Source organism: Macaca mulatta, chromosome 6 (genome assembly GCF_049350105.2).
Source record: "Macaca mulatta isolate MMU2019108-1 chromosome 6, T2T-MMU8v2.0, whole genome shotgun sequence".
Taxonomy (NCBI): domain Eukaryota; kingdom Metazoa; phylum Chordata; class Mammalia; order Primates; family Cercopithecidae; genus Macaca; species Macaca mulatta.
In genome coordinates this window covers 76,261,488-76,405,666 of record NC_133411.1, presented here as the reverse complement: position 1 = coordinate 76,405,666, position 144,179 = coordinate 76,261,488, and the positions used below count along the sequence as shown (strand labels likewise).

At 40.6% G+C, this 144,179-nt stretch overlaps 1 protein-coding gene across 5 annotated transcripts; it reads right to left on the bottom strand.

Annotated features, from left to right (window-relative positions):
- Positions 1 to 53,077: 53,077 nt before the first annotated feature.
- PIK3R1 (phosphoinositide-3-kinase regulatory subunit 1) lies at positions 53,078 to 135,739 on the bottom strand. Of its 5 annotated transcripts, XM_015140166.3 has the most exons (16): positions 135,541 to 135,739; positions 124,651 to 125,370; positions 78,099 to 78,191; positions 77,577 to 77,651; positions 71,914 to 72,045; positions 70,904 to 71,105; positions 70,628 to 70,707; positions 59,228 to 59,330; positions 58,426 to 58,524; positions 58,142 to 58,322; positions 57,791 to 57,916; positions 56,951 to 57,093; positions 56,539 to 56,715; positions 56,375 to 56,443; positions 55,525 to 55,695; positions 53,078 to 54,415 (listed from the first exon to the last, which is right to left on the bottom strand). In XM_015140166.3, the coding sequence occupies exons 2-16, from the start codon at positions 124,982 to 124,984 to the stop codon at positions 54,226 to 54,228; spliced, it is 2,175 nt and encodes a 724-aa protein (XP_014995652.3). In that variant the 5' UTR covers positions 124,985 to 125,370; positions 135,541 to 135,739; the 3' UTR covers positions 53,078 to 54,225. The 5 variants fall into 5 exon arrangements, with proteins under 5 accessions (XP_014995652.3, XP_077859981.1, XP_014995655.1 ...); XM_078003855.1 differs by lacking the exons at positions 124,651 to 125,370; positions 135,541 to 135,739 and adding an exon at positions 100,145 to 100,265; NM_001261197.1 differs by lacking the exon at positions 135,541 to 135,739 and having other exon boundaries at positions 53,309 to 54,415; positions 124,651 to 125,034.
- Between the last annotated feature and the right edge of the window lie 8,440 nt (positions 135,740 to 144,179).

Below are 144,179 nucleotides of genomic sequence, written 5' to 3'. Positions count from 1 at the left end.
GTATGGTTTTAGCTTTTTCATATAATCAGCAAAGCTCGAACTGCTTCCTGATTGAAGAAAATTGCTCAGCAACCCCTGGCAAATGATTAGAAAGTGTTTTCTTGTTTCCAACAATGACCACAGGAAGTGAATGCAACTGGAGAAGGCCAGGTTCTCTGCAGGCCCTTGTTCATTTCTTCTTTTTCCTGTTTTATATTTATGTTTTAATATTTCCTGCATTTACAGTGGTGACTTGAAGTTACCTGGGCCTCAATCTCCTCCTCTGAGGATCAGAGTGGCTTCCAAGGGAAGACTACTTCAGGGAACATCCTGCTTTGCAGCCCCAAATATTACCTCCAGCCTTTCCCCCTGTTCTAGGAGATCTCAAGATTCTGCTAGACATTCCTGCTCAAGTTCGGGTAGGCTTTTCCTTGCACTATTCTAGCTAAATCTTGGGATAGTCGGTTCTTCCATCTATCTGCTCCTATGTATGCTGTTTTGCCAAATTCCTTCCAGTTACTGGCCTATTGATAGCACTCTTCACTGTTTTTCAGAATAATTTTTTAACCATATTCTAAAATAATGTTTTTGGCCATTTCCATAGGAGCTTGGGAAGAAAGGGAACAGTTAAATATGCAGGCTCAAATCAGCATCTTAGAACGGAAGTCTTGACATCCTTTTCAAAAACAATTACTAATACAATTTATAGTCCTGTTTATGGCATAAGACAAAAAGCCCACAAAACTACTCAGTACTGTAGGAAATGAATAGTTTATTAAACTGTTGACTGTGCTCTAATCCTGGCTTCAGAATGATTAACTAACAAATCCATCATCTGGGGGAAAGCTGGCTTGCTAGAGATTAATCCTTAAACTATTCTTATTTGGGGGCATTGTTGTTTAGTTTTTATTTGAGAGAACTTCGAGAATTGTTAAAGAACAGGGTATGTGTTTGTTTTTAAAGTTAAAATAGGAATACCTGTGTTTTATACATGGCTATAGATACACTCCATACATTTTAACTGATTTTGGTTTTCTAAAAGGTAAAAAGGAAAGAATTCCAACAAAGGGCTCTAAAGGCATTTCATTAGTACCGAAAAGGAGAGAAGGTATACGTATTGGTTAGGATTAGATTGATTGCAGGTACCAGAAACCAACTTATGTTAACTTAAGATCAAAAAGAGAATTTATTATAAGACTATGATGGGGATTGGTGGGGGAGGGAGGTGAGTCTCCCAGAATGTGCAAACATAGGTGAACCTAGAGAAGGATATCAGTTACAATGTATTTAGTGGCCAATCACAGTAAACTAGGTATAATGGACTTCTTCCTGGCTGGAAGACCAGAGGTAGGAAGAGCTCCTAGGTTGCTTTGATTGAGCAGGTCAGTGATGTGATCAAGTGTCCTTCAGCTGTCTACTTGGCTTTCACAATCCCTGCTTCCTCCTTACGCTATGTTCCGTATTCCCATGGTCACAAGAGAGTTACCAACGGTTTGTGATGTTAAAGCCTCCTTGTCTGTCTTGGCCTGAGTTCTCAGAGACTGAGGCAAAAACTGATGTGTTAACACTTTATTAGGGACTGGAGTGTGATTCAAAGACACAGGACAAGGGGAAAGGAGAATGAGGTAGAAAAGGTGAGACAGCAAATAAAACAGGGGGCCTGCAGAAAGGGTGCACAAGCTATTGTATCCCAGGACCATCTGTTTGGGTGCAGAAATGGAAAATAATTTATCCACCAGAAACTTCCTGGCCCTGGTTTTCCACAAATTACAGTCATCCAATGGAAGCTAATTCCTACCGACTTCCTGGTTATATCCCCAGGTTTCTCCAGGCAGGTTTTGGGAAAGCCGGGGTCACCCTACAGGAGCAGGGAGGCCAGCACAGAAGTGCAGCAATCTCTCTGCCAACTTCTCCACCTCTGCCAGTTGCAGTGGCAGCAACAGTGACTGGGATCTGTAATCTTGGGTACAGCAAAACTGTTGTTGGGGCCTTATTGGGCTATGAGCAAGGCAAGTGCATAGATCTGGGATGGCACATAAACTGAGCCCAGGCTGGGCGTAGTGGCTCATGCCTGTAATCCCAACACTTTGTGAGGCCAAGGCAGGCAGATCACCTGAGGTCAGGAGTTTGAGACCATCCTGGCCAACATGGTGAAACCCTATCTCTACCAAAAACACAAAAATTAGTAGGGTGTGGTGGCAGGCACTTTTAATCCCAGCTACTCAGAAGGCTGAGGCAGGAGAATCACTTCAACCCGGGAGGCGGAGGTTGCAGTGAGCCGAAATCACGCCACCACACTCTAGCCTGGGCAAGAGAGTCAGACTCCATCTCAAAAAACAAACAACCAAAAAACAAAACTGAGCCCAATACATCATCCCCATCTGGAGTGGGGGATCCTTTCCCGAGGCTGCCCTAGAAGACAAAGAAAGTCTCTTTCCTTGAATCCCCCAACAATAATCTTACCCTGTAATATAGTTTGGGTGTATGCCCCCACCCATATCTCATATTGAAATACAATCCCCACTGTCAGAGATGGGACCTGGTAGGAGGTGACTGAATCATGGGGGTGGTCCCTCATGAGTGGTTTAGCACCATGCCTCTTGGTACTATCTTCACTGTAGTGAGTTCCCATGAGATCTGGTCATTTAAAAGTGTGTGGCACCTCTTCCCTTGCTCTCTCTTGCTCCTGCTTTTGCCGTGTGACATGCCTACTCCTGATTCACCTTCTGCCACAAGTAAAACCTCCCGAAGACCTTCCCAGAAGCCGAGCGTGTTGGCGTCATGCTTGTACAGCTTGCAGAACAATAAGCCAATTAAACTTTTTTAAAATAAATTACCCAGTCCCAGAGATTTCTGTATAGCAATGTGAGAATAGAGTAATACACCCTGTTTCATTGGCTCTACCTAGTAGCCCCATTTGTCTCTGAACCAACACCTGCACCCAGGGAATAGGATTATGAAAAATTTAGGCTGTAGTCATTTACTCATTTCCAAGGGCTGCTTGGCTAGCTGTAGATATCAGAATGAAAACTAAGGCAGTTCCCAAAAGAAGGAAGAATAAATGTTGAGGAGACAACTATAATGTTCACTTTTAAAAATGCTTAGAAACAGAACCCAGAAAAGAGAAGAAGACTCTATGTTTCTCCCCTGTATTCATTAATTTTGCATTGCTATAAAAGAATATCAGAGACTGGGTAACTTATAAAGGAAAAAGATTTACATGGCTCATCATTCTGCAGACTGCACAAGAAGCATGGTACCAGCATCTGCTTTAGGTGAGGACCTCATGAAGCGTCCATTCATGACAGAAAGCCAAGAGGGAGCAGGTGGGTCACATAGCAAGAGGGAGCAAGAGAGAGGAGAAGATGCTAGGCTTCTTTAAACAACCAGCTCTTGTGTAAGCTCATTACCACTCATTACTCTTGGGGGGGCACCAAGCAATTCATGAGAGATCTGCCCCCATGACTCAACACCTCCCACTAGGCCCCACCTCCAACATTGGGGGTCACATTTCAACCTGAGATTTAGAGAGGACAAATATCCAAACCATACCATTCTGCCCCTGGCCTCCCAAATCTCATGTCCTTCTCACATTGCAAACTACAGCCATCCCTTCCCAAGAGTCCTCCAAAATTTTAACTCATTCCAACATTAACTCAAAAGTCTAAATTTTCATTTAAGACTCGAGGTAACTTTTTTCCCTGTAAAAATCCAAAACAAGCTATTTACTTCCAAATATAATAGTGGTATATGCATTAGGTAAACATTCCTAGTCCAAAAGGGAGAAATCGGCCAAAAGAGAGGAGCAACAGGCCTCATGCAAGTCTGACACCCAGCAGGGCAGACATCAAACCTTAAAGATCCAGTATAATACTTGACCCTATATCCCACATTCTGGGCATACTCATGGAAGGGGTGGGACTCCAAAGCATTGCACAGCTCTGCCCCTGTGGCTTTGCAGGGTGCAGCACCCTTGGCTGGTCTCACAGGTTGGAGTTGAGTGTCTGCAGCTTTTTCAGTCTCAGGCTGCAAGCTGCAGGTGGCCCTACTATTCTGGGGGCTGGACGGTGGTGACCCTGTTCCCATAGCTCCACTAGGCAGTACCCCAGTGGGAACTCTGTGTGGGGGCTCCAACCTCACATTTCCCCTCAGCACTGCCCTAGTGGAGGCTCTCTGTGAGGGCTTCTTCCCTGAAGCAGCCTTCTGCCTAGGCACCCAGGTTTTCCCATACATCCTCTGAAATCTGGGTGGAAACTATCAAGCCTCCTTCACTCTTGAATTCTGCATACCTGTAGGCTTAACACCATGTGGAAACTGCTAAAGCTTACGGCTTATGCCCTCTGGAGCAGCAGCCTGAGCTGTACCTGGAGCCCTTTGAGCTGCTGTTGGAGCTGGAGCAGCCTGGATATGGAAAGCAGTGTCCAGAGGCTGGGCAGGGCAGCAGGACCTCACGTCTGGCCCCAGAAACCATTCTTTCCATCTAGGCCTCTGGGCCTGTGATCAGATGGGCTGCCTTAAAGATTTCTGAAATGAGTTCAAGGCCCTTTTCCAAACACTGTCTTAGATATTAGCACTTGGCTTGCTTCTGTGTTTTCCCCACAACCCACTTGGATTATTCTCTTGAAAACAGTTTTTATTTCTCTACCACAGGGAGAGCTGCAAATTTTTACCCTCTGCTTCCCTTTTAATTATAAGTTATAACTTCACATCATTCTTTTGCCCACATCTGATCATAGGTTGTTAAAAGCAGCCAGACCACCTCTTGAAATACTTTTTTGCTTAGAGATTTCTTCCACCAGATATCTTAAATCATCACTCATAAGTTCAGCCCTATACAGAGCCCTAGGACATGGACAAAGCACAGCCAAGTTCTTTGCTAGGGCATAACAAGGGTGACCTTTGTTTTAGTTCCCAATACGTTCCTCATTTCCATCTGATACCTCCTCCGCTTAGTCTTCACCATCCATATTTCTATCAGCATTTTGGTCAAAACCACTTAAAATTTTTCTAAGAAATTCCAAACTTTCCCTTGTCTTCCTGTCTTCTTCTGAGCCCACCAAACTCCTCCAACCTCTGCCCATTACCCAGTTCCAGAGCCAATTCCACATTTTCAAGTATCTTTATAGCAACTCCTCACTCCTCAGTACCAATTTTCTGTATTAGTCCATTTTGTGTTGCTATAAAGGAATATCTGAGACTGGGTAACTTGAAAAGAGGTTTATTTGACTCATGGTCCTGCAGACTGTACAAGAAACATGGTGCCAGCATCTGCTTTAGGCAAGGACCTTAGAAAACTTTCACTCATGGCAGAAGGTATAGGGGAAGTAGGTGTGTCACATGGTGAGAGTGAGCAAGAGAGAGAGAGAGGAGGAGGTGCCAGTTTCCTTTAAACACTCAGCTCTCGTGTGAACTCATTACTACTCATTATCACTGGGAGGACACCAAGCCATTCATGAGGGATCTGCCCTCATGACCCAATACCTCTCATCAAGCTCTACCTCCAACAATGGGGGTCACATGTCAACATAAGATTTGGAGGGGACAAATATCCAAACCATATTATTTTCCATATACATTTATGTCTTTCATCCTAAAGACAGACTTTGTTTCATGCCCAGGGCATAAAATATGGCCTGCAAAAGCATGAAAGCTTAATTGTTCCAAATCTAGTCACACTCAAAAGACTAAAATCTAGTCACATTCAAAAGACTGAATCTTTCCTCTGTATTTAATTGACCCATTTTGAGTTGTGTCCTCTTCTAGATCAATCCAATGGCAGTCAGGGCAATAGGGTCACGTAAAAATGCCTGATGAAGCTCACTCCACAAAAGAGCCATATGGATGAGAGAAGGGTGTTTATGGAAGAAAATAATATTCACAACATGCCCCCAAGAAAACTATTTTTATAAATTTTAATAATAAATAAGTTAAATTGCATATCTATCTCCAACATTGCCTACATATGACATCTTTGACCCTATTCAACCTTTCCTCGTGCTAACTAAATGTGGCCAATACCATTGGCCTGTTGCTGGGCAATATCCTCTTAAGTTGCTGTTACATATCCTGTTTTTATTTCATGGATAGTGACAAAACTTCCACCCCATTCCTGAAGATATTTTAAATTCAGGTTGTTAAAGTTTTACTACTTCTTGGAATATCCACAAAATCATTCTCAGCCTGAGTAGCCAATTTATTGTGTAAATGCAGGAATGGCATCTTAAAAATATATTCTACTGACTTCAGGTGCATATTCAAGTATTACTTGCCAGGCAAACAGGTGAGCCAATTAATACAGTTATACCACCTGAATACTGAAGCTGCCAACCAAACACTCTGTAAGCCCTGCCATTTTTATGTTGAAATAGTAGTTGAATATGCTAATACAAAGAAGCGAGAAATTAATGGTTGCCTATTAAAGGTACCAAGTAGAAGTAAAAGAGAGTCCTGAGGATTAATCCAAGAACAGAGAAGTAGAAAAAAAACGAGGCTGTCCTTTAATATGTCAGTGGATAAACAATCCTTGGTATATCCACACAATGAATGGAATGTTATTCAGTGATAAAAACAAATGAGCTCTCAAGTCACAAAAGGATATGGAGGCAACTGAAATGCATATGGCTAAGCAAAAGAAGCCATTGTGAAAATACCACATACTATCTGCTTCCAACTATGACATTCTAAGAAAGGTAAAACTTATGGAGACGGTAAAAAGATCAGTGGTTGCCAGGGGTGTGTGTGATGAACAGGTAGAGTCCAGGGGATTTTTAAGGCAGTAAAACTATTCAGTATGATACTGTCATGACAAAACACTGACATTAGACATTTGTCCAAACCTAGAGAACTGTATGACACAAACAGTAAACCCTAATATAAGCTATGAACTTTAGTTAATAAGAGCATATTGATATTGGTTCATGAGCTATAACAAGTGTACCACACGAATGCAAGATATTAATAATAGGGCAAACTATGTGTAGTGGGAAGAAGGGGTAATGGTAATGATCTACTTTCTCCTTTCAGTTTTTCTATAAGCTTAAAACTTTCCTAAAAATAAAGCTTATTGTTTAAAAAAGAAAAGAAAAAGAAAGAAAGAAAGAAAAAAGAAAAGGAATTGTGGTTAGGGGGTGCCGTGCAGGGTGGGGAAGAACGAAATTCCCCTGGATAAACATGAAGGAAAAGGAAAAGACCAATCTCAATTAGCCCTTGACAGCCTTTCCCTTGGATGTCTGGATATAGTAGTAGGTTGTTTCTAGCTCCATCATCTTGGGAACTTGATTCTTCCCCTACCATGAGACTGCTTCCTGAAAGTAGGTTTCTACCAGGAACATTCCTTATGTGACTGCAGTTAGATAGTCCCAGGAAAGGACACACGCCTCAAGTCAGGCTGATAAGACTTGAAGGGGAGGTTTGGTTTCTTTGATTATCTGTGGACTTGTAATTATATGAACAAAAAATGGCCCAGCCAAATACTCTGTTATCAGAAAATAGATTTTGCTATACTTTATAATTTGTTTCCTTCTGGAATTTTACCCAATCTAATCTATTAATAAAGGAAATATTTTAGGAAATAATTCAGATCTCCAGAATATAAACTCCTTGAGGATGAGAATTCTATCTGCACAGTCAACCCTCAAAAATCATGTGTTGTCCTCATGATAGCAACGCTGGTCATGATAATGATGATGGAGGAAGAAGTTATTCAGCAAATGTGATACCAGTCCAGTCACCCATAAAATAACATTATCCCCCTTTATCTTTCCATAGATGTCAAGAGGATGAATCACGGATGTCGGTGCATTCCCCTCAGAGATGTTACTCTGCTAGCGTGAGCTGTAGTGAACAATGTCCACCAGAAGCTTGAGGCTTACTTATTGTTGAGCCACAGTCTACCCAGTCTCAGCTAGCTGCTGGTGGCAATAGGCAGGTTACCAGGAAGAATAATACACAAATCTGCTCTTATGACAATGTCATTGTTACACTTACTATTTCACTTTCTCTTTTCTGGGCTGAGAGTACTTCACAATATACAATCTCTATTCTTGGTCTTCCTGTGAGATAGGCAGTCAGAAGAAAATGGGAAATCTTAGCACATCTGAACAATAGTAAGTCTTTCTTCACAGTGTTGTCTGAAGAGTGTTGCTTGATGACATCAGCAGCCAGATCTGTGTCTTCCCCCACACAATGAGGCTGAGTTTCTGTGCATGGGTGAGAAAGCATCTTATGAGCTGAATGATAATTAGGAAAACCATTGAGAAAATGGGAGTGACATCCTGCAAATTAAAGGCAGTCGTAATGTAAAAGGAAATTAAATCTTCCGTTTTTAAGAAAGAGAGGCAATCTTGCTCACAATATTTTGACCCTTTTCCTTTATTTCTTCCCAATCCGTACTTCTCCTTTATCTTTTCTTGGGCCCATGTTCATTTTCTCACTGAGTTGATACTGCTTCAAACAGTTTTGTGGTTTCTGTAGGTGTGTCATTAAAACAAGGACATGGCTTCTAGGCATCTGTGATGACTCAGCGAGTCCAAACTCTATCTGGTGTGTTAGTGCAATGGATCAGCCTCCTCTTGCTGAACAGAATCTGCCAGATGTCCATGGTGCATGGCAGGGCTCTGGATGGGCATTCATTGTTTTATTTAATCAGTTATGCCAAGGATGGTCAGTTGAGTGGCATGGGGCATCATATTACTTGTCTGAGGCTCCTAATGAGAGAAGTTTACCTTGAGAGGCCCTTTTCTCTTTGCCCTGTGGAACACTAGTGGCAGAGTGTTTGGTACTTTTCTTAGTTTGGCACCAACTCCTGTAACCATGGGTTGCTCCTTTGGAGCTGTGGTTAGACTCACCTAAGTGGCTTAGCTTGGTGCTTCCTAAACATTAACATTCATATACATCACCCTAGATCTTATTAAAATGTAGATTTGGATTCAGTGGGTTTGGGATAGGGCTGCCTATTCTGCACTTCCAACAGACGCCGCTGTTTCATGGACCACACCTTGAATAGCAAGAGCCTTGCTGATCCCAGCTGAGCACATCGTTTTACGACAACCTGCCACCATTAGCAGACAGGAGAACAGAAGTGCATGTGCCACTGGATTTTTTCAACGTTTGACCTCCATAATAGGGAAGGGAAAAGGAACTACCACTGATAGAGCCTTTATTACACCCCAGGCGCAACGCCTAGCTGTCAGCATTTAATTCTATTATCCCATTGATGAGAATCTGAGCAACTTGAATAAGAAAGTGATTACTTAAAACTTGGTTTGTGAGTCCCTCCCCTTTCTGACATCATGAGTAACTAGTGTTGCTAAAGCAACTCAACAGGCCCAAGATGCCAAATCTGAGAGGAGGGGATGTCAAGAGAGACTTGAGAGCTCACGGCACACTACAGGAAACCCCAACTCCAAGAAAGACCTACCCAAAATAGAGGTGTGCTGATGCAAATCAGTGATCACTGCTGTTCTCAGGTTATAAGAATAGTTGGAAACCTCTCTGGTGACTCATCAGCCTTCACAGTTGCCAGGAGTTATCTCTAGCTCTAGTCAGGCAGCCAGTCACTCCCTGGCAGAGGGAAAGCCTTTTCTCAAGAACATTCTGATCTGAGGAAGGAGCTGGCTTGAGCTCGTTATTCAGGGTCAGGTGGCACAATGAACTATGCTGCACCACCTAGGATGGCCTTTTCTGCGGGGGTCAAGAGCTAGATCAGGTTGTCACAGGTCCCTACCCCTTCTGGCCCAAGCCCCATGCATGGAAAAGTGGTGGCTGGTGGGTGGGAGTCGGGGGCAGGATCGGTGAGTCTCTGAAGCCAGGTAAAGACCCATTTCACTGGGATACTTCGCTGTTTGGCTAAGTGGATGAGGGCCTACAGTGTCAAGATTTGCACACTCTAGGTATCACAGGGCTGGACCATGCATCAGAATCCCAGATTGGGTTCTCTGTTGGAAGCAGATGCCTTAAAAGGTTTCTTGGCTGAAAATGCATCCCCCAGACCACACATTTTTGTTCTTCTCTGACCGTTCCAATTCAGAGCTACCTCTTCCAAGGTAGGGCTCCTCCTGACTGAAGACACTAAGAGTAGGTGATTAGACATGGCTTTTAATGATGTCAGGTCTTCTGAAATGTTTACTTCTCTGAAAAGTATTCTCAAACACCAAGCTCCTGGCCTAGAACTGTTAACAGAGCAGAATGTTTCTTTGGAGTGTTGAAAAGAATAGCATATGAGAGGGTTATCAGTATTAGCTGGTAACATATTCTGAGGATCCACTAGGGTTATGACATTGTGTTAGAAGCTGTGAGCAATAACGAAAATGACACCTCAAACCTTTATTATCGGATGTGGAATAGGAGTTATATATTCTGGCTTATTAAATAATAGATTTTTTTCATAATAAGAACCGCAGAGGAGAAAAGACTTTCCCTTTACCCTCTGAGAATTTGATAACTGAGTCTATAAAACACACTGACAGCAATCATATTAACAGGAGAATAGGCAGACAAATATGTTATGTACATGGCTGCATCCCAAAAGAGAAAAGGGAATATTGCAAAACCCAATGAGATCTAGAAGTCTGCATGGCCTCGTTGTAGGGGAGGGAGAATGTAGGTAACTTAGGGAAGAGTAAGTGATTTGAGGGAAAGATGAATGGGTGGTAGATGAGATTCGAGGGCAGTAGTGGGCAGGCTAAGTGGGAGTTGTGGGGGATTCATGACGATTGAGTTATTTCAAAGGATTTGTCTTCAGGCAGATAAGGGAAGTTTAGAGAAAGCCCCTTCTTGCATTAGCTGTTCCCCGAATGCCCTCAATTTGAAGTCATCAGCACACCAAAGCAGCATATTTGGGGTGGTATATTCTAAACTCCTTCAGAACAAACATGTATGGCATGTTAGAGTTTACAGAGCACATTCGTATAAATTATGCAATTTGGTTACTCACTACTAACCTGCAAGAATATATATATATATATATATATTCTTATATATATATATATATATATATTCTTATATATATATATATATATATATATATATATATATATATAAAATGTCCGTTTTGTTGATGAGAAAAATGAACCTCAAAGAGGTGAGGATATTTTTTTCAAAGTTAAATAGGTATTCAGAAGTGGATTTGAGATTAAGCTGAGGCATTGGTTTTTTTCTCTTCATCACAGTATCCAGGGCACTGGGGAGAAAATGGAGAGTGGTTCTTCCCTGGTCTTTACCCGTTCTCCTAGAAGAGTCCTGGGTGTGTGTATCTGGCTTATGGGAAGTGTCCACAATCCATTTCCTCTTCCTTCTGTGGCCCCTCATTCTTCAAAGGACACAGAGTTCTCTAGTGCAAAGCCCATTACCTTTGAAACACCTTGCTTCCAAAAAAGCCCATACCTCTGGTTCCCAGGACTTTACCTTGGCCTGGTCATCATCATTTCCTTTGTTTAAATGTTAAAGAAGTGGGTTATCAGTGTGCGTGGGATGAACCACATGGGAGAGAGACCGTATTCTACCTTGCATTGGGGCTATTTTTGCTGATCACAACTTGGTTACAATCTGTGTTCTCCTAAATTGCTTAAATAAGGACTACCTTGTCTTACCAACTGATGACCTGTCCATAAACATTTCAGATATGGGATTGTGTTTTATTCATTCATGGAGTTGCAGCTCCTAGAAGACATTAAGATGTTAAGGGAGAGCCTTAGACAGTAAGTGTTTGATTACAATTGTCAAAAAACAAAATGACAACAAATTTAGTTTAAAGATCTTAAATTGGCTTTTATTTGTGATTCTAGAATGGGACAGCATCTCACTCTAAAAAATAGAATGAATGTTCTGATGAGTGGAGCAGAGGAATTTGGTTTTGTAGACAGGAAATGGCTGAGGAAAGCAGAAACAGAAAACAAAATACAAATTCGTCATTTCAAAATTAGTTATCTTGTAAAGGTTAAAGCAGAAGGGACTTCTTTTTGCAGATTAAAGTTGCCCTGTTTGGTGGTTTGGCTACTATCTCTCTCATTTCTTGAAGGTCAGATAAAGATCTTAGTTTTGGCTCGGTAGTGTGAAACTTCAGCAGGAGAAACTCCATTTCAGTTTGGTCTGTGGGGTTTAGGGCAGGGGCTCAGTCCAAACCAATGGCCTCCTATAAACATTGTTTGACAAAATTATTAGAATAACTCAGGGGTATTAAGAAAAAGTCTGGACTGGGCGCGGTGGCTCACACCTGTAATCCCAGCACTCTTGGGGGCTGAGGCAGGTGGATCACAATGTCAGGAGATCAAGACCAACCTGGCCAAGGTGGCGAAACCCCGTCTCTACTAAAAATACAAAAATTAGCTGGGTGTGGTGGTGTGCACCTATAATCCCAGCTACTCAGGAGGCGAGGCAGGAGAATCGCTTGAACCCAGGAGGAGATTGCAGTGAGCCAAGATCACACCACTGCCCTCCAGCCTAGGCAATGGAGCGAGACTCCGTCTCAAAAAGAAAAGAAAAAAAGAAAAGCCTGGGAAATTCCTCTTTTTGTCAGAAAGTACCCTATCATCCAGGATGCTCTTTTGTGGGGAAAAAAAATTGCAGACCATGGATTAACTCTGTCCTTGGGAATTCAGTGGCAGGAGTTCACCCCTGGGAGGTGGAGAAGGCATTCAGAGGTCTACTCAGCTACACCACTGCTCTGGAGTCTCATTCCCTCATTCTTCTTGCCCATCCTCAGCCTGGTTAATCCCATTAGGCTCTGGACAAAGGTGGGAGGTAAATTCCCACCCAGCCCCTACCCAAGAGATACTGGGTCTATAGATCTGGGTGGAGTACAGCTACGTGTATTTTTAAAGGCACCCAAGGTAATTGTATTCAGGAGGCTCTTAAACCACAGTTTGAGAAAACAATGTGTTAAACAGAAATTGCATGCAGGGCAGTGGATACCATTCCTCAGGGGAACCTCTAATATAAGTCACACCCAGTCTGGGTGCCCTTCAGCAGACAATTAAGAAAGGCATTTCTGGGTCATACCAGGACCATTCTATGGGAATATGATGCTTCTGGCCCATCCTCCAGCCAACCACTCCATCTACTAGCTACTAATAGCAGCATTTATTAAATGCTTTCTATTTGTCAGCCACTGTGTTGGGGCTTTCACATGGGTCAGATAATCCTCACAATCACGTGATGAAGTTATTTCATTATTAGAGATGATAAACATCCAGAGAGGCTAAGGAATTTGTCTAGACACAATGTGAAAGTGGTTGTGTTGGGATAGGCATCCAAGAGGCCTAGTTGCACAGATCATCCTCCTCTTACCACTCTGCTATGCTCTCTCCCATTGAAATCACACAGGTCTGGGACTGGGGAGTAAGGGCGACTCAACGCTTCTCTCCACCTGAAGACATTCTGTCCTCTACCTATGCTGTATTTCCATCCTGTGGTCTAGCTGGAACTTTTTTCCTTCCTTGGCTGTTTGTTCAAAGGACTGAAATGAAGGTTAAGTAGGAAGACTGATAGGGAGGATGGGAGCTGGAGAATTTACTAATGAAGTTGAATGAGCCTGCCTGTCTGCCATGAAATTTGCCCTTTGCCCGGTACCCCAACATGATCTCAGTGGAGCACAGGTGGCCCCTCACCAGGGCTGACCAGGGCAAGTTTCAGTGGGAACACAAGTGCAGACCACCTCATGGATGTGTTCGTTTTGGCAGGATCTGATCCATGTCATCCTGTATGTAACGTTTGCCTCTGTGTCCAAGTTAAAAAAAAAAAAAGGAGAGAGCAGAAATGAAGAATCAGCAGTAAATACAACAGTTCCTAGGAATTGGTGCAAACTCTTTGTGACAGACCCACAGGCTATCTATTTGTTCTATATAAATTAGTAAATGTATAAATGAATAGTAATAAGTAAATTTTATTATAAATTAATAACCTCTTAGTATTTTTTTTCTACAAAATGTAAGATAGAGAACACAGAGTTTGGATTAGCCATACCTGGTGTCCCATCGTGCTTCTTCCAATTCCCTGAGCAAGTTACTTCTGTGCCTCAGTTTCTTAAGATTTAATTGTGGGTAATATCTGCTTGAAAGAGTGAGATGTAAAGATTAGAAATAATGCATGCAGGGGGGGCTCTCAATAAATGGTAGCTAATATTATGATAACTACTCTAGAATTCATTTCCAAAGGTAATGGAATGTCTAAAGATGAACCATATGAAAAGTATAGACTTTTGGTCTGTGTGATTTCAAAAATAATGATATAGAGTTTTGATGCCTATATTCCTGCTCCTGTGAGCTAAAAATACTGCAGGTAAATAGCAATTCTGTATCCTTTTGATCCTTATAACAGTCCTGTAGTATATAATAGGGTATTATTTTCCTAATTTAAAAAATTATCATGTTAAAGATTAGCAAAGTTAAATGGTTTACCCTTAAAATTTATAAAGAGAAGAGCTGAGACACATACCAGTCTTCTGAAACTGTATTCACAGCTCATTCTACCTGACCACACTAGAATCTGTATATCACGTCTCTTTGAAGCACCCGATGAAAATTCATACTCTTGCCTTCTCTCATACCAATTTTTAGAAAAATTGTATCCCAGAGATGGAAAGAGAGTTTATTCAGATCATACAAAAAATGAGCAAGAGGGATTGGAATTTATAGAAGGAGACTTTAGTACGTAACCAATTAGGATGCCCAAGGGGATGCTGAAAAGGCATGAGCTCTCCTGCTTGCTAGCTGTGCAACTTGGGCAAGTTAACCATATTAGGCTGGAGCTTCTCAAGTTCTCAAGTTCTGAATTAAGAATAACAGTGTCAACTTCATAGTGCTGCTGTGGTGGTGATTGAATTCGATAATAGATGTGCACCTGGCAAATCGATGCTCAATAGATATGGGTTTCCTTTACCTCATGCCTTAGCTTGACAAGTAAGCACTTGGCAAAGTCTAGTAACCAAAGCCCTGGAGTCATGAAGCCTTCTCATGCCCACAAACTAGAGACAGTGGATACTTGGCAGGGTGGCCAAGCATCTCAGCAGTTCTCAGCCTCAGCTGTCCGAAGCAGAGCTGTTCCTAGAAGGGGCACTGAGAATACTCTGGCCTCTGAAGGGAGATTGATTCCCTCTGTAAGTGGTTTGCCAGTAAGGGTGTGAATTCAATCCAAATGTTGGAGTGGTTTGTCTGCTCTGAGTGACTTGGATGCTGATAACTAATAGATGTGGGAGCACTAAAGTTCAAGCTTAATGTGAACACATGGTCACCTAAGAACAAGACTGGGACCATTAGCTCACAGTATGAGGGCTACAAGTCTCTATGAAAGGATCACAGCATTCACTTGCTATGCTTCTGAGAGCAATGGCAAGTTGTGGTCCCCATTAACAATGATCGAAGCCTCATTCTTCTGACCCTATTGGTATGCTACCTGCACATGGGTAGCATTATACCAAAGATGGGAGTGAGGAATCCATCTGATTCTAAGGAGGCAAGCCTTTCCTGCTAGTGTTCACTTCTTCTTGGCAGACAAGGTAACTGAAGACATTAGAAAGTTTTAGCTTTCTCTGTTCGTGTGTATATGGGTATTTATGCAAGCTCATAAGTTACCTGTAAAGGAGTACTGTTCTCATAATTGTCTCCTTCTACACGACCATATGGAGCATACCGTGAGTCAACTCATGTGAAGATTGTTAGAAGAGTCTCTGTTCTTAAGTCCAGGCTGTGTGCATGCCTCTCAACTTGGGCTCATTTTCTAGGTCTGTGGATTTGGCCCTGACTTCTTGGCCTGTAAAGTTTGATTTCTTGCAATGCCCCATGCAACTGGTCCTGATGAGAAAATATCCAGTTATTTGTTTGTGTTTTGCTTTGGTTTTAGTATGTTCTAATTGAACATCTATATTTCAGGTGAGGATGGCAATCAAATGATACACAAACTCTGGGCTGCCTTGACCCCAGGAAGGACCTAAGGGATGAGGAAGGCCTTGTTCTCTGGCACCTTCTTCATGTTTGGTCTACTCCCCAATCACAGGAACCATGACATCTGCTTGCCTTGTCTGGCCAGTGTCCCCTTTCATCTCTTGGAGTCAGCCTAGGAGGTCTCTGCAGCCCAGTCCTCATCCTGAAAGGCTCAGTCATATCTAAACACCTCTGTGCCTATGCTTGCTGGGGCGAGGGTACTAGAAGCCTGAGCCACAGTATGTTAATTTCCTATTGCTGTAGTGAAAAATTAAAATAACTTTAGGGGCTTTATTAGCTTTAGAGGCTAATAAAACATAGATTTATTATCTTATAGTTCTGGAGATCAGAAGCCTCACAAAAGATTCAGCTAAAATCAAGGTGTCAGCAGAGTTGCATTCCTTCTGGAGGCTCTAAGGAAGAATCTAGTTTCTTGTCTTTTCTAGCTTCTAGAGACCACCCACATTCCGTACTTCATGGCCCCCTTCCTCCGTTTCAAAGCTAGCAAGGTGAGGCTGAGGCCCTATGCTGCCATCTCTCTTATTCTCTCTCTTCTATTTATAAAGACCCTTGTGATTACATTGATTTCACCTGGCTAGTCCAGGATACTCTTTCCATCTCAAGGTCAGCAGATGAGCAGCCCCAATTCCATCTGCAACCTTAATGCATCTTACCATGTAACCTAACATATTCAAAGATCCTGGGGATTAGATGGTAGACACCTTTGGGGGCCATTATTTTGTATACCATACACATTCATCCTTTTTCCATGAGGCAGAGCTTGTACAGGACCATTGCTGAAAGCAGTCCTGGTCACATGCTGGACTTAGAGCAGCCCCACCCATTGAACTGTCTCCTCCTGGTCATTGATAAATGATAGTGATCAGCCTCCCTTGGCAGCCTTCCCAGACATGTGGTCTGAATCAGCTTCCAGGGATCCTAACGTCCTTTCCCTTTCAGCTGACACATGCTCTGTGTCCTCAGTAATCACCCTGTGACCAGTTCACCAAACTCTACCTTAGATGGAAATTTCACTTGGGGGAAACATGGCTGAACAACTTTTTCCGAGGCTTTAAACATCTGATTGCTTAGTTTGCTCCAAAAAGATTATTAGCCTTAGGTCTAGTCCAGGGGCTATTGGTAAGTCTAAAGTAGTTAAGCTGTGCTTCCCCCACCAGTCCTAGGGATAGCAAATGACTTAGGACCAACAATCAAAGCATTCAATCCTCTGGCCACAGTCCTCACCTAAAGATGAACGTATGACCCAAGCCAACTGTGGCAGAGACAGTAGTCCCCGTCTAACATTCTAAATCCTCCCTCTCATTCCTAGTCATCTTGCCGTGTAGCTAGCTGTGGCCAATAAAATGTAAGAGGAAGTGCTATGGATCACTTCTGGACTGAAGCAGTGAAAATCCATGCCTGATTCTACAGTCTTTTTCTTGCTCTACTACAGCAATAAAGAAAATATTAAGTTGCAGATGGTGGAACTACAAATGGCGGAGTGTTTGTCATCTCGGGTCCCTAATGACCAAGGACACACTGAGCATGTAACATGAGTGAGAAACAGGTTGGAGTGGTAAGCCTCGGATTTGGGATTCATCGTGCCCACAACAAAACCAGTGACTCTGACTAACATACCAGCCCAATAAGAAGGCTTCCTGAGGCTTTCCGGAGCTCTCAGGAAAGACTCCACCTCTTTTGTTCTCTGGCACTGCCAGAGACATTTTGGGCGTGGAACTTCCGGTAGCCATCTTGCCTCCATGAGGAGAGGGCCTATCTGAAAATGAAGCCTTTCAGAGGCAAGCAGAACCAAGGGATAGAGAAAACAGAATCCCGTTGACCTCATTTGAATCCTTGGATGTATTTGAACACAAAGGCTGCATGACCCTTTGAACCTCTCACTGATGTTGTAAAGATATTCCCTTTTTTTTTTTTTTTTTTTTTGAGCTAATTTGAAGTATGTTTTGTCCTTTGCAATATTGAAGGTCTTCACAATCATAGCCTTTTCTGCAGACTCATGTGACAATCTAGAATTATCTTTTTCTTTTCAGGGACTCGTTCCCATGGAAAGCAAGATTCCTGCATATCAGAGTGGGGTCCTCAACACATTTGGTTCCCCCAGAGGCTATAATTCTTCTATATTCTTTATCAGTGTTCCCCTGTTGAAGTATAATTACATTCACCTTTTCCATTTCCTGAGAAGGAAGAGTGTGTTAACAGTCAGCAGCAGGGACTTGAAACTGCTCCTGTTTTATTTTAATCACCAAATCACTCAAGGGAAATTTCACCAGTAATCAAAAATAAAACAAAGGGAAAATGAATATTGATCATCTTGACTTGCAAGTAAAAACAATAAAGAGGTTGGATGTGGTGGCTCATGCCTGCAATCTGAGCACTTTGGGAGGCCGAGGCAGGAGGATTCCTTGAGCTCAGGAGTTGGATGCCAGCCTGGGCAACATAGTGAGACCTCATCTCTACCAAAAAACAAAACCAAAAATATTTTAAAATTAATGGGCATGGTGGCATGTGCCTGTGGTCCCCGCTACTCAGGAGGCTGAGGTCGGGGGATTGCCTGAGGCTGGGAGATGGAGGCTACAGTGAGTCACAATCACACCACTGCCCTCCAGAGTGGGTGATAGGGCAAGACCCTATCTCTGAAAATAGAAAAGAAAAACAATACAGAGAAACTGGTCCTGCCCTTATTCCACTATAGTACTCTCTCTAGGCATTGATTTGCCTTTAGGCATTTTCCAACCATTAGTTTGGGCCTTTGGGAAAAAGATCAAAGGTTTTGAGGTTTCCCCCAGAAAAGATGATGAATGTTCATTGACTCATCCACAGTGGCTCTCTTGTTCCCTGTGTGAACCCAAAAGGAGGCATATAGGAGACCACTTTTTGGAAAGAGGTTAGAGTCTGTGGTGGTAAAATTACAAGATAAAAGGTCCACAGAGGGGTCAAACCACCAAAGTTGACCTCAGCTCCATGCTTTAACCAACTGTGCCAAATTCTGACCAGCTCCCTGGTCAGTGGGGGGCTGACCTCCACTCCCCACACATCCTAACACGTGTTTCTTCAGAGTGCCTTGAATTGACCAAATAGAACCTCCACACTTAGAAACGGCCAGTGGGCTGTAGGCGGCAGACTCAGAATTTCCTCAACTTTGACCACAACTGTGAGTCAGTGGATAAAACTGAGTCTTTGTCAAGTATCCCTCAAATACTAACTCAGGAATTCAGCAGGATCTCTAAGATGGATGGCACAGAATATTAGGTTCAGTTTTCAAAAAAACCCATTATTACCTGATTGCTTTTGTTTAGCAAGGGAGCATACATACATATTCCTGTGTGAATATGTATTGTTGACCTGGAAATTGTAATTAGAAGATTGCCAATCTCACTTTCTTAGTCGTGCTAACCTCTGGTGAAGAGTCTTCAGCTTTGCCCATGCAACTGCTCAAAGTTGGAATACCTTAACACTCATTTCAAAAGAACTCAGTTCTTCCTTTTAAGTACTACTCACTTGGGCTCATGTCTAACTTGGATGAAAAGAGTAGGATGCTATTGACAGTATTTCCTTAAATTATATTTCTCATTATTCCTGATAATTATGATATTAACAATATATTTATTAGTTGACAAGATGCGATGGTCCCTATGTACTTTTACTTAGAGAATTATAGAATTTCATGTGAAGAAATTCTCTAGCCTACATGCTCCAGTTTTCTTGGCAACATTCTCCACTACTGTCTTTCACCCTTGAATGCTGCTCTTCTACAGGCCATCTGTAGCAGGTATTGCTAGTGCCCCAGCACATTGCCTTGGCGCAGCTTGGATTTCAATCACAACTGAGACCAGACTCACTTTGAGCAGATAGTGTCTCACATCAGCTGCTGGGTGCCCCAACTATGTCTACATCTGCTTAAGACTTTCTACCAAACTGCTGACTATGCAAGTGTAGCCCGGACGTAAACCGTCCATCTGTGGGCTTCGAGGCAGTGCGGCAGTCTACCTTCCCCCAGGGGGTTGATTCCGGGAGGCTTCCTGCAAGATTCTCAGAGGTCTCTGGATAATGCATGCTTATGGTGGCTTCCCTTTTTTTCCTGTCTTACTCCCCCTGTCCCCTCTTTTTCGTTGCTTGGAGTCACTTCCCAAATAAGTGGCTTGCATTCAAGCCCTAATTACCTCAGGCTCTGACTTTGAGGGAATCCAAACTAAAATACAGTGTATTCCATTGCGGTCAGTAAGCATGTGGACTTTGGACATACACTTCCTGACACTAGCTCTGTGACCCGGGGCAAGTTTCTTAAACCTCTTTGTGCCTTGGTTTTTTTCATCTATAAAATGGGGATAATAATAGTATCTACATTAATATAGCAGCCATTGTTTCAGAGCTTTTCCTCATGGTGAGGTGAAATCTGTCATCCTGTAAATTTCATCCTTTGGACAGAAATGGCCAACAGCTTCAGGTCACGCAGCTCAGTTGGTTGAGATGAGGAAATGAGTTACTATTTACTGGGGTTTCCCAAATCACTTGGTAAGTCATTTCCTCTGGGCCTGGCTTTGGCTTAGTACTAAGACCATCGGAAACAAGAAATTCTTCTCTTAGAGCGTTAGTGCAAAGAACAGTGATGGGGCAAATAGATTATTTTAATAACACCTCTAAATGAATGGCAGTTAACTGTTATAAAAATACTAATAAAATGCTATTTAATGCAATAATTTTCACCTTTTCAATTCTTTTCTTTTTAGATGCAGCATTATAAATATCATCAAATATAATATCTAACCTCCTGACAACCTGAGTTTATTACAGTAAATGTTCTACTGATAACACCTGCTTCCCTTTGATGCAGAGTCTAACGCTATGTTTAGATTTAATTTGCAAGTATAGAAAGTAAGTTTCAAGGAAGTGATGAAAATCAGAGACTGAGAGGCCACAACAGGTATTTGTTCGGGTCACTGAGTGGCAGATGATGTGCGTGAGAAGGAATACAGGAAAAATACATGAAATTGAAATTTTAGGCTCCTATGAGCCCTTCCCATACTTACCCAACCCTCACTTTGTCAAGCCTCTTTACTGCAAGTATGGTCCACGGACCAGCAGTGTCAACAACACCATGGAGCTCAATTACCATTCATTAATTTATACTTTTAATATTTATCCATAGCAAGAAATAGGGCTCCAGCACATTTTTTAATCTCATTTTTATTATGTATAAGATACATAACATTTATCATTTTAATCATTTAAAGTGTACATTTCAGTGGCATTATAGGCATTCACATTATGTAACCGTCACCACTATCTACTTTGAGAACTTTCACTTCCCCTAAACAGAAACTCTGTATCCACTAAAAAGTAACTCCCTATTACTCCATTTCTCTAGCCCCTGGTAACCTCTATTTTACTTTTCGTCTTAGCTTATTTGTTCTTAATTGCCATATTGCATGTCTTCAATAAATACCGTACATATTATCTATTCCTCTATTGGGCTAAGATACTATATTTGTTTTCTATTACTGCCACAACCAATTATCACAACCTTAGTGGCTTAAACAGCACAAATTTATTATCCTGCAGCTCTGTAGTTCCAAAGTCCAATATAGGTCTCACTAGGCTAAAATCAAGGTATTGGCAGGGCTACATTTCTTTCTGGAGGTGCTAGGAAAAAATCTTGTTTATTTTTATCTTTTCCAACTTCTAGAGATTGTTCTCATTCCTTGGCCCATGCTCCCCTTCCTCCGTCTTCAAAGGCAACAGCATGACAGCTCCCTGACTCTATTTCCATCATCAGAGCTTTTTCTCTGACCCTCCCCTTTTGCTTTCCTTGTTCACTTATAAGTTGGACAATTGTGGCTACTTTGGGCTGACTCAGATAATCTTCCTCTTTTAAGGTCAGCTGATTTGGTAAGCTTCATTCCCCCTGCAGCTGTATCTCCTCTTTGTCATGTAACATAACACATTCACAGGTTCTGGGGATAAGAATATGGACTTCTTTGGGGAAGCCATTATTTTGCCTATCACAGTTACTAAAACAATGTTGCAGTTGATGTCCATATATATACATCTTTCTATTGGTGCTCTCATGTGAGAACTCTCTTGGCAATACATCTACAGTAGAGTTTTATTTTCCTCCTTTACTCTTTGAAGTCTTTTTGGAGTCAGATTTGTCTTTATTTTGGATACAACCCTTGCTGAGACTGACCCTAAGGGAGCCCAGCTTTGTTCAGGTTGCATATGAATGGAGGAGCTGGCCTCTGCCTGCAAGGCCTGGACCTTGTATGTACTCCCTCACAAGTTAATAGTTTGAAAGCTTTAAGATCTACAGTGATAACTAAGAGAAAGGTGAGAAGGCACTGCAAAAGTCCAGGGATGAGTTAGAAGCAGTGATGTCTAGGCTATGTGCTAAAAGAAGAGCTGTCTCTGGGATAAGGGAAATTAGAACCATCACTTCAGGGAGGAGAGTGGGCTGGGGAGCAAGGAGGTGGCCCTGACAGTTGGCTCAAAATAAGCCTGGAGGTGCTCAAGTCCAGGATATGTGTCGTGTGTGTGTGTGTGTGTGTGTGTGTGTGTGTGTGTGTGTGTGTGTGTTTAAGTCACGTACATAGACCAGGTGCAGCCAGAATGCTTTCCCTTTGGAGTTGATGTATAACAAAGATGCTGCTTTTGACGAAAATATTTCTGGAATTATGTTAAAACCAAAAGCACATTCTTTTGACTATCATCAGAGCAGGGAAGTCACCTTTTGAGAACAGGTTTATTTTGAAGATAACCAAAGGTAATTACAAGTCAGATCTTACAAAAGAAGCTACCAACTGAATGACAACATTTCTGGTCAAAAAAGGACGAAAACTGATTTTCTTATATGACCGTAGAGCAAAGTGACCACCCATCCTTGCCACCCAGTCTGGGTTTTTTATGATTATCCCAATATAATTTATTAATAGCACCCACTATTTTTCTCAAAATGCCCCTATGTGCATGATACATTATTATACACTATCCTGAAGGCAATTCTAAAAAAGAGGTAACAAATATGTAAGCAATTATATGATTTTGGGATTAGTGCTCAAGTTGCTAATGTGACTGCTTTTAAGAACACATTGATATAAATGTACAAGTTCTGATATGTTTGCTTTTAAAAATACTCAAATAAACCACCCTGTATACTTTCCTTGGCTTTATTATAAATTCATGAACACACAGCAGGCAATAGAGTTGTGATATGACCATGGCTGGCAGCAAACCACCCTCCTTCCCTTTCACACACTGTCAGAATGAGTTTTTATGACTGTCCTCCCGCAGATTGTCCTTGATATTATTTACTGTAACTAAGATTTATCTCAATAATAATGCGAGGAGAAAATGAAGGAGCTTATGTAGTATAACATGTTCTGGGTCCTATAGTCCCACAGGAATGGCCTTGACTAAGGGCATGGTTTTCTTTTGGGGGCCAGTATAAAATCAGAAGTAGTGGGTTGAACCATGACACTCTAATGAGAAAGTTGTGAGGAGAAAGCGTGAGAACTAGTGCTCTAATGTGGGCAGATTATTCTTGCACAATGCCAAACACTTAATTCCATACACACTCTATCTTCCTTCACATATTGAGGAAAGATATACTGGCATCATTTATAAATATGATCTTAGTCATTATCATAATATGCTTTCCCAAAAGCCAGAGAGGGCAAAAATACTTCGTGGGGACTTGTGAATATTGATGTAACATCATGAAATTGTATTAGAAACATGAAGACATAATAATGACACTTCAGACTATTTTAAGCTAAAGAATGTAAATAGACAATGTTTCAAATAGAAATATCCCAACCCTTCTGATATCAAAAATAATAACTTTGCAACAGGCTGCATATCTGGGGGTTCTGTCAACAAAGGATATCAGAATAGAATCACAAACCATAGTGATAAAACACAGAATCAAAATTAAACAGTTTCAACTGTTTTTATTGAACTCTTTCCTTCCAAGGAGGTCAACATAATAAAGATGTTTGATCATCTTCCCAAGCTGGGCTCTCTTTGAGAAGGTAGTATAGGCAAGACTGAGTCAGAAGAGGGGTGGGGAAATCAACAATTGATAAACAAATATTTCCTTTTCTAATTTAACTTTTATTTTTAGTTCAGGGGTACATGTGCAGGTTTGTTATGTGGGTAAACTCATGACACGGGGGTTTGTTGTACAGATTATTGAATCACCCAGGTGTTAACCTAGTACCCATTAGTTATTTTTCCTAATCCCCTCCCTCCTCCCACCCTCCACCCTCTGAAAGGTCCCAGTGTGTGTTGTTCCCCTCTATGTATCCATGTGTTCTCATTATTTCGCTCCCACTCATACGTGAAAACATGGTATTTGGTTTTCTGTTGTCACATTAGTTTGCTAAGAATAATGGCCTCCAGCCCTACCCATATTCCTACAAAAGATATGATCTCATTCATTTTTTATGGCTGCAGACTATTTCATGGTACATAATGTACCACATTTTCTTTATCAGATCTGCCACTGATGGACATTTAGGTTGATTCCATGTGTTTGCCATTGTGGATAGTGCTGCAATGAACATATATGTGCATGTGTCTTTATGATAAAACTATTTATATTCCTTTGGATATATACCTAATAATGGGATTACTGGGTGAAATGGTAATTCCGTTTTTGGGTCTTTGAGGAATCACCATGTTGTTTTCCACAAAGGTTAAACTAATTTACATTCCCACCAACAGTGTGTAAGCGGTTGAGCAAATATTTCTTGCACGGCTATCATGTGCAGGGCACAGCAAAGTGGTTGAACATAGGGTCATTATATCTACCAGCTCCACCACTTACTCCACTCAGATGACCGACTTACCTTTCTCTGTCCTAGCTACCTAACCTAATGTTGGACTAATAACAAGACCTTCTTCATAGGTTTGTTGTGAGAATTAATCCATATAAAGCATTTACAAAGTGAGTGGCATAGAGCAAGCACCCAAATACTATAGTTAGGAGGGAACAATATATTTGCAGATAAAAACACAACTGCCCAAATCAGGTAGCATATCATAAATATGAAATGGTAACTGGCAAATTACAGGAGGAAAGATCACTGTGAATTAGAGGCAGTGGGGTTTGTCCAGAGTCTTAACATAGAGGGAGAAGGAGAGGCGCTTGTTAAGGGCATCTCAGGAAGGCCAGATGCAAGTGTCTCATGTTCTTATGAGAAGGGGGTGCAATAAATAAGCCCTTCTGGCTGAAGCATTGGGTTCATGCAGGAGAGAAGTGGGAGAGAGGTGGTAGAGGTGGTTTGGGGTTAGTTTGTGATAAGCTTAGGTTTTAGCCACTTCCGGTTTTTAGGACAAGCTCATGGATTGGTGTAAGTTGTGCCCCTGGAAGCAGATTGGGCAGGGACCTGCCAGCCTGGAGGAAAGATGACCTAGACCATGAAGATCAACTGTACTGAGCCTTTTGCACTGCAACAGAGGTCAAGTGTAGGGGTCTAGACTAGCGGGAGGCAGCCAGAAGAGAAAGTCTCCTATGGATTCAGCCTGATATGAGAGGACTCAGATCAAATTGTGCTAACTGATCCCAAGGGACCTTCTGGTGTGCAGGGAAGGACAAAGACTGAGGTCCAGCTTGGGTTACTAGAAAGGAGAGGTCTTAATAAAATGACTAGTGCTTGCACTTACTTTTTTCTATTGAACAAGAATATTCTCAGAGTGACATTAGTTATTCATCACAAAATATTTGTTACCTACTTGTGCTGGAGACATTCAGAAGAAATTAAAAAAAAAAAAAAAAAAAAAGACCATTATCTAAGGTCCCTAAGAATCTCAAAATCAGATTGAGGGGAAGGGAGAGGCGGTGTTTGGGAAGAGGCGTTTGTTCAGAAGGCCAAGTATGTGGCCTCCTGTTGTTAAGTAAGTTTCCAGTGAATAATGTGGATACAGTATGCTACTGGAAGGCCAAAAGAGGTTCCTACAGGCTACAGTGGTTATAGGAGCCTGATTTGGTTATTTGTTTTATTATAAATTAAGATGTTTTTATTTTTAGAGAGAAAAAATCCTGTAGTTGGTTAAAGTGGAGACCAAATTACAAAAATAAAATTCAAAAATGTTATTTATATTTTTAACTCTTATGCACATTAGACTTGAATGTGCAAAGATATTTAATAATAATTAACATTCCTTGAACACTTATTTAGTGTGTGGTACTATGGTACACTATTTACACATCAGCTTATTTAATCCTTACAAGCTGTTAATCAGGTCCACTCTATTATCTTCGTTTTACAAATGGGGGAAGGGGGCTTGGAAAGAGGCTGTTTCATTTCTCAAAAGATTGGCTTTGCTGGAAGCATTATTACTGTCCCATGACTAGACTCTGACCTGTCATTTCTTTTATTTTGTTGCCGTTTCCACCCCCCTTTTGAGACTGATAGCCTTATGTTTAGGTAGCTTTGACTGCTGGGATCCTTACACTCCCACTGAGAGGGAGTTCAGAGGCACTCAGCGCAGATTCAGTACTGGGTGTCTCACACCATCGTAATTGTCCCAGATTTGATCTACGTGTATTGTTTGAGCATTTCTATCAGCCACTGCTGCTAGCACTTCCTCCATTACCCTCAGTCCTGGCCACCTGTTTTGCCAGGGAACACCTGTGTGGTGGTCAGGAAGCCGACTGCCTATAGAAGTTGATGAGGCATTTCTGCTTTGATCTGGTGCCTTCCTCCACTCCTTGATCATTGTCAAAATGTTCTGCAGCTCTTTATAACTCAGTCACTTCCAGCACTTCATCTTACTAGCTGTGTGATCTGGCTAAGTTGTTTAACCCTCTAATCATCAATTTCCTTACCTATAAAATCAGAATAATAATAGTACCTACCTTGTAGGGCTGAGAAATTAAGTGAGTAATGTTAAAGCATTTAGAATAATGCCTGGCGCGTATAGTAAGTGCTCAATCGATGTTTATTTATTATTGTTTCCAGAACTTCTCAAGTGTTCGTTGGAAATATTGGGCCCTAGAGTCAAGCCACAACTTAAAAATAATAATTATATATAAGAAGAAATTGTAACATGGTTATAGAACAAGACCGACAAGTGATTTTTTTTTTTTTTTTTTTTTTGAGACAGTCTCACCCTGTCTCCCAGACTGCAGTGCAGTGGTACAATCTCAGCTCACTGCTGCTTGAACTTGTAGCCAAGTTCAAGCGAATCTCGTGCCTCAGCCTCCTAACTAGCTGGGATTACAGGCATGCACCACCACACCAAGCTAATTTTTGTATTTTTAGTGGAGATGGGGTTTCACCATGTTAGCCAGGCTGGTCTCAAACTCCTGACCTCAAGTGATCCTCCCGCCTCAGCCTCCCAAAGTGCTGGGGTTACAGGCATGAGCCGCCACACCTGGCAAGTGACTATTTTACAAACATACTACCATGTTATCATTAAGCAATAGCTTTAGTTTTTTTAATCAAATAGGAAGTAAAGCAAAAGGGAGGACTGACAGGGTTGCAGAGAGAGAGCGCAGCACCCCATTATTTGCATGTGAGTAAAGCTGTCAGAAGTGTTGATCAAAGTGCAGTCTGAGGACCACTTGCCTGGGCACTTTAAAATATGTAAATACCTGAATCCTACTGATTCAGAAGCCCTGGGAATTGATTTCTTCTTTTTCTTTTCTTTTCTTTCTTTCTTTCTTTCTTTCTTTCTTTCTTTCTTTCTTTCTTTCTTTCTTTCTTTCTTTCTTTCTTTCTTTCTTTCTCTCTCTCTTTCTCTCTCTCTCTCTCTTTCTTTCTCTTTCTTTCTTTCTTTCTTCTTCTTCTTCTTCTTCTTCTTCTTCTTCTTCTTCTTCTTCTTCTTCCTCCTCCTCCTCCTCCTCCTCCTCCTCTTCCTCCTCCTGCTCTTCCTCCTCCTCTTCTTCTTCCTCTTCTATCATCCATTTCTGCTGCTTCTGCTGCTGCTGCTTCTACTTCCTCTTCCTCTTTCTCTCCCTCTCCTTCTTCTTCCTCTTCCTCTTCCATCCTTCCTTCCTTCCTTGCTTTCTTCTTGAATAAGTACACTAAGTGATTGTTAAGCACTTGAGAGTTTGATTTGCATCTATCCAAGGACTGAGAAAGAGCATCCCACTAGGGTCAAAGTGGACTTGCAGCTGGACAAAAGCAGGCCTGCATGTTGAGGTTTGATAAGACAATCCCAATTCCTAGGCCTTCAGGACATCAATTGACCAGAGAGATAATAATGAGCTGGCTTTATACGACATTTAAATTGAGTAAAGAACATTTGTCATTTTAGGATCAACCTTGCCTGATATCAACTCTGTAGAACACCTGGTGATCAAAGGGCATAGGGTTTACCAGCAGCAGAGTAACGATGGCAAAGCCCACTTTCATCTCAAAACTCGCTCCCTTAATAACAAGAATTACAAAAATCAGCATCACTTTCTTTCTCATGATACTAGAAGCCAAATAAAACCCTGAAACACCAGATATGGTGACAAAAAGCAAATGGAAGATTGCTAAATGACTTAGCTAAATAGTACAAGAAAAAACTAGGAATCTATAGAGGAAGAACTGAATTAAATCAATTCATCTGTGGGACTGTAGAAAGGCATCAAAATTGGTAACATCAAGTATTGTAAAATATAGGAGGAGACTGGGGGCAGGGGATATGAAAAAAAAATGGAAGGGGGTGTGGTTAAAAGCTACATAAAAACTACTTAAACACCCTGAGTTCCACCCTCATCCTGCAGTTAGAAAAATATACTTCTGGAGAAACAAGTTACCTTCCCATCTCTTTTGTCAGGAAACTCTTGGATGACGTACTGACCAAAACAGGGACTAACCTAACAGAGAGGAAGACAGGGATTTTAGGAAACCGGAGACCACACAGGAAGGAGGTAAGAGGGAAATCCCAGGGTGATGGCAAAGGGAAGTCCCCAAACAACAGCTGTGCAACAAGAATAAAGAACAATCAGAGGACCACTTGAGCCTGGAGGTCAAGGCTGCAGTGAGCCAAGATCATGCCACTACACTGCAGCCTGGGCAACAGAATGAGACCCTGTCCCAAAAAGAAAAGGACCTGTCAGCCTCAAGTGGAGCAGAACAGAGAGTCCTGGGAGGAACGTCCTCAGAAAAAGATATTCAAACACAGTTGTCTGAGGAGTTTGAAGATGTAAAAAGTTCTATTGAAAGCCATTGTACATAGCGATAGGAAGACATGCTGTAGACTAAAAAATAATAACCTAAGCAAACCAAAATTAAGTAACAAAAGTCCAGGAAAAACAAAAACTTATATAAGATGGGAAATGTAGACAGTGTACATCACTTAACTCAGAAATGAACCATCATCAAAAATAATAAAAACACTGATTATGAATTTAAGAAAAAGTTGTGGTGATAATTATAGAGAAGGATATGAGAGCTAAAATGCTCATTTACCATAATAAAAATTAAATAGATTATGCCAAAGTTATAAACCAAGATATGTTAGTATACAAATATTGTTTACAAGTAGAGTAGTACATACCAAAGATACACCTCAGAAAATTGAAAGTAGCTGCCTCTGAAGAGTAGGACAGTGAAGGGTGTGTGTGTGTGTCGTGTATGTGTGTGTGCCCTTGGAATCTATAGTTTTATTATAAAGTTTCTTGAAGGAGAATATCATAATACCATGTCTTTTTTTTTTTTGGAAGAGACTTGGTAGCATTTTTTGTCCAGGCTAGAGTGCAGTGGCTTTTCACAGGTGTGATCTTAGTGTACTACAACCTAGAACTCCTGGGCTCAAATGATCCTCCCACCTCAGCCTCTTGAGTAGCTAGAACCACACGTGTGTGCTGCCACACCCAAGCAAAACTGCTAGAGTTGAAATTCTAATGCCACTACTTACCAACTTAGTAACTTGTGACCTTAAGAAAGTTACTGATGCTCTCTGTGTGCCTCAGTCAGTTTTAACATCAATATAGTGGGGATGACACAGATAGTACTCAACTCATAGGGTGTGCTGAGAATTAACTGAGACTATCCTTGTAAAACATTTAGTTTGGTGTCTGGCACATAGGATGCGTTTGATGCATCTTATCCATTATCATTTCACTTTTTAAATTATGTTCATGTATTACTTTGATAAGAAAAAAATGTAATTTAAAAGAAAGCAGGGCCGGGAGCAGTGGCTCATGCCTGTAATCCCAGCACTTTAGGAGGCCAAGGTAGAAGGATCACTTGAACCTAGGAGTTTGAGACCAGCCTGGGCAACATAGGAACACCCCATCTCTACAAAAAAGTAAAAAAATAGTCAAGCATGGTGGTACATGCCTGCAATCCCAGCTACTTGGGAGGCTGAGGCAGAAGGATCACTTGAGCCAGGGGGTCAATCAAGACTTCAGTAAACCATGATCACACCACTGCACTCCAGCCTGGGCAACAGAGTAAAGACCCTGTCTCAAAAAAAGAAAGAAAGGGAAGGAAAGGAAGGGAGGGGAGGAACGAAAAGAAAGAGACAGGGAGGAAGGAAGGAAGGAAGGAAGGAAGGAAGGAAGGAAGGAAGGAAGGAAGGAAGGAAGGAAGGAAGGAAGGAGGGAAGGAAGGGCGAGCAAGCAGGTAGGGCAAAGAGAGATCCCTGACAAGGGAGCTTTCGGGAGGCTTTCTAACTACACCAACCCTGAAGCTGCATTCCAGTTCACCATGCCTAGAAAAAGACACTAAATGAGTTGTGTTTCCTGTGAAGTAAGAGGAAGGCAACAAGGATGTGTGTGTGTGTGTGTGTGTGTGTGAGAGAGAGAGAGAAAGAGAAAGAGAAAGAGAAAGAGAGCGAGAGAGAGAGAGAATGAAGCTTCCTGTTAATGTTGCTATTAAAAATAGGTTTGTTTCGATTATACTGTCATTGGCTTTCCTTTGTTCAGATATGCAAAAATAGTCCCCCTTCTAGCCCTGTTTCTTTGAAGGTGGGCAAGAGGACAACCTGTGGATTTCTCCTGATGAATTGTTCAGGCCTTGGCATGGTCCTCTTAGCGTCTTTGTGGTGAGAGTGTGTGGATTTACAGGCCTGAGGATGATGGGGTTTCCTGCAGCCCTGTCATCTCTCTATTCATCTAGATGAGGAAAACCACAAGTTGGGATTGGAGATACATGGAGCTCACTCAGGTTGCTTTCGTGAGTGTTGCTAAATCAAAATAGCTAATTGGTACCTTTTCCAGCTCACTCTAGGTGCAATTGGCTGAAAAACAGCCGTAATAGCTGATACAGCTGGAACTTGATTGTGTTTCTCCTGGAGAGGGCTGTCTGTGGGGCTCCTATTAGCAGCACACAGCATCTGCTGACTCGTTCTGCTCTGAAGCTTTTCAGGCCAGCACTTCTCTACTCTAGGCTGTCCTCCTATGGACCCACTGAATTCCAGGTGTCTAGAGTAGAGCTTCTCTTACGTACTGCCCCCTCAGAAGGTGTTCATTGATGTCCCTGAAATGCCACTCCCTCCACAAAACTGCACCCAGCACTGACCACCAGAGATTAGTTCCTTACTTGTTCTTATCTGGACTTGGGACTTTGAGGTCCTCCTCCCTCCTTCCCCACCCCAGCTATTCACTTAGCCTGGCTCTCTGCCCTTTGTGCACTTATCCATGACCTAAATGGGTAAATTCTTTTGTGTCTATTCACCATTGAATGTTTATTTTAGGCTCAGTGACCTATCTTGTCCATGTTTTAAATTGTGAACGCCCAAGGGTTAAGGGTTACGTTTCTTTGCAATTCTCTTGTTGCAGTGTTTGCTATGGCAATACTATGTTTTGAATGTTTATGTATTTCCAAAATTCACGTTGAAACCCAATCCCCACTGTGGTAGTATTAAGAGGTGGGGCTTTTAGGAGGTGATTAGGTCATAGGGTCCACACTTGTGAATGGGATTAGTGACTTTATAAAAGAGGCTTGAGGAAGCCCGTTTCCCACTTCTGTCAAGTGAGGACACAAAGAAAGAGGGATACATCACCGGACACTGACTCTGCTGGTGTCTCATTCTTGGACTTTCCAGTTTCCAGAACAGTGAGTAATAAATGTATCCTTTTTATAAGTTACCTGATCTAGGTGTTTTGTTATAGCAGCCCTAAGAAACTAAGACAAACATGTAGGCGTTTCTGTGCTGCTTTCATAAGTGAGGAAGAAGTGAAGGGTTCTAAAGCTCCGATAGTGTTTGGAAAAATAAAAGAAATCTCTGGATTTGGACATGAGAATAAGAAGGTCAAGTTCAGGGACCAAGCAGCATTTTGCAGTTCATTCCTTCAAAGATTGAAATCTGTGTGGAGAGTCATTAAATAAGGAGTCCAAGGCTGCTGAACTCCTTGGGAGGATGAGTGAGGTTCACTTGCTGACCTTTGGTGAGTCACTTCTACTGTAGTCTTTTGATTTCCCTATTTTAAAATGACAAGAATAATAGTTTTACAAGGTGAGAGAAGACTGAGGAATGCTTCAGAGAGCCTCCAAGAATTGAGAGTTTAAACCTCAGTACTGTAGTGTCACTTTGGTAAGCGTGACTGAGAGGGGAAAGAAGAGGTTATTAACTTTAAGGTCATCAGAGGTGTGTTGGCGTTTATTGGTTCAGTCTGGAACCTGGAACACCAAGCCAGAGGGAAAGTCAGAGAGTAGATAAGTCAAAACTTATGTCAGCCATCAAAAGCCAGAGGCAGGAGCACAGCTTGAGGCATCGTTCCATGTCAAAGACAATGGCAAGCATGCCCATGCAAACTCAACACCTTCAGGGGGCATGGAAAGCAGCTTTCTGATTACTCTTATAGTTTTGTTTCTGCTGCAACCAGTTACAACCATACAAGTTTATCACCTTAACATCTGAAGGTCGGAAGTCTAAGATGGTTCTTATGAGCTAAATGCAAGGTGTTAATAGAGCAGCATTCCTCTGGGGGGCTCTCAGGGAGAATGTGTCCTTGCTTTTTCAAGCTCCTCCAGGCCTCCTGTACCCCTTGGCTTGTGGCCCCACTGCTCATCACTCTACCCTCTGCTTTTGTCCTCATATCTCCTGACTATGATCCTCCTGTTTCTTACATAGTCTCTTGTGATTACGTTCTGCTCCCCCCTCCCCCACCAAATAGCCAGGATATTCTTTCCATTTAAAGATCCTTAATTTAATCACATCCAAAAAACTCTCTTAGTAAAAAAAGTACCATATTCAGAGGTTCTAGGGATTATGACCATGGACATCTTTTTTTTTGGGGGGGGGGGTCATTATGCAGCCTGCTACAACTACCCAATGAACTTCATGCTCTTTGTTAAGGGCTTTTAGTGCTAAAGCCATGACCTGCATATAAATATAAAATAAACGTATCACAGATTTAGTTTAACTCATTAAGGAACAGTTAAATGATACCACTGTTTCAAAGGAAAACTGAAAATTCCCACACTTCTAAAGACCTTCAGGAATGCTGAAAGAATTTGCACATGGATGTACATTGGTCAATATGGGACACTAATTGAGTACATCACACAATTCACATTTTTCTGAACAAAATAGTTTGCGTCACTATCATCAGTACTCTACAATTTACAGAGCCATGGTTTCATTGAACAGCAGATAACCCAGCCTGCGATCCCAGACTCCAGTCATTGTATTTGCCCCTTTCAGTCTTTTGAAATGTTTCCTGATACCTTCTACAATGAAAAAATTCCCTTGGATCCTCAGAGCCCCTCCTTTGTAGCCTTCCACCTCAGAACAGTTTCCACCCTTCTTAACCACCTGCGTTCTCTCCACCCCTACATCACTAGGTAACTACTTCATTGATATTCATTTACAATGATCAGGTAGCAACTTAAAATGCATATACTCCTGGGTGGCTGTAAAAGCAGGAATCAAAGCTTTGTAAACTGAGTGCGATAAAGCTGAACGTGTAGGCGGCAATTTTCACTCCCCTTAGAATCACCTGGGAACTTTTTGGAACTTGCCAATGCGGAGATGCAATTCTAGATCACTTCTGAAGGTCTCCCCAGATAAGTCTCACGTGAATTCTTATGCAAATCACGGCTGTGGCCCTTGCTCCTGAGAACGAGGTCAAGAGACTGGAACATGCACAACACCTGCAGCTTGATAGCGCTATCAGGTCCCAGGACCCACCTAGACTTTCTGAATTGAATCTTGAAGATTAACAAGATCTGAGGTGCTTTGTATACATGTGAAAGTTCGAGGAGCACTGGGCCTTTTGTGTGGTCTTCTGGAAGGCACTAGGCTTTCAGGTGGAACAGTGCTTCTCAAACTTGGACTGAGCATCAGAATCACCTGGATGGCTTGTTAGAATTTCAGATTCAGTATGCCTCAGTAGCCTCCAAGAATTTGACTTTCTTACAAGTTCCCAGGAAACCACACTTTGAGAATCACTGGTGTAGAACATTAGAGAGTGAGAGAATTTTGAGAAAGCGTCAGTTCTTTCGGGGCTAACTACACCATACTGCTGGCTTATCCATTCCACTGAGCTGGTTGGTCCTCTAAGAAAATAACTGGACTGACACACCCAAAACTCTTCAGCACCATCCTAAAAATAGTTGCTTTTAGCCAGACAGGGAGATTGTCTTGAGAGCAAGAATGTGCAGTGCATCTCGGGCAGAATCAAGTTGGCTGTCCCTCTAAAATCCCTCAGGATCCCTCACTCTTTGGAAGGCTTTCCTGGGAGCAAAAGGGTTGGGCCAGACCCCTATTAAGTTCATTAGGGATGGCACCAGGTGCAAGAGGCTGAAGAAGAGAGTTGGACCCAGCGAGCAAGACATAGGGTTTATGGAGGGGAACTTACTTACAGAGCAATCCAGTGGTGGTGGGCTGGATAGGAGAACCACCGCCTCCTGCAGAAAGCATGCCGTAGAGGCTGGGCACAGTGGCTCGTGCCTGTAGCCCCAGCATTTTAGGAGGTCAAGGCGGGAAGATTGATTGAGGCCAGGAGTACGAGACCACCCTGGGCAATGTAGCAAAACCTCATATCTAAAAACAAACAAACAAACAAACAAAAAGCCATGTGTGATGGCACACACCTGTAGTTTCAGCTACTCAAACGCTGAGGCAAAAGGATTGCCTGAGCCCAGGAATTTGAGGCTACAGTTAGCTTGGATCATGCCAGTACACTCCAGCCTGGGTGACAGAGCAGGCTAAAGACCTTCCTAAAGACCTTCAGGAATGCTGAAAGAATTTGCAGATGGATGTACATTGGTCAATATGGGACACTAATTGTCCCATCACACAATTCACATTTTTATGAACAAAATAGTTTGCATCACTATCATTACAATTTACAGACCCGTGGTTTCATTGAAAAACAGATAACCCAGCCTGCGATCCCAGACTCCACTCATCATTTTTGCCCCTTTCAGTCTTGAGAGACTATCTCTAAAATAAATAATTTTTAAAAAGAAAGCATTCCGTTTATATTTCATTTTCACTTAGCACCCTCCCTTAACAACTTTCACCTGACCGTCTTCATTTAACCCAAAACACGGGGCCCCAATCATCTGTGAAGCCCACGTGCCATGGGACAAGATGGTTCAGATGTTCCTCAAAGATAAGGAATGACTTTTTGAGTTGGCCACTCCTGTATTCCTTAGCTTGGGATTCCAAACACACATTCAGATGTGTCTGCTGTGCAGGGTCATTCTCGGGGTATGCTTAAGTGATTCCTGTCAGGTGTGTCTGCCACACAGCAAGCCAAAGACTTATTTTTGAGGCTGGAGTGAGTGGGAATGATGTTCACGTATAGGTGGAGTTAGATTTTTAAAAATTTATTTCTTTCTCCTTCTCTTGTTTTTTTCTCTTCCCCTCTCCCTCTCTTTCACTTCTCTTGGAGAGTCCAGGATGAATCACTCATGGTTGGCATTTAACTCACACCTGTTATCCTGAGGCAATTTCTTTGAACCATTCACTGCTTCATACTCCCTCCCTGGGATAACAGCAGGGGAGGGTTTTATTCACGTCACGTTATGGATGTGGCATCTGAGGCTAGCCTGCCTGCCACAGTTACTTAGCCAGTTGGTGCTAAGACGTGGTCACTACCCACAAATGCCCCTGGGGCTTTTCAACAAAAAGCCATGGGTTCAGGCCGGCTTGCTTCAGCTATCCTCCTGGGAGAAAATGCTACTGAGGTAAGTTGAGGTGGGCAAGCCTGGGGTGGGGCTTGCAGTTGGGGACAGGGGAATAATGGAGGTTCCCGCATCCTTTCTTCTAGGCAGGTGCCCACAGCCGCACCTGGAGGCAGTCCAGCAGGCCTGTGGAAGAGCTAAGGCTGAAAGACAGCGATGGGGAAATCCAAGGCCTAAGGGCCTGCCCCAGCCCTGTGCCTGCTTTGAAGGGAGTGCTGGTGATAGGTGGGTAGCCCAAAGAGCTCACTGACCCTGCAATCTGTTTCCTTCATGTCTACCTTGTTATCAAAGAGCTGACCTAGGGCTGCTTTCTCTGGAGACTTGGGAAGGTAAAGCCTTTTTTCCAGCTGTGCAGGAGAATTCAATGTAACACGTTGGTCTAGTTCTCCTTTTCCTTTTTTCATCTTGCTCATTCTGTCCACCCACCTTCTCCCACTTGTTGGCTGTTTCCTCCTATCCTCTCCTAAAAATGGCTTTGGCTCTTCTCACCTTGGCCTGATCCAGCCATCTGGTAATATCACATGGCCAGCTCAACTTTTGATGAGGGCTTCATTTTTGAGTGACAGAAGCCCTTGTAAGGCAGTATGGTATGGTTTGCTCTGAAAGAACTGATACTGATATGTCTTCAAAACTGTCTCATGGGCTGGGCACAGTGGCTTACACCTATAACCAGCACTTTGGGAGGCCAAGGTGGGCGGATCACTTGAGGTCAGGGGTTCAAGACCAGCCTGGCCAACACGGTGAAACCCTGTCTCTACTAAAAATACAAAAATTGGCAGGTGCCTGTAATCCCAGCTACTCGGGAGACTGAGGAGAATCACTTGATCCCAGGAGGCGGAGGTTGCAGTGAACTGAGATCGCGCCATTGTATTTGAGCCTGGGCAAAAAGAGTGAAATTTTGTCTCAAAACAAAAAACACCTCTCTCCTGTTTCCTAATGTTCTACACCAGAGGTTCTCAACGTGTAGTTTCCTGGGAACTTATTAGAAAGTCAGATTCTTGGACTCTGAGATCTACCAAACCTTCAACTCTGAGGGTGGGACTCATCAGTCTATAGCAAGCCATCTGGGTGATTCTGATGCTTGGCCAAAGTTTGAGAACTGCTGTTCCCCCTGAAAGACTAATGCCCTCTTAAAAGACCACCTTCCCTCATGGTAAATATTTGCTACTCTCTAGGAAGTTCTTTGTGACTATTCTTATCGATGGCTAACATTTGCTGGGAGTTTTCTGGCGTCAGGCTCTTCACATATTTTTTTCTCATTTAATCCTTCTAATACCTCAACACACTATTGTACCCACTTTATAGATGAAGAAACTGAGTCATGGAGGGGTTACATAAAAATGTTTAGTATGTGTTACTCCAGAATACTGTAGCTGATCTTCGTGCCAGACCTTTATTGACTTCAATAGGGATGGCATCATGTTCAAGAGGCTGAAAAAGAGACCTGGAGCCAGTGAACAAGATATAAGTTGGGGGGACTGATGTACAGGGTGGTGCAGCAGCAGTGGGCTGGACAGGAGAACCACTACCCTTTGTAAAAAGCATGCGGTTTATATAGCTTTTCACTTAGCACCCTCACCCTAGCAAACTCCACCTGATAACCTTCACTGGACCTGAAACAAAGAGCCTCAATCCCCTGTATGACCTGCATTCCATGGGATGGGCCGGAGGTTCAGATGTTCTTCCTAGACAAGAAACGAATCCCTGGGTTGGCCACTCCTAGATTCCTTAGGCTTAGAACTCCAAGGGCACATTCTTCTTGACTATAGGATCATTCTTGAGGTAGGCTTACGTTAAGTTATTGGTCAGATGCATCTGCCATACACTGATTTCCATTAAGGAGAGACCAAGGGCAGGTTACTCCAAACCCCTGATGCAGTCAATCTTCAAACTGAGCTTTAGGCAGAGGGATGGCAGAAGAGGAAGTGTTCTGAGTTGTGTGTTAGCAAGGTGAGTAGGCTACAGGTGAGGCCATGTGATGTGTGGAAGCTATAGTCCTGCTCTGTCATCAACCCTAGGTGCTTCTTTTTACTCTTTAGTCCTGGGTTTCTTAATCTGTAAAATGCAATGGTTGAGCTATACTGCTAAGAACTTTTCCAACTGTGACAGCTTGTAATTATCCAAAGGCAATGTGCATTAGAAAAGTTGAAGCCCCATTTGACCCTAGGTATTTGCTCCACTCCTGTGTGTGAATATGAAACGAAGCCTGCCTGTTGGAAAAGTGGGCCAGTGGGGGATTTGACTTGGTATTGGCCAGGAGGATTTGGCTGGACATTCCCTACCACAATGGCAGATCTCAACTGCAGAAAGGTGGCCAGAATAGTTTGCTATCACCTATATGCCCAACTTAATTCCTGTTTTATTGTCCTGAAGAAAGGGGTTGCTTAAAGCTCTTATGTCTATGGTCCTTTCCTTGATGTGGTCTGTGCTGAGAAAACATGGTTAACATTTAAAGCCTGGAGAGCTTCCCTCTAAGAGAGTTTGAAGTGTGAACATAATTTAGTGGCCACATAATATTTTTAATCTCCTGAAACCAGAGATCTTCTAGAAGTGGAAGGTGGTATTCAAAAAAAGCTATGATGGGGAAAAGATAGGAAGAGGAGTTATGGAAAGTATGGGAGTTTCTTTTCTATCCAAAACTTCACTCCAAATACCTGGGAAGGTCTTGAACCATGGGAGAGTGACATACCACAAATGTAACCATGGCCTGAGACCAAGCATCTACAGTAGTTGTCTTCCCCTCGTTACTTCAAATCCTTCTTTGGAGAAAAAGATGATCAGAGGAAGACTATATCTTTGATCCCAGTAAGGGCCTAGAGATCCAAGCTGGTGTCAACTTGAATAAAACTCATTCTATTAAGCTAGTGATCCATTGCTCTGGGGCAGGGAATTAAATGAGGACTCTGTCATTTTCCTTATACCTCACTGGTATAGCAGAGGGCCATAGTAGAAAATGTTCCAATTAGAAATCAGCCAGTGTGCTCTCATCAGTGGAGTGTAGATTGTTATACTGATTCTTTCTACTTCATATTAGGCAGTGATGAGGATCAACTGACATAATGAATACTGAGATGGTGAGCATATTAGTGGCTTAAAATAACAAATATGTTATCTCACACAGGTTCATTAGGTCAGAAATTTGAGGACAGTTTAGCTGAGAGCTTTAGTTTGAGAACTCTCATGAGATTGCAGTCAAGATGATTTCCAGGGCCGTCATCTGAAGGCTTGACTGTGGCTGGAAGGCCCACTTATAAGATGGTACACTCATGTGGTGGCAGGTAGATGCTAGCTTTTGGCAAAAGGTCTCAGTCCTTTACCATGTGGACCTCTCCATAGAGCTGTTTTGGTGTTCTCATGACTTTATAGCAGGCTTCCCTCAGCAGGCCTTCCCTTGGCCATGTAAGTTTGCCCTTTACAGTACACAGGAACATGAATACCAGAAATCAGAATATCAGGAGCCATCTTAGAGGCCATTTGATAAGCTGCTACTGCAGGTGTCATTAGATTTATTGTTCTGAGAATGTTGCTGTAAGTTGGAAGTACTATCTTAGGAAAATACTTTGGCTAACATTCAGTCTGTTTCGCAGCCCAGTATCTCATTCTGTTCTCTGAATATAGGATGTCAAAATGCATCTTTCCAAAGGCCATTTGGAAGAGCAGGATGAGCACGGGTAATAGGTGTGAGGAGGCAAGGAAATGCTGTAAACAATGAGTTAAGATTTAGCAAAGAAGCTCAGAAAAGCTTCAGGTGCACTAAGGCAGCAGCTTCATGGCCAACCCTCACTGTGCTTGTTACAAGACAGAAATAAAGTCAATAGTTTAAAATTTCCACCCCAGCAGACCTGTAATCAGTCTTGCCAATGAAAAGCAAATGTAAGCCTAATTTCCTGTGCCTTTTCCTGCTCAGCCTCTGTAAGGGGTCAGCCATCACAGAAATGGATAGAAAAGGTGGCCAAAACAAAAGGTGTTGGGCCCAGCAACCTCCTTTCGGCACCATTCGTTGTATTTTTTTTTCCTCAGTGGGAAAATACAATGAAGTCATGATGCAATCTCTCACAGGTTTTCTCAATGTATTTTCACAACTCAAAGGTTGTGTCTCAGTCAAAACTTTATCAAATAAAGCATCAAAAGAATGCTCCTTATATTTCTAGGATGTGTATTTTGTACTTAATTAAATTTTGCAGATATTTATACAATACCAACAATGTGCCCCAGAACTCTGAGGTAATGGTGAGAAGCAGAGAGGCACAATGAAGAGTCTATTAGGGGTAATAAAGTGTTAAAGAAAAAGCTGAAAAATACAACAATGGCAGATACTATTGACAGTCTGGCCCAGAGGCATTCAGTACCTTCTCCCCGCCCACTTCCCAGTATAGACGCAGAAGAAGTGAGCTATTTGCTTTCCTGGCCTCACTGGAAGCTAGAGGTGACTACATAACCCAGTCCTGGTCAATGAGGTGTACAGTCACCTGGAAGCAGTTCAGAAAGTTTCCTTTTCCTTATAAAAGGGAAAGGTGTGAAAGGAGAGCTCACTGGCACTGCTCCTTTTCCCTCCTGCCTGAATATAAATGTGATGGCTGAAGTGGGGCAGTCACCTTGTGCTCATGAAACAATTAACATTTGGCTGAAAATCCCAGACACAGAGCAAAACATAAAAGGAACCACAGTCTTGGATGGCCTTGTTGTACTACCAAACCAATTCCAGCAACTGTCTACCTCCAGACTTTTAGTAGTAGTCATTTAAGCCATTTTTAGGTGGCTTTTCTCGTATTTACTGATTATTCCTGTTGAAGACTAAGGCCAAATGAGACTGTTAGAGAGTAAATGCACTGAAAGATCAGTGAGGTCAATTCAGCAAGAGCTGGAGAGGTGTGGAAGGGCTTGATTGGTGGAATTGGGGTCAATGGGGAGTGCTTGAATAGATGGAAATGTAGCAGATGGGATGAAGAATAGCATTCCAGAGTGGACATACCAAGAATTTATCACTGAATCCATATCTCTAAAGACAAGGTTGTCACAGGTCCCTGATCCCTAAGATGTGACACATGGCTGGGCTATTTTGTATAATTAGGGGCAGCACAACATGATGTGTCACATCGAGGGCTCTTGGACTAGATAGACCTATGTTTGAGTCCCAGCTCTGCCACAAACCAGCTACATAACTTTGAGCCTGCTGCATAACCTACTTAAGCTTCAGCTTCCTCATCTTTCAGTTGAGGGCAATAAAAATTAAACAAGGTAACATATGCAAAGTGCTTAGTGTATAGTAAGCATTTACTAGCCTGAGTGGTAATTACTACTATCATCATTATAGTGATCCATCTTTACATGCCACCATAGGGATGCCTGCTTAACTCTAGAATCCAATCGTTACATCTATCAGATGGGAATGTCATCTCTCAAAGCTGCATTACCTGTTAAGGAGGATCCTTAAGAAAGATTCCTCGAAACAAGTTTGCCTGGAGTGCGTAAATAACTTACAGCATTTTGTTATTTTTAAGCCCTTTAAGCAGATTTTTGAGCTAAAAATCACTATGATCTCCCCCATCCCCCCACCCCCAGCAGAAGATACAAGAATTATGTAAGGCAAGAAGATGAAAACTTTAAACAATGACCTTTAGATTCAGTGAAGGGTTCAGGGTTGCCCTTGTATGGAGTAAACTGGCTTGGACTTTGGCAAGTTCTAAAGAAGTTTGGACTTCAAGGCACACTGTGGAAAACTCAAGGGCAGGAAACTCTTTTCTGGTAAGACCATTTTGTTATGTGCTGTCTCTACCATCCGCAAAGGATGGGGGCTAGAAGGGAAGGTTGAGGTAGGACAAAGATAGTGTCAGGAAGAAACCTGGAAGGTACCATCTGAATGTGCTCTTGAACTCATAAATTCCCTCACAGTAACTCAGTTACTGGTTCTTCAGGTATGTGATTGGATCTGTGGCTATAATTGTGCATGCGCACACGCGAACACACACACACACACGCACATACACACACATTCCTACCCCTCCACACCTTTCTTCCTGCTGCAGTCCGGTGCCTTTCAAAATCTTTTCCCTCACTTATTTACGGTATCTCATCAAAGACTTTCTGACACTCCCAATTAAAGTTTGCCACTCCTGTGCTTTCTTAGACATTTGCTTTTAACTTTTCAAATTCTGTGAGTGTTCCATGCTTGCTGAGGAAAAACATACATTCAAAAAAATCAACCATGTAATTTTATTAACTAAACCCAATAGACTTCCAGAATTGTCATAAACATACTCTATAAGATATAAATGTATACACATATGTTGAATAAAATGTTTAAAAACATATTATTCATTGTTTTTAAATGAATAATGAATCCATATCTCTATGGATTTTTTCATTGTTTAAAAACATATTTTGAATACGTAAACATAGATTTATTTACATGCCAATAAACAGGATATGAATGTATAACTTTTTAATTGCTGATGGTATCCTTCTGACTTATACTATACCATTATTTATTCAATAAGTCATTTAGATTAATTTCAGTATTAAAAGGAATGTACCAATAAGCATCATTGCTCCTTGATATTGACACACTTGCCTAATCTCTCTCCCAGCTCTCAGGATTATTAGAATAATGTGAACTTTTACATCCATCTTAGTTTTTTAAATCTTAATTTATCTTTACATATATTCTCATTCAATACTTTCTTTCATTATTTTTCATAAATATGTTAACTATTATTTGGATATTGGTTCCGTTATTGCTATCATTGTTCTCTACCATTTTTAGAAGACAACTTCCTTCTACTTGTGTTCTTTTTGTTTGCTTTTCATTTGGCTGGAAGATTTTTAGGTTTTTTTTTCTCTGAAAAGGTAAAAGTGGTCGCTCTTTAGCATTATGTCTTAAATTTTTGTTGCCTCCAAACATAAACAATTATTTGGCTTATATAGCTGTTGTCACAATCCTTTTTCTGTCATTAAGTGCTATGAATGAAAGTCCTTATTAACCCTTTTTAAAAGTTTTAAATTTAAGAAATGGGGTCTTGCTCTGTTGCCCAGGCTAGACTTGAAATCCTGGGCTCAAGTGATCCACTCACCTCAGCCTCCCAAGTAGTTGGGACTATAGGCATGTGCCACACTGCACTTGGCTTAAAAAATTTTTTTGTAATAGTAGCCTGTTTTTGTTTGGTTACTTATAAATTTTTTCCTTGAACCCTAAGAAAAGTTACCAAGCAATTTGGGTCTTATTATTTTATGCTACGCAGTGGGTCCTTGATATGTGTAGGCTGAATCCTTATTTAGCTCAAGAAAATTTTCTTCTATCAGTTCTTTGATTAGTACTTCTCGACCTGCTCTGTTGTCTCCTGAATTCCTACTGTGCATGTATTAGATCTTTTCAATCTATTCTCTAGGTTGTCTCTTTACTTATCATGGTCATCTCTTTTCTCTTGTGTCTTTATTCTGAGAGGATATCTTGAATTGTAAATTCTATTTTACTAATTTGTCTCTGTAGCATCCAATTTGTCTTTTACTGATTTTTTTACTCCATTTTTAAATGTGCTAATAGTGTTTCATGTGATAGCAATTAGAACTGAGCTCAAAACTTTTTCCTATTAATAAGTACAAGTTTCTCAAGTTTCAGAGACATTGATTTGATTTTTCCCCCTTTTCCTAGAGCCAATTTGTTTTGTATGGGAGACATTTGCTCCAACCCTTCATTTTAATTACTGAAACATTTCATATGCCTTGTGATTGGCTGTAAAGCTTCTGCAGCAGGAAGGAGGTTACTGTGTGACTGAGTAATGAGAATCCATATGAATTTTGCCTGAGATTATATGAGTCTTTGTTCAAATCCTTTAACCCCAGATATTGGAGAGGGGTGAGGAATTATATGTATGTTTTTAATAATTTAAAGTTTTTAATTTGAAAATATTTAAACTCTAAAAGGTTTGATTTTTCCAGACTAGATAGGAAACATTTTTCTGTGAAGGGAATAAGGGAGAACTTGCACTAAATTTTTTTGTATGTTTATTGTGATAGACCGCAATGCTAGGACATAGTCTGTTCCTCCTAACTGATTTTGTTAGGAACCTGATATGGAGCTGCTTCTGCTTTTCTTAGCAAACATCTTTCCAAGCAGAAGCTGGATGTGAGGTCCACAGTCAACTGGTGGACGTTGGCATCTAATGCATCTCCCAAAGCATCCTTAAACTTAAGATTTTGCCCCTACCAACTGCCAGGGTGTGCTGGGGCCAACTCAAACCAAACCCTGAGAGCCAATGGCTACATTTTTCGGGCATTTTGTGAGCTGGTTGTGATACACAGCTGTTATTAAACATTAAATGATGTAAGCTTAATATCACATAAATTATAATTACAGGCATCATTAAAAATTAAATCATAAACTTACAATCAAATACTAAAAACTCACCACTTCCTAATTGTTTCACTTTGTTATCAATACTCCTGAGATTACTTTTCATCGATTGCTTCTGGATGGTGGCAATACTATATATTGGTGTGCTACTGTGCACCTCCTCCCAACTGTGTTCAGTGACATGCGGAAGAGCTAATGATTGAACATTTTCCGGTGCACCCTTGCTGGTTCACCCTAAGCCCTAGCCTCAATTTCTCTAAACTAGGGAGATGTGGGAGAATATACTGTGCAGTTCTGCTAAGGATTTACAGCCACTTACCAGAGACACTTTCCCTTTTATGTTATAGGCTAGTTAAAACTTCCTTCATTCTACTGTGATTACCGACTTTTGCAGAAATTCCTCAAAAGTTCCATATATTGATGACAACCTTTCTCCTTGGGAAAAAGCCAGAAAACTTGAACTTCCAGTTTCACGGGGTGTCATTAAAATGTATCATTGGAATGTATCTTTGAGAGACAAAATTTTTAAAGTAGTAAAATGAACTTGAAACTAGGATATTCTGTGGGGAAAATGATGAATGAAATATAGTGCCACATGAAGCTGGGCTCCAGACCAGATGAAGCTGATGTCTGGATAAGAGAGTGGAGTGGCCAGTCCCCCACAGCTTTGAGATTTGGCACTGCCTGAGATGTCACAAGGACTTCCCGAAGAGAGATTCACCACTGAGCTGCTGGCCTGGAATAGTCTAGCAAATAAACAGCGGCCCTGATTTTGTTGGCCTTTCTTTCTGTAGAACTTGCAGGGCAGCTTTCTCAGGCATGTTGAAGTGGGTGCAGCCCAAACAGTACTAGGAAACAGGCAAGATGCACCTCGAGCAGAGTTCTAGAGCCAATGTCACAGAACCTCCTTTCTAGGACAATATTCTGCTTCTGCCACAGACTGAATAAGAAAGCACTATATGGAGAATATATCTGAAGAACCATTTCTAATCGAACATTGTGTAAGAGGCGCTACCGCTTGCAGAGATCTTTTTGACAGATTCCTCTCAAGTGTCCAGGGCAAGAGGATCATTCAGTTCACACTGAACTGACAAGTTCCTCCTCCCAGAGCACTGGAACTATGAAAGCATTGTGTGCCCCTTTTTTTTGCCTGGCTAATAGGAAGCTTTGTTTTCCTTCAATTATTAAATTTTCCTTAGAGACAATTAGTTTTTATTTTCAATAACATCTCCCTTCCTTTCTTCCTTCCCTACTTGTTTTGTGTCTATTTCGCGGCTTTACTTTTTTGTCATACTTGTGTTTAATGTTATACAATATATATTAATGTATACAATGTATTTAATGTTATAAATACATTTAATGTATTTAATGTTATAAATACATTTAATGTATTTAATGTTATAAATACATTTAATGTATTTAATGTTATACAATATTTCAGAATAATAGAACAGCCAATCACACATAAATCGGTGATTTTTAATCCACTGGATGATGAGTAAATCAATGCCGTGTACCTAAGAGCCAATAAAAGGTAAATACTTCCTGGAAGTAGGTACAGATATGAATAAACATAAATATCTTATATAAAATATCTTAAAAGTTATACATTTTGGGTGGTTTACCATGTGATCAGCCAGCCCTATCCTACAAATGACAGGAAATCAAAAGTGATAGTTTTGGGGAATGTAATCTTGATAGGCAAGACTTATGACTTACTAACAACCATACGTATTGCTTTCCATTGATTAAATGCCAGCCATGTTGCAGGTGCATTCCGTACATCTTATTTAATGCTCACTCCTAGAGACTCCAAAAGTTAGGTTTTCTATTAAATGCCTACCCAGGTGATCCTAATGTTCAACTAGGGTTGAGAATTTCTCATCTAAAATAAAAGGAAAAAGTACAGTTGCATGCAGATCACATCTAATGTGCCAAGGTAAAGAGCCAACTGAGGCCCTGGCATCTGCCCCTGGACAGGGAGAAAAGTGGCTTGCCTGAAGCTGAGGTGTGTGATGTCAGCAGTCTGAACCACCTGCAGCATGGGAACTTTAGATAGGAACATTCAACTCTAGAGAACTTATAATGGAGATAATGCCTTTGACAGTATTGAAAAACCAAACATGTCACCTGAAAAGTGATTATATTAAAGAAGTGCAATGGTCTAGGCTCAATAGAACCAGCTTCCATGAAGGCTGGTGGGAGGAGCAACCACCAGGAGTACATGGGCCTGTTTTACTAGAGTAGGAAACATTTGAAATGTCAACTCCTCTCTGAAGCTTGGCCTAGTTCCTCATGCAGGCCTACTTGAGACTTAATGTTCATTCCTCTCTGTATCTCTTATGATAGAGGGCAGTTGTTTGAGTTTGCTTTCACCAGCAGACTGTAATCTTTGATTTCACCTGTCTTGTCACTGGATCTTCAGAGGGAAATACAGTGTCAAGCAAATAGTAGGTGCTCAATAAAGCTTTGAATGAATCAGTACATTAGACATCTCATCGGATGTCTTATCCTCGCACGTCCAAAGAAACAGATCATCACCACTGTCAACAAAACTATTTTAAATAGGTTTGAACATGGCACTGGGCCTCTTTTAGAGGACAGTAAATATGGCACAAAGTGACTAGCACATTGTCTCCATTGTGATGAAGTTATCTATATTTTCTGGTTTCTGAGGGCTTGGACTATAAATCACTGAGCTCTGAAATGAGAGCTCCATAAATAAATTGGTTCCAGTGAGTTAGTCTTACAACGTATGGTATATTTCACAGTCAAAACTATAATTCTAATGAGCAGTCGTGTTGATGAATAGACTTCCCTTGTAACTTTCTTCCTAATGTGATTAGTGGTGGTAGTTAGAGGTTGACTGTCCTGTTCTCATATTGTAGGCCAAACCTTTACACCTGTCAAGACAGGTATAGATTTAGAATATTTTATTTAACAAGTTAAGCCTGAGGTTATGCTTCAGACTGTTATGATTGAGTGCTACAGAGAGAAGGGAATTTCTCATTTCCTTCTGGAAAGCAAAATGCAGATTAGCATGTTGGTGATTACTCATTTATCCTCCACACCCTCCCTCCCCCAAAGCATCTCAGCGGTTTTCTGTTGAGTTGATTTATGACAGCAATACCAAACTGGAGGTTACAAAGTGCTATCTTTTGAGAAGATAATCTGAAGTTTGGATAGTGAGTAATCAATTCTATCTATTTAAGATATTGCAATTGATTTTTATTTTTAAATAGACTTTTTAAGGGACAAGTTCAGGGAAAAAAAGGTGTCTTAAATTGACTGACACTGTATCAGGTCTTAACAGACTCTACTTCCCTGCCTCCCACCATGCCCCAGAGGGTTTGGTAGGCCACATTCTCTTAGCACTTCATGCTTTAGGTAGATGGGCAGAGTGTCATTTCCAAATACACTCCACTCCACACTGTCAAGAACTTGGCTGCCAATTTAGATTCACCTCAAAAGTGTCACGTTTAAGATGTCAGCAAGAAAAGTATACCCCAATTCTAGGCATGCTTTCACTTGGCCATAGTCACTGGCAACATAAAAGACCACCAGTTGTGGGTTAAAATTGGTGGTCAGATTGTAAATGGACAACTGGGGGACTGAGAAGCTTCATTCAGCTCATTTAATCACAGCATATGCTCTAGAAGGAGTCCCAGAGGCCCAAACCTTTATCTCACAGATAAGGAGTTGGAGGCCTGGAAGGTGCCTTGAATTGGCCCGCTTCCCACAGCTGGTTAAAGACAGATAAAAAGACCAGGCTGGGTCTCCTAAACTGCAAATCAATCTATTTTCTTTTTTCTATGGCCTATACTATGAACATAAATTATAAAGTAACATATCACTCATTAATGGCAATGGTTTTTAGTTAAAATACTAGAAGTACTATTTCAGTAAGCAGGTGATCTAAAGTCGTGATCTTCAAACTTTAGTATACATTAAAATCACTCAGCTTGTTGAAACAGATTGCTAGGCTCCAGTGTCAGTTAGTAGGTCAGGGGTAGGGCCTGTGAATTTGTACTTCTAATAGGTTTCCAAGTGAAGCTGATGTGAATGCTGTTAATCTGGGAACCACACTTTGGGAACCACTGGTTTAAAGCAAGCCCAGGCTATTTCCTGCCATTCATCATTGGCCACCTGTGCACTGTCTACTAATTGAAAGCCACATGGTTACCTCCCCAGCAAAATGTTACCAGTGAGTTTTTTTTTTTTTGCATTCTCTTGTGCATTTTCCATTGAAAGGCTGTTACATTACAGCGTAGGGGTAAAGAGCTCTGGCTTGAGAAGTCTATGCATTCAACTCTGCTCTCAGATGCTGCATGATCTTGAGCAAGTCATTTCACATCTATGCCTGTTTTCTCATCTAAAAAATGGGAATATAATCATCTTACCCACATAATTGTGGAAAGAGGAAGACAAAGAGTTTAATAGATGATGATCACTTGATATGTCAGAGACCAGTGGGGGGTGGGGGTGGGAATTACCCTAGCTTTTACTGGAAGAATTGAATGATGATAATTACTTGGGTGACGGAAGGGCTTGGAAACCAAATAGGGGTGGTGAGGGAAACCAGACATTTAGCAACAGCATAAAGCTGCAACCACTTCTTGGGCTAGAGTAAAAATGGGAGGAGGTAATGTTTCCAGAGCCTTCTCCTGAGAGCTAGAGCAGAGGGGGTTTGCTCAGACCTGAAAGTGAGGGTCTATCTGGCAGGAGCTAGAGTCAGGGAAGAGACACCTAGAAGTTGGAGGGCAAGAGATCCAGGGAATATAGTTCTCTGTGATACCAAACAGAGCAGGGGGAAAGCAGAAAATCAGTCTTGGAGCTACTGCCATACTCAAAAAATATTTATCGTTGTTGCCCTGAGAGTAATTATTTGTATGTCCCTCTCCCCTCTACTACTGGACTATGTCTTCAGGTCTAGACCCTCACCTTCACATGTGCCTACATGTAAAGTAAACACCATATACATGCAAAGTGGTATTGCCTTACGTCCACTTAGCAATAAAAACAAATGGGAAAGTTATCTACAGTAAGACTTGTGCATCTTGACTAGGTGATACAAAGTAAAATCTGCATTTGCGGTATAGCTTAGCTGCTGTCTGCAGCCCCATGTCATCCCTGCACTGTGAGTGTTCAAAATATGCAGACTATACAACAGAGACAAAACTAGACACTTGGTTCTTAAGGATGATTCTCAAGGTTTGGGGATGAATGCAGAGGAGGCGAGAAGAATTGAGGGATGATGGACATTCTAGTTTTCCTATAGCAAGAACATGCCTTGAAAGGACATCACCTAGAGGTATTTCCTCATTTAAGATGGTGAAATTGGCCGAGCGCGGTGGCTCATGCCTGTAATCCCAGTACTTTGGGAGGCTGAGGTGGAGCGGATCACGAGGTCAGGAGATCGAGACCATCCCGGCTAGGTGAAACCCCGTCTCTGCTAAAAATACAATTAGCGGGGCATGGTGGCGGGCGCATGTAGTCCCAGCTACTCAGGAGGCTAAGGCAGGAGAATGGTGTGAACCCAGGAGGCGGAGCTTGCAGTGAGCCAAGATCACACCACTGCACTCCAGCCTGGGTGACAGAGCAAGACTCTGTCTCAGAAAAAAAAAAAAAATGGTGAAATATATTAACAGCTCAGTATTACTTACATGTGAACACTCAATGTCCTTCGCAACTTTACAAAAATGAGATACTGTGATAACGATCAAAGCGGGTGGGTGGGAGAAACAGAAATAGCAGCAATATTTATAAGCCAAAAGACAGCTGTTTTAGAAAGATTTCTTAGGTGGTAAGTGAAATTTCAACCCAAAACTTAAGTTTCAAAACAACCTTTATTCTGTTTGAAGATCTAATACAATGCATTAAAGCAACTTAAAACAGGACATAGCTCCACTGAATCTATAACTTGAACGAAATGTCAAGGAGGCACACTACCCCCACCCCCCACCCCAGTTGCCTTGTGAAGGCAAAATTACAACTGACCGTGACATCCTCCCTCTCGTCAAAAGACCAACTTTATTTTAACAATGTCATATAAACAGATTTGTAAAAACATTGAACTGATTGTAGCTTTAAAAAATACACAGGTATAAATGAGTTTTTTTTTGTTTTGCTTTTTTTTTAAAATATATATATATATATATATTTTTATATATATATATATATTAGCAGCATCCTGGGCAGTTAATGCTATCTCATGGTGACAAGTTTCATGTTAAGTTGGATAGTCTTTCCAATTGACTCAATTCTATTTCTTCCTCACCAGTATTTTCTAGAACTAGTTTTTTAAAAAATAAGAATTTGGCATTTTGGAACTTTGTCCCATGTGAGACATTGTGCTTTAAACTGCCCCTTTCTAAAAATGACCCTAAACTCAAACAGATCTCAGGGTCTGCGATTCAACTAACTTGGATACCATGCATAGCAAAAGCACAGTTGTTAAAACCAGCAGAATTTTTCTTCCAAAGGAACATCAGTAGGACTTCCCAAACATGTTACTAGTTCATAACCAGCTACATGACAAAGCAATTGGTTCCCCACAGTGACAGCTCACATAAACACATTTTGACTCGACACACTGAAAACAAGGATTTCCAAGCTAAGCAAGTCATCTGACCAGCTCCCTAAAAGGAGTAACTTTTAAAAACACAAAAAAAGCCAAAGAAATATGAACTTCTCACTTCACTTGCAAACAATTTTCACCTTTGTAAGACAAAACAAAGCAACCTCAATGGGAAAAATCCCATACACATATATAAGAATTGTACTAGACGTTTGCTTGTTATGTACTTGAACTCAACTACTGTGGATCTGTTTTGGCTGAAAGGTGTACCGGAAACACAGTCCATGCACATATACATATATACATATATCAAAAGGCCGTGAAGTTATCAGATGTTGCAAACACATGCTTTTTGCTTTTTCATGTGGTTATGATCTCGTGTGTGTAACGTGAGGTCCCAATGCTCCCACTTCTATGCCCTATCACAGCCTCACTGCAGCTTAGCTTCTGGCTTTATCTTTAGGATGCTACACTGGGTGGGAAAAACTGATGCATGGATAAAATCACATATCAGGAGTGCCTCTGCTGTATCTAGTCATACTCAGCCGTTCAGACTATTGTTAGGAGGACTGTCTGATGAAACTCAAAGTGCCCGACTAGCAAAATATCTAAAAAGACAAATGCAGTGAGCAAGCTACACCGCAATCAAAAAGGCATCGGGCAGAATAGGTCTGGTGTAACTCAGTCATATGGAATGATGAATCCTACTTTGCTGTTCAGTGAAAAGATCTACTGCACTTATGTTTGTGAGATGCAAAAATAAGGCAACTGCCTAAATACCATGTCATCTTGCAAAGACTGTTGAAGCCAAAATTCACAAAACTGTAGCTTTTAATAAAAATATTCAATCTCAGATCTTATATTTTAGAAATAAAAATTTGTACATCATAGCATACATGTGCTACCAAAGAAAACCCACAAACCTAGTTTAAAAACTATTAACCAATTAACTGTTAGACTTGTGTGTGATCTAGAAGGATATCACAATAACTTTAAAGCAGAGACACAGACTAAACCAGGGAAATCATCAGTTGTCTGGCAATGAGAGGGAGATGGTCAGATCAGTGAAGTCAAGTTTGAGGGCTAACAGTCTTGCTGTAAGACTGACTTTTGCTTAAGTATGAGTAGCTTTATGTAAAGAGGAAAAATACATTCTACAGATGATTCACTCAGCTGCAAGACTGATTCTTTCAAAAGGAACAACATTAAAAAACAAAGGAACAGAAAACCCTCACCCTAGTACTTAAACAGAAATAGAGCTGTGGGTAAATCTAATATGGAGAAAGGGAAATTTGAAATTGCAAGATGTCATTTAAGTCTATTAGGGTAGTGACCATATTATGATTGCTAATTAGTCTTTATTCCTCCTAACACATGTACAGTTCCTACTGAACATACCAGCTTTTGCAGATCTAAATCAGGAAGAGAGATCTCTCACTCCTGCCCTAAACGGGAAACATTATGCTAACTATGCTTCCTTTTCCCCCCGTAGTGAAGCACATACAATGATTAGGATGAATGAGAAGGACTGCCACTTGGATTCCTGCAATGGCCATGACCTTAGCGAGCTCCACAATCCAGAGCAGAGACAGTACGATTGTGTCCATTTGCTTTATGTTCTAAACCAAATGGAAAGCTAGGAGTAACCAACATCCCACCAAAAGTATTTTTTCAGATCATGCTTTTTTTTTTCCTAAAATGAGTATTTGCTGGTCGTGATGGATAGTCCAATGTGACAGAGATCATCCCTTTAAACCAGTGTTCTAAACAAAGGTGAGCACTGTTCTAGGAACCCAAAAACAAACTTGGCACTTCCTTCCTAAGAACTGAAATACCTGACCAGTCACACTGTGTTAGTTACAGTAGGTTTGTAATTGTCATTAATTGATAACTAGCAAATCAAAGTGAGAAAAGACTGAAGTAGAAGCAACTTCACTTTGCAGTTATTCACTTCTCTGTAAATCATGAGAAAGACAAAGTGCATATAACCTTGCCTCCCCCTCCCACCACCCGACCTGATACATCCCTTCACTACATTCCCCCCTCCCTAGATTCAAGAAGTTCACAATTCTTTATGAAATAAACATTGCCAGGTACCGTATTTTAAGAGTCTTAAAACAACATTGTTGGACTCAGCAATACTTTGTCATATTCATATATCTTTTTCTTTTTTTTATTGAATAAAGCAGCTTTGAAGCTTATCAGGCACTGCCCAACAAAACAGTCCAAAAAAAATCTGTTATGAACTTTTTATCCTTGGGCTAACAGCCAAGTACTCTGTACAAGAAAAACTGTAAAATATTTCATAGTTTTAATTCTGAAGCCATTTTTTTTACTGGCATCCTGTACATTTCTTTTAAAAAAGGATAACAAAAATGAATATTAACAAAAATCCGGGACAACAATATTTTCAAGCAACAAAAACTGGGGTGGGGAAGCTTATTCTGAAGGTACATTTAAAACTGAAATAACAACTTAATGAAAATTAAGAATTGCATAGCGCTGTGAATTTAGCCTTCAGCAAAACAAAACAGAAGCTATTTGGTATTGATACAAATCCATCTATTTGATAGTTAGTCATCCAATATTATGTACATATTTTATATACTGAATGTCATTTTAAGTCCTGTTTTCCAAACTCCATTTTTCTGTTGCTGGGTTTTTGTTTTTTGACAAGTTTAAACACTTTCTGGCACTTTCTATGACAGAATTTCTTCTGAACATATATGAACTGACATTCTCCCAAAGCGTCCCTTGTGAGTGGAAGTGCCTTTCTGCTACATATCGTTCATTTGTTAGAAAATGAAATAATCCACAGTGCGATGTGTCTGGGTCCACCGTGCACAGCAACATCCAGGCTAAACCAGGCTGGACCGAACCTTCTCAGGCCAGGGTTCTTCTGCCTCTCTCTCCTCCGCTCTCCACAGTCCCAACTTTCAGCTGGTAAAGCTTCAGAAAGCATTAACAAGCACCATGGTTAAAGGCCTCTTTGTCCCTGCACGCAGAGATTTTTGCATTTCTTTTTCTCTTTGTGTTGTATGTGGTTGTGGCTTTAAATTAAACCAAAGAAAAAAAGAAAAAGAAAGAAAGGATAAGCACTCCAGCTTAGAAACGTGTGGTCATCATACAGCCCTAGGCTGCATATCTTCCCCTACTTCTTTTTTTGTGAAAGAAAGCTCTAGTCCCATCCGAAGACAGATGGCTTCGTTTCTGCAGCTCAATTCACAGATCAGACTGGAGAGGAGCCCTTTGCTTTCCAGAGGCCTCAGGGTGGCTGAACTTCAGGAGAAGGATCAGAGAGTAAGCGCTTCATCGCCTCTGCTGTGCATATACTGGGTAGGCTAGTGTGACATTGAGGGAGTCGTTGTGCTGCACGAGGGAGGTGTGTTGGTAATGTAGCACCAGTTCTTTCAGAGAGCTGTACAAGTTATAGGGCTCGGCAAAGCCATAGCCAGTCGCTGTTTTGTTTATGACACAATGCTTTACTTCGCCGTCCACCCTAGAGAGGAGAGAAGAAAAACTGTCTTTTGAGCTTGCCCAAGCCAATTCACAACTCTACAGAGCATGTTTAATAAAAAGCATCATTGTGCAGTCTCAACTTGGGGAAAGGGTCCTAGGTTACAGTAGACTCTTGGCCCTGTCACATGGTAGACACTTGGCTGAGTGCCTTGGTTAGGTAACCCAGCTTCACTGACCTACTTTATTTTCATCTTTAAAATGGTTTAAAGGGAAGACAATAGTAAAATGTATGTAATACAGTTACTTTGAGGAATGAAAGGAGATCATGCATGCAATATGCTTGATAAAATGCCTGACATGCGGTAAGCATGCAACAAATGGTAGCTTCCAACCATGATGAGGACAACTATCAGCAGTGCTCCATGACTAGCGGTGTTACTATTACTCCCAGGACGATTATTCATAGGATTCCTTCTTTCTGGCTGTCCTTGAGGTGTCTGCACAACTCTCCATCTCTGCATGTGCCCTTAGACAAGGTAAGGACAAAAGGACCCTTCTTTGCTGTAGGAATATTTCCCTCATTAAATGAAAGGTGATCATGGAGTATAACATACTTTTAGAACCATTCCCTACTAGAGGACATGAATTTCTCTGAAATGGTGATGTCAGTGATCCCATGTGGGTATACCTGTCTCAAGGATAATGATCAGAATCCTTTCTCTTTTTTGACCTGTTCCTGATGAGTGTTTTTCCTATGGGTGATGTTCTCACATAAATTACCTCAGATTCTAACTATAGTAGCCTTGAGAGGCAAAAAGGGCAGGCATTGCTGCTTCCATTTTAAAGACGAGAAAAAAAGGTTTAGCGACGTCTCGTGATTAACTAGCACTGAATGGGAATCCAAACCCTAGTCTTCCAGCTAAACAGTAGGTATCTATTAGACTGTATTAACATATATGTATGTTTCTATTAGATTGTATTAACATATGCTTCTGGCTAGACTTTAAAATGGTATTACGTCTGCTTTGGTTTCTCTTCTACATTACTGCACTATAAGCTTATTCAAGACTATTTCAAAACTCAGTGAATGAATGAATGAAACATCTCTTCATGAGATGTTGTAAAGAATAGTTTGCTGGAGATACATACACTACAGAGCAGGCGTAGCAGCCCTGTTTACTGCTCTCCCGGACAAGAAAAGTGCCATCTCGCTTCCCTCGCAACAGGTTTTCAGCTTTGTTTCGGTTGCTGCTTCCAACATTCCACGTCTTCTCATCATGATGGGGTAAATCTTCATCATCTTCCACCAGCGAATATTGGCTAGGCAGGCAGGACAGAAAGTTTCTAAATGAAGAGTGCCGGAGCCATCAGCCTGCCTTGCTGTCTTCCCTAGGCATACCCCCCTCACTTCCCTCTTGGCCCCTACCAAGCCAGTCAGACTGGCCATCACATGCCTGCCTCTGCCTGACCTGAGTTTTCCTCTCCTGGTATTCAGCCTCCAGTGCAACCTCCCAGGACAAAGAGTTAGCAATCAATTGTACTATTTCTGTTTTCAGGCAACCACACTGAGGTACCTGGGCAGACTGGAAGGTATTAAAACAATCTTGTTTATCCAGTTTAGATCAGGAAATTGACTAGGAAGATTGCCAGTTTTTGAATAATTCAAACAAAGCATATACTTAAGCTTTAAAATATATTAAGCATAATTATTTTCTCTCTGGCTGTTCCAAAAATATTTTGGGATTTTTCAGATGTTCGGGGACATCATTATGGACACAGAGTTGTTTCACAGCATTATGAGTAAAAATAAATCCTAGTCCTCCTTAGCTAAGCTTTCTTTTTTTAAAATTCTGGATAATGGCACTGAGTTTATACATTTTCTCCTACAAGATGTTCCAAACTCAGTAAAATTCCTCACTTGTTCTAAAAACAAAGCAAGCATGCATTTTCCTAAAATGAGAAAAATCTTCTGCTGTCACCATCTTTAGTAACTACTTACTCTTCAGTGTTTTCATTGCCCAACCACTCGTTCAACTTCTTTTGCCGAACACCTTTTTGAGTCAACCACCTGAAAAACAGTTTTGAAAAAAGAACGCATTAACTCATCCTGAATTGTAGCAATCACCAGTTATTCATGTATAGGATTCCATTTCAAATACTTACATCAAGTATTGGTCTCTCGTCTTTCTCAGCTGGATAAGGTCTGGTTTAATGCTGTTCATACGTTTGTCAATTTCTCGATACTCAGCTGCCTGCTTCTTCAAGTCTTCTTCCAATCTTCTTCTACTGTCAATAATTTCACTGATTCGAGACTTCAACTTATCATAATTATGCATAATCCTGCAGGCAAAAGAAATGCATTTGTCATTATCTGGGTACATCATGAACAGTCCCCAAAGTTTATGAAAAGTTTCACTATGGTTTCCCAGCAGTTTTCCTCAGGTAAAGCGTGGCTTCTCTTCCTGTCATTTTTAAATCATTCAAAGCACAGAAAGCGAGATCACTTTTAAACGGTTTTAGAGGATTTTGGTTATCTCTAGCACAAGAACAAGGGAAACAACCATAGTTCACCAACCTTTGTATTTCTTTCTCATTGCCCTCACGTTTAAACTTTTCTATGTATTCTTTGCTGTAGCGCTCCTGGGTCTGGCACTGTTCTTCAAATATTTTTATGGTTTCATTAAATGCTTCAATAGCTGTCCTTTTCATTTGGATTTCCTGCAACATAATTTTAAAAAGATAATGTCATACCTTTCATAGAACAATTTCTTACTGCAAGACACTACCAGGACATTTGATCTGTACTATTAGCAGAGTGGGACTCGAATTCATAAAATCCATTAAAATAGTATCCCAGAAACAAATATTTCCTCTGGAGAATTTTCTCAATCTATGAAAAATGATTGCTTGGCAATTTCCCATAGTTTTTATCTTCCTAAAAGCTATTGTAGTTTCTATAGCATCTCTGTTGTTTTCCATTCCCTCTGGCATTCCCAGATACATGAGTGACCAGTGAAGAGTAAGGGTCTAGAAAAACACAGCAGTAAATGTAGCCCTTCCTTTTGGTTGCAGGATATATATTAATGCCTAAATCTCCGTTTCAGGGATTAGACACGTCTGTGAAACTTCCAGTTATTACTAACTTCCAATCTAAACAGGATCCTTCTATCAGGAATTAAATCAACTTGAAACTCAGTGACTGCTTCAGGTATCACGTGAACTTAATTTATTATTCTGATACTTAAAATTTTTGGTTTAAAGGTTTAGAGATATGCTAGAATAATCAACAATGATTCACAAATAAATGATCTCACCCCCACTTCATTCATAAAAACCCTTTAAATTCTTTTTTCCATGTTAGTCTTCAAAAACGAAGAGTTCTAAACTTTTAATCTGATTTTCATCGAAAACTCACCTGGGATGTACGGGTATATTCTTCATATAATCTATCATATTCTCTGCTTTTTTCTTGAAACTGAGTGTTATATTCATGTAATTTTTTCCCTACAGCTTCAATATTATCTTCTTTGACAACTTGATCCTAGAAAGATTAATATAAATTCAATGGATGAGGTATTTAATCAAATAACAACTGTTTAACAAAATAGCTGACATGGAAACATCTTTAAAATTGCAATTATGTAATTACAAACGTAAAGTTTTTTAGACTTGATTACATGTAATTCATCTGTTTCCAATGTTTTCTAAGTATTAGAAGTATCTTGTCTAAACATCGTAACTGGATAATTCATTCAGTTTTTATTACCTGTTGGTATTTGGATACTGGATAAAGTAATTTCACATCCAGCTTGGGATTATACTGAGCTAGAGATTCATTCCGGTAGTGGTTTATTAATTCAACCACAGAATTGAAGGTTAATGGGTCAGAGAAGCCATATTTCCCATCTCGATGAAATATTTTGATTAATTTGTTATTTCCCCCTTTCCTGTAAAAACAATATAAAAATAAAGGTATTAACATTTTCAAATAAAGAAATATGTTTTAATATCAGCCCAAAACCCTAATTTCAGCTATATTCCTCAGCTTACCTTAGTGTAAGAGTATAATCACCATGCATTTTAGTAGACGCATCTCGTACCAAAAAGGTCCCATCTGCTGTATCTCGAAGTTTTTCATTCACTTCTTCCCTGAAATGAAAACACAAAACCATGCTCATCTTAAGGTTCAGTGACCACAGATTTATATTTTTTCAAATAGACTATTTTTTAGAGCAGTTTTAGGTTCACAGCAAAATCAAGTGAAAAGTACAGTGAGTGCCCATATTCCTCCTGCCCACATAGATTTAAATGAATTGCATTTTCAGAGCTTACTAATAAAAGCTTACTAATAATTTGTTTAAATAGAAATGTCAGCAATTGCAGTCTCATCACAAACAGGTGCATATCACTTTCACTACTGGTGTATCTGTGGTACTAAGTTTTTATTGTTTCAAGTAAACATTACAATCTCTCTGACAAATGAGCACAGAAACTCATGATCTCAAAAAGGTTTCTCCAACCTTACTCCCCCTTCCCAAAGCTAACATAAAATGGCATTGTTTTCTTACTGTGTTTAAGACAAGAATTCTTAGAGTTGTGCTTAACAGATAGAGTGCCTTCACACTCTTGTCAATAATGAAACTTCCCAGGTATTTAATTTCCTGTGGCATCCAGCACCCACAGTTCTCCAGCGCTCAGTGACTTTTTCTGGTCGTCTTTGGAAGAGAACCAACTATGCTTCATGCTTATGTTGGATGATATCCTAAAAATGGAACTTAGCAAGCTGGTGCTTTTCTTTCTCTTAATCTAAAACTCTCTGTATCTAGTGAAAACGAAGTTTCTGTAGCCTTACCTCGAGATATCTCCCCAGTACCATTCAGCATCTTGTAAGGACATATTGTTATTCATACCGTTGTTGGCTACAGTAGTGGGTTTTGGTGGTTTAGGAGGCAGTGCTGCAGATGAAAAAGAAAAAGTTGTTCGCAATCCCAACTACATTAGCACTAAATTTCTTTAGATAAGTACTTTGACTTTTAAAAAATCAAAAAATTAGAGTAACTGAAATATATAGCATTAGTTCACAATTCCATGCAATATGGAAGATAATTTTCTTAAAAAAAAAAAAAATTTCAGAGCATGGCTCAAAAAGAAATGAAACTGAAAAGGAGAAAAGAAGAGAGAGCCTTAGAAACTGACAAATAAATTGGGCTGGCCATGTGAATAAATTTCAAAGTAAATCCAGAGTCATGACATTCTACACTTCTAGATTCTAGTTATATTAAAGTTTCATGCCTGGTCAAATCCATCTAAAGTAAGAAACTATGAACATATGAGTAGCAGAAATAACATGAGTTGGCTTTAATTTCCTCCTCTTATTTAATTATGAAAGACAAATTTGGTCTCTGTCCTCCACAAACGCTGTTGCAGTAATAAAAAGGCTCATCTACAGCAGTACGTTTTCCACAGCAGTATGTTTTAAGAGGAGGAATTGGGCTTCTCTAATCTTAGTATTTCAGGCACTGTTCTGCAAAAAGCCACTTTAAGAAACTCTCATCTGTGCCCTAAATCTCTTTAGTATTTATGTTAATATTCTGTTGGATAAATTGTGCTCTATATGCCAGGTATGATTAAAAACCATATCCCCCTTCCTCAATGTCAAATCAGTATTCATATATACCAATTGGTGACAAATAAAAGACTGCAATATTCCTGAATATCTTAAATGGGGACAGGGGAGCTAACACTGGAATAAAACAACTTAGGAAACAAAATAAATCTAGGATTTTTAGGTAAATTCTGTCATAAGTTTTTAAAGCACTGTTACTATTTTAACTTATGCAAAAAATGATTTCAGTTATCTACCAAGAATATTTTACAGACTAACAATAATGGAACGTCAACTTCCTTTTTCATTATAATACCTTAATACAAGAGAGGACAAGCAAAGTCTCAACATCTAGAACTGAGTTGTAATCACTGCAACATTTTACATGCTTTCTAAAGTACTGTTATCACTGCAAAGTTCCACACTGTTCTCATCCACTGGCAACAGTAAAGCAGCACAAAGGACGCATCATTTTAATTACAGGGACAATATCCCACAACATAACTCACCCAGGGAAGGATCTCGATTAACAAAAGACACCAGTGAAAAACTGGAGTTCAATTCATATCCATTCAAGTAAGAATAAGCATTTACCACACACAGCCTGAGCTGCTTGCTTCCAGACAGTCAAACAATCTGTTTAATTTTTAAGCCATGAGCAAACTAATTTTTATCAATGAAACAAATTAATAAAAACAGAAATCTAAAAAGGATCTTTTTTACAGTAGCTTTCAACAAATTAAAAAGCCACGAAATTAACTAATTCTAATACCGCAGTATTACCTGGTGGGTCCATTTCTATATAAAACATCAAGTCTGTGCCACAATTTATATCTGTCTTGGCATATTCTAAATCCAGGTCTTCCATATTCCAAACAGTATTGTACATTTGTGCAAGAGTTTCCTTGGCTGAGCTCAGTTATAAGAAAAGAGTCCGGCTTTCTTTGTAATGGTGTCTTGGAATTCATTTTAAAACCTATAAGGGGCTGCACTGAAACCTATTACATCACACGCCCCAGCCAATCAAGTCAGAAAAATGTCACCAGACCACTCCTGCTTCATCAGTTCTCTTCTATACCAGCCTTAATATAATGCCAACCTCACTGAGAAGCTACATTTAATAGAATTGCAGTATATACACGCTCATCCTTTCAAAAAGGTGTTTAATTTGACTGTTCTCCTCCAGCAGCGAGTTTTCTAATTCCTTGTTTATTACTCCTTGCAGCATGGTACGCTCTGCTGTTGGCAGCTTGACAAAAGCTTATATGCTGCAGCTCCGAGCTTTTCTCCCCACTTAGTGCATCTGGGTTTATAGATAGCCCAGTCATTCCTTGGTTTAAAAATCTTACAAAGGCATTAAAAGGGTATACTGAAGCTATATTTTATAGTCCTTAGATATCTCTCATGTATAAGAGAAGCAGAACGGACTACTCCTGGTATTTAATTTCAGTCCTCCGTAATTCACTGAAAACCCAGAATTTAAACACTGTCACAACTGTACCATACTAGAAAGGACAGTTAAAAGAAAATGTATAGATAAAATGTCCTCCTCTACCAAACATTCCAAAGTTAAAACTAGACTTTATAGACGAACAATGAAAATTCTGAATAGGAATGCAGATGCCTATTAGCAGAAATATTAAACGTAATTGTCAACATTATTGAGAATTTTAATGTGACTGCCTAAAAAAACTGGGCAAAGAAAATGCTTCTTCCAAAAAGAAAGAGGCTATAGATCAGAATGCAGAGTAGAGGTATATTTATCTTTGCAAAATGTTTCACTGATGAACCCATCTTCACTACTAATACTGCTTGAACGGGAAGATGATGTAATCACTTTTTTTTTTTCTTTTTCCCCTCTATCTCAAATGCTTCACTCCAGGACAATTATTCTTTCTTAGCACTACTTAATATAAATAAATCAATTTTAGTTCTTCAAAGTCATTCTGCATATAATCCTGTCACCCTTATAGGAGCCCACTGTACATTCTCATTGTGAACCAATCTCTTTGCATTCACAATATTACGATGGCGGGGGGGGGGGGGGTGCTCTTCCCCCACGTAAATGTGGCTCATTTAAAAAACTATAGTGGGCTCTGTGATCTATGTACACACGTATGTCACATATTTGTGTGACCATTTAAAGAACACAGAAACCCTTGAGACTTTCTGTAAAATTTGGGATCATAAAATATATGAAAAAGCAGACCAAAGGCAAGGCATTCTGTTCTCTGACGTCCCCCGTCTAGTTTAATTCATTTTCCCATTATTGGGAAAAGCAGGCTCACCTTGTTCCTTCCCACCCTCTCCCACTTTTCTATTTGCCTAAGTTTAGATAAACCTGAACTCAAATTCAAATAAAAATGGTAAAAGTGGCGTTGTGCCCTCAGATAAGATTCAGAGAAACATTCTTTTTTAGTTTAATTAAAATGTCGACCCTCCCCCAAAGCAAGGAGACAAGTTCTCCGAGCAGCTGTGGCCGGTGTAACAGCCCAGAGTGCCAGTCCGTGCATTTGGGAACCGTCGGTGCAAACCAGTCTGGCTGTTGGATCTGCTGTGGCAAACTAACCCAGGGAGAAGGCAGGGAGACAGGTGATTTTACATGGTCTCTCCAAGCCCTGGCCTGGCACCAACTTCCAGCCAAACACGTTGTAATTAGTACCTTCTTCCTGAACTTCCAACCTAAACCCTATCTTTCCCAGCCACTGTCCCCCTCGAGGACAGGGGGAGTGTCTCCCCTAATCTCCCATCTGTCCTCCCCAGGCAGCGCTTACAGGGGCGCACGCACACACACGTACTCCAAGACAAACTACAGAGAGGCACCGCTCAGATAAACCACAGGGAAGGAACAGAGAAGTGCACAAATTCAAGGCGACTTACTTTGCAGGTTATGCATTTCAACGGTTTCCCTTTGAAATGCCTGTATCCGACAATGAAAAAAAAAAAAATCCCCAAAGCTGTTCTTCCACCAAGTGGGCCAAGCCCCCGCACCTCCCCCCAGCCTGTTCCCGGCGGGCAGTGCTCGTGCCCGGCGCCGAGAGTGCGCGCTGGAGCGGGGGCGCCGCCAGGACCCTCCGGGCACGCACAGTGGAACAGCTCCGCTCGGCTCGGCTCGGCTCGTCCCTCCGCCCCACGCCCCGCCCGGCAGTGCGTCCGGGCGTCCGGGCCACCGCCGCTCACCACCGGCTCCTCATTGAGAAGCCAACTGGATTTCGCTACTGTACTGGGGAGGAAAGGAGCCCAGGCGCTCGCACGTCTCCCTTAGATAAAGATCGCAGCTTCATGATTAACTTGGGCAGGTTCAAATATTTGCTGAGCTAGGGATTTCGGGAGGGGGAGGGGAGCCCAAGTCAAAGTTGTCATCGGCTGACAAGTGGCCAATGCAAGACCAACTTGATCATTTTCGCCTAGGAAATGAGAAGGCCATTGTGAGAGGACCTAAAATAGTCTCACTGGCTGCTGAGCGCGCTGGCTGGCTCGCGAGGCTCAAGTAGCCGACAGTGAAGCGAGGCACTATGCACCGCCAAACACAGGAAGTGGCTGAGCTAGTTCAGCAAAAAATAGAATCAAAGCCTCACTTGTAAAGGCCTGAACCTCTTGGAACAACCCAGAACACAGTGCCTCGCTCGTGTCTACCTCTTGCACCTCCTCCCACACACCAGCACAGACAGCCCCGCAGGTGTAACAGGAAAGCCCTTGTGAGCAGCTCCGGCAGGGAGCAGATTACAAAAGTGTTCAATAGTAAGTAGTAGGAGGGCATCCTCGGACGAATATTAAACCCCACACCACATGCATACTATACTCCATGATCATGTGACGATTCAGAAAAAAAAAAAAAAACCCAACACTGCGGCTATTTTTATGAGGTCGATTGCAACTCGCATTTAAATGGCCATATGACCTGCTAATTAAAAGGTGTCTCTGCATTAGGTTTATGTGCCAGCTAATGGGGTAAAGGATAGAAGGGCAGAGAAGGACATACCTTTCTAGTGGATGTTTGCCCTTTATTTGAGAAAGTGGGCAATAGACAAGACTTGGGATTATTGACTACTATTTAAATAATTAAAATTTGATCTAAGAAAATTTTCAGTTGCATCAGCATAGATAGCTTTAAGGTTATCCAGGGAAATCACCAAACTTTACACCAGAAAGTAATTTAGAGATCAATCAATTCCTTCATGCCATAGGGGGGGGAAAACAAAATCTGACCCAGGGAGGTGAAGTGGTTTGCAGAAGATTATAGCCCTAAGACTAGAACCCCATCTTCTGATGGTTTCAAATGCCCTTTTCTACCCACTGTTCCTGCTCCTCACTTCTCTTTCTTTGCTAGAGAAAGTAAAATAATGGACAAAACTGAAGTTAATCTTTTAAGCCACATGCAAAAAATTTCACACCCCCAACAAAACTCTCTGTTTTCTATTTTTAGCTTGCTTCAAAACATTTCATTCCCTTTGAAGACATAGGTTCTTTCAATAATACCCTCATACTCTGCAAGGGAAAGTGATCCAGTGGTCACATAAAGTCCACACAGGCCAATAGTAGGAACCAGCTTCAAGGTTACTTGAAATATCTGGCAAGTGCTGTTAAACTCACGATGAAAGTGATTTTACAAACTTTCCTTTCGTGCAACTGATAAAATATTGAAAAACTTTCCCAATGGAAATAACAGTCTATAAGTGAATCTGCCATCTGATCACAGGGACATATGGTTAGTTCAGAGAATACCCTTGCATCCTGAGCTGCATAATCTTGCCCTACTTTTAAAAATAGCCTTTCTAAAGCTAGAAACATTGGAAACATCAGTCTCCTAAGCATACCTGTCTGGATTCACATGATGTTTCATGTCAAAACCTTCTAAGATTAAAATGCTCTGTTAAGTCCAACAGTATATTTTCTGTTTCAGAAGAAAATGAGCCACTGGAAAGCAGTACTCTCTCAATGCATAGAAAGTAAGTCTTGAAATAGGTTGGAAAAACTTTGCCTTAAACAAGTTCGCACAATATGTACAATCATCTACCAGAGAAGTCCTATTATATTACGAAAGTGTGAGCTGAATCTTTTTCCCGTTGAATTTTAGTGTTTAAAAAGTGATCTGCAAGACACATGTTCTTTATTAGCTTAAAAAAGGGAGCCCTCTGCTGGTAGAAATGAATCGGTAACTCCTACTTTGGGAGAAAACCATCAACTTTCTGTATATTTTGTATGTCCAAATTTGACACAAACTAATGCACCTAGTTGTATTACTGTCACTTGATCTATATGACTCACTAACAAATAATCAGTAAAAAGTACACTTTTCACGAAAGCTGATAGTCTTTGAGGAAAACTTGTATTTTAATGTCAGCATTTCTCTGGGACCTCAAAGGCCTAGACACACTGGAAAACTAACTTTACCTTCTGGATACTTTAAAACAATATGGATCATTTTCCCTCTCCCCCAAGTTTCAGAAAACTCATTTCAGAGGCCATTATTTCACATCTCAGCAGATATAGTCAGGAAAATGTCTCTTGATCCTTAAACTGTTCAAAAGTTACAAACTGAATACTATATTTCATACGTGCAAATCACCATCAAGTGGCAAATGTTGCACAAGCAGCTTTCAACCTAGAATGCTTCTTTTTGTGGGACATCATTTATGAACAAAGACCATGAAAAAAAGAATAGACAACAAAAATTAACCAAAATCTTCCATCTAAGGGTAAAATGAATACCTCCCTTCATAACTTTAAGACAGTGTAGAACAGAGGGCCTTTTAGGGTAATTCAAATTATTTGCTCCATATCCACTGGTCTTAATTGATGTTGTGCTAAGGAAAACATCCATTTAAGTATCTAAATAAGCCCAGGTTTACATATGTATAAAATCTGACACATTCTACCAGATTTCTGAAAAGGCATCCCCCCTGCTTAGCAGAATAAAGAACTCCTCCTCTGCAATTCTCCCTCAGATCCTGTCCCTTGAGATAAAGAGAAGTCTGCACTGTGAAAACAAAAGTAAAACTGACTATATACCCCTCCTAAACACATACATACCAAAATACCTGTGTCTCTCTTTCAGGGCACAAATAAAACTATTGTTTGACAAAACCTAGTGTGGCTTTCCTGTTTAGTTCTACACATCTAAAAACATGTAATTTTTCAAAGTTGCATTTCTCCCCTTTGAAGCAACCCTCTAATGTCAGACCACATTTTAAACCCAATAAAAATTAAATCAGAGAAAAGTAAAACTCTTTGAATGTCATTTCCCTCTACCTTAGTGCTTGCCTTTAGTCTGGGTTGAGAACCAAGCCCAGAGCATTTAAAACAAGATTTATGAATCAGGCTCTTCAGGATGAATGTTTTGCAATGTGCCAGTGGTTAAAAATTAACTTTGACAGGTGTAGAAGGGCAAGGGGGAGAAAGAGTCATTTATTTTCTACTCTGGGCTTGAGGGTGCAATATTAGACTTCAATTATACTACATTAATATTTCTGAATATATCCATGAAATCTGAAATATGTAAATACAGTTATAATGGGTTTCATTCAAAGGCACCCTGTGTTAAATAGACTTATTTTTACCTTGGTTTGCCTACAGAAATCTACTTTACCTACCTAAGTATTAATTGGGTAAAGAGAACACAATGATTCAAGAAAACTTGTCGTTTGGCTTTAAATATTTTTAAGACTTTTTAGTAACAAAATAGAACAGCAAATTATCAACAAAGTTCAGAGACCTTACTCTGTGCCCTACCTTTTCCAAATCTTAGCTTCCCTCCGTAAATGAGGAGAATCCTTATTTCACAGGATTGCTGGATGCATTGGATGTGTTGATGTGTGACTATTCTTTGAAAGTTGGAAGTTTATCAAAGAATAAATTTGGATAATTATTATGCTGTATCTAGTTATCTGCTAGGAAGAGCTCAAAAGGAGAAAAAGCCTTTATCCCTGCCCTTTAGAAATGTAATTATGTAGATTAATAGGAAAAACGATAGACAGTTAAATATAAGATGACAGAAAGCTTAAAGGCATAAACATACTGAATGGGTCGACTTAACTTGCATATAAAACGGGAAGGACCTACTTGAGTGGAGATAAAGTAGATGGCACTGCTTGGGGCAGCTACGTATAGTTGCATATTTTGTGCACTGTGCAAAGGCACCTAGGCAAGATGGAGGAGTGGTGATGAAATCTAGGCTGCTCCATTCACCAAGCCACATACAGAGAAGGGCTTCATACAAAGGCACCTTCCTCCCTCCAAGCAACATACCCACATCAGGGAGGCAACTTCCCAGAGTGTCTCTTTTTGCCCCTACAGGCTCCTAGAGGCCGTAGCTCTGCTGGCTGGGAACATGGTGTAAGGAAAAAGGCCTGACAGAATTCACACAATTAATGAGGAATAGGTGGACTGAAGGAATCAGACCTGCTGAATGAGGACAGCTCCCATAAGGCCTCAAAAGCTAGAGTTGATGCGATAGATAGTAGAGAAATGATCAGTTCATTAAATCTCATACCAACCCCAGGAGAGAGGCATTAACCCAGTTCCACAGTCTGGAAAACAATTTGGAAAAGCTGAGTTACTGGAAAGAGTTGAGATTCCAATCCAGATCTATTTGAGTCAGAAGCCCACTGTTTTTTCCACCGCATGGCTCATGGAGTGATTTGGAGCCTTATCCTGAAAAGTATTAACACTGCCCTGACATTGTTTACTATGTGTGACCCATGGGGGCTAATTTCACATATTTTTAGTTTATTACATGCCGGAAACTTCAGAGGAGTTTTTGATTGGACACTAAAAGCAGCCTCATTGCTCATGAAGATTCCAAAAACCCAGGCAGCAGGGCATGGCAGATAGAACGGGCTGGAGTGGAGGCGGCGGCTCCTGGGCAGACCCGGTTTGGGCCCCCACTGGCTGGGTAGCACACAGCAAATCTCTCTCTCTGTGGGTCTTGGTTTCCTCATGTCTAAATTGGTAAAGCTGGACAATGCTTTCAACTCTAAAATGATGCTTCTTTTGTGATACTATCACTTAAAATATGTACTGCTTTTGTAAAATACCAAGCCATTATTTTGTACTGTGTAATTTATTTTGAATAAGTCTTTAAACTCCATGCATCAAAATGCTATTTCTCCTTTGCCTATTCAAATTGTACCTATTCTTCAAGTCACATTTCAAGCCCTATTTCTTCTATGAGCCTTTTCTGTCTACTCCATTACCCTAGATAGTCACCAGCTGCATCTCTGAAGTTCTTTTTGTACTTAGAGTTTGTGCACTCCCACCTACCATTTAATTAGATACTATGTGCTAATTGGTCTCATTTGAACTGATACTTTGCCTCAAACATCATAAGCTTTGTCATTTCAAGTCTATCTGGTAATAATTAGAAATGCTGTCTATCTGCCCTATAACAGAGTCTTGCTTTTGTCTCCCTTAAATATCATTCAGGTACTCATTTGTGTTCACAACAATGTTACTGTAAATGGCCATTCACTGGAGATGTAAGGTGCTATGCTTTCAAAGTTCTGTCTGGTACTAGCACATGCTGTGGCAATGCTGAAGGACTCTAAGAAATTATTGCATTTTTTAAACCAGGCCTAAGAATCATTTCTTCAACCCAGGTTGCCATACTAGTCATTTGCACTGGAGCCATTCCTGAATACAAAGATGTTCTGGATGGGGATGTTTTGTTCCTGGAGTGGGCCGTACAATGTATGCACATATGAGAAGATACTACAACAGCCATTTAATTCCAAAGGTCCTATACAAATCACACAAAGTTCCTGGGAAAACGGCTCAAACTAGAATTTAAAACCTACTTGGATTTAATTTTTTAAAGAGGCCACATAAATACTGGGATGATCCAGCAAATGTTCAAGGCTTTGTCATTCTTTAGCAGAGCTGATGGAACTAATCCTCCTTTGAAACAGGCGCACCAATTGCTCAGTAGAGAAACATAGGGTCCTTTGACACATCAAACAGCTTTCTGGGTGGCATTATGAAAATAGTGCGGATACCCATTTTTACTTTGGTGGAATTAGGATGCAACTAACAAAGACATTTAACCAGTTGACACAAGTCAGGCTAATCAAACTCTACCACTGATTCTACTATACCCTGTGTAGTAGAAATTTTCCAAAATTTCATGTGATAAATTCATTTGTGGGTATCTGTCAAACCCTGTCTGGCGTTGGCTTCCATGTGTCTCTTCTCTCTAGAGGGGTGGCCACTGAAAAGATCAGGACTACCCCCACTAGCCCTTCACTGAAAGCAGGGTCCAGCTCTCCCTAGTCTCTAACATAAGCCTCAACTTAAGTGCCACGTGCCACATCCCTATGCCCATTCTTTTCCACTAAGTCCAAAGGCAGCCTCCGAACACCAGCACAGAGCTGTCAAATCCATTCACAGTGACCTGTGTACTCACACGAGATGAAGCCTTTCGGCCACCCCCGGACTGAAGTCCTAGGCCCTACCTGTTGACAGTCTTCTTTGACATAGTTTACCTAGAATTCTGGGCACCCCTGTTAAACATTCTGCTTGCTGTGATTTGGAACATCCCATGCTTGCCTTATCTACTATACCTGATGCCTCTCACCTCTGGTACCACAGGTACCATTTTGGGCCTGTCCACATAAACCTTTCCCAATACCCACATCTTCAGTGTTTACCTACCCCATCCTCTATCCTACCCCCTTGCAGGTGGCTTTTGAGTCTAGGCCCTGGCCTCTCTTAGGCTGCCCCATCCAGATGCAAGTAACCAAGCCTGGCTGTGCAATACCCAATTAAGAAAAAGCACAACTTAACTCTCCATTGCATGATGATGAAACTGAGTCCCCATGCCTGTTCATACCGAGATAAATGTGGTAATCTGCATGTATTACCTATAATAAATATATTCATGGAGTTTCATTTAAGTTCCAGGAATAAATTAAGACTACAAGCAACACCTTTTACTGGTCCTGAAACTTCACGTATAGGACCCTAATCACTATTCTAAATCACCACTGTCGATTAGCTAACTTTTAACTGGTATATAGCAAAATGAGGTTGTTTAGACTTTCCACAGAAGAAGAAAAATACATCAGTTTAAATTAAATGCATTGCTAACATGGTCTACATTTCCTGCTTTGTTAAATGGCTAACTGAACAGCAGCCTGCTTTCAAAGAAGTGTCTGGCTTGCTCAAACTTGCTGCAGTGAACACTCTGGTTTCATACTGCTCGCATTATTGAAAATGTTTATTTTGACAGGCATTTCTCAGCATACCCACTTCCAAAACACACATTCTAAAATACTTTAAATTATATAGCAATTATAAATCCCCTACTTTATAAGTATTAGAAAGAAAAACAAAAATGTCAACAACTAAAATGAACTCCATAAATTTCTTCAACAACCTGAAGCGTAAATGTTGAAGGGTACAGGGAACTCTCCAAACTCTCACCTAAAACCAAGTTTAATTTAAAATCCGCAAATATTGAAACTCAGATAATAATTAACATATACACTATCACTCAGCTATTTTTTTTCTTTAAATCACAAGGTAACATATTACTACCAATCGTAATTCCATAAGAAGCTGTATTACTTCAAAGGAGGTTTACAGTCACCATTTTTTAAGGCTCTAAAAAAAGGAACAATGAGAGAATGTTAAATGTTCAAAAAGCATTACCTGGTGCAGGCTGTCGTTCATTCCATTCAGTTGAGATTAAAATTTCTATAACTTTTATGAGGTTTTCAGTATTATCGGAGCTGTAAGAAAGAGAGTTTATTAGAAACCTTTTCCCTAAAAGCAAACTCATTTTCATTATATACACTCAAGTGAACGTGTGTGATAGCATTTGGGCATGCATCTCTGGAGTAGTATATTTAGAATACATTGTCATGACCAATCCACTTAGGACCACCCTCATCACTCCAAAATACATGTTTGTCTCTTTTCACTTACCTGGCTGCTGAGAATCTGAAAAGCATAGGGCTGAAAATTTCAGAGAGTACTCTTGCATTCAACAGATTTTTGCTGGAGGTTTGAGAGAGCTTGAAGAAATGTTTTAACAAATACTGAAGCGTAAGCCAATACTGATGAGGTATGCTAGGCGACCTAATAAGCTTCTTCAGTAGCTGAATATATTCTTCGGAGCTTTGTACTTCTACAAGTTTAAAAAAAAAAAAAAAGAAAAGGGAAATGAGTAAGAGACTATTTCCAGGTATCGGTGAATAAACACCTAGAAAAGCTCTGTTCTTTCTTCAAGCTATAGGAGTCATTTAAAAAGTTGTTGGGAGAAGCACACAGTACATTTGTCCTTCTCATTAAAAAATGCATTATGAGAAAGAAGAAATCTCAGGTCAAATGGAAAAGCAAGAAGCTCAGTGTGTAAAAAAAAAAACCACAAGCTGTTTAGGGTGTGCTGGCAGCAACTTACCCAGCATTGAGCAGCTTCATGTGTGATTGGCTAACTCAGAGGAGCATCAGATAAGTATCACAGGTTTTAACTTTGAAGGTTACGAACCACAGTTTCCTGTCCCCAGAGCACTTAACTGAACCTTAGCTCCTAAAACTGAGAGCCCTCTTCCCTCAACACATTCTGTTATGGCCACTCAGGGAAGGTGACAAGAACATCCCCCATCACTGGATCCTAGTCCCGGTTCCTTGAATCTGACACCAGTACTTGGAAGACCGTGTCCTTCATTGACATACAAACTTTGTTAAGACCAGTAGGTTAACAATGAGCCATTTCTGATTCTGACATGCAGACGGGCTTCCCAAGCAAATGAGAATCTAGGTCTTCTCTTGGATGCCTGGGTAGAGGAGGAAATTTGAGATGGTATTGTTGGAGGAGGAACAGGTGGCTACTACCACTATTTTCTAACCACTATCTCTATATATGCAACACATATACAAGCATATCTACGTCTCCATGTAAGTCCAATGAGGTCCTCAGAAGAGAAAAAACAAACCTTGAGCTAAAGAAATCATTTCACTGTAAACGGCTGCTGGAATGACAGGATTTGGTAAGTCCAGGAGATAGCGTTTGAAAGCATCGGCCAAAATGTGCACATCGATCATTTCCAAGTCCACAGAGGCTGTATCTAGGAAACATTTTAAGAAATATTTCAGACATTTATTTTAAAGAATACATCAGTTGGGCTAATTTTCTGAACATCTGACTCATGTGACAAAAAAAGGAAGCAATATGAGGATAAATATAAGACACAAAGTATTCGTTAGCTGTACTTCTTGTAGGGGTTGATCCTGGCATTTGGGGTAGAACAGTTTTTCCTGTGGAGGTCTGTCCGACAAATTGCAAGCATTTGGGATGCCTGACCCCCTGCCCATGATGCTAGTAGCAAACCTCTGGACTTTGGGGCAACAAAAAATAATACTTTTGTTATGGGCCGAATTGGGCTGCATCTTCAGTGGTTACCTACCCCATCCTCTATCCCACCCCTCTAAGCCCAAACCCCTAATGCCTCTGAAAGTGACTGCATTTAAGTTAAAATGAGGCCATTAGAGTGGACTCCAATCCAATCTAATTGATATCCTTCCAGGAGGGGAAATGAGGACAGAGAGAGACACACTAGGGATGCACAGGCACAGAGGAAAAAACGCTGTGGACACCGTGAGCAGGCAACCACCTGCAAGTCAAGGACAGAAGCCTCAGGAGAAACCAAACATGCCTTCATCTCAGACTTCCAGCCTCCAGAACCACAAGAAGTAAGTTTCTGCTTTTTGAGACGGAGTCTCGTTCTGTCGCCCAGGCCGAAGTGCGTCTCTGGTGTGATCTCAGCTCACTGCAACCTCCACCTCCCGGGTTCAAGCGATTTCCCCTGCCTCAGCCTCCTAAGTAGCTGGGATTACAAGTGCATACCACCACGCCTGGCTAATTTTTGTATTTTTACTAGAGAGGGGTTTTACCATGTTGGTCAGGCTGGTCTCAAACTCCTGACCTTATGATCCACCCACCTCAGCCTCCCAAAGTGCAGGGATTACAGGCGTAAGCCACTGTGCCCGGCCAAGTTTCTGCGTTTTAAGCCAAGCAGTCAGTGGTAACTTGTTATAACTGCCTGAGCAAACGAATATAGAATCCAAACATTTCCTAACACCCTCTGAGGGTGGTTCTGCCCTGACTGAGAAGGGTTCTAACTAGGAATGGTTAGTCATATAGTAAATGTTTCCTAAAACCTCAACTGGAAAATTTGAAAAATGCATATTCCCAGATTTCCTAAGACTTGAGTTGATACATTTCAGAATTCACGTAAATGTCACCAACAGAGTGGCGGATTCAACAGTAAGATACTACAGACTTTTAGCAACCAAGCTCAACAATATCCATGAAAATAATTTCAACATTTTTAGAATATTTCTCCCTAATTCTGGCTGAGTATTACTAATCTAACCTGTGGACATCAGACTATTTCAGAAAATAAAATGAGCATACCTGTCCAGTAAATGCCTCAGCTGGGAAACAGGTCAAGCGATCCAATAACGGGGGTGATACTAATCAAAACCACTCACCAGGCACTCACTATGCATGGCACTCTGAGCACTTGGGTTGGAAAAAGACACAATGCCCAGCAGAAAAAAGGGATGCTAGAAACAAAGATCTGGGGGCAGGGCTGACCATGGGCCTCCAGAAAAGAAGAGGTCTTTGGCTGCTGCTGAAGGATGTACACTAGCAATGTGAAGGGTAATCTGAGGAAAGTGATCTGGGGACTTGTGTACTCAGTGGAGAAAAGATGGGCTGATGGGCAAGATACTACATTTGTAACAGCTTTACTAATGACAGTGTTAAGAATAAATTGGAAAGGAGTGCTGCTAGAAGTAAAACTACCAGTTTTAGTTCTCTGAATCAAGGTGATGGGGGTCTGAATTCTAATGCAGTTAGAAATGTGCAAGATATTATCAAGACCTCATATAACTCAGTGATTGACTGCATTGGGCTGTGGCCTAGGAGAGAATGAGGAAGTATGAAAGTTTACTGCAAAGTGTTTGAGTATAAGTGAGTGGGAGAAGGTAGTATCCTAGATACCCTTCAATGAAGTATGATAGTACAAATCATTCGAGGTTGAGCCTAAGACTACAAAAATTCCTTGGACATATCGTTATCATAAACCAAACCTGCCCCACTAAGTAGGCCGATGTTCCAAAAGTGAGTCACCCAACCACAGAGCTCTAAGAAAAGTCAGACTGGAATAGGATATGGACAGGTCAACTTGAGGAAAAGAATTACTAAATTTAAAAGGTGAGAGACAAAGTGTTAAATCACTTAAATGTCCTACAAGCAACTAACCAGAGACCTATCACATGTCTAACAAATGTGGGAGGGGCAATACCATTGCAGGTCTTTGCCTAAAGGATCTATGTTGAAGGTAATGCAATTGTGAGCATAATTAAACACCGTCAAATAAAATCGTGTGTGTGTGTCGCTATAGGAATTCTCTATGGTCACCACTCTTGGCCGTGCTTCTGGTCTCCCATACACTTTGCCCCTGTGCGTTTCATCTAATGTCTCTTTGCCCGGAAAATTAGTATTACTGAATTTGCTTATCCTAAAATATGTGATAAAACATTTGGTGATGCAATATAAATGTTAAGATAATAAATATACACACATCCCTCCCTCAGGCAGGGTCTCCCTCTGTGCTTTTGCAGTGCTAATGAGCCATCCCTCTATCAAGACACTTCCCAAAGAGTATAATCATCATATGGGATTATGTTTCCCCCTACTAGACCAAGGTATGTCAAGGGCAAGGACTGTGGCTGTCACCTGCTCTTCTCGCATCCCTCAGTGTCTAGCACATACAATGTGTTAAATGTTTGTGGACTGAACTAGAAGGCTCTTAGAGTGAAGTTAATTTGTCAAAGCCCTTCTCTAACACGAGGTATATCAAAAGAACTTCTATAGTGTATGAATAAAATTATCTTATGCAGGTCTTTGGGTAATGTTACCTTATGTCAAATTCTACTAGAGTTAGTGACAAAGTCTGTTTTATTTCTCTGACTTCTGCTCTCTAAGAACCCTTTTCTGCACTGCAACTGGCCTAACGTGCTCTCCCACTAGCTATTCACACCTGTCATGTGATGACTTTTGAAGAGCTACATAATCTTTAGGTCTTGATTGGAGGAGTTTGCATTCTCTCCTACCTCACTTTTCACTGAGTCTACTCATGACAGGTACCCCGTAAACTCTCCAATCCTTCACTCCTCCCTCCCTCCCCCTGGAATGGAGTCCTCTCTTCTTCAGGTCTCTCCCTAGATGTCTGGAGACATTTCTGATTGTCACAACTGGGGGAGAATGCTGCTGGCACCTCGTGGGTAGAGGTTAGGGATGTGGCTAAGCATCCCACAATGCACGGGACAGGCTGCCACTCTTCCAGCAAAGAATTATCCAGCGTAAAATGTCAATAGTACCAAGGCTAAGAAAGCCCGAGTCAAGTTAAAAGAAACCAAAAACTGTCAGGTGAAGATCTGAATCATTAAAACTTGCATGAGACAAAGAAACAATTTATTTTAGGGCAAAATTTAAAAAGAGAAAAAAATCAAGGACTTTTGGAGTCAGAAAAATTAGCCACTCAGCCACTGAAAAATGTGAAAGAAATTATTTACCTGAGGGTCAGCTTTCTTTTCTGGTGAGTTAAAGTTACTAGGATGTACATCACAAGGTTAGTGTGTGGATGAAATAGCTTAGCAGGTGCTAATAAAAGTGGGCTATTGTCTGCCATGTCTGTCCTTTTCAAACACTGGTAATTCATAAGGTTAGTTAAAAGCCATAATTTTTTTTTTAGGTGTAAGTGACTATTTTGGAGCCTCCTCCAGGATATTATACAATATTTTTATGTATTGAAAAATCTTTGAGTTGGAAACAGACCTGGCAGATCCACTCCCAAGTTTGGACAATATTTATTTATATTTGGTGGGGGGGCACAAAATTCACTTTTTTAGCACAGACTCCAAATGAAACCACTTTTCTATGTGTTTTGATCTCACTGGGGAAGGAAAGCTGTCGGTCAAAATGTACCATTGACGTGAGTCTTGGTTGTTGACTCTATCTTGCGAGTGGTGTGAAGAGTTTTGTGTTTTTTTTTTTTTTTTAACAACTAAACTGCATCATTCTGTGTTGATCACATTACAAACCTAACCACCATTTCTCAAATAACTTCCACTTCATCAGGCTCTGATGTCTAAACTTTTCCTGTGACTAAACATGTTCATAATTTGACCAATTTTCTGACTCAAACATGTGTCTTTATTTCAATTGGCTAAGGACAAAATTCAGCGTTTCCTTAATACTCTGATAAAGCTGTCAGAAATACCAAAAAACAAGCCTTTTCACCTTGAGTGTTCTGCATGTTAACTTCTAATGATCTGCTCTGTGGGACGTGCAGGAGGCAGAGCAGCAAAGAGGATATGCCCTATTCGCATGCAACTGATTTCCATGTACAAAGAAAAAATGAAGTTAAATATTTTTTTAAAACATTTTTTTAAAACATTTGGTCAGAACATTTTAAGTGTAAGAATTTACTGATACTGATAAAGGTCTAGTCTCCTCCTTTTCTCCAAAAAGACCTCTTTTCTAGAAAGTCTCAGAAGCTGCCTCATTTTGAAACTGCCTCACGCTTCAAATTCTCATTTACTATCATGTGGGCATTCTTTGTACAATTATACCTCTGAAGGAGTGCAAAACTGGGTTTCACTCTTTTTGGTTTAAACACCTAAGTTCAGTTAAAATGATGTGAGGCAGTATATAATTCTTTTATAGTGTTATGAGGGAATGAAGGATCTTGAGAGATTTTAGAAGTCAATATAAGAAGATGACTTGCTGGAATGCTGGCAAGTAAATTGATGTGTAGTTTTTTCTCTGTGCCAAAGGAGGAAGTGGGTGTGTGGGGTACTAAAGTCCTCTTGGCTAAATTAATTAGTGTCATTTAACCAAACTGTCCTCAATTCTTCCCAATTCCACATCCAGTGACATGTTGGTTAGCTTGAAATAAGCCTCGGTGGGAATATTCATGCCACAAAAATGGGCAGACGCTACCAACCAGGGCCTTTTTCTTCCTAGAGAGTTGGTTTATCAGCACACCACTGAACATAACAATCTCATGATGTTACTTAATGTACTCAACACAAGAAAAAGCAAGAAAGAAGGCAAGCCAGAAAGAAAGGGAAAGGGAAAAGGAAAATGGAAGGGAAAGGTAATAAAAGAAAAAGGGTGTCAGAAGAGACATTTCTTAAGTGACATAGGCTTAAAAATATTTTTTAACTGCTTCAGATGAAATAGATGTAGCCAAATTCAGGATCAAGGAAAGATGGTAGATATACAGAGCGAGAGAAACATCAAGAGGTGGTTTCTCTCCTCCGCAGGACCCACGGCCTGCTGGCTATGATGATGGCCAACATGCCTGAAGGGAGGCATGCACACACTTGCAGCCCAACTCAGGAGAAAAATGTCAAAGGTCTGCACTGTTACCGTAACAGGGCAGGGGGAGCTGTGCATGAGTTGAGTTCCCTTTACATTTAGAACATTGCATAGATTAAATTCCATTTTTTGTGTGTGCTTTACCTGAAACAGAAAGCCAAGACCTGTCTTTCCCATTTGTATTTCTAGCTCTGTGACACTTACCACAATCAAGAAGCTGTCGTAATTCCGCCAGGTTGCCGGAGCTCTGTGTTCTGTATAGAGTTGAACATTCCAGACCTAGGACACAAAACAGACCACAGACTATGTATGCAAAACACAGCTCTCTGGAGAACCTGTGAGCCCGCTGCCAGAGACATTCCAGTTTCCATCCAGTATCTGTTCTAGATGCGTACCAAATATTCTTGGAAGTCAACTCCTACTATTAATCTTATCTGGCATGTCGATAATTTTGGCAAAACCATCTGGCCTCTAAGAAGATAGTTAATCATATTTATTAAATTATGAAGAATTTAATAGTTTCCATATGGAAACTACATGTTAATCTAGAGTTAGAAATTATAGACCAAGACATTTTCCCCAGTACTTAGCCCTAAACAGTTTGAGTGTCCAGCAGAGTATCTGGACATAGCTGGTATCAGGAAATTTACTTAATGAATGCACAAGAGATAAATAATAACAGCCATGAAATAAGGGTGAACTGATGCCCTCTGGCAGTCTGGTTACCTTTCTTTTCAATGGCTTCCACGAGCTTGATAAGAAGAGGTGGGGCAACGTCAGGAGGGGCAAACTGCTCTGCAAGATCCGGGAGAGTCAAAGCTGCAAACAACAAAATCCCACCATTGTATTTAATTTGGATAGTTGAATGCATTAGACCACAATGAAGGACCTACAAAATAATTTAATTACATCTGATCTTAGCAAACCCAGGCCCGAGCAAGAAGAACCCCTGCTCTGGGCTTTTGCACTGTCCAGGCCAAAGTGATATGCCCACTGCTTCTCACCTAGAGTCTGCTCAGAGTAATGCCCCAGAATTTCCTGCTGAATGGCCTCTTATGGCCTTTCCCCCAGGTCCACCCTCCCCAGGGCAAACCCCCCTGTCTAGGTACACCCCTGGGCCCCAAAGTTGAGGGGAGTGGCAGGATGGATGGGAGTTTGGATGTGCAGGGAGAAGCCAGGGATGAACCAGGATCCAGCTCTCAGCATTACCACACTCTAGGGCAGAACTCTCAGGAGCCCAAGAACCTGAATTCAAATCTCTCCTCCTGGTTATTAGGAAGAAATAACTGCCCAGAAAGGACGGGACAGATTTTATTGAACAGATAATAAAATTTTATTGGACAGATTTTATTGATTTTTTGTTATAAATCATGTTGACATGATTTATAACAAAAATATTTAGGCACAGGTTACTTGGGCCCCTTTTTTGCATTCTTGCCCCCAAGCCTCACAAATGCCAAGTATGGGCTGAGTCTCAGATCCAGAAGCCAATATGAATGAATACTGCCCACTTGATAGCAAATTAAATTTCTGTGTAACTTTGTCAAAGCCTTTGTTTATATATTTTTTGGTCAGTTAGTAGTTTTTAAAATGTGGTGTTTTCATAAACTTTTTCCGTGCGTTTTAACCATTTGTAATGATACCAAAAAATCTAACTGGATGACACTCATAAATAACATTCTTCAACATTACATTGATAACCTTATTCTCAGTCCAAAAAAATAAAACCATTGTAAGCAAAAAAATTCTCAAATTATGCCAGAAGAGGGAGCTAAATATATTCATCTTAAATTTGTGAAACTGCAAAATAAAGGTAAATTAAAGTCATTATGAAAATATATGTACAACCTGTTTATTAGCCTCATCACTTGCAGTCTTTTCTAGGAACAATTTATATAATCTGAGAAAGACTAAATATTTGCAGTTTTGTTTCTGTGAGATTTTACCAGTATAGCTCTTTATTATAAACCATATACTATGGTAAACAAATTTTTTTTTTTTTTTTTTGAGACAGGGTCTCGCTCTGTCACCCAGGCTAGAGTGTAGTGGCATGATCATGGCTTGCTGCAGCCTCAACTTCCTGGGCTCATGTGATCCTCCCACCCCAGCCTCCAGAGTAGCTGCGACTACAGTGTACAGCACCACTCGCAGCTAATTCTTTGTATATTTTTAGTAGAGATGGTGTTTTGTCATATTACCCAGGCTGGTCTCGAACTCCTGGACTCAAGCAATCTGCCCACCTCAATCTCTCAAAAAGTTGGGATTACAGGTGTGGGCCACTGCACCTGACCAACAAATTTTTAATTAAGCCTGTATTTCAAGTACTAAAAGTCAACATAGAACACATTCATGCTACCAAAGTAGTGTTACTAAATTTTGATCTCAGAGAATGAAGTATGATTAAGTTGTTTTGCAAAAACACTCAGACTGCAGTACGCAATGTGCAGTACATAGATTGTCACATGATCTTTCCACCTCATTCTATTTAGCATTGCAACTACCCGGGATAAAAAGAAAAGAGCTACATTATGAAGGAAAATCCTATAGCAGCACTGTCTATTAGAGCTTTCTGTGATGATGGAAATGTTCTACAGCTGTGCCCTCCAATAAAGCAATGCCTAGCCATGGTGGCTATTGAGTAAAATGCAGCCATTCCAACTGAAGAACTGAATTTTTTATTTTAACTGATGTAAATGGAAACAACCATATGTGGCTAGTGCCCACGGTATTAGAGAGTATAGTCTTATCTGCCTGCACAAGGGCAAATTTTGTCAATGGCAGATGAAAGATTCCCGAGTCAGCTTTGTGTTAGAGACCCCACTCTAAAGCGATCCCTGAAGACAAGGCATCTTAACATACAGCTAATCAATATTTGAACTCAAAGCCCTGCAATGTTTACCACTAGATTTCTTGAGTGACTCTGTCCTACTGCAACATCACTGTAACACATCTTAGGTTTCATAAAAGCACGAACGACCAGCCATTAACTTTCCAGTCACTGTGCAGAGGGCTGGGTGGGAACTTCACCATTCTCCAGTGTCTCCCACACCTGCCAGAGCTAAGCACCACCTGGAGAACGTGCTAGAAATACTGATTCCCAGGTACCATCCTAAATCTTCAGGATCAGAACATCCAGGAATGGGCTAGTAATCTGTTTGGGGTTAGAAATAAGCATTAGGACATACTCTTTTGATAAGAAAATTCATGTGGGTGATCCTATGAAAAAGTTCAGCAATGACACCTCTCAAATCTCTGTATGTTAAAATGTAAATATATCTGAAAAGCACTTAAAATACAAATGTCTTAAAGATTTCATAGTCTAATTAAAATCATTATAAAATTTTAAAAGAAGTATTATAAAATGAAAGGGCACACCATTTCATTTCCTCTGATAAATTATAAACCACTTCCCTTTGCCTTAATATCAACTCACAAAAGTATCCTCTCTCACAAACACCTTCTACACTGAACACAATGAAATATCATCCTATCAGCATATATAATAGAAAGGAAATATACAGGTAGAGAAATGATGTAGAAAAGTGTTATTAAGATCCATCATTGTGTCATTCCTTAGGCCTCTCAAACTAACAAGACTTAGCACACCCCAGATCTCAAAAAGCTAAAGATCAAATAGTAAATACATATCCATGCAACTCTCATGCAACCAACATGCCAATTCCTCTTCCCCTTTTCTCATAAATTACACAGGCTTTTTTTTTTAATTAAAAAAAACTTTAATGTTGGCTCTGAAAATAGAATTACTTAATAAAGGTTTGTCTCAATCCAGTCTTATCAACACAATCATTTCTGCAGGCAAATATGAAAGTTAAATTAAATGATAATTAAAGATTTCATCTAATTGTGATTGAAATATGCACCCAAAAGTTGTTATATTGCTGGGCTGGCAAATGCTCATACAGAAGGGTTTCCAGCTCTCTCTTTCTTCATTAAGCTTGAAAAAAATTTTTTAAAAAGCAAAACCTCCTTGCTTTCCTTTGTCTTTTCAATGTTTTTTTGGCAAAAAGTGTTAATTTACCTGCAGTATCCTGCGCTACAAAACATCGTATGTTTTATGCATTACTCATTCAGGTGTTGGATGAAGTTTCTGAAAAGCACCGTGCTACACCAAGTCAGGTGTCTGTGAGAACACTGGAACTTTTCTCAAAATGCACACCAGACTGCTTTAAAAAGAAAAAAAAAAAATACACATAGGTACTAGGAAGTATAAGTACTCTTTTTGTAACGTATTGAGTGACTCCCCACTGAATTTTTAATATTGAAAAAAGCTTTATCGCTCAAATGTATGAATCATCATAGCTGGTCAGGATTTTGCAACTGGAGTTTGAAAATAGTAAATTTTACAAGGATGTTTTTTTAAAATAGCAATTCAAAGATTTTCTATTCCTTAGGACAAAATGTCTGTGAGTCAATCCATTTCCTCTTTAAAATATTTAGACTTGGGGAATGTGGAAGTTCTATCCAAAAAGCTTTAAAGTTTATATCATCTACTTCCAACAATAGGATCAATTACCATTGAAAGTCTAAAAAGCATTTTAAAACAAAATATTAATTTTTATGACAATCCTAAAATCAACTATGCCTTTAATTTTACTAAATACACAAGGTCAAGAATCACTTTTCCATTAGATTCAATTTTAAGAAATTCCAACAGGAAATGACAATTGCTAGGAATCACCAAATTTGGCAAGTTGTTCTTTGAAAAGTCCACGATAAAGCACCACGTTACAAAGTTTGATGAACCAAAAAATAATAGGACTAAGAACAAAAAGATGCAAATATTATCAATTATATGGGAGGGGTTGTATGGAACAAACACAGATTAACAGAGCACCATCCTCCAACAGTTTACATATAAATTCTCACTACAGTTCAGTTTTTGATTTTTATACCTGAATAAGTAATGGGTTTTGGTTGTGAAGCTTGCTGTAGCACAGTGTAAACGTCTGGAGAACCAACTCCGCTCTTCAGAATCAGGGCAAATTTGTTGATTCCTTTACTACAACCCAATCCCAGTTTTTCACTAGCTGAATCATTTTTCATTGAGAAATCAGTATTGCTTAGAAAGAAAAGGATAAATATCAGCAGAAGTGTTTAAAAGTAGTGAATCAAGACATGCATTATTTCAAAAGAAAGGAGGATTCAGCCTTCAATGTTGACCAGAACACCAATGAACTAGGTGTTCCAGGTTGCAGGAAGAATATTTGATGACACATCCGATGCTGCATTTTCCACTAGTTCTGGTTTTCCCCCTTTGCCCTGGTGACAGCCAATCACACGGAATAGAAAAAGAGCCTTCTCTCCAAACTTCAGCCCTTCCCAAACCACTGACATGGACAGGCCTCGACAGTCCTTGGGCACCAGCGGTGTGTGGGAGACAGTGGCATTCTTTGCATTAAGTGGTGCCAACACCGTTATGAAGTGCAAAATGAAACCAGCACACAGCTGCACCTTCGGGAGGCATTCTCCATAAAAAAAGATATTTTCAAGTTAGTGCCTGGCAGGGCCGAGTGGAAAGTTTAAGCTGAAACACTGGGACTCCAGAGGCTGCCCAAGCCAAATATTTCATTACTGATGGAAGCAGGTTGGAAGTGTGTGAAAACCTGCCACTTACCTCTAAAAATGTAATACAAAGAAAAGAAAGTGTATATGCAAAGTGTGGATCAATATTATATCAAGATGTTTGTCTGTCTGCTAACTGCTACTGAGTCAAAGCGATTTCTGTCTGAATCTCTCTCAGGACTTCAAGTGAAAAATGTATATTCTGGTGGGCAAATCTAATCCCAATTCTTTTCTTAAATAAACCTTTTAAGCATATTCATACTTTATGCTTGTAATGATTAACATCCTGAACTTTAAACTTATTAAGCTTTATGGGTGACACTACAACAAATGATGGCCTGTGCTCTTTAAGCAAAAACAAAGCAAAAAATCCAGCGACCAGTTCCTTAATTTTGGGACACATCTGTTTAATCAGTAGTAAAAAAGTGATTAGAAGCAGAGCTTTAAAGCCAAAGAGGCTTAGGTTTTAATCCTTGCTTCGCCACGTACTGAATTCAGCAATCTTGGGTGAGTTAATTAACTTGAATCCCATTTATTCATCTGTAAAATGGGAATACTTATGTGCAATAATAAGGATTAAATGAATAATATATATATATAAACATGACAAGCCTCATGCCCAGTATGTAGAAAGCACAAACTAATAGGTAGTTATTATTGTTAGAATTAGTCATGTAATCTTTATTATTGTTTAGATTATGGAAATCCACTGATTGCGACTGCAGGTTTTAAGACCAGAAATTATCATACTTAGACTCTTCTCAATACTGTTCTAAGGAAGTAAGCTGGAAGCATATTTGGTAAACACTTGCATTTTGCCTTTGTATATATACATAATACTCAAAATCCTCAGAAGTCAAAACCAAAATATTTTCAATTTATCACACTTTTCCCCAAAAGGACCACAATACTAATATATTTGAGTCACTAGACTTCTTCACATTCAGAATACTGAACACTGAACACTGAATGTGAAGAAAAAATGAAGTTGGAACGACTGTGTACTAAATTATATTGAGCATGGTGGAAACAAGAACTTTTTTTTCTTTTTTGGAGGAAGAAGGAGAAAAAAAGTATGGGCAACTGAAAATGAGAGTACAAAGAGTAGATGTGGAAATAAATCTTCAGCCATAACTATATCATTTTCAGAGATAACTAGCAGGAGGGAATTAAAAGAGTTGCCAACAGATTTAAACTAGAAGTTTGCAAATCTCCTCAGATACCCTAATTAGTCTTTAATATCGTTAAGTTTATCTTCTCCCATTTATCTCTCCTGCCACACAGCTAAAAACAAATGAAAGGGATTTGAGATCCTCTGTCCATTCGTTTTATTTCTAGACAACAGACTGGTATAGAAAACAAACAGCAGGCAAAGATCTTATTAAACATAAGCAGACCTAACAGCTTTGTTTCTGACGGCCTTAGCTAAAGCCTCAGAGTTAAGAGGTAACTGAAATGCAAGATTACATTTAATCTTTGACAGGCTAGCCTAATTAATTGTGATCCTTATCACCTAAATTGGAGTTTGATTCTAAGATTACAATTTACAGTGTGTAGCAAATTAAAATGCTAGGCAGGATATAAATGGGGAAGAAGGGGCTTCCTCCTCTCCTCACCAGAAAAATAATTTATACTTGAGTCCACAGGATTTTTGAAGCCAATGATTTATAAGGAAAGTTGGTCTTTCGGTGTGCTAAGAAACATTTCATACGATGTGTGACCCAGAAGCCCCCAAAAAGAAAAAAGACAAGTCATAGGCCATACCATGCAATGGGCGGTAGGCTGTTTGCTGAATGAATGATTAGTACTGAACATCAACTAGGAGCCACATTCCCACAGTAAGTATTTTACAAAAATATTTTCATTTATTTTTCATAGCAGTTCAAAGGTATATAGTCTCTATTATCCCCAATTTAAAGGCAAGGAAACTATTTGGCCAATGTCGCAAAGTTCTTAAGTAGTGCCTATGTATTTAGTTTGGGCTTGTCTTCCCTGCGCCAGAGTATACAAGTGCCAGTCAAGGAAAGAAGCTTATAGTAAGTTTCCCAACACTTCCCGCAAGCCTCCCTTCTTTAAAAGGTATCTGCAATAAGGGTATTACGAAACACACAGATATCTGATGGTCAACCCCACAAGGGAATAACCTTAATACTTTCTGATTATGTTCAAGTTAAATGATCTTGATAATAGCAGTTTTTGTACTTCCTCCCCAAATAACAAGTTAATATATTCTCTCTCGTTATGAACTACTTTGAAATGCAGATAATTAACACTGTAAATGGAAAAGCAATAGGAGCCCCTATTAATAACCAGAGAAAGGCAGGGGCATTCCAGACGAACCACACTATCTCTGGCTGAGGGCAAACTTGTGGAGACACTTCTACTTACATGTGATGATAAATTTCAGAGTCAAACTTATACAATGTCATGTTAGAAATGCTTAAAAATAATAAAGCAGTCTTAAAATGTAACTTGAGAAGCTGCGATGTCACAAGCAATTGAAAGATCCCCTGATTAGTATTAGGACAGGGCAGGGGATGGAGAGGAACTGGACAGAAAGATGCTACTGGCAGACTAGAGACCAGAAAGAAGCTTTGGATACAGGCTGGGACCTCACTGACAGTGCAGAAGCAGGCCACTGGCTGACCAAGGAGAAAGTGAATGGGGAGAGAGAGAGGAACTGCCAAAAAGGCAAGTTTGTCCAGCCAGACCGAACAAGCACTCTTAAGAAAGCCTGGATGGAAACGAGGAGAAAAAAGCAAGCACCAGATTCCTTTCAAATAACTACAGAGAGTAGGGTTTTTTTCTCTGACATTTTTAAATATCCTGAAAAGTTGAAAGAATTGGTTAGTGAACGCCCACATTATCTTTCACCTAGATTCTACGATTAACATTTTATCATATTGGCTTTATTTACATGTTTATCTGCCAGCAGATCTTTTTTTTTTAAAGATGCATTTTGGGCCGGGCGCGGTGGCTCAAGCCTGTAATCCCAGCACTTTGGGAGGCCGAGGCAGGTGGATCACAAGGTCAGGAGATCGAGACCATCCTGGCTAACCCGGTGAAACCCCGTCTCTACTAAAAAATACAAAAAATTAGCCGGGCGGGGTGGCGGGCGCCTGTAGTCCCAGCTACTCGGGAGGCTGAGGCAGGAGAATGGTGTAAACCCGGGAGGCGGAGCTTGCAGTGAGCTGAGATCGGGCCACTGCACTCCAGCCTGGGCGACAGATCGAGACTCTGTCTCAGAAAAAAAAAAAAAAAAAAGATGCATTTTAAAGTCAGATGTGAAGTCAGCCGCTACAGACTGAATTGTGTCCCTTTCCCCCAGATTCATGTTAATGCCCTGACCCTCAATGTGATAGTATTTGGAGACAGGGCCTTTGGGAGGCAGCTGAGTTTAGAGGAAGTCCTGAGGACAAGTGCTCTCACGATGGGATTAGTGCCTTTATAAGCAGCAGCACCAGAGACCTTTCTTCCCACCCTTCCCATGTGAGATCACAGTGAAAAGGCAGCAGCCTGGAGGCTAGGGAGAGGGCCCTCACCAGAGCCCAACCACACTGGCACCCTGTGAGAAATAGATTTCTAAATGTCTATGGTGGTACAGACATAAACACCAGTCTGTGGTGTTTTGTTATGGTAACCCTGACCTAACACATCAGTACACTACACCCAAAGAAAGGAATGGAACCCTGTTTAGAAAATGTCAATGTCAAACACAAATTCTGTAAGTGTTTAGTAAATACCCTCTATGTGTCAGAATATTACCAAGAGCAGTGGTTTGAGGCAGTGGTTTCCCAACTTTAATGTACATATTAACAGCCTGATTCAGGTCGGGGTGGGGTCTGGGATTCTGCATTTCCAGCAGGCTCCCAGGTGATGCCCACACTGTCAGTCCTCGCACCACAACCACACTCTGAGTAGCAAGGATTGAGGCTGACCCCACCTGCCACAAAGAGGAAATCCAGACCACTGTGGGAGACAGAATCCCAATGATTGACCTTCTTACTGATAACTTGTTGCCTACATGCCTGAATTTTACAGGCTGATCTTACACCAGACCCCAGTTGATGCTTATGGACTGGAGGGTCTAGCTATCATATCAAATTCGGTCTGATATCACAATGAATTAGGTATCAAAAGAGAGACTAGCAGCCGGGAGCTCTGCTGCCCTGTGCATTGTGTACTGATGAGAGGGGAGGGATTATGTAAGCCACAACTTGCCCAAGGTCCCACAGGAAGTTCCAGCCGAGGACCGAGGCCTCCTGATGCCCATGCCAGAGCCTTTCCCACCTCACCACATTCAAGAGGACTTTGCTCTTTGTATTTCCTGTGGGGTGGGAGGAGTTAGGGAGAGACAGAAAATGTTAGGCTGATGACAAATTACTACTACTGATGATAATTCCCATGTAGTGAACACTTAGTGTAAGAAACTCTGCTCAGCGTTTTATCTCATTGAATCTGTACAACGCTCGAAGGAATTATCATTGTCCCCATTTTACAGGTGAGAAAACTGAGATTAAGAAAAGTTAAACAAGTTGCCTGAAGTCATACCAGTAGTAAGAAATAAAGCTAGGATTTTAAAGAACAGATGGGACTTCAAAGCCAATTGTAACCTCTCTGTGAATCTAGGTTGCCTTTTTAGGCAGACACGCTGCGTGATGCCATATGTGAGGTTAAAAAATCTTTACATGACACTGATGGACAAGCACTTGGCGACAGTTGCAACCCTTAGTGACAAGAGGTGCGTTTTTCAACTTGAGCTTGGACTGGAAGGCCAGCTTCTCACCATCACCTCTCTTTATCAGTATTGAAGCCTTGCCAGCCCACTCAGCCAGGCTAAATATTTTCAAGACAGCATTTATTAAATATTTTCTCATAAAGCTAAACAAAGCACATTCTTCCCCAAGGATGTAATGGGTTTTATACAGCTAAATATAGCTGGCTAACTTATCACTTTTAGCAAGGTACAAAAGACTCTTCTAGTTAATCATCAGGTGGACAGAGGGCCCCGCAAATAACTTTTTTAAAATACATATTTTGTAATATATATTTGCAAGCACCCCAAAATGAAATCTTAGTAAAATATGCTTAACAAATATATGAAGGGAGTTGAAGCACCCATGATCAAAAAGGGAGAGAAAGGGAAAGCAATGACCTGCATGTGGAATTGCAAAGAAAAATAAAGGCAAGAAAGGCAAGAGGCCTGGAAACATTGTACAGAAAATTCCCTATCAGCTGGTGCAGAAGAAATGCATAAGATAATATTTATTCAGACTTCATTTTAGAAGTTTGAAAAGATCACTGATATAAGACTATATATATTAAAAAGTAACAATTTTGAGATAAAAGTAAACACAATCCTTAATTGTGTAAGGAATCAGAGTTTAATAAAATGAAGCAATATACTTTCACTACCTCAGACAAAAACAGACCGTGATCAGCAGTGAAATGAACAAGAGGCTATTCACCTCTCTGCTAAAGAAATTATTGGGCTTCTTCTGGTTACGGTTTTAGAATTATAACTTGAAATGGGTCAATTTGGGCAGATGTTGGACCCTATCACTACATTCTCAAAAAAGCTTAGGGTAATAAATAGTACTACAGTTACTAGTGCCAAACCAATGCACTTAAGAAAAAACATACCAAACTGATATACAGAAGACCCTGTAGATATAGTAGAACCAAAATATAGAATATATATATATATATCGATTATAGAAAGAAGCCTGGTCATGTTCTCAAAAAGATTCTCAGAAATAAGCCAACAGATACAGAGAGGTGATATTTGAGTAGTGAGTGAATTCTAATAATTGCTCAAGAGTCAGCAGGGAGAAAGTTATGTCAATATAGACTAGAGCTAACTGGTGAAAGGGGTCAACTAAAAGCTTCACTCAGAGAGGGAACTATTCAATTGGTCATTTTAATTAACACTTTAGATTCCTGATGGAAATACAATGTTAACAATCTGTAGATTGAACACAGCAAAATGTCGGCCTCCTATAATGAAAATCCGTACAACGTTGTTAATGAAAAAGTAGCAGTGACTCAGGCTGGTGGACGGCCCAGAGGTGAAAGCAATCATTTATCACTGCGGGGTATTCCTTTCTGCATTATCATCTCAGAGTCGCCTCTTCCTTAACAACCATAACAACCTATGCTCCACTTCTCTGTTGCGCCATTTCTGTCTTCAGCTGAAAGGGAAGTGATAGGGCCTGAACCACAGGAGGGAGTTTGTACATTTTGTTCTATTAGATTAGGCCTCAGTAACTTTATGAATTATAAGCTGTCAACTACTTTTTCATCTGCTATAGAATATGCTTCTTAGAAATTGTGGCTATAAATAAAACAACAGATGTTCTTTGTTGGCTCTAATAGGAGCTTGAGTAATTTTTTTAAAAGGGCTAGAAGTTAAGCAAATTATCTAAAAGGCTGTTTCAGGTTTCCCCTTGTTGGTCATCTTTTATGTTAGCCTTCTGAAGACATTCATTTTAGCCCATAAATTACTTTTTGGGGCCATTTAATGTAACCTACTGGAAAAACTAGAAAGGGGTTTTCAATACAATTGCTTTCTTTCTGTGACTTTTTAAAGAGTATTGATTAAATCCCCTACCTATTTATGATTGTCACTATATCATATAAAAAGCAATTGAAAAGGCACTGTGCTAGTAGAAAAAAATCAGACAATGGATGAGGCCATATGTTCCAGATTTTTCTGCCAACAACATGTTGGTAACTTTGGGCAAAACATTTAATGTCTCCGGGACTCACTGTCATAACAGTGAAGTGGTAGAGGTTTAACTAGATGTTCTAAAATCATTTATAGTTCTTAAATTCTGTGTTTTAGAGAAAATGTCAAGGAGATCACATGTCCCAACATAAAATTACTAAATTTACATTTAATCGCAAATTACTTAAAAAATAATTCTATATTACCTTTAAGCCACTATGTGTTGAAAATCTGGAAGAGATCACAGGCATCTGGAGAATGACTGGAGTTGGCACCAAGCGAAAATTACTTCAAATATGGAGGGAAGGAAGTTAAATAAATGGGAGAATGGCAACATTTAATTATACTTCACTGGGCTACACTAACTTATAATTTCTAACCCAGAGGATAGGTGGTTTAAAATAGTGTTTTGGTATACATTTTCACTTTGCCAGAATGAACAGTAAAATTCAAAATGATGAAAACGTTTCTGTGACTTCTGTATGTGGATCTAACAAAAGACAACCAATTCCATGTTCTTAAATGTATTCCAAAGTTACAGCAGCTATAAATCAGAGAATGTAACTTGGCTTCTATAAATCATGGGGTTGCGGGGAGGAGGAGATCATGAAACTGAGAGCAACATGAAGAGAGAGAGGTGAACTGTCACTGCCCTAGTCATTTAGGTTATTTCCTTGAGTCATGATAACTGCCTTGTGAAATACATCAACCTCATTTTGTATGTGGGAAAGAGACTCAGAGGTTTGGTGACTACACCAAGATCACTTAACTAGTGTTTGGCAGAGCAGATATTACAACCCCTGTCTGGCTGTATCCAAGGGCCCTTCTCTTTCCACTTCATCTTTGATTATTTTTTTTCTCCTCTTCTCCCTCTTTGAGTTTCAGCATTAAATTGCTAATAAATGCAATTCAGTTGGACAGTTTGAGATTTTTAACCAATGCATGCACAGCACTGCTGAGCTCTAAGAGATGATGGGAGGGGAGAGTCCATGCAAAATTAGCTCATGATCTACACAGTGAGTACAAATGTCAGGGATAAAACAGATAAAGGGGCTTAATTAGAAGTCATGAAACTTAGAGGAAACAGCTCCATTTCCAAAACCTCTGTGGGTTTGTCCATTCCCCTCTGAGAGTCATTTAACTCTTTGGAAAAGAATACATTCTCAAAAATGTGGTATTTCTGATTACACAAGGTCAGAAATAATACACTAAAAACTGCCCTTAGTATCTGAGGCTCTCATTACCAAGAAGCCAATAATAATCATGGCCAACATACACAACATACTTAGTATGTATCAGGCTCTATGCTAAGTTGCTTTACTAAAATTATCTCAGAAAATATAATCTTTCACAACATTATAAGAAAGGTTCTATCATCATTTTCATTGCACAGAGAAGAAAAACAGGCTCAGAAGTGATTTGTCCAGGCTCACACAGCTGTACTAGTCAGCACCAGGATTTAACTGATAAGAGATGACCTGGTTTAGAGGACATAAAGGCAGCTCCCTTCCAAGAGATCCTTATGTACTCAATGTCATCCCATGAGGTCCCACAGGGCATATGGTTTCCTTACAAACTGTACCCCTTTTGGGGGGCAGCTCAGTGCACTACTTTGGACGTTAAGCCAAAAGCCAGGCAACAAAGTTAGAAAAAGAGTTCTCTAGCCAAAAAGACCTGGAAAGCAGAGAGTTCAAGAATAGCCACTCTTTGATCCATTACTCTACTTACTGTAATTTTCTTTTTCTAAGATATTCTATGGGATGTTTAGCGTATCTGGTCTATGTTTACCAAATGAGAACAGAACCCCTCCCCCTCATGGTGACAACCAAATTTCCTCACTCTTGAAAAATCACAGTAGGAGATAAAGTGTTTCCATAGTCATGCCTTCTAGCAACTTCATTTTGGAAGAAAAGGTGCAGAAACACAAAATAGCCAATGAGTCGAGTTTAGATAAGGAATTAAGGGGAAGAATGACTTTCAGTGCTCTGTAAATAGTAGGGTCTCACTGTAAGCCACACATGTAATTTTACATTTTCTAGTAGCCACATCACAAGCAAAAACAACAGGTGAAATTTAATCTCTTATTTAGCCCCATATATCCAAAATACAATCATTTCAACATACAATCAATATAAAAATTATTAAGCAGATATGTTAGTCTTCATTTCTCTCTTGTTTTCCACTCACAGCACATCTCAATTTATAGCAACCAACTTTCAGTGGCTCAGTGTGGCTTTGACATGTGGCTGGTGGCTCCCACACTGAGCAGCATGGCTCTAGAGTATGGCCTTCAATTTTTCTTTAGTGTGAACTTGGTTACTTGAAGAATGTGTTAGCTTTGAATTCAAAGATAAGTATAAAGAAAAAAAGCACCATATTCCTTAGATGCTAAGAGGGTCAAATAAGAGTTCTGTGTCGGCCAGGCGCGGTGGCTCAAGCCTGTAATCCCAGCACTTTGGGAGGCTGAGACGGGCAGATCACGAGGTCAGGAGATCAAGACCATCCTGGCTAACACGGTGAAACCCCGTCTCTACTAAAAAATACAAAAAAAAAAAAAACTAGCCAGGCAAGGTGGCGGGCACCCGTAGTCCCAGCTACTCGGGAGGCTGAGGCAGGAGAATGGTGTAAACCCGGGAGGCGGAGCTTGCAGTGAGCCTGGGCCACAGAGCAAGACTCCATCTCAAAAAAAAAACAAAAAAAAAAAACCGGGTTCTGTGTTGTTTTACTGTTAGCATGTATTAGATAAAAACAGCTTAACTCTATTGGAAGGCATTTAGTCAAAGTTGACAGGGGAGCTGGGGGCACTGATAGTGTTTGTTATATACTAAGAACCTGCTGGAATACTAGGAACTTGGCATCCTGGCGTTTGTCACAATGCAGGGTGTGGAGTCAGAACATCTTCAGAAATGGCGTGATTAATAACAGTTTCATCTGATGGCTCTCCATCTGCCACTGGCTTCCCTTAAAATAAGCATCAAAAGTATCTGTGCACCTCTCATTAGAGACAGTCTGCTGACTGCAGAAGACAGAAGGTTCCACGATCAGGGAAAGACTGGTATGGTTCAGCTATTAAGTCAGAAAATCGAAGGCTTGCTTAGGTTCACATCTTGACATTATGAGCTGCAATAATTTCATTTATAAAGTTAGTGGTCATTAACATGTCCGACACTGGCGACAAGACAAATGAAAACTTAAAGAGGGCAGAGGTCGAAATATGTACCTAGTATTAGAGGCAGAGGCAGTCACCTTAAGGAGCTGCTTTTCTTCCTAAGATGGCTTAGAGATGTATATAACACAGGAGCCTCAAATTCACAGTCTCTAATACATCCTTTTTCCAGAACATGCAGTTTAATGAATCCATCCCTATAGAACATAGAACCTATTTTTCTTTTTTTTTTTTTTTTTTTGAGACGGAGCCTTGCTCTGCCGCCCAGGCTGGGGTGCAGTGGCCGGATCTCAGCTCACTGCAAGCTCCGCCTCCCAGGTTTACGCCATTCTCCTGCCTCAGCCTCCCGAGTAGCTGGGACTACAGGCGCCCGCCACCTCACCCGGCTACTTTTTTGTATTTTTTAGTAGAGACGGGGTTTCACCGTGTTAGCCAGGATGGTCTCGATCTCCTGACCTCGTAATCCGCCCGTCTCGGCCTCCCAAAGTGCTGGGATTACAGGCTTGAGCCACCGCGCCCGGCCAGAACCTATTTTTCAACTGTGTTGGTTACAATGTTAAGTGCATCCTGGGCTTCAAACTCCTGCTAAAAAGGTAGCATCCCAGCGAGCTGTGGAGGATTTTGAAGCAATTTAGCACCTCGCGCTGTCAGATGTTTTCTTACAACAGGTGCCCACAGTGCTTGCTCTAGTCCTAAAACCTGACTCTAAGTGCATAGACTGTGAAGTTTCAACCCAACTCCTAATTGACTCTTCTAAGAAAAAATGGGCTTCACAGCTCAAATATCTGCTTCCAGTTTGGATCCCCAAGAGAAAACTATGTCTTCTAAAAATTCAGGATGCTACTGTTTTCCCTAAGCAGCAAATGTGTTTTGGGTGTCAGAAACTGGAAGTGGCAAGCAGTTCCCAAACTCAGATTATATGATAACATTATAAATAGCTAAAAGGTACTGAATCAAAAATTATTATTCAGGAGAGGCAACAAGAAGAGAACAGGGAATTATAGGCGAGGGAGTTTCCTTTGGAAATGGTAGTTCCTGGGGAACAGAGGCTATCTACAGTGGATGTCTGAAAAAGGCCATGAGGCGAGGACAGGAAATTAATATTATAGACACGGAGTCTTCTTTGGAAATGACAGTTCCTGGATTTTAAAAGTGCTATATATAGTGAATGTTTGAAAATGTTAAACTGCTCTGCAAAAATTGTCTAACAAAGGAAGGAAAACATAACTTTCCCGCATAGGAGTAAAAGTATTAGCAGAACATAATAAATTCAAAGTGTAGTACAGCCCATCTCTCCCCACCCCAACTGGCTGTCACAAATACATTACTTCCCTGCGGGGCCTGTCTTTGCACAGCCAGCCAGCCAAAGGGGTAAAAAGAACAACATTAAATTATAATTACCAGCCCTTTGTTCATGGGTTACTCCTCCATGGCTATGTCTGCATTTCCACAGGATTTCTGGTAGACAAGACGGGGTGAAATGTGTGGGGAGGGGGAACTTCATGGCTCTTCCTCTGGATGGAGCAGCTATCAGCCACATGTTCAGATTGCCTTGTGTTATGTATGCTTTTACTTGCTCCTATAATTTAAAATGCTGAAGGGAAAAAAGCGGTAAGATTTTAGGGTAATCTGGGCTTGGCCGGGCCGGGCAGCTCTTGCTTCTGTGGTGCTCCCACCTCAGACTGGACCACGAAACGTCCTGGGATCCTGGTGGCGCATATCACAGTGATGGCTGAGTAGGCCCCATAAAGCACGTCTTCCCTCTCCCTGGAGTGGCCACACCCTGAGAAGCATGCCCTGTACCATAGGACAAGTACTAATGTACTGTGTCCCTGCCACTTGCCAGGTAACCAAGTTAGCTACAACTGGCCAGGTGAATGTACTAACCTTCTTCAATAGGGCTAGGGCTAGGCCAAACTGAAAAATAGGAGGCTTGTCTTGAGCACCTGTTTTTTCTTTCCCAAACTTTTTTTTTTTTTTTTTAACCCAGCTTGGCATTCTTTTTCGTTCTCCATTATCTCACACTCTTGCTAATCACACCTCCCAATCCATGAGACTGCATAGTGCCTTATGGTCTTCTCTAGTCTTGCGCCACTCAAAAGCTAGCCTCTTAGAGAAGAGTCTATTAAACTCAATCACACGGAAATGAAAAACCAAAAATGAAATGGAAAAATGACCAATGAAGCTTTATGTGTTATATTACAGAGATGCTGCTGATTTTAACAGGGCCTCAAGCCAAATTCTAATTGTAGAATTTCAGGCACAATCTTTCTTGAAAACATAGCTCTTTAGTACTTTGCTGTGAATAAATCACTGGAATAGGTCTAATTAAGATCATTAAAATGCTCCCCTCAATAGTGGATTTTGTTGTTTTTGCTGTTGTTTTTATTTTTTTGAGACAGGGTCTTGCTCTGTCACGCAGGCTGGAGTGCAGTGGTGAGATCATGGCTCACTGTAGCCTCGACTTCCTGTGCTCAAGTGATCCTCCCACCTCAACCTCCCAAGTAGCTGAGACTACAGGCACATGCCACCATACCCAGCTAATTTTTGTAGAGACGGAATTTCACCATGTTGTCCAGGCTGGTCTCAAACTCCTGAGCTCAAGTGATCTGCCCGCCTCAGCCTCCCAAAGTGCTGGGATTACAGGCATGAGCCGCTGTGCCCAGCATGAATAGTGGATTTTGCACAGCTGAGACTAGATGGTCATTCTGAATATCCATGCATGCATACTGTTGGTGCTTCAACAAAAATCAACTTCGTAAGGTAACAGAAAAGAAGTATAGCAATAATACCTTGAATTTATGTGGCACTTTAAAAAATTACAAAATGTTGCTGGGCGCGGTAGCTCACGCCTGTAATCCCAGCACTTTGGGAGGCCAAGGTGGGTGGATCATGAGGTCAGGAGATCGCGACCATACTGGCTAACACGGTGAAACCCTGTCTCTACTAAAAATACAAAAAGAGGCCGGACGCGGTGGCTCAAGCCTGTAATCCCAGCACTTTGGGAGGCCGAGACGGGTGGATCACAAGGTCAGGAGATCGAGACCATCCTGGCTAACATGGTGAAACCCCGTCTCTACTAAAAATACAAAAAAAATCTAGGCGGGCGAGGTGGCGTGCGCCTGTAGTCCCAACTACTCGGGAGGCTGGGGCAGGAGAATGGCGTGAACCCGGGAGGCGGAGCTTGCAGTGAGCTGAGATCTGGCCACTGCACTCCAGCCTGGGCGACAGACCTAGACTCCATCTCAAAATAAATAAATAAATAAATAAATAATTACAAAATGTTTTTATACTTTTCTTTGATACTCAAAGAGAAAAGCAGAGTGGGGTGGTCAGAATGGAGAAAGACCCAGATTAATAACCATGTTCAGGCTGTTTTCATTAAAGAACATACAAACATCTAGTTTAAGGAATCAGGGTTGCTTTGAACTATGCACTATCTTGAATAAACAGATACTTGGTGTTAAAGATTTTTGTGAACACGCCCCTATGAATTCAGCATCCCACTCCTTTCAACCAGGTGCTTCAGTAGAAAGAATAAAACCACACCACAAAGGCAGTCAGTTACCAAGCCTGCAAGGCCCATGGCTCTGTGGTTTTTGAAGATATTATCAGCATTTTAATGTGAACTGTCTTGCAGACCCAAAGCCCCAAATAATCACCACTTTTTGGGAGTTTGTAATTTTCCAAATGACAACAAGAGCATTTATGACTCTGTACATTAGAATCTGTTGATTACAAGAGCTATTAATGACAAGAGAATTCCAGTGCTATAGGGAGCAGCTTTTTCACACTGACAGCCAGTATGTTTCACTTTCGCCATCTGATTTCCTTCCAAGTTAGAAAAAGCAGTGGAGACAATGAAATAGGCTGAGAAGTAAAATGAAGCTAGAGCTCAGAAAAGCAAACTTAAGTGTTTTCCTCAACTCCCATTATCTTCATAAAATCACTAACTTATTTCCCCCCAAGCACTATTTTTGGGGGCAGGGCTTCAAGTTAATGCAAAGTCTATAAAGGTCATGAAGAAGCAGCTAACAAGTGACATTTGTTTTACCCCACTGCTGAAGCACAGGATGAGGCTGAATCGGAGGCTGACCCAGATAATGATGGTATTGGGATACAGCTTAATCGAGCATGAATACCTCCAAAGACTCCCAAGAGCCCCGAATCACCACTTATTCCTTTACAACACTAACTTCCCTTTGTCAGTAAGAGTGGGTTATTTCTTACATTCATGGCATGGAAAAATCTTTATCTGACAAAAATTCTGAGAGGACCAAAAAGTGAGTACTTTGCAAATCAGGGACTGAAACAATTCTCCTTTGGTCATTTTAGAAAATCAGATGCTGTTAAATTTCATCACCTACTTAGAAATCTCAGAAGCTCTAATAAAGCTCTGGAGCAACCCAACGACAAATGTTCCAGGCTATTCTAGATTCATTTCCCTTGAAGGATCTCTCACCAGTAAGTGCAGCCTCTGAGCAGCAGCTCGTCCATTTGCAGGAAAAAAAAATTGTGGCCTGACTTGTGTCAACTAGGGACAAAGGCAGGAGAAGAATTTGGAGGTTACTCAGTGGAAAATTTAGGAATGAGAATCTGGAACCTTAAGAAACCTTGATTTAATTTAAGATACTGCTTTGTTTGCATCATAAAAAAAAAAAAAAAAAAAAAGAAGAAAGAAAAGAAAAAGACTGCACTGATGCAATCTACTCCCCTGTATTACATAAAATTTTAAGACCTAAAAGAAACACGATTATGGGTATGAACCATAACTAAGCGTTTCCAAGAGTGTCTTCCCTTAAATCACATTAAAATTGTAAAAGTAAGTTACAACTGGTGACGGGCCACTTATCAGTCCATTCAGGCCAGCTCCAAGATAACAATGACTTAAATATCAAACCAATATTCCGTAACCCTCTCTTTAGAATTCTTGACATGAGGTCACTTTTTATTGAAGGCTTCACTAAAATAAAGTCTTTATAAAGATACCCTTGGGGTTAGAGGCCTAAGATGAAAATACCTTAATAAGATTTCTCCTTTATAGAGAGATTCCAGTGTCCCAGCAATGGATCATTCATTCTTTGGGGGGTTTCATTTTGTATTTTTTGGCAAGTTTGTAGTAGATGATCCCTCTGATCTTTTTAAATCTAAAATCCCATGATTCGAAACTCTTTTCAGTAAACTTCCAATTTCCATACTAATTGATGAAGAGAGAGAACAAGAGAAGGGGCTTGACCATACAAAAAAATGAAACATCTCAACAGTTGATATGTAAGTTAAGGATGCAGAATAATTCTTTTCTTGGGAATAAGTCTCTCCTGGTTTATCTTTGTATTTGGCGACTGTGCCAGAGAACAGGGAGTTCACAGAGCAATCCTGAGAAGTTTGCTCCAACACTGACTGGTCAACTGATTTATATAACATTCGAGTGTGCAGACTCACATTTACTTGCTGCATTTATGACCAAAGGGCAAACATTTAAAAATCACTCCAGATTCTGGAAAGGTGGAAAGGTAATAAAAAAAAAAAAAAAATGGGGTCCACGGGAAAATAAAAAACATGACATTTATTAGCTCTTTCTTGGAGTGGATATAGATGCGTTTATGGTTCATTGTTTTCAGTCATCCTCTGACTAAATAAACTTTCCACCTGCTTAGTCAAGTGCTGAGAGAATATGACTACACCAAAGGATGTATGAAGCATGCATTTAATTTATTATAAAGAACTGTAATAAGGCAAATGTGTGCAGCTGGAACTAACTTGTACCAGATTTCGCCAGTCCCCAAGCTCATGGTAGATACTTGCAAACACCTCCAGAAGTTCCGGCTGTTTTTAATTAATAGCTCATGTTGGTGGCATCTTGCCTGTGCCTGACTTACTAGAATGTCATTTTATTTAAAATAGGGTTCTGAACCTTAAAATATATATATATAGATAGATCCCTTTATTTTCAAGTCAAATAAATGACCCAAATAGAAATTTAAGTTTGGCTCTTTTAAAGGCAGCAATATTTCACATTGAATGTGCTCCTGAGGCCAGAGGAAATGTTCTTTCCTTTCCTAAAATTTCTAGCCAAGTACTCACAAACCCAGTTTCTTCCCAAGAATATTTGTTTTTTTATTTCTCAGAGCCTAGTTTAAAAAGGCTGGAACCTTTCACAAGTCAGAATAATTCCATTTGCTAGCTGGCTCTTTCTCCAAGTCCAGCTTGAATCCTATGGGACACATAAATCCTTGTCTGAAATGTAGGATAAGTGTCATGAAACATGCTAGGAAATTGGTAAACCACAGCTCAAAGCATAAATACAAAGATACAAGCGAAATCTACTCTAAAGTAAAACTATGATGAGCAGAAATACCACCAAGCATTAATTCTTTAGCTAAGGTAACAAAAATATTCAAGGAAAAAGTATGTGTTTTATGACAAATCAGGGGAGAAAATAAAAATGCAATGCAGATAAAAATTAGTATTGCTAGAAAAGACAAGGTAAATAAATGCACATTTGCCCTGAATTACTTAAGCCAGACATAAACTTGATTTTTCCTGTCAAGTACTGTGTCAGGTGCCATCTGGGAAAAAAAACAAAACTGGGAGCATCTGAGAAAGGTGGAATCTGAGGGAGAAAAGGCAGAAAAGGGCATATTTTACAGCTACCATGCCGTATAGCCAATTGCCACTGGATGGCAGCGGGGTTTTACTTAGCAAAGTTGCTAAAAGCATTAGGATTGGTCATTCAGTATCTGTCCTACATGTTCGGCCCCAATAACTCAAGGTTTCAGGGAAATACAAAGTGCTCCTTCCCGCCCCCAAAATTGGGGATCTGTCCTAGAAATTGCAAACCTTTGTTCTGATTATCAGTAAATCCCTTGAAAATTACTAATTTACTATCAGAGTACATTAAATTGGGAACTAAAATTAGAACTTCTAATAACTTCTAGGATTTTGAATTCAGAAAGCAAGCACACATGTGCTCACATTTGCATGCATACATCCCTCCAGTTTACTATTGCAATATTATCATCTTGAGCCCAGTACAACAAATTGAAACCATATTTTATTCTACTTTTTCTTGTTAACTTGATGGCTTCACCACACTTTTAAAAGCTACACACTTCCCTCCCTCTCCCTTGGCATCCGATCCCTTTTTTTTTTTTTTTTTTTTTTTTTTTTTTTTTTTTTTTTTGTAAATTCAGTAATCTCACCAGCAACAAGCTTTGCTTTCAATAAGTATATCTGCCAACTTAAACAGCATCTCCTAAGGCTATGGAATAATGAAAGACACATGTAGGTACTTGCCTGTCATCAGATGCAAGCTCACGTCTGCCTGAAATTGGGCCTGTAATTCTGCTGATCCTCGGGTTCAGGACAGCGTGACTGAGAGTGGTCTAGAATGTGGCCCTTAGTCTAAACAGCAGATGAAGGATGCAAGGGGCCAACCTTTTTCATCCCTGCTGGGCTCTTGACCAGTCGTTGCTCTTTAGTTCAAGGGGGAGATGTGAGGGATTGCTCAAACACTTGGCAGACAGAAAGGTCTTAAGACAGCAAGTAGTGAATTCTGCCTCATTCCTGCTGATGAACTTGAGGCAGTGCTTTCCAACCAAGCCCAAACTCATGATCCAACCAGAACATCTCCAAGAACAGTCACTCCTGCACACAGCCAAGGCTCCACCACCCCCAATCAGGCGAGGGTCCTACACAACTCCTGATCTGAGCCCCTCCTCAGATGAGACAGAGTTTGCTCCTTTCCCTCTCACAATGCAGTCCACTGTGTGCTTTCCTTTGAGGAAATACAAAGATTTTGTTTAAAAACTTCCAAAGTCTGAAGAATGGAAAAGTGTGAAAAGGCTGAAAAACCTGAAAGAAAGGAGTTGCAGTTCTGTCCATAAAAAATGCTTCCTACTTTTTTGCAGCTGGGGTTACCATCAGAAATCAGTGGCTGATTCATCCAGGTCTACAGGAATGCCCTCTTTCCACCCTGCCCCCACCACCTACAGACTGACTTGAGCACCCTTTTATGCCCTTCCTGTGTTAGTGAGCGGCTTGCAAACGTCCAGTGCCCTTAGTTCTGCCAAACAAGTAAAAACTTCAAGGGCTGTGAGGGCTCACAAAGACATACTCATTATAAAAATTATTATTTTTTTAAAGAAGGAACCTAACAGGGTACGCTGAAAAACCAACTCATCAACACAGTTTACATCTTCCACCTTCTGAACTGACAGCCTAAAAGTCATCTCAAGCACAGGGCTACCAGAGATGCGTTGCCAAGTGTTTTTTTAAGAGGTTTCCACCAGACATTATTAAATTACTATTTTAAAATTAAATCTACGATCCAGGAATTTTACCTTCCATAATAACAAGGGTGAGAGTAATGTAACCACTGTATCCTCCACCTTGAAGAATCTCTTCAGATAGTTGAAGCAGGATCCTTATCAGAAAGCGGTGGCAGTAACCCATTGTGTGCTGACTTGTTTTTATCCTGTCTGGAAATCAATCATTGTCCTCCCTTCCCTTCTCCCTTGGGGAGTCACAAAACAGGCACCGAGCACCAGAGTAACTTTCCTATGTTCACAAAAGGAAAACACACACACTCTCTTGATTTAAAAGAATCTTCTTAAGGATATGAATTAGGTCTCCTTGAGCTCAGTACTGATGGTAAGCAGGTTCTGAAGTCTTATAACTAATCTAAAGAACTCCAAGAGCACCAATTCAAGCTCCTCAAGTAGCGGTGGTTTTAGGAACTTAGGGCTGAGGACACACAGGCCTGCTAACAAAGCAAGGGCTCTCCTCACAGGGCTGAATGCTAATAATAGGAAGTCTCCAACTTACATATGGAGTGTGTTCCCAAAGCTCATTTGTAAGTTGGCTGTGCAAAATCCAGAACACATTTTCCCCAAAAAAACATTATAAACGGTGATTAGGTCCCCAGATTAGACCCCTGAAGTCTGTTTCACTCAAGTGATTTTGCATGACTATAATGGCGATGACTGCAAATGGGCCAGTTTTGGTGACATAAAGGGTGATATAAACTTCAGCAAACAAACATGGAAACCTAACTCACTTATTATAGCTTCTATTATATGTCTAAGTCTATCAAGGCCAATGGAAATAATCTAATCCCCCCACCCCTGACTTTCATCATTGATGTTAGAGGCAAGGAGCTGACAGAGCTAGGGAAAAGCAAAGGGCTGGGAGGCAGGTGGCAGAAGAGGTGTGGCAATGCCAGAGAGCAATGCATGGGTTTCCACTGACTTCCCATGCTGGGGCCTGTCTCTAGGACCCCATGTCCTGTGGCAGGCACCCACTCCCTGCTTCTGCTCCAACAATCTGAGGAGCAGGCAGTGAAGCCTAAGCTCCTTAGATCCCAGAGAGAAGAGAAACATAGTGAACTGGAGAGGAGCAAGTGCTAAGGGCGAAGGAAGACACACACTGCTGGGTGTCTCCCAGCTGTTCCCAAGTTGTGCTGCTCTCCCAGCTGGGTGGCACACTCACTCATGCTCTCAGCTTCCCTCCATTAAGTTTTTAGCTACCCTCAAGGCAGTGAAGATTTTCTCTTCCCTTTGGTGACCCCAGAATCCAGCCCAACACTTGGCATAGAGTAAGCACATAATAGATGACTGTGAACAGTGGTGGCCAGGGAATTATCTTCAGTTCTTTAGGGGTTCCCAGATGGGTATTCATCCAGTTATTCATTTGTCCACCAAATAGTCTATGAACTGTCTTCTACATGAAAAAATTCAATAGCTACTTGACTGAGAAAGTATCTGTGTTAACGCCCCCCACCCCACCACAAGCAGTCTCCTTTCAAAGAGTACCTGGTCATTGAAATACTTGGTAATTGGTGACTATAAACACCTATTAAAATGCAGCTTTATGGGAAGCTAAGTCATTACCATAGTAGCATAGTAGTAGAAGCTACTGGGTTAACAGAATTCCTACAATGGCTTGTTGAATTAACCAATGTCATTTAAGGAAAGAAATAGTTTAGTTAAGAAGTCCAATGCCCAATATGATGTTATTTAAAAATGAAACAATTTAAATACTTCAGTGAGTGTTTAACTGGATTTTGTGACAGGACCACTTAGTGCCAGGGTAGATAATATATCCAAGCAGTATTTTAACAACCCCGTACCTTGGGTTTTATGGAAATACAATACACAAAGACCAAGGAGAGATACCATGATACAGAACTGATGGTTGAGAGAGTAAAAATTAAAAAGAGATAAAAGTTGATTGAGTAGAAAAAGCAGAAATAAAAGTTTCACATGCACCTAATTCTACTCTTCTTTGGTGGTTCTAGGAACAAAACCAACTGCAACAGGAAAATGACTCTGAATTTTAAATAATGAGTAAGCATATATTCCTTTTCCTAAAGGAAGAGACAAAAATAGAAGAGAAAGAAGGTATCATTACTGGTAAATGGGCAGGTCTTGACAGAAGGAAATTACACAGCCTGATTATAACAATGCATTTCAACCTCCCTACATAAAATGCTCATGTCTTAAATTCCTTGGTAATATTTATGAAGCTATCTTATTTCCCTTCTATCTCACCTTTTTGAATCATGCTGCAATACTATGTATGAGCCTAATGCTGACATCCATAGCAGTATGCTGGAAAATACACACATGTTCATTTCCTTCAGAAAATATCTCTTGGTTTATTATGGCCTCACTCCAACCACTCTTCTGTTCAGTTTTTGCTTTTATTATGCTCTACTCATTTAAATTCATCAATATGTTGCTTTGTAACAGTTTACATTTTTTTGCACACATATATAGGTATACTACATAAAAACTGAAACAAATAACATATGGGTCTTCCAATTTCCCTCGTATGACCTCTTTCTTTAGCTGTTACAGTGCTTAGTTCCCAGTGGCGGATAAATAATTGTTGCCAAAATAATTGACCAAACATGTAATGCCAACAAAGGGTATCAAATGATTATTTGGGTAGTGCCTCATATAAAAAAGCTTAGATTCCAAATATGAACAGACGTAAAGAAAAAATAAGGGCACTATACAAAAGAGTATTGGCTTTATTCATAAATTTGTTAGGGTGTGTACCAACACACACTATCACAAATAGAATACTAATCTTTGGAAATCGTAATTTTCTCAAGAACTGAAGGGTGTTTAGATACAGGGGACAATGAGGGGAGGTGGATTTAAGAATCAAAATCTGCTACGCTGGTGTTTTATATTTAAATCTAAGTCATCTTAGTAACTGAATTTATATATCCATCCAAATAGTGGGGAAAACACCATTAAAAAGAACATTTTTGGCCATGCGTGGTGGCTCATGCCTGTAATCCCAGCGCTCTGGAGGCCAAGGCAGGCGGGTCACTCTTGAGGTCAAGAGTTCAAGAGCAATCTGGCCAACATGGCAAACCCCATCTCTACTAAAAATTCAAAAATTAGCCAGGCTTAGTGGCACATGCCAGTGGTCCCAGCTGAGGCAGGAGAATTGCTTGAACCCAGGAGGCAGAGGTCATAGTGTATTGAGATCCTGCCACTGCACTCCAGCCTGGGCAACAGAGCCAGACCCTGTCAAAAAAAAAAAAAAAAGAAAAGAAAAAAAAAAGAACATTTTCCCAGTATGGAAATCCTTGAGAATTTTGTTTTATCAAACGCACCTTAAGGACATTCAATGACTCTGGGGAAATGATGCCATTTAGGGCAGTCGTCTTTGCATGGTGCCCATGATCTGGAAAAACAGGTCCTGGGACCAAAGGCCAATGTCACCACTGGCCTGTCCCGTTTCAGTTGGGCAGGAAATAATGGATTTCAGAGGCTGGAATGAAGGAAAGCCCAAACAAACAACAGAGTTAGAAAAATGTTTTCAGCCTATAGTCCCAGCTACACCAGAGGCTGAGGTAGGAGGATCACTTGACCCCAGGATGTCAAGGCTACAGTGAGCCATGTTCATGCCACTATACTCCAGCCTGGGTGACAGAGCAAGACCCTGTCTCAAGAAAAAAAAAGGCCATATGTAGTGGCTCACACACATAATCTTAGCACTTTAGGAAGCTGAGGCGGACAGATCACTTGAGACCAGCCTGGGCAACATGGTGAAGCCCCATCTCTACAGAAAAATCAGCCAGGCATGGTGGTGCACGCCTATAGTTCCAGCTACTCAAGAGGCTGAGGCGGGAGGATCAACTGAGCCCAGGAGGTTCAGACTGCAGTGAGCTGTGGTGAAAGAAAGGCAGAAAGACAGAAAGAAAGAAAAAGGAGAAATGTTTTCAAAATCAATCATCAAGCCTCTAAAATGTGTCCAATTAAAATCCACTTATCCATTAAAATGGAATTCTATCTCAAAAATATAATTTTGAGACAGACCATGAGAGCAGCATACCTCCTCTACTCAAAAAACTATTATGACAAGGTTAAGAGATGAGCCATGACAAATTCAAAACAGAGGGAAAAGTTCCTTATCAAATCCCAGATTTCCAAGTCCCTTATTCAAGAGCACCACTGAAAGAATTCTATTTCGATCACACTAAAACTACCTGTCAGAACGGCAAACACCTTTGAGTTTCAGTTCTTCTTTTTACCAATAGGTGGCAATCTTTATTGCTAAGGATTTAGGCAAAGGCTTCAGTTTCAGAAAGACTGCCTTTCCTCTCCCCTCTTAAGGCTCAGCATTTTTTCTCTTACTAATGAGCTATTTGACAGTTAGTAAGCATATAACCAAGATACTTGTTATTTATTAAGCTAATGCAATTCTGGATTTATAAAGGAAAAAGAAGTCCCGGAACTCTTTTTAAAAAGACATACATGGCCAGGCGCGGTAGCTCACGCCTGTAATCCCAGCACTTTGGGAGGCCGAAGCAGATGGATCATTTGAGGTCAGGCGTTCCACACCAGGAGGGCCAACGTGGTGAAACCCTTTCTCTAAATTAGCTGGGCATGGTGGCGGGCACCTTTAATCTCAGCTACTTGGGGACCTGAGGCAGGAGAATCGCCTGAGCCCAGGAGGCAGAAGTTGCAGTGAGCCAAGATCGCGCCACTGCACTCCGGCCTGGGCGAGGAGTAAAACTCTGTCTCTCTCTCTCTCTATATATATATATACACACACCAAGTGGACAAAGCAAAAGAGACTTTGCAGGGGAGGGGATGGCTAGGCATGGTTTTGACATTATTATGACTTCCAAATAAGGCATAAAGTACAGAATACACCCATACAGCACACTAAAGACTCTGGAATGGTTCACAACCAACTTGTACAGGTAATGAAGATATATAATGTAAAAAGAAAAAGGTGTTTACCAGAAAACATCCTTCAAGGGACAAGACTTATAAATGCAATGGAAACTCTGTCTCAAAACAAAACTTTATTCCAGTGGTCTCTTCGGGGAAACATGTACACAGGTGTTCAGCAAATTCACTGTCACCTTCATTGCAACTGAAAAGAATACTCAATTATGTGTCTTCGAAAGAACTGGTCAGTTCATGCTCACTAACTTATGTAATTCTGCAATAATTTAACTTTATTTCTTCTTTGGACAGCTTCAAAGAAGGTGAAGAAGAGTTCATCACTACTCTCCATAAAACACTACTTCATATAATCTTCAACTGTTTAAATTGGTCCTTGGTCTTTATTTTCTGTGGCTAAACAATTTCAATTCCTTTCATTTTCTTCAGGTTTAAACGCATCGCTTCAGTCTAAAAAGTAATTTTTTTCATGTTTGTCCCAAATGTATTTTTGTTTTTATTTTTGAGGGCCTCACTGAAATCCTTGGCTTGGTAGAGGTCATCAATTCTATTTTACAGATGAGAAAACCAAGGTTAAGTATGCTACCGTCTTTAGCTCACACAGCACATTAGTCACCGCAATTAGGACTAACGGTTAGCCAAGGGCATTGTTCAGAACTCTGAGATGTCCAGCCTGTTTGCAAGTGCTCCACGTAAGCAAGAATAATGAATGGAAAAGAACAAAAGTGCAATGCTGCATTGGTGATTCTATAACATCAGTAACAAACTCTTTCTCCTATGTATCTCCCACACGCTCATAAGGACCAAAACAGCATATTCAAAACTCAACCAGCTTCGTTTTAAAAAAAGTATATTTGTCTAAATTCTTAAACTTTCCAAGATGTATAACCACTGCTAAATATATTCACGTATAATGCAATAAAGAATTATAAAATATAATGAAGATTTGCTGATATACGTATGTAGTTCAAGCTTTTCCTCCAACTAGGAGGCTCTTTGGATTAGAAAATAAGAGATAGCTAATAAGACCCATCATATATTCCACACTGTATTCTTTTCCAATGTTGAAATCTATTTCTTCCCTTTGAAGTCAGCAGCTGAGTCTCAGAGAATCAACCCAAAGCAGAGTGACTTGGATGCCTGACTTAATGTGGCAACTAACTGTATGAGTCCCTTTACCCCTCTGTTTTGCCCCCTTGATGACAGAAAAATTATTCCTTGTGCCAAGGGATGCAGAGAGGTTGATAAAACTGCATGCTACTTTCTTAGAAATTGTCCATGAAACTCATGGAACATGTTATGAGATGGAATATCATAGATGATGTTCAGTTAAACATATAGTTTCTTAACGTCTAGTCCCACAGAGTCACATTACATCTGACAAGTTCAAACAAGTGCATTTTTTCTAAAATACTTGTTGCCTTATAACTATTATTCCAAAACAAAGGAAGAAAACTTCAAATTAACAAGGGATATGACCAGTTAACTATTCAGTGAACAGCAGCATTCATATATTCAGCACGAATTACAATGTGGTTACAGCTAAAACTCTTTTTTTTTTTTTTTTGAGGTTCGGAGCATAAGTTTAATAGGCGAAAGAAAGAGAAAAGCTCTCTGAAGCAGATGGGGGTCCCGGAGAAATGAACAGCCCTAAAACTCATCTTCATACTCACAAAAATTTTATTACTTGATATAAAATAGGCAGTGAGAGAAAAGTTTTCACAAGGACCATTGAGTGAACTTAATGTTTCTAATTAAAATACCCATAAATAAATCCCAAAGTCTTTAATTATGACCCATTTTGTCAAGAGACTTTCAACACATGCTTTTTGCTAAATCCCACCGGGGAAAAAAGAAAAAGAATTTTCTGTCACTCAAGTCCTGTACCTATGAAAATACACTCCATACAACTGTTTTCTGCATCCAATTCATTTTTCTTCTACCTAACTGGGGGAAAAAATCAAGTTAAATTATTTCAATTTAAAAAGGTCTTTATATACAAATAAAAAGTCACCAAGGATGGCTGGTTACAGAATTTTGGTTTGCCCTGGATGAACGTATATTGCTGCTTATATCCATCTGCAATTTAATCTTAGTAGAAAATATAATTAATGCAGCCACAGAACACTCCAGATTAATGCTTTAAACTACGGCTGTTTAATCTTCTCACTGTAAAAGACCAGAATACCTAACACTTGATTCTAGAAGAGCAGGAAGTAAACAAGAGTGGAGAAGAAACTGAAGTTACTCAATTGTCCATGAAGCTTAAGGAGCCATTTTACATAGTTCCAATTAAGTAGCCCCTCATCACTCTCATTCATTTAATCGTTTCATGGCAGACTCTTCAGAATCTGCATCCCAAAGGTAACTTGTTTCTGCCCCTGATCCACCAAAATTAATTGAGCAGCTGCTTTATGCTGAAGCCCTGGGCTGGGAGCTAGTCTTGATGGTACAGTAGCTTCTTTTGGTTAACTAATTGAACTGTCACTAAAGGAAAAGAAAAGCTACAACAGATATACTTGTTTGCAGTTGGTTTACACATTTTCTCCAGTGACCACTCTGGGAAAGAAAGGTGCGACTATTAGCACAAATTTGGTAGAACAGAACTTTCTAACTCCAACCTCTTTTAATTCATTGCAACTTCCCTTGAAGAATTTTCTAGGTTATGACCTCCATGGATGGTTCTTCCCAGGGCTGAATTTTCTCTGAGGAAAATCCTCTCATCTAGTTAGAGTTCACAGGAGAGGACATACTTTTTTAAAACAGGAAACAGAACATCAAAACTTTTCAAAGTTTTATGTGTCTAATCAAAGCGGTGGAACAAATCTTTTCTTAATCAAAATTATACTTCAACAGTCAGAGAGCCTAGTAGATTTTACATGTTCAAAAACTAACAATTCTTCTGATACCAAGAACAGAAATACAAGTTATGTTTCACATAATACAGAAGCAAAGGGCTCAAAATGGGCTTTACTCTTTCATCGTGGCCTTTTGTAAAAATTGCGACAGTGGACCAGTGGGATTTCTGGCAGGAAAGAAGTCCCATCAGAGGCTGACCTTTGTGTGTGTGTGTGTTTTTTTTTTTTTTAAGGACTTGCTTATGCAGAAAATTCTTGCTTTTTCCATTATGTGGTGTCTGGGGGAGGGTGGGAAGAGGAAGGCTTCTTTCTATACTTGTAGAGCACTGTAATTTAAAATGAGTCATGCAAAACACAAATGAAAATGTTAACCTCTGAGATGGGGGTCAGCAAATTTTATTCCCGCTTAGATCCAGTTTTCTCTGGCCAACTTGACTAAATACAAACCAGGGGCTTTCCCTGGATAGTCACGCTCCAACTTACCCAGACACTGAGGGCCAAGTTCAAAAGAAGGCAAGCTCAAGAAGGAGGCCTCTAGAATTAAGAAATCCTTGGCCATGGCTCAGCTCATGGACAGGCCTTGGGCTATTCTGTTCAACCCAGCATACCTCCCATTTCACAGGTGTGAATTTCCAGCTCCCATCACAGCTCCTGGGGATACCCTAACTCCTTAGATGGGTAGAATGATCTGTCCTGGTGGCAAGCCGTATCAAAGTCCCTGACATGGTCTCCTGGGTCCAGTCTGGGAAAGCATTTGAGTTCCTATCTACCCATGGAAGACCTCTCTTCTGGGGCCGGCTGCCTTGCCTCACTGGAAGTCATGCTTCCAATAAAATCATTAAACCTACGTTCATGATTTAATGGAACCACCCAGCAACTAAACTAGGACTTTTCTTTTGGCTTCATACATCATGACTATGATGTGAAGTTTGACCACCGTGTATTCTCTGAGCAAGATTCAACTTGAGGCCACATGAAAAACTTCAGACACTTGATCCATGTTCTAGCCTCAAGTCCTCTAAGTCAGAGCTGTTTCTTTCCTCTATGCCAAGATTAATTTTTTGCCTAACCCATCAATTAAAACATAAATCTTTTTCTAGGTTGGAATTGCTATAAGGAGTACAATTCCATATTTTCAAACTAACAATATTCAAATATCACAATACTTTTGCCTACATGGAATGAGGGCATTGCTTTAACCTATGATACTTCATATTCTTCCCTTTTTATTTCAAGTAAACTTTGAAAGAAGTTGATGCATTTTGTGCAAATGTGTGTGCAAATTGTCACAAATAAGTCTCTGATTTGATACATGCTTCTAGTACCTGATTTTCACAGAAATGAGATTGGCCAATCAAGCATTTTTAATATCTATAAGATTCTTAAATTAGTTTGAAGGTAACTGGTGTCTGGATAAAGATCATAGAAATGTGAGATTGTATTTAAAAGTCTACAATTTACAGGCAACTACTTGCTAAGATTTAGTTAATACTGCCAGAGGTTCCTTTCCTCCTGCAACTCGTCTTGAGCGTGGTACAGTGTGGTGCTGGGAAGAACCCATCCTGAAGTGAGAAAGGCTAATGCAAAGACCCGCTCTTTACCAGCTACTAGTGTTGGACTCTGGGCAAGTTTCTTTTTCTTTCTAAGCCTCAACCTGCAAATAGGACTAAGTGGACTAAATGAGATTAGGTAGGTAGAGCACACAGCATGCGGTGCCTGGCACAAAGCAAACGTTCAATGCGTGCTTGCAGTTGTGTTAGTAAGGAGTCACATTGAAGAAATTTCAAATTTTTCATCTCAGAGGTAAAACATTTTATCTTGCTTGTATTTAAGAAAAGGAAAATGTAGCATCTAGATGTAATGAACTAAAAACAGTAATGTAAAAAAAAAAAAATTGCAACTACCACCTTTTCAGCAAATCAAAAATTCAGGTAATTATTCAACTATATGCCCGGAATAAAGTAACAAAATTAATCAAACATGCACTGGGATTTTACTAAAAATATTAAGTATCAACTCTTCTTTTTAACCCTTATAAACAAAAGATTTTTTTCCCTCTCATTTTAGGAGGCTTTAATTACTATTAACTAGTAGTCATCAGTATTATTAATAGTTACTATAACTATTAACCCCCACCAGGACCATTTCCTTCTCTTAGGAAATTATACATTAAATGTGAGACAATATAATCTGAAGATTACTACTTACAATTGCTAAGTTATAACTTAAAACATTTCAATATGTGAACTAAACAGCATTTAGTGCTGGTGAAAGATGGTCCCTTAGGAGTCCACTGAATCAAGGGACTCGTCATCATCTAAGCAAAACCCTCAACTATATTTTAAATGTGTTCTAGAAAATAGAATGAGTGGGGTTGCCTGGGAGGTGGAGTGACAGTGGTTTTGCATTTTGGAAAAAGATCACTGTGAAACTCACCCCATCATTCTCTTCTAGAATATATGAAGGGCAACTAGTCTCACAGCTAGACTATAACAAAACGAGGAAGGAAAGAAAAAGTATTTTCATTCTTAAAGAACATAATTACCCAAAATATTAAAGGGATGTAACAACTAGGTTGGAATTCACTGAAAGCAGTTATGAGAATAAAAAACAGTTACAGTGGCAATTCACTTAGTTGAATCTGACAATTCACTTATTCGGGGTAGGCAAAGAGGTCTCAGAGTCTGCTGCACAGACTCAGGTTCCTGGCAAAGAAAACAAGAGTAAACATTTTTTTGCATCTTGTCAAATTTTTCCTTAGTGAGGGCCAAAGTTAGATGATTCCAATCACAGAAGGGCTGCAGAGATGTGGTCTGACAAGAACTGGAGTTTCGGTTAAACAACTGTGAATGTTATGGTCCAATATGTTTAAACTTCCTCTAAATGTTAAAGCTGACCAGGTTTCTCAAGTTTCCCCTAAGGGGAAGATTAGACCACAAGTGACAGTTACAATATAACTGTGCATGTAACGCCAATCCAAACAATGAAGGCTAGTGAAGTAGCAAGTTAGAGCTAGCTTTCAGTCCTTTCTCTAAAGCTGCTTTTAGTGAAACAGCACGCTCAATTATAAAGGCAGATTTGTACAGTGTACCCATTAATGGCTTTTCTATATGATGGTTTAAATATAACACTTACTATATATCATATACAAATACAAATACATATTTATACATAAACATTTATACATAATATATATAAAAGTTGAATATTATATAAATCTATAATGTTATCTACAACATTAAGAAGTACAAGCCAAGTGAGGGCCAACTGAAGGTTAAAATTTTAGCCAGTTAAGAGCCACAGGTTCCAACATGCAGAAGGAATGAACTGCCCTTTAAAAGTAATCACCTCTTTCCAGCCTGTGGTTCTGATGAGGTTCTTTTGCTGTAAGGACAGTAACTCACACATCTGCTTTATTCTTTTTAGTTGTTCTTGGGTGTGTTTCCCGAGAGGAAAAATCTGCTTGCTTAACTCACTTTGTCATATCAGACCGCATCATACGTCACTGGCAAGCCAGGGAGTCATCTGCCTTTGGCTCCAGGGTGCCCTGTGGCTGGTCAGAAGTCAGCAGCATGAAGCAGTGTGAACATTAACCCCCGCCGGCCCTTTCGCTGTATTGCACAGTTGCTTAAGAGCATTGGGTCAACAGTCGGACTGTTTGGGGTCAAATCTCAGCTCCTCCACTAGCTGTGTGACCTTGGGCCATCATCTAAGTACACTTGTTTATCTTTAAAACAGGTATAATAAGGCCAGTGTCATAGAGTTCTTAGGAAAAGTAACAAGTCAATGGAATAAAAGGTTAGTGCAGTACCTGAAAAAGAATGTGTGTGTTGAACACATAAATACATGTATATGGCCAATTTTATGTGTATATATGTGTATATACGAACATACATATGTTTAAGTCTGTATTTCTTATTCATATACAGTAAACATTTTCCCTGTAATATTTTTATTCTTTGTTGCCTGTCTTTTGGAATATATATTTCTACGTGTTTAGAAGATATATACTTTATAGTTTTATTTTGATAATTACTTTTTAAGGTAACCAAAATGAATTACTTTTAAATTTATACCTTTTTAAATTATAAAGCTTAACAATAAAAAGGCAACCTTTAGGTCCTCCCACGTGAACAAGAGGTTCAGTGTATCTTTCCTGAGCTCCCGCTGATCAGCGAATGCCTCTCAATTGCCTTTCCACATAAAATACAAGGAGGAAGCTCAGTAAGTTCTTAAGTCACCATCTTTTCTCCTCAAAACTCGACTGAAATCAATGCACTATTTTTTTGGCATTTATTGCCAGACAGGAGAAGAAAAACATCTTTGTTCCCTGGTAGCAAATATCTTGCCAGATATTTTGGCAAGGTACTTTAACATTATTCTTAAAAAGAAATGCCCAAACATATTTTTCATTGATTTCACATGAAAAATATGGGGAACACTTTCAAATCTGCACGCATGCGTGAAAACTTATTACAATGATGTTGTTCTATTTCACTTGATGTGGTTTCCCGTTTATCAACACTTGTAATTCTCTCCTGTTAGATATTCTCTCCATATATCTTCTCCCTTTTATGTTTTTATCCTTTGCATTCTGAAAGAGCCTTATCTTGTTTCTCCTTCACAACACAGACTTTATTTTCAGCTCATTACCCCCTCAAAACATGAATTTTAATATGCTATTACATTTTTAACTTAGTCTTTTTTTTATTGTTTCACTCTGATTTCATCCCATCCTACTGTCTTTTCAGCTCATAACCGTCTGACTACTTTCTGTCCCTTTCATGAGGGACAGAAATAAATCATAATAATAAGCTGAAATATTATAACAGAAGTAAATTGTAATAAATCAGTTCTGGAGGTCTACTGTTCTTCCAAATCTCCAATACGATCTCCCTTTTTCTTTTATAGATGGACATGCTTCAGTAGGCTTGGTTAGGTTTTTCCTGTTTATCACTAAATAAGGAAAGATCTACCCATGCCTGGTGACTGCTGTGAGCCAAGGGATCCACTTGGGTGCTGGTATCAGGCCTACAGTTAGTTGGCAGGTTGAGATGAACAGGCCAATTCCAAAGTGGTTTTCATTTCAACATGATTTTGATTAGCCTGAGAGAAAAATCTCCTGCGTTCGCCGCCTGGCTTTCTGATGCTCTGAGGGATGGGGAGCCTGTAATACTCAAAACCCTCCATGAACACAGGTCTTTCTAACTCTACCCCACCTTCAGCACTTTATTTTCACGGATCAGGATTCTCAGGATACAACAGTAATAGCCCCTAACTTACCATTCCAGCTCTCTCTGGTTATTTTCTGAGTTGTAACCTCCTACTGATTAGAAAGGCTTTGTCGGAGAGGACAAGGAAGAGGGGGTAAGAGCATTCCTGAGGATAGTTCCCTGTGCCCTTTCTGAATTATGGACAGAATTAGGGAGGAGATGGGTCTGCCCTGCTATTTTTAGGTAGTCAAAACTTATCCTATATTTTTTAACCCTGGTTCTGTTGAGTTTATGGTATGCATTTCTCCCCACTAATTCTAGTTTTATGTATTCAGAATAATTTTTTTTTCTTCCTGTCCTCTTCGGGACTGTAGTGAGAAGAGGCTCTCTTGGAGACTCTCAAGAAGCTGTCTCAGGACTACTAGCCAGAGGCCTTTTTAACTCAGAGAACATTTTTTAAAGGTTTTTTTAATTCAATGAGAAAATAAGTAAATAAGCAAAAATAAATGCATTCAGGAAGTTCTGCTGGCACTCACTACCTTTGAGAGACGATCTCTGGGCAATGTCACACTGTCCTATTAGACACCTGAAAATAAAATTCACCTGTGCCTTTCACTTACCCCCCTCATCCACCCCTCTGCCCTTGGAATTCAAGTAACAGAAACACAAATGTTATAAATTTGGCAGTGGCCGACTTTCCTGAGAAATACGGTTTGGCATTCAAAGGAATTTGGCAATTTGTACTCAGTCTTTTAAAATGGCTTTTACTGCTAACCTTGACATAATTCAGGTACAAGACTTCAGATTTATCTGAGTCAACTTCAAGTTTCTTGTTTTTATGGATTTCAAGCAGCTGCTATCCACAGGCCAAAACACACAATTCTTATGCTGGATACCCTCAAGTTTTTGGCTTTTAAGCAAGTATAACTCCAATCTGTGCTCCATTTTAATCAAAATGATATAATGAGTCTGAAATAAGAAAACCTGAAGTGCAGGGAAACATTTAAAGCAGACATTTAACTTCTTCAAAAACAACAGAAATGAAGGTAAATCTATTTATCAAGGTTATGAAACTTTTGAGTTATCTGATCATGGTGTATTTCTTCCTGAGAAAATTGCATTTACATGCATATACCCAAAACTTTGTCTTAGCTTCATGGCCTTATCCGTCTCTTTGTAATTCAATCCTTTCCAATACTTACCAGACATAAGAAAATGTTGTAAGTCACATATAAATTGGAGGTAAATTTCTGGAGTTGTATGAATGTAATAGCTAGTGAAACTTAACAGATAGAGCAGGCATAATTGAAGACCACCCAAAAAGCAGAATTCAATTACCGATAACTTCACAAGGGACTGCTTAAGGCGATCCCCACGACTGCCTGACTTGCCCAAAATGTTCTTGAATCTTGTGAATGCACCATCACTAAGAAGTCCCTTTTCTTTTTAAATATTTACACAATCACATGACCTTCAGTTTTTAAATCTCAAAAATGGTCATAATATGCCATCTTTGCAGGGTGGTTGTGAGGGTCAGATGAAAAATATCTATAAAATGTCTGGCAGGGCCAGCGTGGTGGCTTGCACTGCTAATCCCAGCACTCTGGGAAGCCGAGGCGGGTGGATCTCCCGAGGTTAGGAGTTCGAGACCAGCCTGACCAATATGGTGAAACTCTGTCTCTACTAAAAATACAAAAATTAGCCAGGTGTGGTGGCGGGCGCCTGTAGTCCCAGCTACTCAGGAGGCTGAGGCTGGTGAACTGCTTGAACCCAGGAGGCAGAGGTTGCAGTCAGCTGAGACTGAGCCACTGCACTCCAGCCTGTGCGACAGAGCAAGACTCTCAAAAAAAAAAAAAAAAAAAAAAAAAAAGCCTGGCAGAATAATTAGCAAAGACTAAATTTGCAAATGTTTAAGGTTCATTTTGAAGAAGACATTTTCAACAGTTAAACAGACCCACAGGGAAGTGTGAGACAAAAACTATAATATGCACTTTGATATACTCTAACCAAATTCATTATATCTCATTCCTTGGTACTCCACAGATATTCCTTATTATTTAGCAATAAAATCATCTTGTTCTAACTTCTTCAAATACTTCTGAATAAATAATAAACAAACTTACTTTTTGCTACCTGAAAGAACATGGTAAGATTTAAGTTAACAATGTGTAAAATGCTTTGAAATTATGCATTAATGATGCCACAAATATTCAGCTATATTTCTATAGTTGGGACACAAGAATGCAAAAAAAAAAAATAATTTCAAATGCACTGTTTACTGATAAAAAAATTCTTAAGCATTGAAAATTATTTTTATTATTTATTTATGTATTTATTTAGAGATAGTCTCACTCTGTCACCCAGGCTGAAGTGTAGTGGCACAACCTTGGCTCACTGCAACCTCCGCCTCCCAGATTCAAGTGATTCTCCTGCCTCAGCCTCCCTAGTAGCTGGGATTACAGGCATGCACCATCACACCCAGCTAATTTTTGTATTTTTAGTAGAGATGGGGTTTCACCATATTGGCCAAGCTGGTTTTGATCTCCTGACCTCAAGTGATCCGCCCACCTTGGCCTCCCAAAATGCTGGGGTTACAGGTGTGAGCCACTGCAACTGGCCTCAAAAATTATTCTTTTAAATAGAATAAAAATAAAACCATCAGTGTTTAAGACTAACAATAGCTAAAAAGTTAACATACTATATCTAATATCATAAAAATTAATCTTATTAATGCCCTTGAGTAATTCTGAAAACTGCATTTTACCAAAAAACCAGTAGCAGGCTGGAACCAGTGCTTGCTGTGGCACTGGTCTCATGTGCCGAGTCTAACAGCATTATGTCAATTTTCTTCTTTAGGAGAAAGCTTGGAAGATGACAATGACAACCCCAGACAGTCACTCTGACTTCACAATGCAGCCTTGTCTAATGTCTATGCTAATGTGTTACCTCTTAGGTAGATTTAGAGGGGTCTGAATAAACAAAATGTTATAACCATCATTCTCTACTTACCTTGCAAAATTTAACAAATATGTATGAAACAAATCTGTAGGAACTCTGAGCACAGATCATGTCAACGAGTTTAGCTCTACTGCACAGATGCCGTTCAAAGGAGGCAGTAAGTTTCAAACCAGTTTAGATACCAGCAATTGCTAACTGCCCACCAACAGAGGTAGAACCTAAATATTCACACTGGTGAAACATATCTTAAAACCATACACCACGTGCATTTGCAAAAACTTGATACCAGGTAGGCACTTTCATAAGCAATAATCCCATACAATCCATGGATCAGTCTCCAATCAGATCGTGCAATGAGGTCATGTAAGTCTATCTTTCCAACCATCATAGGCTGCTTCTCTGCATAAATCCTCTCACTGCATTCCCTTATTCTCATATACAGGGCTTCTGGGTTGCATTATTGGGGAAACACTACTAGTGAGAATCAATTTTTCTGGGTCTTATTTCTCCGACAATTCTTCTGATTAGGAAGAGAAGGATTGAAACAAAAACTCTGCCAAAACTCGAAAGAGACAGCATTTAGCTTTTCATCTTATAATTAGAGAACACTGGAACTAGAAGGTTAAGGAATTTATAGAAAGCAAAGCAATGTGGAATTTCTGATTCAAATAATATGTCACAGATTTATATTTCACTTATGTCTATATTCTTTACTCTCTTGGATATCAGATTTGATCATCAAATTACGGCTCCTGCAATACACTATAATAAATTCACAGTTATAACTTCAATATCAATCAAACTGTGACAGGACAGAATAATCTATAGGCATTACATAATCTACCAACTGAGAATAGAGAGATAGATGGATACAAATACATTGCAAACACCTCCATGCAAGAAACAGTCCAGAGAGGGTATTCCTGAAAATCACAGACATGCTTTAGGTGGTATAAAGTCTTTGGGAGAAAGTTCTGCATACATAATTTAATTAAACAAAGATTTGCAGCTAATTTGTGTTGTTTTTAACTACAAGGATATATTTTAACAATGTATACACTACATTATCCATTATATAACAATGTATACCATGTTTTGTTTTTAATTCAAAGTTATATTTTAACAATGTTTCTACTACAATAATTCTACTCACTGTATACTGCATGGAATTTTCATAGTAAAAATAAAATATCGTGGTCCTTTACATAAATTGGTAAGAAGGAATAACACATTTATAAAGTAGTCTGATATTTTGTTAAACGACTTGACATTTTAGGTACACTACACCCAAGTAATTGAAACAAAGCCCACTTCTAGTTCGCTTCATCCCCCTCCACGTGTCCTCCTCTGTTGAAAGCCTAAGGACTGCTTTGATATTGAATGGTATAAACTCAAGACCTCAAAACATTCAGATATAATCCATCATGCAATTATGCTTCTCATTTCAAGCTATCACACCACGTTATTTTCTCCTATCTGAGCCTTCAGACCAATGTTACATCCTTCCCCATGGAAATTTGTTAGCAACAAAGATACACATATAGGCAAGAGCCAGCTGTACTAACATCTGTTTGGTTTTTACTAATCAAAACATAGATATGCAAATAATGTCATATTTGGCACTCTTATTTGCCATAGGTGAAAAATTCTCCCCTTTTTGGGTGCTACTTAGCAGATGTAAGTCACCATTTGTTGTTGAATTTCAGAATTTCTAATTTTTTTTTCTAACTCAGAGAAGAAATTCTTACTAATCAGAACATCTCTTCTTGCAGACAAAGATGCATTCATCTAGAAACCAGAGAAGACTGACATCAAATTTATCAAAGATCTATTGACAAGTTAAATAGAGAGTTCCATATTTATAACAAAGAAAATTGTATTCGAATATCAACATTAACTTAGTTGCCACAAAACAAAATATGCTCCCTCTAGTTAAATAACTCCTATTTGAATCAGAGGTGTGTGAGGGCTTCACTTAGGATGTACATATAAGGACACTGGACCCTTTTCCCGTTTTTGAAAAAAGAACACAGGAAGAAGTGTATAGAGTTAGAAGCCTTAACAAAAGCATCTGAACAAACATTCTAAAGGACGGAGGCAGAAACGGACACCTGGCAGAAAGCTTCCCCTCAAATAATGTCTTATTCTGCAAGCTTGGACTTAACTGTCACCACAGCTCTAGGAGAGAAGTTCTAGTAATTCCCTTCAAATAACAGACTGGGGGAAGGAGGGAGAAATGCCTTCCTCTCCTCTCTGGGCGAGAGAGCCTCCCTACTCTCGGGCCCCTCAGAGCGTGCCTGTGAATTCCTCAAGTGGTCAGGCCAGCTCAGGATCAGAACCCTCCTGCTAAAAAGCAATAAAGGTGAGAATCCTCTTTTTGTCAATTTCATTTTCAAAAAAACCATGGATACACAAATTGTTAATTAGAGCTACTTTCCTTTCACTCATACATTTTTAGGGAAACAAAATAACTAAAATTAACAGAAAACATGTTTTTAAAAAATCAAAAATGTAATGAGAATATAAATAAACGCTCATGAGAGGGTGAACCGTGTTGCAATACGTAATTTAATATGCAAATGACATATTCTCTGACCCTAAGATAAGTGGTTAGGCTAATTTGATTTTATTCAAAATAATTAGCACATTTGTTTTTTCCAGACACACTCTTTAATCAATTATATTCATTACGTCTTTTAGAAATATATTTCATTTCCTATTGAAACACAGAGGGCCAACACTTAAATTTTTATGCCTGGGTAGAAATCTCCATAATGTCCTGATGAACTTTTCTGGTTGGTCAGAAGTTAGAGACAGAGCTCAAAGGCCCTTATCTTCTAAGATCCTGTAACTGACACAACTTTCTTGCAAAAACAAAGTGGTTGATAGATGCAGAATGAGCAGTCAGCACCATAAATTGGGTGATTTTCCCCATCACTTGGGGTTAACAAGACAAACCTCCAAGTTCACAGCAAAGGCTTATTTAAGTAGGAAGGAAGGTGAAGAATGTTATGAGAAAGTATATTCTGAAAGAAAACAGAATTCATAAAGGCAGGAATTTGTGAAGCAAAGCAAATAACTTGCACAAGCACTATTTGCCTCAAGGAGACAGCAGTAGGTTATGACCAACGGGCTCAGCAGAGGTGTGTAATTTTGGATCAGGTCACTATTTTCTGTGACCTCTGTACAGTGTATCAACGTCTGTGATTTATTGCAGCCCTGCTTTCTGGACAGGGAACAACAACCATGAAGGGACACTTGAATGCTGAATGTGAAAAATGTAACAATAACATGCCTCGGGAAACCATGAAAACCAACGCCAATGGCGGCCTTTTTTTTCTGTTTAGAAGCGATTTTGATCAAAATTTAACATAAGCCATGCCAAATGCACGCTTTATGTCTTACGTTTGAAACCAGCTGAAATCCACTGTCAGAGTCTGCAGGAGGAGCCAGGGAGGGTTGTGTAGGTCAGGATGGAGGTGGAGATGCAGTAAGTAATCTCTTATGCAGGCAGGTTTCAGTACACTCCACAAACTAACATGGGCACAGACTCACTCGTCTAAATATTCTGCATTAGCATGATTTTAATTAAAGGATCTCAAAGTATGAGTTAAAACCACTGTCCTGAGAAATAGCCTCACTGGTATGGCTTACATATGACAGAGGAATATATTTTTATTCCCATATCCCTAGATCCCCACTTTCCATCAACTCATTTGCTTGTGTACAAGAGAAAATATAGGACCCTGGCTGAATGGGGTTGTGTGTAGCGTGACGGGATGCCAGGATCTGAGCAGCCTAAGCCAGAAGATTGCCTTTCAATAGCTGCCTCACCCAAGAGCATGTAACACCCACCTTGTACACCCAGCACACTCTTTATCCAAACAAAACATGGAAGAGGTTCTCTCCAAAGAACGTAACATAGGGCTCTACTGGTTTCTAGAAAAATGAAATGTCATCATCATATTGGCAATTTTAGCCCCCATGCAAAGGGAAGGAGATAAAAGGATGGGAGAAAGGGCACAGAATTTGCCCTGAGGATACTCGCTGGCCATGACAGACCCTCTACCCACTTGACTTAAGTGACTGAAGGCACTATCAGCTTAACCCACTTTCCCACCAGCAGAACTACCTGTCCCAGGCCCTGGGAAGAAAATGAAGAGTTCTGGAGACATAGCAGGCAATGGTGAAGGCCAAGGCAGAATGCCTCAGATGTGGAGGATGTGGATAACAAATAAGCTGTTATTTTCTAAAACAAGATGGGCCATTAAGCTTTGTATGATTGCACATGACATTCAGAGCACGTGGTCAATTTCAAAAGCAATGCAGAAAGTGAAATAGTTAGATGATGAGCTGCAGCAGCCCATGTTTACCAGCATACTGGGAACCTACCACACTGTCCTAGATACTTAGGATAATGGATGACCACAAAGATCCCTCCCCTTATGGAGCTTAAAAATCTAACAGAGGGAACAGTCAATGAACAATAAACATAATAGGTAAATGATATCATGGGTTAAATAATCAATGATTTGCAAAAGCAGAGAGGTAGGTCCCAGCATGGAATATCATGAGTAGAGTCAGACTCCATGAGAAGAAAGATTTGAGCAGAGAAGTGAGAGTGGGTCAGTCTCAGATGTCTAGGGGAAGAGCTGTCCAAGCAGAGGGGACAAAGCACAGCTCTAAGGTGGAAGAGAGGCATGAGAGAGCATCTCAGGGCACGCTGGCTCTTGAGTCTTAATTTCATCTTTTATCTTTGCTTTCTAGCGCAAAATAAGGACTTGGGCCATGCTTACTAAATGTATTTAAGTCCCAAAACATCCAAGATTATCCAATTAGAACAATTCATTCAATCTATATGCCAGGGCTTCCTAAAAAACTGCATGCAAAATGTATTGGAAGAAAGTACAGCGCCGTATATAAGATTTCCTAAGGGTTTCTGACTCTTTCTCTCAAAAAGTAAAACGTCACAGCTTTATTTCCAAGAACATACAAGCAAAGTAGAAAAGTAAGACTCTATCGTACAGGGAGGAATCTCTCACAGAATGTACTTTTGGCCAGAGTCTAATGACAACTTCCTTTCAAAAACAGAGAGGATAGCAAGGCTCAGCAGGACACAGACACACGATTGGCATGCAGGCTGTCCTCACACCGTCTATCTACCCTGCTGCCCATTAATGAGGTGTGCCAAGTCCACAAAACAAATCCTAGACCTGGGGCGGGGGATTGGTGAGGAATAACCTTCTAAAAGCAATAAACACAGCATAACATGAAAAACTGGCTAAGTCAGGTGGAGGTGGAGGGTGTTAAAAGGAAAAAAAAAAAAAAAGAACTAAAGAATTCAATTACAGTAAGAACAGAACAGAACTATCATTTCTTGCCTTCATACAATTTGTCACTGCAAAAGCTTTTCAAAGAAATACAAACGGAGGCAAAAGAAACCAGTCTCATACGTTCCAACATATACCATTTATCCTTATAACTACTTTCCATATCAATTCAACATGCAACTCATAGCAGCTATTGAATTCGCACTTCGTAGGAATATTTAAATGAGAATACAAGACCAACATTTCTAGAAAATTGAATGTTTAGTATTATACTCCCCACATGGCCCCCCCGCCCACTCTCTTTTCAACCTTTCAGTTATTCCTAATTTCTCATTTATATTCAGGCTCTAATACTTTTATGCCATTATCATGGGTCTCTTTCTTGAATTCTGCTAAAAATTTTCATTTCACTCCACCCTTTCCATGTATTAAAGAAAAATGGAAAAGCTGCTAAAAATCTCAATTGTCATCACATTACATGAGAAAGGAAGCATTATAAAATAGTTTAGGATATAAAAAGAGAAAATGATTTTTTCTATAAGGAAAGACTTGCTTTTCTGTACACCATATCCAAAGAAACTTACACCTGATAGCAATTATCAAATGCAATTTTGCTGAAAGACTGCTTTTACAAAATTGTTTTGTAACTATTCTTGACAAGGTGCCCTTATTCCACCTTGTAAATAATCTTCTCTAATTCAACTGAGATATTTTTATGATTCTGTAAAGCTCTGTATTCTGGGAAAAATTAAATCACTTTTTCTTTTGAATTAGCCTACTGAAGAACATGTTTTTAACTTAAAAAAATAAAAGGTGAAAAATATATAACTTGGTGGAGAAAAACGATTATACATATGTATCTTCAATCTGCTAAGTGCTGCAATGGTTGACAAAATCACTTATGTATGTGTGGAGAGTCATGGTTTTTTGATTCATCTGCAAAGCAAAATTAACTTTGGCTTTTGAACAATATAATAAAAGATATTATTTGAACATTATAAAGTGTAACATTTATGAAATAAGTATCCCTTCTGGGCTGGGTGTGGGAAAGAAAAGGGCTTCCCTTCAGGTATCATTAATAAATTCCTTGACTTTAACACAATATTCCCAATCTATTATTACTCAGTACTGAAAGGCAGCTCTTACCCTTGCATTCTGTTTCTCGGTTCTCATTGTCTTATTCACTTGTGTTAGAAAAAGGCAACATTAAAGAAGGCATAACACCTTATTAATGGTACCAGAATCTCTTCCAGAAATATCCTGTGATGCCAGTCAGGTCTCCTCAATATATAACTACTGCAGTTAGGCCCACCCATCTTAAACATTCCTTCCCATTCCCTTCTTAGATCCTAAGAAAAAAGACTACAAGAGAAAAAAGAAAAATGCATGTGATTTACTAGTGAGGAAACCGGTATTGGACAAAGCTGGTAACACTAAAGCTGAGCATAAGGCTTGTCTCTGTGTGAAACCAAACAGAAGATAAACCTTAAAGACACAGTTGTGCCCGAAGCGCAAGTATGGACCATCTCCAATAAGCAATAAGTGGTTTTTGAATGAAGGTGGTTTCCATTTAAGAAAAGTATTCAGTGAATGTTTTTTCCCCTCATGAAGGTGAACCAGACTATAGGCATTAATGCTACAAATGACACTACCCACAAAGGAAGTGAAATCCCTTTACTTTTATACTAACTATAGGATTGGGTTTCAGCTTTGCCCACAGCAATCCTGGAGAGGAAACCAAGAGGTAGATACCGGGTTATAAAAACAATGGTTTCTTCTCAGCTGAGTTCTGTGGTCATTCTATTACTCTCTCTATTTTTCCATACAAATCATGTTAAACATACTTACATTAGACTTACCCTCCACTTTCCCAAAATTATTATTAGATATACACAGGTTGAGTATTCCTTATCTGAAATGCCTTGAACCAGAAGTGTTGTAGATTTCATGTTGTTCTGGATTTTGGAATATTTGCATTATACCCCTTGACCACTCTTAATCTGAAAATCTGAATTCTGAAATGCTCTAATGAGAATTTCCTTTGGGTGTCAAAAACACAAATTTCTAGTTGTGTAATGACTGACCAAGCTTTTTTGCACCACACATCAATTCAGGTGCAGTTGCCAAGATAACTTCTGCCCAGAACATAACAACTCAACCCAAACTTAAGACTTTTCCTTAAAAAGAAAAAGAAAGGGAGTCATTAAGCAACCACTTATCAATACTGACCTTGTTGTTCAACATCTGCTTCAGTTTTCGAAGAACCTGGTGCAACAGGAAGAGGCCGAGGCGGCCGGGGCTTTGGCGTGGGAGGCGAGATTTTTTTCCTTCCAATATATTCTACATAAGTTCCCGGAAAGTCCCCCCTTTCCCCTGTGGTTTCATTATAGCCATTTAACCAGCCAATTTCTTCAGGCCTGGCTTCCTGTCCATCACTGAATCCAAGAGCTACTAAGGACCCTTTATTCACAGTCAATATGTCACCCAAGTGCAAGTCAATATCTTCTTCTCTTTCTTTTTTATAATCATACAGCGCTCTGTACTGGTACCCCTCAGCACTCATGTTTGCAAATCTGCTACCATACAACAGTTGAGCCTGGCTGTACAGAGCAGTCTGATTTTACGTTTTTATGAAAAGTGAATTCAGACAGTGTGTTAGAATTCCTATTATGTGTCCAGCAGAGGACAAAGGACCACTCTCCAAAGGTTTAAGAGGAGAGGTGACTGGCCATACGGCTGTCCATCTGTCCTCCATCAATGGTGTGACCGAAGACAGGGCTCCACTTCCTCTGCGTGCCACAGTCCTCCCACTGGCTTCCTTTTCAGCAACTTGTCAACACTTTGAATCCAGGCTGACTCTCACAGCGAGGCCCAATCCTTTCTGACACTTTTGTCACACTGTCCATCTGTCGTCTGATTGTACCGTGGCACTCCACACACGAGCTTCACCTAGGAATGAAAAAAACGAGACTTAAGAATGAACACCACACTTTGCCATCTGTATTACTTGGAATTTCTACTTCCATTCAACAAGTACTTAATCGATTTGGCAGACAGACACAGGCCAGTGTGCTATTGCTTGACACAATATACACAACAAAGATTAGTAAGGCAGTCGCTGCCTTCTAAGAACACTGGGCGGGGGCAGAGGGGAGGAGTGTCGGCATGAGGCAATGTCTCAGCGATAAGACTAGTACACAAAGAGCCACAACACTAGTACATGTCATAAGAGAGGCAGAAACTAAACACTACAGGGTTCAAACGAGGGAGAAAGCACACTAACTGCAGGAATCTGAAGACAGAACGGAATGTGTGGTGAGATGCTAGTTACAGAAGTGACTAAGAAAATGTCATATTCTGAGAAGAGCTAGAACAGGCAGTGTGAAGCCAAAGAGGGAGCAGTGGGATTGGGGTTAGAGATTTAGGTAGGGGCTGTAGGACATCATGCACGCCCATGCTGAGTTTGTGAGTGATTCAGTCCACCATGTGGAACACTGAAAGGGCTTGGTGAAAAGTGAGCAATAGGATCAGAGGTGCACTTGAAGAATATCAGTCTAACCACAATGTGTGAGAAAGGTATGTTGCAGAGGTCTGGCCAAGAGGCAGTGAGGACACAAACCGAGGTGGCAGCAGGTGTGGAAAGGGGAGGAGTGAAATAAACACTGCAGAGAAAGAACATGTGGGATGTGGCAAATGCTTAAATGTGGGGCGAGAACGAGAGGAGCAAAGGACGCCTGATCCTGCGTGAATGAGAGTTTGTAGCACTATCAGGCAAAGAGAAGCCAGGTGACCTGATGTGCTGACGGTGATTCTGGGCGCCCCTGTGCAAGTGTGCTAGCAGCTGATAAAACCCTGGTCTGTGATTCAGAAGAGGAAACACACTAGGGACTTGGCAATCAGCCACAATTAGGCAAGGCTGAACTCAATGGAATGGAAGCGCTCACAAGGACAAATTAACAGTTAAAAAGAAAAAAAATGATCCAAGGGCCAAATAGTGAAGTTCAATGTATGTAACTGAGGAGGGAAAGTCAAGGTTTACAGACAACGTCCCAAAAACAAGGAAGAAGAGTTCACGTAGGAAAATGTGATCCCTAAGACTAAATCCTACAAAGGCATCCAGACAGGAGAGACTGAGTCAAGGCGAAATAATTTGGGGCTTCGCCCATGATGGAATCATCACACAGATTCCAGTCCAGTAGTGAGGACAGTAAGAACGTCTTAAGGAGTTCAAAAATATCAGAGAGGAAGTAGCAACGGCTGCTGCAGATCACTCTATAAAGAGAGCTTGATGGAGGAAATGGGAAATGGAAGTGTTTTTCTTTTTTGTTCTTAAACATAGTGGAGGCAAGGGAATTAGAGAGTTACTAAGTCAGAGTAGATGGCTGAGAACGGCATGTACACATATACACTTTGTACTCCAGGCATTTCTCAATGTTATCTTTATTATAAAGAGTAAAAGTCACCCAAAGGTTTCAGTTAAGCTGGCTGCACAATAAAGCAATAAAAACAATAGCCACACAATTTCAGTGGGCTATATCAAAGAGAGCTTTTATAAGTTTTAAAGAGTGGAACACTTTAGAAGTTTAATATTATAGGCACTCGTCAGTGGAGGCATCTTAAGAAGCAAAATCTAATCACAGATTAATTGTTATGTTGGCATTCAGAAGTGTAAAGTATTCAACTTTACATGGTTAAAGCCTCTTAGCTGTAATACAATAACACACTTAGGAGAGTTACATATTAAAAGAAGCAAAAACAAACACTGGAAGTCTTTGTGGAACAAGAATATTAATTGGGGACAGTACTCTACTCTGCATTTCAGTTGTCGGAGAAAAGAATTAAAGAAACCAGTAGAGCATATCAGAAAAATAAGCCATATTATTTGTTTAAAGAAAGCCTTTCCTTTTGAAAGATCCAGAATCAAATTGAATATTCACTGCATAAATTCACATGAAAATGTAGAACTAGCAAATCTCATTTTTAGTACTAATGTACTCTGTACAAAAGAGACACAGACCTCTAAAGAACACGAACATTTACATATCCCTAAATGCTTAGAAACCAGGCAATATGCCTAAGAATAATTTAATTCCTCCAAATCTGCCTTGAAATTTTTGTTAGCTTTTCCTGGCAATGTATGTCTTTTAGGGAAAAAAAAAAAAAATCCTCAACCAGTAGGCTGGGTAGATCTTTATGCCAGCTGCTTCCTAGCACTTCCTTTATTCCAGCCACCCAGTGGGCCAGTTTGGTGGGATTCCTAATAGAATGGGAAGTATAATGAACAAACTCTCCGCCATCTTCAATCCCCCAGGAACCATCAAGCAAGCCCCTGCCCACAGCTTACCTCTGAAGCTGTTCCTTGCCAGGGGGCTCTGTATTAAAAAAAGGCTCCAGGTCTTGTCAAGGTTTTACAAACCGAAAAGCTGTGCTTGACTCTGCCTGAGGCTAAATTTGTGCAAAGGGAAATAGAAACCTAAGGAACATGATGACTTTTTAGAGGCTAGACACTAGAGAGGCAATCCCTGTCAGAAGTGACAGAGAACTAAAGGTCTCTACAAACTCTCCCTCCCTTGCCACCTGTAAGAAGAACCTTACTTTGTGTGTAAGAAGAACCCTGTGCAGAACTCTGGGTCCTCATCTGATAAAAAGAACCACAAATCTTCTATGACTCTAGGATTGTAAATAGAACACACCATTTCTGTCTTCTGAGATCCCAAAGCAAGGCCAGGAAGACGGATACAAACAGGGCATCCACCCATTGATGCAGACATTAATTCAAGGCCAGCCATTAGTCAGTGTCAATTAAGTGGTCTGAGGGCAATGTTGTTTTTTTAAAAAAAAAAAAAAAAAGAGAGCAGACAAGTCATTGGGGTGGGGACAGGACCACAAGGTGATAAGGTGTAGAGAGCCCTTAGCTAGATAGAGAAGGCAGCCACCCCTACTCTTTTGCACATTGTACACTTTCTCCTGACTGCCATGTCCATTTTGATGTCTGTCATTCTTGAGGATTGAATGGGTTAATACACATAAAGCTCCAGTTAAGCATTGGGTGATGACGATGATGATTGAGTTTGTACACATATAGCTCCAATTAGTATTAGATGATATGATGATGCTGACTATATATATATAGTCATATATGTGTGTGTGTGTAGATAACTATATAAAAACAGGTACTATCAGTAGTCTCACTTAACATAGGACAGAGAGTATCTCTGTCATGATAATAATCAGCAATTGTGAAGAGGAACTAGAATTCAGATCCAGGCAGTCTGACTCTGCAAGTCCCATTTTTAACACCTGTAGCATCTACTGCCTGAACTCAACTTGCTTTGGTGTCAATGATGCAGATTCCTGGCCTACACAGGCTGATCACTCCGATTAACCTTAACTGTCTGTGTGCCTCTTCAACTCTCTCAGACAGCGGCTTTACTGATAGTGTATGTGGCTCTTTCACACTACCTGCACACACAAAAAAGCTATTTTAACTCGGCAGCAGTTCCATCAACTCCAAAACCCAGCATCTCAGCCATGCAAATTTTCTTCCAAAGAGACTTCATTAAAATGTGTCCCTGCCAAAGAAGTCCATAAACTAGTGAATAAAAGAATACTGGGCACACCACTTCTGGAAGGCTGCCCACTTCTGGAATCCTGCCTATTTCTGCTCTATGAGTTTAGCTTCTGCCACCTGTATCCTTCTTAGCACCTCTGCCTCCTGCCACTATCCCAGGCCCCTCCACTGAAAAATTTCCAACAACTCAGCTCCTACCTGGGGGGATATGGCACTGCCACAAGGACTGTTACATTTAGAGGACTGGGAAGTCCTCTTTTCTCTCATCCTCAAATTCTTCACAGTACTGCACCCAGCAGCTTGAGGTATTTGGCAATACCTGTGTAACCAACCCCCTGCACCGAGATGGACCTGGAGCCTAAACTATCCAGATCAACAGGATTTTTCCTCAGATTCACTCTAGTATGCCTCCATTCTCTTTCGCTACATATACCTGTCCACTGAACGATTTTCACCCAGTTGTGACATGATTATTCACATAGCAAAGGTTTTTTATATGTAGATAACATTATCTACAATGTAATATTTTCAAATAACCAAGGCAGTTTTTTGATATAGGCTCCAAGCTAGTGCATGCATAAGTTATTGTAACAAAGGGTATAAAAGAATCCTACGAACAAGTAAACTAACTTACTCTTATACAATATCATATGCAACAGTTCAAAATTTTAAGGAATTTTTCTCCAGTCTTTCAATCCTTCTAATGACTGCCTGCAATCCCATTAATCAGAAGCATATTTTCTGTCCCTGCTAAGATAGAGAGCAATTCTCTTTCTATTCCCCAAAATGAAATTGTTTCTGATGTTTGACAAGTAGCAATCCAAAGCTACTTAAAGTACAACTGCTGTAAAGTAGATTTTGTGTGTAACCCTCTAACCTATAGGCATTTTGGCAAAGAGCCAAACAAAAAACCCTCTCTGACTTTGTTGAGTTACTCCATTCCCCCTTTAGAAATGGCAAGAATCTGGAAAACGTGATGGAGAGGCAGGAATACAGGATATTTCTAAATCACATTAAATTGATCAAGAATATATCCAAGTCATGTGATTCTATCTCCCAATGAAATTAAAAGTTTGGCATTGGATGGCAGAGCAAAATGGGTCTTCAACCAAGGCAGGAGAGTATGGAAGGATTTCTGGGCCCACAGCCCATATCTCTCTACATTCCGTCTTTCTAACTTCAGTGTGCTAGCTCAGAGTCTAGGTCAAGTTCCTCACCTAAATTCATACAGTCTTTTAAAAAATCATTATTTAAAAATGTTTTACCTTCCAAATCATGGTGTCCCAGAAATCATGAAAATCAAGCTGAACAAAATTAAAATATCCTAGTCCATTTTGTGTTGTTATAATGGAATTCCTGAGACTGGATAATTTATAAACAACAGAAGTATATTTGGTTCTAGAGGCTGGAAAGTCCAAGAGCACGGCACTGGCATCTGGTGAAGGCCTTCGTCCTCCCTCCTCTTGCAAGGGCAAGACAGCAAGATGGGGCCAAACTCGAGTTTATAACAAGCCCATTCCCAAGATAACTAAGCTACTCTTGCCATAATGACATTAATCCATTCATGAGAGCACAGCCTCCTATTAGGCCCCACCTCCCAACACCATTGCATTAGGGATTACATTTCCAACATGTAAGTTTTGGAAGACACATTCAACCCATAGCACCTAGTAAACATAATAAATTGCCTTCAATTTGAAATGATGAACTTGGGTGAATTTTATGGTATGTGGATTTTATATCAATTAAAATAAAATGAAAATAATGGGCTTAGATTAACCCCAAATAATAGACATCAAATTCATTTCCAAACCAACCAACTAAACAGAATGTGTTGCATGCTGCCATGCTCAGGGCTGGGTGTGTGGTGTGGGTAAATAGGGTGTATAGGCTGTAATTCTCACCTACAAGCCCTTTTGGTGTTGTGTTTATGGGGCGAGGGAGAGGAGAACAGGTAGCACAAGCCCAGGTAACACAACAAGGAGACAGGGCTCTTCAGAAAGCAGCCAACATGATGGGAAGGCACTGCAGGAGACACAGAGGAATGACCCTGGCCCAGGTGATGGCAACGCTTTGGAACGCAGTAGCCATTACGCGAGGCTGGGAGAAAGGGTGACGTAGCTTCTGGGACCTGAGGGACAGATCCTATCACCCAGAAAAGGCCATGAGGCTGACCATTCCGGTTCTCTGCATCCTCACAATGGAGAGGACCTGAGGGGGCAGGAATGAGAAGACTGAAGGGGATGATTTTAAGTCTTTCTTTTTTTGAAAAAAAAAAAAGATGCTATTCTGTAAACTTCTTGGCAAGGTTAGTATGAACACTGAGCTTCAGATTCAAGCAGCTGCCCCAATCAGTACCTAAATATGTAACCTCAGGAAAGTTACTTAAACCTCTCTGTGGCACAGTTTTATCAAGCAAACCTACACCTCACAGAGTCACTATGAGGATTAACAAAATGACACTTAGCTCCATACTTGATAATAGGAGCTTAGGATAATTAATGCCAACATAGTACTTACTATGTGCCAGGCACGAAGTTCTCAGAGTTGTACATATATCAACTCATTTAATCATTACAACCACTCTAAGTACAACTATTATCCCCATTTTACAGATGAGAAAACAAGCAGATAAAAGTTAAATACTTTGCCTAAAGTTACATAGCTAGTAAACTGCAACTATGATATTACTGTTATTTCTATTAGTATTGAATGTCACCTACTGTCATTTATACAATTCAGATTTAACAGAGGAACAAACATTTGTGAGGAATTTTCTTCTGCATTGCCTCTTAACTCGCAAACAGTTCTAAATGAATCCTGAATGTAACTAAAATAAAACTCCCTGCTGTCTTAAACCCCTTTTGGAGTAAATAGATAAAGGCTAAGTGTGGACTTTGCCCATGTAGTTCTCTCCTTACCTGGGGTAGAGGACGGCTCCGCAGAGGTCAGGACAAAGGAGGCCTGGGAGAGGCCAAGGGATGTGTCCATGTGTGCGCATCCCCAGGATGTAGAGATAAGTAGCTCATGGTACAGCCCTTGATCCTGGGGCAGAACCCCAGGCTGGGACACTGGGACATCCAGAGAGGAAGACAACAGGCAAGGAATGGCTGGCCCAGATGCCTTGGCTTTATTAGCTCACTGCACCCACTGGTGGAGTCTCCTCACACTTTGGCCAGACTCCTGTGACTTCAGTACTCTGTTGGATGATGATTAACCTGACAACTATTTTGACTACAGGTGCCTGTGGATATGTATTTGATTTACTTTAAGGAAAACAATGTGAGCAGAATAAAATCTCCAAAGATGTTTCTACAGTAGACTTTTTTTTCTAGTAATGCTATACTACAATCACTCCAGTCTTTCAAATAAACAAACACCTAACACCTAAATAAATAAATGCCAAACAGACAAGTTTATAAGTAATTATATAGTCTATTTTTTCAGCCCATGTGGCTTAATGTACATGAAATGGTCATTAATTGCTAGTCTTTTAGGCAAGTAACTCCATACAAGTATTGGTAGAATCATGGCAAGTAATCACATTAGGGTGTATGTAAAGGAGGCATGGGAAAATGCAGTAAATGACATGAATACTTTGAAAATTAATTACAACCTAGGTTTTCGATAAAAAGCTGTGATATAATTTATATTCTGCTTTCTAAAGTAAAAACTAACTTGATAATTCCTTCCACTGATAACTAACTTTCTAGGCTTCCAGGGCTTCATTAAAATGCTTCATTCTCTTACCTTCACTTGCAAACCCTGTGCCCTTCAAGAGGGAGAGCTGGAGGAGCCCATATGAAACATACAATATCATCTGCATTGTGTATGCCTTGACGTGACAGAATTCTAAAACCCAACACAAACATTATCTCAACTGGCTATATTCTACTTGAGCATAAAAATCAATTTTTTTTTCAGCCTGCTCATTCACCATCTCTTTATTCAATAAAACAAGCATCTTGCAAATCACAAAATGCAAACACAATAAAAGCTGAACTAGAATTGTTCCTATTTTAATGATCATGTGAATAATCTTTCAGACTGGATGCCTTTTTACAATACTCCCCTGAACGACCTAAGAGAAAAAAGGAAATTTCAATCAACATATCAACCTAAAAATTACATGACATTCATGGAAAAATGTAACGAAATGGCCAACACTTTTAACGGTACAAAATTTTGGTTAGTTTGAGTAGGTTTGCATTTACAATTCAAAGTCCTTCAAAAATCATTTTAGGTGAAACTGACATTACCAGAAGATAAACGCATATCACCATCATCACTGTCAATAATCAAAATATGTATTCCCATGACTTATTGTTCCACTTCTGTTTCCCAAAACTAACTTTATTCTGTGAGGATTTCCTGCGCTTAGTACATTTAAACTCAAAAAATTGCTAAAGAAAAAACATTTAATAAGTGGGAAATAAAATGCTTTTTACACTGACTATACAGCATCATGGATATGAAAAGACTCATTTTTAAAAAGCAGATTAAAAAAAGCAGATAAAACATCAGATAGTAGTGTGTACACTGCAGAGTTCTGTTATGCAACTAAGAACAGGTCCCAAGTCAAGATGAAAGTTAAAAGTAAATGCACATGACACTTTGCAAGCCAGTATCAGATACATTAAACTTTCTTCCAATCATAAAAATCTATATACACTTCTCTGGAAAAAGCAGTATGACCTGCATATAAAAGCTGAAGAGGCAAGCAGTGACATTACCCAGCAGTTGTGCAAGGCAGGGAGCCTCATCCTCTGGCCTTTCCAACTTAAACCTTTACTCTGAACCAACATTTCTTCCCAAACTTTAGCCGTGCGCGCGCGCGCACGCACGCATGCACGCACACACACACACACACCACATTACTCTTATTTTCTTTATACTGGTCAGAAACATTTGCTTCCCAAAGTTTACTCAACTTTTGCACCTAAGAAAACTATTATCTGCTTGCTTCTAAACTGTTTTTCAAGAACAGTGTACTCTGTCAAAAAGTTATAGCTAGTGAGTTGCTTTTTCTTCCTTTTCAATGTTAAAAGATACTTGTGGCCTTCTGTGCAGAAGTCACCAAATTCCTAGTAATTCAAACTGTGACGATCTAATACTCTAATAGCCTGCTTAAGAAATGAACCTATCTGCCTATTCCAACCCTTCCTACCTAATATCTAACCATCTTTAAGATTGCCAAAACGTAACAGAACTAATGAAGTATTAAAATATAACTCCACATCAAGCCTTGACCAATAAGCTCTGTGAATATCCCGCCTGATTACTAAATCTTGAGCCTCATCACACCAAAATGACAATCTTATGTTGCATTCAAAACCCGGAACTGCTTTATCCACTGGTACTTTGCACTGGCTGACAAAGAGGAAAAGAACAGAAAAAAAACCTAAAATCATGAAGCCCCCAAATAAAGAGCAGACACCAACAGCGCTGCAGCTCAAGGGATTAACGGTGGAAGTGAGACCTTTCCGGTATTAATAGCGCCCCGGGAAACAGAAGAATTCCCCCAAATCCAGTTGACATACATTCTGCATTCAACATGTAACAGCCATTCTGCGTATACCCTTGCAGTTCAGGCTCCAATTCTGGTTCCCAAAGTGTATTTCTGTACAGGAGTGCCTGGCCAGAGGTTTTCTGTTCTCTTTGTCTTGTGATCTGGGGGGCAGTTTCTGAGCTTAGGTTAGAGCTGTGGTTAGAATTCACTAGTGTAAGAGCTGTGGTTTCCAGAGAATTGCCCACGATATTTTAGCTCCGGGTTCCACGCTCCCTGGCTTTCCCCAGCCGGCTCCATATTGCTGGGCAGGTCCCTCCCGTCTCGCCCCACGTTCCAAAAAGCTGGATTTCCGGGCTGTTCCAAGACCCCACTAAATATGCCTCCAACAACCTGCCCAAGCTTGGCTGGCACTAGACGCCGAGTTAGGGCCCCAGCGACCAACCGCCCCGAGGCGCACTTCCCCCACCCCGGAAGAGGAGGGCGGCAAACTTCGGAAGGCGGGGGTTAGGGGACTAGCTCTGCGGACCACCGCCGCCTCTCCCGCCCCGGGAAGGGCCGGGGCAGCGACCCTGGCTGCAGCTGGAGGACCACGGGCGAAGGGAGCGCTCCTTCCCGCAACACGAAGGCAGCGGCCAGGGCGCTCTCCTCCGGTGAGGGGCCGCGGAAAACTGCAGCAAGGCGACAGCAGGGACCCTCGGAAGTGTGCGATGATGGAGGGTGGGGGGAAGCCCGAGCTCGCCGGCAACTCCGGGGGCAAATGCCACCGGCGGCATGCAGGACCAGCTCACAGGAGGACAGGGGAAACGGGAGCCAGGATGGCCGGGATCTCGCAGGACGCCGGCAGCGCTAGGGGGGAGCGCTGTCCGGTGGCCAGGAGATGCCGGAGGCGGGGAGGGCCAGTGGCCGGCCAGCTTCCCCCCGGCGGGGCTCTGCAGAAGGAGAAGCGGCTGCCAGTGACAGGAAGAGAGCCGCGGCAGCCGCGCACACATGCACCGCCTCCCCCGCCCGAGCACACACACCCGGGGCCACCGCTGCCTACCTCCCCCGCCTGCCGGCTTCCTTCCTCTGCGGGGCCCGCGCTGCAGCGGCGGCCTCCTGCCCGCTCGGTTCCGACGCGCCTCCAGCCCGGCTGCGACCCGCCGGCCGTGCCCGATCTGTGCTCGCCGTCTCCGACCGCTAGCCTGCCGCCCTCGCCGCGGCCACTGCTTCCTCCAACTCCGCTCCAGCTGCTCGCGACTCCTCTCCGTGTGCCCGCAGCTCCAGCGCCCGGCGCTGGCCCCGCCTCCGGCCCGGCCCCGCGCGCCCCGCCCCCGAGCCCACACCAACCAGAGCCCGCGGCTCCGCCCCTTTCCGCCCGCACAGCTCCGGCCTCCGAGCCGGCGGCCGGCGGTGGGGGAGCGAGCTCCGGCCTGGCGGACCTTTCCTGCCACCGCCCTCGCCTTCCGCCCCCAGCCGCGGGGATGCCCCGGGCGGCCGTGCTGCGCGCTGCCTCTGCTGCGGAGTGCTCTGGCTCTGCGCGTCCCGGGCCGGCCCGGCTGCTGGGCGTCTCCCAGCGCAGAGGCGGAGGGGTTCGGGGAGGTCGAAGACAAGTTCAGACCTCCCGGGAGGCTGGCTGTGTCTCTAATCCGAGTGTCTTGCAGCCAACCCCAGGCTTTTTCGAGCCCCTAGCGCCCCAGCAGAGTGGCTGGGGTGGGGAGAACTCGGATTCCGGAGCTCGCCAAAGCGGGGAGGCCTTGCAATTCCTGGCCTCGCCAGCACAGCCTCCCCAGTGGGCGGAAAACCCGCGCCACCCGCTTGGCGCTCCGGGGGTGAAGGAGGGGTGAAAGGGTGAACCGGAGGGACGGGCGCCCGCAGCCTGCCGCTGGCTGACTCCGGCAGTCTGGCACCGCCACCTCCGGGAGCCAGGCGGACCCACGAGAAGGGAAGAGAGTTTTCTGAGGGTGTACGCTGATGCCTTCCAGTCCTGAGATGACAGAGCAAATGGAGGTCACTCAGGCAGACCACGGGCCCCACGGCGTTCGCGGGGCCGGTGGCGGCGGGCAGGAGGGGTTCGGAGGGAAGCTCGGGTGAATTACATTGTCTCTTAAAGGTGTTAGTTTTGAAATGCAGATTCTTCAAGTAATAATTACCTAAATTGCTCCAGAAAAAATTGATGTTGGTTCAAACCTTCCACTGATGATAAGATGGAATGCCAGCACCCCGTGTGTGCCACTCTTTCATATTAAAACATGTGAGAATCTGCTTCCTAAAAGCTCTTTCCAGATTCTCCTTTCTGCAACTTAAAGCCCTGCACCTGCCCACCCTGCGTGCCTAAAGCCCTTTTATAGTTCCCTCCCAGTTTCCTTGCAAGAAAACTCTTTTAAAAACAAACAAAACCTAAGCACTTGGCCTCTGTAAAACGTTGAATTTGGTGATTTATTCCTGTGGGCGTTGGAAGTAGAGGGAAGAACGTCCTAAAATTCATCGCTTATCCTTAAAAAAATATCATTTTTAAAGGTGACTCGCCTAACAGAAAAGTAAGCTCCACTTTAGGCTATTCAGACACTGGTGTTTCTATTATTCCAAGTTGTCTCTTGAAGAGGCGACACGAAAACAGGCAGCTACCCACATCAGGTTTAAGAATACACTTTATCTAAAAGCAAATATGAAATTTACCAAGGTACCTCCTTCACACCTACTGTGTGAAATGAAGGACCTCATGCATTCTCTGTCTGTAAATGAAATGATGTAACTTGCCTTGCAGTAGAATTACTTTGATCCAATCCAATAAGCTGAGATGAAACTGCTGTGACCTTCACAGTATTTCCTTTAGGTTCCGCTCTGAACAAACTCTTAACAGTGAAAACCTTGCTAGTTATCTCCTTTTTTTGGAGATAGCTGGAAAGAGCCTTATGCACTATTACAGTGGGGTTCTGTTCACCCGCAAACCTAAAATCAATAAAATTCCCAAATGCACCTCCTCATTTAGACACAGTCTTTAGTAATTTATTTCCAGCGTACGTTGTATTTCCTTTACGTTTTTTCATCATATTTGAACATATAAGTATGAAGAGTGTCCCAAGGGAAGAAAATAAGGCTCTCTTTTCATATACTGAATAAATTCAGTATTTCATTTGTTTTAAACTGATGATATTCCCCCCATATCACTAGTATTAGCATTTTTATTTTCACCTTCAATCGATTTCTATGAAACAGAAGCAAAGGCAACAAAACAGCAATATTCAAGCTTTTTTAAAAATAATCTTTTTATTTAAAAATATCTAGTCTAGAATCCCCAAATACAACTGCTATAAGGTAACAAGTCATGTAACAAGGCCAAGAGGCCCATTGCACCACCTCCCTTCCTTCTGTCTAGAACCTCTGGGTCCTTGGACTAGAAACATCTGCATCTCCTGAAAATTTGTTGGAAATTCAAATTGTCCTTACTGAATCAGGAATGCTGAGGGTGGAACCTAGCAATCTGTGTTTTAATAAGCTTTCCAAGTGATCTGATGCATGCTATGGTTTCAGAACTATTACTCTAGGGCTTCTGGAAACACTGATTGAAAACCTCTGCAATAAAATACTCACATAAGTACCCAAACACCACGGTTCAATCAGTAATGGCCAAACTGTTGGCTGGCAGGTAGTGACACCAGCAAGGAACTGGAAATAGCAGATGTACAACTTGCAACAAAAGGGGTGATACAGGGGTGTCACAAGGCATAAGGGTGAAGGTCTTTTGGAAGTCAGCCGTAGGAAGTCAAGGACCCCCAAATGTCAAGAAAGGCTTTGAGTGGCCACAGGCTGAGAAAGAATTCTCCCCAAAGTATGGTAGGATACTCTCATTTGGCATCATCATTCCAGCTACATCAATATTGTGAGTGCTAGAATTAGCTTTCATTAGACTTGAAACCTAAGAATGTATCTTAGGGTTCAAAACCAACACGAATTACAAATGGCTTAGACCTTTCTCAAGTGAGGCCCATAGACCAGCAGTTTTGGAACCATGTAAGAGCTTGTTCGAATGGCAGAATCCCAGGCCCTATCCCAGGCATACTTAATCACAATCTGCATTTTAACAAGATTTTCAGGTGATTCCTGTGCAAGTTAAACTTAGAGAAGCTCTATCTTAGACAGGGGTTCTCAATTTTCTCTACACATTGCAAATACCTGAGGAGCCTATAAAAATCTCAATACCTGGTCTGTACCCCAGATGGATTATATCAAAATCTCCGGGGTGAAATGCAGGTATTAGTAACTTTTAAAGCTCACATTATTCCAATGTGAAGCCAGGTTTTAGGAACCACTGCCTTGGAGGAGCCATTTAAGAAAGGCGCCATTAGGAAAGCCCTCTGGGTACAGTAGAGTACAAATGGCTGGTCTTAAAGAGAGCAGCTGAACTAGAGTTTAGCTAATTGTTAACACACAGGAATGTGAACCCAGATTTTCCAATTTTCCTAGAGAAGCTGGAAATCCAGATTTTTATGGGCAATTTTCCAATTATTGAATGCTGGTAATGAATTCAACATTTTTTGAAATATGGGTTAGGCCACATTCATGTGATTTTTTGAAATGTGGGTTAGGTTAGTGTGATGTTATGATGCTGCACATCATAAAATAAAGTGGCCAAAAAAAAAAAAAAGTCACTCAAGAAGAGTACTGGCTTGTTGGAATGTCAGCCTGATAATCTAAAGAGTCAAGTATTTTAAATGTTCTGTTCTGTAACAGAACCAAACACTGTAGGCATTCAATGACTGGGAACTGGTAATGGGTGAAATATCAATGCTTGCAACCCTGGGGCAAAACACTATGGTCTTCTGTGCAATATTTTTATTTTCTCTTTCTCCTGCCTGCTAACTGATGTGTTGTGGGTGGGAAAGTGGAATGAATCTTTGCATTACTTAGCTTAAAATCTGCACCTAAATCAGCTTGGGCTGTGGCTTCAGAGGGTGCAAGCTCCAAGCCATGGCAACTTCCACATGGTTGGGACTGTGGGTGCACAGAAGTCAAGAACTGAGGTTTGGAAATCTCTGCCCAGGTTTCAGAGGATGTATGGAAATACCTGGATGTCAAGGCAGAAGTTTGCTGCAGAGGTGGAGCCATGATGAAGAACCTCTGCTAAGGCAGTGCAGAAGGGAAATGTGGGGTTAGAGCCCTCACACAGAGTTCCTACTGGGGCACCACCTAGTGGAGCTGGGAGAAGAGGACCACTGTCCTCCAGACCCCAGAATGTAGATCCACTGACAGCTTGCACCGTGCCCCTGGAAAAGCCACAGACACTCAATGCCAGCCTGTGAAATCAGCCGGGAGGGAGGCTGTACCCTGCAAAGCCACAAGGGTGGAGCTACCCAAGACCATGGAAGCCCACCTCTTGTATCAGTGTGACCTGTATGTGAGACATGGAGTCAAAGGAGATCATTTTGGAGCTTTAAGATTTGACTGCCCTGGTGAATTTCAGCCTTGCATGGGGCCTTTAGCTCCTTTGCTTTGACCAATTTCTCCCATTTGGTATGGGTGTATTTATCCAATGCCTGTACTTCCATTGTAATCTAGGAAGTAACTCACTTACTTGCAATTTTACAGGCTTATAGGCAGAAGAGACTTGCCTTCTCTCAGATTAGTTTTTGGACTGTGGACTTTTCAGCTAATACTGAAAAGAGTTAAGACTTTGGGGGACTGTTGGGAAGGTGCTGTTGGTTTTGAAATGTGAGGACATAAGATTTGGGAAGGGCCAGGGGTGAAATGATATGGTTTGTCTGTGTCCCCACCCAAATCTCATCTTGAATTATAGCTCCCATAATTCCCACGTGTTGTGGGAGGGACCTGGTGGGAAACAATTGCATCATAGTGGTGGTTTCCCCCATATTGTCCTCATGGCAGTGAATAAGTCTCACAAGATTTGATGGTTTTATAAGGGGTTTCCCCTTTCACTTGGCTCTCATTCTCCCTTTACCTGCCACCATGTGCCTTTCACCTTCTGCCGTGATTGTGAGGCCTCCCCAACCATGTGGAATTCTGAGACCATTAAAACTCTTTTCCTTTATAAATCACCCAGTGTTGGATACATCTTTATTAGCGGCATTAAAATGGACTAATATACTACCAGAGTAAGAATTCAGAAGGCCAACAGTACTATAATTCCCATTCTGTTGTTTCTGAGCTTTTACAAGCTGTTATTCATGTTGAAGCATTAGAAGGAGAGGAAACTTTAATGTATCCCAGAGAGCAAGTCAGATAATAATCACCTATACTCAAAGGTCTCTGATAACAATGCATGCTCTAGGGATTCTTGTCTCTTTTAGTTCTTCAGTCCTCATACTTGAGGAATAAGACTATGAAAATAGTCAATCAGTATAGAATGGCAGTAAATGAGCCACCTGAGTTATAGTTTCAGTTCAATTTTGCTCAATATCTGATCCCAAAATCACCTGCCAAAAAAAATTCGACTTAAAAAAAATTAAAATACAATTATCCCAGTTGAGTTGAGCAGATTTCTGTGCTATTTTCTTGAAAGCAAGGGCAAATTTTTATTTTTGTATGACTCCAGCAGCTAACAGACTTCCTGGTACATCATGGGCACTCAGTGAGGGAGAAAGGTCTGAAGGGTGAAAGGAAACTTGACACCAGTTTCTTACATTTGTGGCAGTGGAAACAATAGAATGCAAATGCTGTCTAGATTATCCTTCTGAGTGTCTGGTAAGTCAGAGCCAGATCTGGAAACAGATCAACAGGACCACCCATTATGGCAATCTGCAAGTGGTGCTGAAACATCTGTGAGCATGAAACAACTGGAGAACCATATGCAAGGCAAAATGAACCTTATATCCTACCATATAAAAAATTAACTTAAAATGGATCATAGACCTAAATTTAAGAGCTAACACAATACTTCAAAAAACTTAAAAAAAAAAAAAAAGGTTTGGAAAAGATGTCTTAAATATCAGGACCAAAAAAACTTGAACTTAAGAAAAAAACAAAATCAGTGAATTGTTGGCCTTTCATTAAAATTGAAAATTTTGATCTTCAAAAGACAATGACAATGAAAAGCCCTATCTTAGGATAAAATATTTTCTTTTTTTGAGACAGAGTCTTTCTCTGTCACCCAGGCTGGAATGCAGTAGCACGATTTCAGCTCACTGCAACCTCTGCCTGCCAAGTTCAAGCATTCTTCCTGCCTCAGCCTCCCAAGTAGCTGGGACTACAGGCATGCACCACCATGCCTGGCTAATTTTTGTATTTTTAGTAAAGACAAGGTTTCACCATGTTGGCCAGGCTGGTATCAAACTCTTGACCTCATGATCTGCCTGCTTCAGCCTCCCAAAGTGCTGGGATTACAGGCTTGAGCTACCATGCCTGGCAGGAGAAAACATTTTCAAAATACATATGCAACAAAGAACTTGTATTTATAATACATTAGGAACTCTTACAGCTTAATTTAAAAAAAAATACTACAGTTTTTTTAAATGGGCAAAATACTTGAACAACACTTTACGAAAGAAGATATATGGCGCTGGGTATGGTGGCTCATGTCTATAATCCCAGCACTTTGGGAACATAAGGTGGGCAGATTGCTTGAGCCTGGGAGTTTAGGACCAGCCTGGCCAACGTGGCAAAACCCTGTGTCTACAAAAAGTACAACAATTAGCTCGGAGTGGTGGCATGTGGCTGTGGTCCCCACTACTTAGGAGCCTGAGGTAAGAGGACCACTTGAAGGAGGCAGAGGAGCTGAGATCTTGCCACTGCACTCCAGTGCCAGGGGAACAAAACAAAACAAATAATCAAACAAAAACAGTGTCTCAAGCCTATAATCCTAGAGCTTTGGGAGGCAGAGTCTGGATAATTGCTTAAGGCCAGGAGTTCAACACCAGTCTAGGCAATATAGCAAGATCCTGTGTCTCAAAAAAATAAAAAATTTTTTTAAGAATTAGCTGAGTGTGGTAGTATGCACCTGTAGTCCTAGCCACTTGTGAGGCTGAGGTGGGAGGATTGCTTCAGCCCAGGAGTTCAAGACTGCAGTGAGCTAGGATTCAGCCACCGCACTACAATGTAGGCCGTAGACTGAGACCCTGTCTCTGAAAACAGAAAAAAAAGATATATGAATGGCAACCAAGTTCATGAATGGAAGCTCAACATCTTTAGTCATTAGGGAAATGCAAATTAAAATCATAATGAGAGGGGACTCAAATAGATACTTGTAAGCCAATGTTCACAGCAGCAGTATTCAACAATAGACAAAAGCTGGAAACAACCCAAGTGTTTATTAACATGAATGGATAAATAAAGTGTGGTATATACATACAAAGGAATATTATTCAGTCATAAAAAGGAAGAAAGTTGTTTCACATGCTACAACATGGATACACTTTGAAAATATTGTGCTAAATGAAATAAACCAGTCATAAAAGGACAGATATTGTATGATTCTTCTATGTGAAATATCTAGAATAGATGAATTCATAGAGACAGAAAATAGAGAGTATGGGATTGGATGGGTGGGAATGGGAACTTATTGCCTAATGGATACAGTTTCTGTTTGAGATGATGAACAATTTTGGAATAGATAGTGGTGATATTTGAACAGCGTTGTGAATGTAATTAACATCACTACATTGTACACTTAAAATGGTTAAAATGGCAAATTTTATCTTATATATTTTACCTCAATAAAAATTTAAAAAATAATTAAGGGCCAAATATATATAAAGGGATTGTATTAGCCTGTTTTCACACTACTATAAAGATAATACCAGAGACTGGGTAATTTACAAAGGAAAGAGGTTTAATTGACTCACAGTTCCACATGGCTAGGGAGGCCTCACCTCAGGAAACTTACAATCATGGTAGAAGGTGAAGGAGAAGCAAGGCACATCTTTGAAAGGCAGCAGGAGAGAGAGAGAGAGCATAAATGAAGGGGAAGTGCCACACTTTTAAACCATCAGATCTAGTGAGAACTCTCTCATTATCATGAGAATAGCATAAGAGAAACTGCCTCCATGAACCCATCCCCTCCCACCAGGTCCCTTTCTCAACATTTGGGGATTACAATTTGAGATGAGATTTGGGTGGGGGACACAGAGCCAAACCACATTAGGGACATTGTTTTGTATTCTCTGGATACCCAATAAATACTTGCTGAATTAAAAAAGAAAACACAGTGAGATATGACCACATACCCATTAGAATGGCTAAAATTATGAAGGTTGGTAATACCAAGTGTTGGCAAGGATATGGAACAGGTGCAACTCTATAACTCTGGTGATGGCAATCAATGTAAAATGATATAATCAAGAAAACAGTTTGGCTGTTTATTTAAAAGTTAAACATATATCCACTGTAAGATCCAGTGATTCCACTTCTGTGTATTTGCCCAAGAAAAATAACAACATGTGTCCATACAAAATTTTGTGGATGAATATTCATGGGAATTTTATTTTTAGTAGCCCCAGATTGTAAATAACCCAAATGTCCATTAACAAGTGAAAGAATAAACAAATTATGGTACTCCCATACAATGAAATACTACTTGTCAAAAAAACAAAACAAAAGAAAACACCAAACTTTTCTTTTTTCTTTTTTTCTTTTTTTTTTTTTTTTTTTTGCGGAGCTAGCAGAGGTTTTATTTTGGACAAAAAAAAAAAAAAAAAAAAATTAAATGGTTGTGTTGCTGGAGGCATGGGCAAGGGGGGTGCCCCAGGG

Coding starts and splice junctions, on each gene's coding strand:
- PIK3R1 (XM_015140166.3), bottom strand. CDS start 124,984: ATGAGTGCTGAGGGGTACCAGTACAGAGCGCTGTATGATTATAAAAAA. Junction 58,323..58,425: donor GATTATACTCTTACACTAAG/GTAAGCTGAGGA, acceptor TTGTTTTTACAG/GAAAGGGGGAAATAACAAAT. Junction 56,716..56,950: donor AATGAGAAAGAAATACAAAG/GTTGGTGAACTA, acceptor TTTTGCCTGCAG/GATTATGCATAATTATGATA.